Here is a 144,179-nt window from a genome sequence, read left to right on the forward strand (position 1 = left end):
GTGCATGACTTCATTTATAAAGAAACGTGGAGGGATGAGGTGGTGGAGGCGATACAGGATAGCCTCATGCATCAACAAGTTAGGGACACTACCAGAGAGAGGGAAGAGGATGAACCAGCAAGATGTACGTAATATTCATCGTGAGTAGTGCAGATATTGAGGATATCACATATGAAAGGCCCCTCGAGGCCAGCGATCATGTGGTTCTATGCTTCGAATACATAAAAGTTCTGAATGGAGAGGGAGACAGGAAAGGCAGGACGAATGAAGCCAAATTCAAAAAGAGGTGACTACACAAGCATGAGGAATATCCTGCATGAGGTTCGGTGGGACAGAGAACTATCAGGGAAATCAGTAAATGAGATGATGGAATATGTAACAACAATATACAAGGAAGATTCATGAAATCGTAATGACACGATTGCAAACAAACCATACCACGGGCGGGTTCTATCCCCGCCCGTGGTATGGTTTATATATAAGGAAGCGGAGAAGACTTTTGTAGGTAAGACACATATGCAACAGTTAGGTATCTTTATTATGAAACGTTTCGCCTACACAGTAGGCTTCTTCAGTCGAGTACAGAAAAGTTGATAGAAGCAGAAGATACTTGAAGACGATGTAATCAGTCCATCACCCTTAAAACTTTAAGGGTGATGGACTGATTACATCGTCTTCAAGTATCTTCTGCTTCTATCAACTTTTCTGTACTCGACTGAAGAAGCCTACTGTGTAGGCGAAACGTTTCATAATAAAGATACCTAACTGTTGCATATGTGTCTTACCTAACAACCTGTCGGTATTTTATACCATTTTAATGTTCAAGACTTTTGTACCCAAGGGCAACAGACATAATGAGCAGGCCAGAACGAGCCCTTGGTTCACCCGAAGGTCTAGAGAGGCAAAACCCAAGTCTGCTAGAGAATGGAAGAAGTATAGAAGGCAAAGGTCCAAAGAGAATAAGGAGAGTTGTAGAAGAACAAGAAATTAATATGCACAGGTAAGGAGGCGGCCCAACGACATTATTAAAATGACATAGCAGCGAAAGCCAAGTCAGACCCGAAGCTGTTGTACAGTCACATCAGGAAGAAAACAACAGTCAAAAACTAGGTAATCAGGCTGAGGGAGGAGGGAGGGGGGGTTTACAAGAAACGACCCTTAAGTTTGTAAAGAGACAAAAAAGACTCCAGAAAGACGAGAGGAAGGAATGCACCAAGTGCTGGAGATGATATATACAACCAAGAAGGATGTGAAGAGATATCTCAAAGGCGATGGGGCCGGATAACACCTCTCCGTGGGTTCTGAGAGAGAGAGCTCAGGTTATCTGTGTACCACTAACAACAATCTTCAAGACATCTATTGAAACAGGGCGACTACCTGAGGTATGGAAGACAGTAAATGTAGTTAAATTTAAAAAAAAAAAGGACAGAAACTCAGGATTAAGCTAAAGACCAATGTCACTGACATGTATGTGAAGTCACGGAGAAGATTATCAGAAGTTTGGTGGACAATCCGCATGGATTCAGAGACGGGAAGGTTTTAGACACCATTCCACAGAAGAAACTAGTGCACAAGCTGGAGAACTAGGCAGGTATAACAGGTAAGGCATTGCAATGGATCAGAGAATAACTGACGGGAAGGCAGCAGCTAGCATTGGTACGTGATGAGGTGTCAGAGTGGACGCCTGTGACGAGCAGGATTCCACAGGGGTCTGTCCTATGACCGGTGCTGTTTCTGGTTTATGCGAACGACACGACGGAAGGAATAGAATCAGAAGTGTCCCTGTTTGCACACGATGTAAAGTTAATGTGAAGAATTTAGCCAGAGGAGAACAAGGCAGGACTTCAGAGGGGCCTGGACAGGCTGCGGGCCTGGTCAAGTGGCTAGTCATGAAGATTGGGGAGGGAAAAGAAGATAGCAGACAGAGTACAGTCTAAGGGGCCATAAACTACAAACGTCACTCAAGCTAAAAGGATCTTGGCGTGTGTATAATACCGAGCACATCTCCTGAGGCGGACATCAAGCAAATATCTGCTGCAGCATATGGGTGACAAGCGAGCCTAAGAATAGCATTCCGACATCTCAGCACAGAGTCGTTCCCGACCCTGTACACAGTGTACGTCAGGCTCATATTGGAGTATGCAGCTCCAATTTGGAACCCTCACCTGGCCTGGTACGTCAGGAAACTAGAGAAAGTACGAAGCTTTGCAACGAGACTAGTCCCGGGGCTAAGGGGCATGTCCTACGAGGAGAGGTTTAGAGAACTCGACCTAACGACACTGGAATACAGTTGATCGACACCATGCCCAGCCCTTCTAGGGTAGGGTAGGTGCCTGAGCCCGAGCTTTCGCTCACAAGACTGTCATTCCCATTAGCCCCTTTAGGGCGGGGATGGCAGACCAGAGAGGCCTAGCTTCTCCCTACGATCCACTTGAGGGCGGGGAATGTGGCTAGGCCTGGGGACAGTTGGTCCCGAAGATGAGGGGGTACTTTTGCCTCCTCCAATGGGAGACTTAAGTCTCAGGCACTCCCTAGACAGGAAGCCAAGGCCGGGCCACCACTTGGTAAAGGCCCGGGCCGGAAGAATACCGGAGAATCTTTAATAATAATAATAACTGAAATACAGGAGGGACGGGGTGGGACATAACGACATATGCTGAGAGGAATCTACAAAATGGACAGAATCAGGATGTTTCATATTAAAAACCAAGCCTGTTATAAAAAATTAGGCACAATAAATGCTCGAATTCTATCAGAGAATGCATTCTCCAGTAATTGTTCTGAAGAAATCGATTTCACATATAATTTAACGATTTCTTTTAAAAGCCAAATTTATACCATTGGGAGCTGATGAGCGACAGGGATGTTAGGTATTTCTTCAGCCAGTGCTTTCAGGAAGTGGAATAGTCTGGAAAGCGAGATAGTGGTGACAGCACTATACATAGCTTTAAGAAGACATAGAATAAAGCTTATGGAGCAGGGAGTGTGTGGACCTAGTGGGGACCAGTGAAGTGGCGAGTCCAGGAGCTATGACTTGACTCCTGCCACCACAATTGAGTGAGTGCAAGTACGTGAGTATACGCATTTACACATGCACATACACGCACACGCACAAGCACACGCACACGAGGGAGGACAAGGCAGGACTACAAAAGGATCTGAACAGGCTACAGGCCTTTGTCCAGCAAATGATCCTGGAGTTCAATCCCGCCAAGGGCAAAGTCATGGAGATCGGGGAAGAGCAAAGAAGACCGCAGACGGAGTACAATCTAGGGGGCCGAAGACTACAAACCTCACACAACAGAAAAGATCTTGGTGAGTATAACACTGAGCACATCTACTGAGGCACACATGAAACAAATAACTGCTGCGGCATACGGGTACTTAGCAACCGTAAGAATAACATTCCGACATCTCGATAAGGCAGGGTTCGGCAAACTTTTCTGGGTATTATCCCAAAACAAATCTGTGTACAACGAAATTATCAGCTAGACTTGAAAGTCCACAAAATCCGGAAAAAAACATAAGGAGCATTCAAATTCAAAGTAGTTTAATGAATCCATTTGTATGAACAATAGTCATACAAACTGAAAAGTATGTATTATACATGATAAAGCAACTCTTAAAAATAAAACACAAAACTGACATAATATTTCAGCACTTTCAAGTATTTATAAATGGAATCATAAATTTTAATTAAAAAAATATGTAAATATTGCATTGTACACAACTAATTGTTGTAACAAGTCACAAAATACTACCTAACCTTGGTCATCGAAAGTCTTAAACCTACTAACATAAACACTGAACTTCTACTGACTGCAAGCAGAGACTATTGTTGACAGCGAGATGGAACAGTAGGCCAAAAGTTAGGCGAGGTGTGTCAACAGTGAGACGCGCAGTTGTTGTGCCGCCTTCCGAGTCACTTCTGACACGGTGTTGCCAGCTGCTGCAGTCCTTACACGTTTTACATTATTGCCAACTCAAGAAGTGGTACCTACATATTGGCTTTTCAATTTTATTAAAAGAAATAAAAATTATTTGTTCCAAAAAATGTAACTTTCGTATTTTGAATCTTCATTACTTCGAAGATTTTCATTTTTACCCCATTTGTCGTAATTTACCCCAGTTCCCCGACCTCTGCAGTAAGGAGTCGTTCAGGACCCCATACATCGTGTACATCAGGCCTATACTGGAGTATGCAACACCAGTTTGGAGCCCACAACTGGCCAAGCACGTCAGGAAATTAGAGAAAGTGCAAAGGTTTGCAATGAGACTAGCCCGGAGTTAAGGGACATGTCCTACGAGGAGAGGTTAAGGGGAATAGACCTGATGACACTGGAGGACAGGGAGGAACAGTGGGACTTTATAACAACATATAAAATACTGAGATGAATCGATATGGGGTGACAGGGGTTGAGAGGTTTCTGTAAACCTTTGTGTTTGATGTTTACCAGAGGCTGAGCTTTCCTGTCTGTAATTCCCTATCCTATCTGTCTTTCCTTCCACTGGTTTCGTTTTACTCTCACTCTCAGCTATACCCTTTCTTTCTGTGTTCTGTCTTGACTGAGGCACACGTGTTGATATTCTTGAGAGTCCTTTAACAGTGGCTTCTGCTGTAGTATCCTGTTCCATATCACTTCTGTCTTCAATGTCATTCTGATTGGTTAATTTTTTTCCCTCGAATACCCCGCAAGTGTGTGAATTTTTTTTTACCTGAGACGTGTCCTTCTCTCCTGTTATTGCAATGATGCTCTTAATCTCTTTTTTCTCCTGAAGTCCATGAATAATTATTGATCTCTCCCTGTCTTCCCATTTCTTTTCTCCATATCTCTGGGTCTGATTTAAGCATCGCCTTTGTAGTTTCCCTTATCTTTTGGACACCCTGATGGCCTGATATTACTTCTGCAAAGGATTTTCTAGCTCCATTCCCTCCTGCAGTCCCCTCACTACCTGCTGAAGTTCCCATTTCTGTCACCTTACTCCTTTCGGACTTCATCTTTATATCATGCTTCAGCACATTCATGTCTTCCCTAAATCTCTCTATCTTTGCCTCAGCAACTACAGGTCGTGATTCCCACTTCTTGCTCTCTGTAGATAGCTTCTCTAACATGCTATTGCAAAGCTCATTTAACCTTTTATCCCATTCTTGATCAATTTTGTTCCTGAGCATTTCTACCCATTCTTCCTCCTCAGACCAGCCATCCTCGGTTCCCTTGCCTTTGTGTCCTCTTGAGATCCCATTTATTTTTATCCTGTTAGGATGCTCTAGACCTTTCAGCTTTGTGTAAAATTGTGTCTGTGTTTGTGTTGCTGTGTGTACTCACCCATCTGTACTCGCCTCTTAGTGGTTGCAGGGGTCGATTCATAGCTCCTGGGGTTATTCCATATTATGTCTTGACAGCAACCCGAATTAGTCTTCCCCATTTTATTTTCGTAAAATTGTTCTAGAATCAGAAAAAAATTGGTTTCGCAATTAAGTTATTTTATGTCAATTTATTATCCATAATCTTATGGGATATTTAACATGTTACTTTCTGTGCTGCTTCAGGTATTAAGAACAATTCCTTGGGACAAGATCACATTCCGTCTCATGTGTGTGGAGATCAACCATGTTCCAGAAGGTCCAAATGTTCTTATAGAATATGTGAAGCTTCAGGGTTACAAGTTCCTTGGTATCAAAGGTATTGACGCCTGGTTCGGCTGGCCAAAACTCTTAAAACAAACCATGAAAAGCATTTAAAGTTTTGTGTGCGTTTTATAGTTGTAACATTTACACTTTTTTTTTTCTAAGTGCCAAGGTGCTTCGTTTTAATTAGGTAACGTGTGAAATTTTCTTTGGATTGTTGACTGTGAGGGAGAGGTAATTAGTAGCTCAATTTTATAGTTTACAATAGTATCACGTAAACTAATTTCTGCACTAAATTTTGGCATATATTGTAAAACAAATGTAATTGACTTAATGTGGAAAATAGACACATTCTCTATTTGGCTTATCATCACAAAGAGAACTGAATAAATAATGTTCTGTTCTTTTCTGCAAATTAAATGTTTTATATTTATGAATTAGTTTTTTTTTCTGATGTGTGATTTTCATTACCCAATTTTTAAAATTATTTCTTTGTTCACATTCACTTAACTGAATGTAAATTATAGTACAAATGTACATGAATATTATAATGGAGAAGCCCATTACCCTGTCTTCCCTCCGACTTGTTCGACTTTTCAATACAGAATAGTTAGAAATAATTAAACATAGGAACATAAGAAAGAAGGAACACTGCAACAGGCCTACTGACCCATGCGGAGCAGGTCCATATCCCCCCCGGATTAGCCCAATGACCTACTCAGTCTGGCCACCTCCACTCAAGGATGAAGCACTGCACCAGACCCAGCAGCACAAGCTAGTCAGGTCCAACTCACATCCACCCACACCCACTCATGTATTTATCTAACCTATTTTTAAAACTACACAACGTTTTAGCCTGAATAACTGTACTCGGGAGTTTGTTCCACTCATCCACAACTCTATTACCAAACCAGTACTTTCCTATATCCTTCCTGAATCTGAATTTTTCCAACTTGAAACCATTGCTACGAGTCCTGTCTTGGCAGGAAATTTTCAGCACGCTATTTACATCCCTTTTATTTATTCCTGTTTTCCATTTATACACCTCGATCATATCCCCCCTAATTCTACGCCTTTCAAGAGAGTGCAGATTCAGTTCCCTCAGTCTATCCTCATAGGGAAGATTTCTGATACATGGGATCATCTTTGTCTTCCTCCTCTGTACATTTTCCAGATCATTTACTTCCATTCTGTAATACGGTGACCAGAACTGAGCAGCATAGTCTAAATGAGGCCTAACCAAGGATATATAGAGTTGAAGAACAACCTGAGGACTTCTATTATTTATACTTCTAGATAAGAAGTCCAGAATTGTTAGCTTTATCGGGAACACTAATGCACTGTTGTCTTGATTTTAGATTACTGCTAACCATTACTCCTAAATCGTTTTCGCAATCAGTAGTATTAAGATCTACATTATTTAGTTTATATGTGGCATGGTTATTTAACTGTCCAACATTTAGAACTTTGCATTTGTCAATACTAAACTGCATCTGCCACTTCTCCGACCATTGCATCATTCTATTCAAATCATCCTGGAGCCTCCTAGTGTCCTCATTAGAATGAATTGGACGGCCTATTTTGGTGCCATCAGGAAATTTGCTTATGTCGCTATTTATTCCCTCATCTATGTCGTTTATGTAAATTGTGAACAACGGACCCAACACTGACCCCTGAGGAACACCGCTTGTGACGTGCCCCCATTCTGATTTCGTCTCATTTATGCAAACTTTCTGCTGCCTATTTGTCAACCATGCCTCTACCCAGGAAAAAATTTCTCCTCCTATTCCATGTGTTTTAAGTTTCCTCAATAGCCTCTGATGTGGAACTCTGTCGAAAGCCTTACTGAAGTCCATATACACAATATCATATTACCATGATCTACCCCCTCAAACACCTTAGTGAAAAAAGTTAGTAAATTCGTAAGACATAAACGCCCCTTTGTAAAACCGTGATGAGATTCATTAAACAATCTGTGCCTATCAAGATGGCTACGAATTGCTTCGGCAATTATTGATTCCATAAATTTTCCCACTACTGAGGTAAGGCTTATTGGCCTATAGTTCGAAGCCAAGGACCTGTCACCTGCCTTGTAAATAGGTATAACATTTGCCATTTTCCATTTATCAGGAACAATGCCAGTTTGTAGTGATATGTTAAAAAAAATTAGCCAAAGGTATGCTAAGTTCCTCTTTTCATTCCTTTAATACCCTTGCAAACAGTTCATCACTGCCTGGGGATTTGTTAGGTTTTAGCTTCTCTATTAGTCTGAGGACCATGTCAATAGTTACCGCAATCGTACATAGTTTATTATCCTGTTCTACATAATCTATTATTTGAGGAATATCGCTAGTATCTTCCTGGGTGAAAAAATGAGAGGAAGTAGGTATTGAGAATTTCACACATATCCTTATCACACTCAGTGATCTGACCAGAGTTACTCTTAAGTGGGCCAATCTTATCCTTAATCTTTCTTCTGTATACCTGAAAGAACCCTTTTGGGTTAGTCTTTGAATCCCTTGCGACCTTAGCCTCATAATCCCTTTTTGTTTTTCTTATTCCTTTCTTTATTTCTCTCTTTAACTGAATATATTGATTTCTTAACTGCCCATCCCCTCTTTTGATACGCCTATATATGCCTCTCTTTTGACCAATGAGATGTTTTAATCTATTGTTCATCCATTTGGGATCATAATTGTTAGATCTAATTTCCCTTCTCTGAACAAAAGTTGTCTGGGCAGCTAGAACTATGCTCTGAAAAACGTCATATTGGTAACCAATATCACCTACCTGACCCATAGTCAGGACTTCCCAGTTTAGCCCACCCAGGTAATTTTTTAGTCCCATGAAGTCGGCCAAGCGAAAATCTGGGACAGAGATTTGATTGCAGTTATCTGGGTAATTCCATGATATATTGAAACTAAGTGATTTGTGATCACTTTCCCTAAGCTCATCATTAACCTCAAGATTATTAATTAGTGAATCTTTGTTGGCAAGAACCAAGTCAAGCAGATTGTTTCCTCTAGTTGGTTCCGTCACAACCTGTTCCAAAAAGCAATCCTGAACCGTATCAAAAAAGTCACTAGACTCAAGATTTCCTGCCATATTGTTCCAATCAATCTGTTTAAATTTAAAATTTCCCATTATCACAACATTTTCATATCTAGATGCCTTATGAATTTCGTCCCATAACAGCTTACTGCACTCCCTGTCATGGTTTGGGGGCCTATAAATCACACCCAAAATTAATTTGTCACGACCCTCGAGAAACTGTAGCCAAACAGATTCTGTGTTCGATGTTTCTAATCTTATATCATGTCTAAGACAATTTAATTTTTCTCTGACTTACATCGGAACTCCACCACCCTTCATGCTCCAAATTACTCGACTTCTTTATTTATGAACCGATTACATTCATTTTTGGTGTACTATTAGAAGCTTATATTAAAGAGCCTTTGCTGAAGTTTCAATCATATCGGCCAAAAAGGAAATGAAATATGCAATATTTACGAAAAATTACATTTGGCAGTACTCAAGTACTCAGTGGTACTTGGAAAAATGGTTTTGACACTTTCTGCTGATAGAACACTTCTGATTCCATCATTGTTCAGGTACCAATTATATAATAAATCTTATCTTCATGCTAAAAAAGATAAAGTTTCATAACTTTTTTGACATTTTGGAAGATGTCGGTCGTGTTGCCCACACAAATCTGAAAATATTTGGGATAGTTCAGAAAGGAACATATCACATTGTAAAGCAATCATTCTTCTATGTTTGTTGTGAAAATCAAGTCAATTCATTCATAAATAAGGTTGGAGTGCCCCTAAATAGGTAAATAACTTACTTTCGAGATATAGGCCGAAGCGCGCAGCACCCCAGGTGCCCGGGAAATATTTTTTTTCCCCGAAAACTTCGCCTTACTTTACACTTTTTCCGCGACCTACGAGTGTTTATTACAGTTAACCATTGTAAATCCGTTTTTTCTGATTACTGATGAGAGAGGTCGGACCCTTTCTTCACCTTCAGGGGAAATATCGATAGAAATTTTTTCCTCGGGGCATCATATTATGCTATATATTATTTTTTAAGGTGTACTTTTTATGTTTATATGCTATTATTATATTGCATTATGTCATAATAGATCAATTGTGGTAGATAAATAAGCCTTATAATTGATATTAGCGTAAGTATGGAATATTTTGTTGGCTGGAGGTGCCGGCCATTTTGTGCACTATTCCCAGGTGTTCCTGATTGGTTCCTTGATCATATTAGCTCCGCTCACTCTGGCATGATCTCAGATGGTGAATTTGTATTATATTAGACATAAAGATACAAGAAAACGATCAAAATAACACAGGGGAAAAACATAAACAATGCCGCGTCAGCGTTGTTACGCAATATGACGCGTCAGCGCTGTCACCATGCCTGTTATAAATGGCTGTAATTTCTTTTAGAAACATCATACAAGGATAATAATTATACCAGAGTGTTGCCAGAAAGTTCAGCTATTTTTTGGTAACTGTTACGTTGGTAGGTCTTATTATTTTGATAGTAAGGTTCTCACTACATGTTCTAGTGTGGGGTAGCTTTTTACTTAATGGCCTTATCTGTCTAGGGGTAATACTTACATTATGGCTGATCATCCTGAGTGTCTCATATCCACTCACCAGCCCTCTTCACAGGATATGTAAACTACTACTATAAAAATATAACTGTATTCTCAATAGATATGTACAGAATATACAATCACAGCCTCCCATTTTCAAAACAAAATCTACACACTCCATACCTGTTCTCCACATGGTGTGTTCCAACAACTTTTGTCCTTCACTCTTCTTGACATAACTCTGGGCTAACCAGTGTTTTGACACACTTTAGTCACCCTGGGTATGGTGGCCACAACTTAAATTATAAAAACTCACCCCTGGAGCACACATAATGCCCCAAAAGATAGAAGAAGGACCCAGAGATCCTGCCAGGTTGAAGGTCAGCCACAGAGAGAGAGCCTCAGTGAGAGGGAGAGAGAAAGACTAGCTAAGCTCCTCCCACCCAAACAAAAGACTGTTGCCAAGCACAATTCTCCAGTTACCACAATTTTACCACCCTTAATTTTACTTTTACAAAAAGAAATACAACTTCGTAAACTACTTGTTTAAATTGTGTGTTTGTGTCTATAGTATAACCTATTATATTGAGAAAAAGGCTTGACCCAGCTGCCTTTCAGTCCTAAGAGTGATCAGCCCTTATGACATTTAGAACTGAGTCCCCATCAATTCAATATAATTAGGTATTCCAGAGTAACTGTTACTTATAAATACATGTTGGGTCCTATAGCCCCATAACACCCCCACCTCCAGACGAAGTCTCACAAAAGCTAGCCGTGTCCCTCAGGATACGGCTAGTAAAAAGTATATTGCTTAAGTCTGAAGGCGGTAAACAAGACTACTAGAAATGCTACATATTTCCCAGCGCCATTACTACTCTTCACTTTACTGTTATTTACAACAGATTGCAGAATTTTTTATAGAAAAGCATTTTAACCATACCCACATACTCAAGGGTGTAACTATTTACAATTTTAGTGACTTTTAAACAATACACATTACAATGCAAAAATTGCACACAATGCCCACTGTGAAAGCCTGCACCAACAGGCCTGTGCCTCTGCTACGGTAATCCAGCAAGCAACTGGTACTCCAGGGTGGCATCTTCCTGATCAGGAGACGAGAGTAGAGTCAAACCCAGAGCAGTCAGGTGTACACCAGGCAGGAAACTTCACAAAACATGTCAAGGTGTCGATCACTTGGTGGCCGAACCAAACAGTGAGACTTCCAGTCAACACTCACGATCCTTAACATGGTCAGGCACTCAAGCCCATCTTCCGAGGTCCCACTCCGCACAGATCCTCCAAACTTATGAAGAGGAGGCTGACATAGAACATGGAGGGGTCCAGGGGACCACAAAGGCAAACCGTCGGGCCGTTTTGTATATAGAGCACACCAAGACACAACATCACATACCTTCCTGAACGTCTCATGTTACCGAAGGTTGTCAACCACTGCCTCAACTCACATTTACGTACACCCTGACCCTCGTCACACTTTTGGCTCTGACTCGACCCCTTCACAGTCAGATGGCTGGTAGAGAGTACTCAGGCTCGCTGAGAGTTCACCACTGCAAAAACAACAAGGTCAGCACAAGACAAACACTATGTACAAAGTACGCACCATGCATCTACATGAAACATCTAGAGAGAGCATCAGCAACCACATTCTCTGAGCCTTTTATATATTTAACTTTCAAATTAAAAGGCTGTAGGAACAAAGCCCATTCTAAGAGTCTGATTTTAGTCACTATACACAGGAACAGGATGAAGAGATCCTGAGACATGTACAAATGTTGACATTTAAATTTAGAAGGTTGCTCATTGATAGTAACAGTTCTGCAACCTCTTGCAGTACAACAAACACCAAAGACATCTCTTTGCACCCAGGTTGGATACATCAAGTTTACACAAATACCATCACGTTCCATCTCACACACAAATTTTAAGCACACAATGAACACAATTTGCATTACACACATTAAAATGGTACTGGAACACAGGCCATGGAAATCACATCTTCCTGCCCTATGTTTTAGTTTATTTAAAATGTTTGCATCTCTTAGTGCATAAGTATCAATCTTTCTAATCCTGTAAACCTTAGTTGTTAAATGTACTTTGTGGTAGTCAGTGTTTATGCCAAGGGTGCCATCTAATTTGGGAACCATGAAGCATGGGAATGCCCACTGACTCTCACTAAGCACTACAAACTGGTGTTGGAAGAATTTCACTTCTTCCTCCATCTTCAATTTTTCGTACAGATTTTTCCCACACAAAAATTGTTGAATTGGCTCAGTTTCCTTAACAATTTCTTCATTGAGTTTCAACTTTTCCCCATTACTGACATCCCAAACTTTTATAAAGTTCCAAGGTGGCTGAGCCAACTCTCCAACATTTTTCTCATTAAAACCAAGCATGCATTTCCCAAAATCTTTTACACACATGTTATTTCTTAAATACACTTTTGGTATTTCATACAGATTATTGTTTTGCAGCCCTTTACATTCCATTAAAACATTGGTCTCTCTGAATTTTTGACATAACTTCAAACCCTTTAACCGGTTACTGTGTACACTATACTCATTCTTTTCTTGCTTGGGGGTGTGGGTTTTATATCTAACCCCTGGGAACTTCCTCCACAACATGTTCAGCTCACAGCAACATGCCATACAGATTTTCACATGAATTGGCTCCAGTATCAGCACTTCCTCTCCAGCCTCCAGAGTATCATGGTCCACATTATGGTCCCACATCATCATCCTGGTCTGGTTGATGGGCACGTTCACTGGTACCATCCACCTCATACGAGCCAAACAGTGTCTGAAACTGAGAAAAAGCTCCGAGGGGGGAGCATCACCATCCTCCCCAAGCCAATAGCTCAGAGATTCCAGAGTGCTTCCCCACTCAGCAAATACAAAGAAAGGGATCCTCTCATCCCAGTTGTTAGTATTCTCTATACCATAGGCTTGCATCATTGTCTTGAGGGTTTGATGTAATTTCTCTATTTCCCCTTGAGATGGAGAGTGATACACAGTTGAAGACTGAGGCTCTACTTTTAGTCCCTTCAAAACATTTCTAAAAGACTTTGAGGTAAAGTTAGGCCCTTGATCTATTTGTGCTGCTTGAGGAAAACCAACATGAAAAAAGAACCTCGTCAAAACCCTTAAGACTACATGAGCAGTTATCTTATGTAGAGGGACTGTTTCCAGGTACCTGGTAGTGGAGCAAATATTTGTGAGTAATCATTTCCCAGTTTGGTCCTTGGGAATGGACCAAGTACATCTACTACCAGCTTGCTGAAGGGTTCACCTGGTGCTGAAATAGCCTGAAGGGGAACAGGGTTAATACTTCGACTAGGTTTCCCTATAAATTGAAAGACATGACAGGTCTCAATATACTCTCTGACAGTCTCCCACAGCTGAAACCAGAAGAAATGCCTGGAAACCTTGGACATCGCCATCTGGGGATAAAACCCTTGTTCTCCTTCCATCGATACTGCAAACAGAGGTGAATTCTTTGTAAGAGTTTCCTCCCTGAAATGAAAACACTTATTTAACTGTAAAATCTCTTCCTCAGCAACAGCGACATTTTCCTGCACAGAAATTAATTGCACCCTAGTAGTTGCAGCCTCTCTCACGCTATTTAACTGATCCATTCTCCAATCATGCTCAGCTCTGGCTGGATCATCCTTTTCTTCAGTTGACTGCAGTTCAACATCAGAAAGCAGAGTTACCAAACTTAAGCCCTCACCATCCTCATGAGAAATATCATGACTGTTGGTAGCATGATCATGAGCCATACTTCTCATGGTGGAACCATCAGGGAGAAGGTCTGGCAGGGTTTTCCTAGCCATTTCCTCCCAACATTTGGGATTTGGTTTCCCCCAAACTAGTTGTTCCTCACTGTCTAACAGGCCCATAACATTATTCCCTAATAAGAGGTCGACCCCTTCGAAGGGAATTTCATCTGAGATACCTACAGGGAGATAGCCAACTTGGTATGTAGATTCTACCCATAATTTGTGTACAGGTGTCCTTATGGTTGAACCCGTAATACCCTTCAACAATATATCTACCCCAGTATAGGTATCCTTAGACACTGGCAGCACTCCAGCACGTAGCAAAGAGTAGGTGCTACATCCATCTCTCAAGGACAGTATGTTCTCAACTCTGCCTACATCCTTTTGCAAACCAACTGCGGACCTACTAGAAAATATACACATCCTGGGGTCTAGATCCAAAGGTTCCTCCTCACCTTGCCTTGAAGACCTAATGCAGGCAACTGGATGTATCTCTGCAGTTAGAGTCCTCTGGGATGGTTCCTCCTTTTCCTGATCTCGCCGTCTTGACCAGCAAAACTTTTGAGTGTGTCCAGTTTTGTTACAGTAGTAACAGGCATAACTCTTAAAGGTATTTTTACCATTTGGTGTAGGACTGGTACTGTTTACTCGAGAACCTGAAACATTATCTGATTGTCTAGGTAAACTTTGAACTCCAGCTGACTTACCTTTTCCTTCTATTTTATAGGGCACCTCAGCCTTCATTTGTTCCTGAAAATTCTTGTCCCACTTACCTTTATGACCAAGGGACTTGGGATAAGATTTAGAACGAGTGGGGAAATTTTCAGGAGCATGACTGTTTTTACTTACCAATTCCCTGCGAGCCAAGAATCGGTCACCTAGATCCAGTGCTTCTGAAAGATTATCTGGGTTTTTGTCCTCCAAATATTCTCTGAGGTCAACAGGGATTGTATTGTACAATTCCTCATGAACCATCAGATCTACTAATTTGTTATAGTCTTTATTAACTCCTTTGGAACAAACCCATTTCTTAAAAAGGAACAGTTTCTCATTCCCAAACTCAGTTAAGGTCTGCCCATCCTGAAATTTTTGATTCCTGAACTTTTGTCTATATTTCTCAGGTATCATTTGGTATGCAAGCAATACTTCCTCTTTAATCTTATCATAATCAGAAAAATTTTGCCCCTCCAGAGTCTCTACTCTCTGGAATCCTTTACCCACAAGTTGCGTGCGAACTAGGGTAGCCTACTTCTGTTTGGGCCATCCTTGCTCCAAAGCAGTCTTCTCAAAAAAAGAAAAATATCTATCTGGATCACTCTCTGTAAACTTAGGGACAAAATTTGCAGCTTTAGTTATGTTAAAGTACTGCTCAGGCTCTTGTTCTGAACCTCCTAACCTTTGACGTTCTTCTTCCTTAGCTTTCATTAATTTCATTTCTGCCTCTAGTACAGCTAATTTCAGTCTCATTCTCTCCATTTCCATATCACCTGGAGTAGGTGATCCCTCATGTTCACTGTTAACAGGCATGTTTACTGATGATTTATTACCTTCTTCCCTGAAGCCTAAAAAATCTGAAGACTCATCTTCTGACATAGTTTTTATCTTTAAACACTTGCTTCCCTCTTACAGTATCAGTGGACAAAGTTTTCCCACAGGCACATAAAATAACACAAATTGAATGTAAACTATGCACATAGCACTTACCATAACCACAACAAAAATGTGTTACTCAACCTTTCTCCCACCTTAGGAGAAAAACAACCTGTAAACTAATATATGAAAACAACACTTCCACTGACCCACCTTGGTAAATCTTCTACCAGAAACATGCAACTGTTATTACCCCATACCAGCACATATAGTTCAATGAATGTTTTGAGTTATTTTAGCAGTCAAATAACTCTCCCGGTCAAGCTCCCATGTTACGTTGGTAGGTCTTATTATTTTGATAGTAAGGTTCTCACTACATGTTCTAGTGTGGGGGTAGCTTTTTACTTAATGGCCTTATCTGTCTAGGGGTAATACTTACATTATGGCTGATCATCCTGAGTGTCTCATATCCTCTCACCAGCCCTCTTCACAGGATATGTAAACTACTACTATAAAAATATAACTGTATTCTCAATAGATATGTACAGAATATACAATCACAGCCTCCCATTTTCAAAACAAAATCTACACACTCCATACCTGTTCTCCACATGGTGTGTTCCAACAACTTTTGTCCTTCACTCTTCTTGACATAACTCTGGGCTAACCAGTGTTTTGACACACTTTAGTCACCCTGGGTATGGTGGCCACAACTTAAATTATAAAAACTCACCCCTGGAGCACACATAATGCCCCAAAAGATAGAAGAAGGACCCAGAGATCCTGCCAGGTTGAAGGTCAGCCCATAACAGTAACAATAAATCAATTTTCATATTTTTTTCGAGTTTTTTTTTTCTCTCCGCGCTCCGACCTATGACCCCCCCCCCTTATTAAGGGAGCTAGTCACTCGTTCCCCTCTACTATCTTTCTTTGTTTGTTGATCAGTTGATTTGCCATTACTAGCAACTTTATTTTGAATATTGTCTTTTAAACATATTCCTGAGGTATCCCGGTAATAACTGCTTATTTTAACCCTAATGCAGCAGCCTGATTGTTTCCCACAAACACCCATGCCTCTATAATCTATCAGTTTAAATTCCTAGACAAGTCATCAATTACCCTCTGAACTGAATTGGCTAATGCAACCACTCTATCCCCAGAGAGATGAACCCCAGCCCTTGCATACATACCACGTTTGCCAAAGAATAGGTCCCAGTTATTAATGAATGGGATTGCAAGTTCCCTGCAGTACCTGTCTAGCCAGCAATTTATACCAATTGCCCTAGACATCCATTCATTGCTCACTCCTTTTCTAGGCAAGATGCTACATGTGACTGGGATCCCTCTCTTAGACTTCTCTACTTCTATGGCTGACCTGTACTTATCCAGCAGCTCCTCTCTCCTGCCCTTCAAAATGTCATTACCCCCAGAACTAAGATAATGGGCTTGTTCCCATTACCTGACATAATATTATCCAACCTACTGACTGTCACCAACACCAGCTCATGGAAGGCACACACTCGACCTGTCTGTCTCTGTTACAAAATGCACGGTCCATATATCTTACCTGAGAATCACCTATTAAAATATTCTTACCTTGATTAGCAGGGGAATCAGTGGTACCTTCAACCTCACTAACCACTGAAGTACACTCGTCTTGGAGAACAGAGAATCGATTTCCTACCTTCACATCTTCTCTGTTAACTCTCCTCATCTTCCTTCTTCCTGAACTGTGAACCACTTGCCACTTAAAGCGGCTGCCACTATCACTGCTGGTGACCATTTCCTCCTTACCAGCTATATCCTTCTCACACTCGCTCCCAAATTCATCTATGCGAAGTTTCAGCCTATTTCCCTCCTGGAGAAGTAGAATCTCCTTCAACACTTGAACCTGAGATTCTAAAACACTACAACAAGCCATGGTGCTTGGTAACAGCCCACGCTAACTCCCAAGAGCTTAGGCAGGTATGACCGCAGGTGACCACTGACCTCAGCGCACTGACCAAAGGGTATACTCTACAATAAACGTAGCTAATGTATTCATAACATATCTTCACGGAATTAGTTTCAATGCAGAACAGAATTTTTAGTAAATAATGTCACATTAAATTCGATTATTTTCATTTGTGACAAAATATATACAGTATATACATGAGAATACTTCTCCGAGGATATAGGTCGACACAACTTGCACTAGAGGTGGATCCCATCTTCTGTATATTCGTAGTGCAGCGACATAACCAAATAGCTCTGTATTTTAAGACGAAACTTTAAACTTTCAGCAAAGGTAAAACATTATATAATGATAATTTGTACATACCGGAGCATTTGTTCTTATGCATGTTTTTGTCAATGGCTTTTGGCGTGTATTTCCAGTGTTCTTAAACACAAGCTATTTTGGTGTACTTTCCTTCAAGAGAATTATCTGAAAAAGAGTCAGAATTGTTGATTGGATAAACCGAATAATTAAATGTATGTGTACAAAAAATTAAATTTACAATTTAGCTGCTTCTTAGCACTAAATGGACTATCGTTTTGTAATATAGACTCATTGATATTAGAATATGTTCTCGTTGGCAAGCTGAGACGTGCATCTTACTCTCTGTGGAACTATGTCTCCAGAGATTTTTTAGAATTAGCGATTTTGTTTTGTGGTTTCATTTCGAGAGACAGTACTATCCAGGTCGAGAGTCTAGATGTATTTTATTCTGTTATCAGCTCACTGACATAGTCAGGATTTGGAAATTGCTGAAGTAAGATTCGTTAAATTAGGAGTTTTTGTTACTATTGGAGGAAAAAGAGTTGTCCTCGGTTAGGTATGTTTATGGTCCTTCTCGTCCTTGCTGATTGCTGATCAGGTCACTTAATTGTCAAAGAAAAGCTATTCTTAAGTCTCTGATTTAGTAAGATACCTTATTTTCATTTGTCGGTCATATTTTATTTTGAGTCAGTTACACTCACTCACATATTACTCACACATTTATTATATTTATGATAGTACTTTTCAATACAGTGTTTAGCACCATAACTAATAGTCCAGAGCACCAACTGATGGTCAGAGCAATTAGACCCTTTGGTCTCCTTGCTCAGACAGAACCCAATTACCTCCCAATTCTCCCTTCCCTATCCCATCCTCCCCATTCCCACTTTTTCCCTTTCCTTTCCCCTCCCAACCCTGTCCTGTTCGTAGCCTCTGGGGTCCTGCCTTCTGGCATCAAGGTTTCTAGGTGGGGGGAAGTGTGCGGGGGTTCATCTCGCTCAGTGGGTTCCCTCGGGTGTGGTGTAGTTTGGCGTGGAATCTGGTTTATCTGGAGGTGCCCTGCTCCCTTGCCGGATTTCCGAGAGGTGGGGCGGGGTGGCTTGCAGGTGACAGGTTTATTTAGAGGCTGCCTGTCGGTTCTGTGAGGTGGGTGCCGAAGGAGGTATGTTTTGTGGTGCGTTTCCGATCGCCCTATCTTTTGTCCGCCGAGGTGGCTCGGTAAACATGAGGTTTCTATCCCGGAGTGCTAGTTTACTCTCGTGATGGGTTGGGTATGGCACGGGTTCCATGCTACATCTGCACTGCTGACGGTCTCAAGGTCCTCTCGGATGAAAGGAGGGACTTAGGGCCCTTTCATACCCTCTAGTGACTGTCCCTCTGCTGTCCCACTTTTTATTTTTTCTTTCCTTTTTTCTTAGTTTTCATTAAAATAATAAGAAAGAAGTACCACTATCATGGAGTCTTTGTTCCATGATAACCCTCCTCCTCCCAGACCCCTTTATGTTACTGCATCCTGTTCTCACCCAGCTTTGTTATTGGACCATTCTCCAGACTTTTCCCATATCCCTGTACCCTTTGCTGGTAACACTTAATCACCTGCTCTAGGTACTGAGGCTCTGCCCTTTTCTGCTAGTGCTTCTGCCTCTTGCATGCCTTTAGCTATGCGTCGGGCTTCCCACCTACCTCAGGTATGGCCGCCCACAGTACTATGCCTAAGCGTTCCAGACCATTTGCTGACGATAGTTTTTCAATGTCTTGATTAAATTCTTTTTCCTACAACTGACATCAACTGATTATCTTTCCAACCACAGTATTGGTAAAACTCTTTTACAACACGTTGGCCAAAATATATCCTTTCACACTCTTCAAAGCACTGCATGTATCGTTACTGTTCAGAATTCCGAACAAGCTCATGAACTTAACCACCTTATTTCTATTGATAACAGTCATATAACAGTTCACAAGCACATTACTCTCAATTCTTGCAGTGGTACGGTGGTGTTACCGAGTACCATTGTACAGTGTGATTGTCTTGCAGTAATGATATTTTGGAGCAATTTGTCCTTCAGGACCTTCCAATTCTCATAGACGATACATATGTCCTGCCCGCTCGTGGGCGGAGATGCTTTCCCAGTAACATCACCCCCTTAACCTCTGTTGGCATGAAGGGTAAGGTGTGTCACGGGTTCCACACTGCATCTGCACTGTTCGAGGTCTTGAGGTCCTCTCGGGTGAGACTGAGAACCTTTCATGCCTTCTAGTGACTGTCCCTCTGCTTTCCCTTTTTTTTCTTTCCTTCTTTTTTTTCCTAAAATAATAAAGAAGTAACATCATCATGGAATCTTCGATCCGTAATAACCCTCCTCCTCCTCCTGCCAGGCCCCTTTTTGTTACCACATCCTGTTCTAACCCGGCTTCATTACTGGACAATTCTCCAGACTTTTCCCATACCACTGTACCTTCTGCTGGTGACGCTTCATCACCTGTTCCAGGCGCTGAGGCTCGGCCCATTGCTTCTAGTGCCTCTGCATCTTGCATGCCTTTAACTATGCGTCCGGCTTCCCTGAATATGGTGCGACAGTTTTCGGATCGCCCACCTACCCCAGATCAGGCCCCCGTGGAACAACTAAATGTACCAGACCATTTGCCAATGACGGTTCTTTGGTATCTGCTCATTCTACATAAAAACGACCTATGTGGCACCCACTTCCTTTATGCACCATGTTTATATGTATGCAGTGGACTAAACTGTATTCACTACAACTTACATCTCCAACTGACTATCTTTCAGACCATAGTATTGGTGAAGCTCTTTTGTGACATGTTGACCAAGTTGTCCTTTCATGCTCTTTGAAGTGGTGTGTGCATCGTTACAGTTCAGAATGTAGAACAAGCTCACCATCTTTCCCATCTTCCATTGATTACATTCTAATCACAGTCACAAGCACGCTTCTCTCAATTCTTGTAGTGGTACGGTGATTTTACTGCAAGCCATTGTACAGAGTTATTTTCTGTCTTCCGATATTTTGGAGCATTTAGCCCTTCAAGACCTTCCAATTCTCAAAGAGGATACATATGTCCTGCCCGCTCGTGGGCAGAGGTACTTTTCCAGTAACATCATCCGCTTAACCTTTAACTCCCATGAACTCCCATCCTCCATTTATATTGCGAATCATCGCCTAAAGGTCCGTAAAGTGGTTCTTACTCCAAGAGAGTGTTGAAATTGCTGGCGCTTCGGACAACCCGCTAAATACTGCATATCTTTAGTGGAGTGCTCAGTTTGCAGTGCTATGGATCATAAGTAAAGCAAAGGCCTTACTTATGATATGGCTGTCTCTTGGCTCAGCCTTAAGAAAAATCTTCGTGTTCCTTATTCTCGAGTAGCTAGGAGATCTCCAACCTTGGTGGTCCCCCCGCCTACCAGCTCCTCCGGTGTCGTGTCTTCTGCGGTCACCCCCATCTCTAATTCTTTTTTGGTTCTACACTATGAAACCCCCACCCCATTGCTTATTCCTACCTCTACTTCTTCTCGCCCGTTAGTTTTTCAGTCTGCAAGGCCTTGCACACCAGCATCATCTTCGCGCCTATCCCCTGCGAAGTTGAACCTGTCACATAAGCCCAAGTCTCATCGCATACCTCCGGTGCTTACAATTCCCCAACTGTTTTCTTTTTCAGCCTCTGTGCCTAGTTCTCCCTCTCTTCCTAACTCTCACACAAAGGTGTAGGTTCACCCCCCTCTCGTGTGGTCCCCTCGTCTCCTGGTTCCCACCCCAGACTTCTTCCCCAGTCACCTTCCAGCCTCCTTCCTTTCTTGTTCCACCCAGGACTCTTCTGTCCCTGCCAGCACATCTCTCCAGGTTCATACTCCCCTTTCCTCCCAGACCTCCTTGGTTCCCTCCACAGTCTCTCCTTTCTCTATTTGCTCTACCTCACCTGTCTCTGAAGTAATGGTATCGGCATCTTCCTTGATCTCGAGAAGGCTTGTGACACAACTTGGAGGTATAAAATCTTAGCCCAGACCCACTCCTTAGGCCTCTGCGGTAATCTACCAACTTTCCATACCACGGGCGGGATTTGAACTCGCGGTCAGAGAGTCTCAAAACTCCAGACCGTCGCGTTAGCCACTGGACCACTGGACCAGTGGTCCAGTGGCTAACGCGATGGTCTGGAGTTTTGAGACTCTCTGACCGCGGGTTCAAATCCCGCCCATGGTATGGTTTGCTTGCAATCGTGTCATTACGATTTCGTGAGTTATCTACCAACTTTCCTTGCTACTTTCTTATCTGCAGGGCCGGATTAAGAAGTCTCCGGGCCCTAGGCTATTCAGATTGGCGGGGCCCCTTTGAGTTACGGGTAAGCGAAGCGACCCCTTCCAGCTTGGGGGTGGGGGGGGGTCGGTGTGAGCCTGTTTAAGGTCTAATTAAATACATTCTGGCTATTTAGATTAAATTTAATAGGGAAAGTACATCAAGACAACCAAAACCATTTACCAACAGCCATTATAACTATCTTGTTAAATCATGCATTTTAAAGAGAATAAACTCAAGACAGCATAGTATTACTAGATAACGTGTAATTACTACAGAAAATTGGAGAGGAATCTCCCATACTCACCCATTAGCGGGAAAACACAGCTGTTCTGATGTAAACAAAGGCGTGTTGAGTGTTGCCATCTATGGTTAGGTTTATTTATTTTTATTTTATTTTATTTCATTATTTATTTTTGTTTTGATTATTTTTTAAAAATCAATTTTACTCTCCAAACACTTGAACTTTTTAGGTAGGGACCCCTTTGCACTTGCACCATGTGCACAGTCTTGGATGAGCCCCTGAACCCCTTGGACCGTGGGGCCCCCAAATGCACGGGGCCCTAGGCAAATGCCTAGTTTTCCTATGCGGTAATCCGGCCCTGCTTATCTGACAGACATTTTCGTGTCCGTGTTGGCGCCTCACTTTCCTCAGACATTGTTCAGGCCGAGGGAGTCCCACAACGTTGTGTCCTTAGCACTACCCTTTTTCTCTTGGCTATAAATGACCTATCTTCTGCTCTTCCATCGCATATTTGGTCGTCACTTTATGTGGATGATTTTGCTATAGATTACGCAGGCGCTGACTGTTGCCTGGTAGCGGCCTCCCTTCAGGATGGCCAAGTTTTCCATTGGGCCACTTCTCAAGAATTTAAATTTTCTAATACGAAAATTAATTTCATTACCTACACTAGACGTCTTCTTGTCCCAGATATTCCGTTGTATTCCAGAATGTGATACAGTCAAGTTTCTTGGCCTTCTCTTCGATCGCCGGTTGACATGGAAACCTCATCTTTCTTCTTTGAAGGCAGCTTGCCATGGTCGGCTGAATCTCCTTAAAATTTTTGCGTATCGTTCACGGGGAGCAGATCGCCGGACTCTCCATTTACATTCCACCCTGGTCTTGTCCAAGCTGGATTATGGCGACCAAGTCTGTTCTTCAGCTTCTACTTCTCTTCCTAAGTTAGATCCCCTTCACCATCAGAGTCTCCATTGATGCCTTGGTGCCTTTTGCTCATCCCCTGTTGAAAGCCTCTATGCTGAGGCGAGTGTTTCTTCTTTAACTGATAGTCGTGATGCTCATTGCCTACGTTACTTTGTCCGCCCTCATGACCTTCGTGCTCCTTCTACATATAGGTTGATCTCAGACATTAGTAGAAGCCCATTATTTCGTCGGCGCCCCTGCTTACTCCGACCGTTTTCTCTTCGTCTTCACTCCGATCTTCTCTCCTTTTCCCTTACCCCTTGGGAGGTTCTGACGGTTCGTGTCTGCCATACTGCCGTGCGCCAAAGCTCTCCTGTTTACGACTGCTTCTCGCTCGCCTTTTTCTTGATCACTTCCGGTCGCATGCTCATACCGTCGCTGTTTATACAGATGATGTCCGGGGTCATTTGTTAGACTCGGCTAGTATTTTTACCGCCGAGTTGTATGCCATCCTCACAGCGCTTCTCCGTATTACATGTCTCATACAACAAAGTTAGACATGTTCTTTAATAATGTATAATGTGTTGTGTCTGAGTATAAAACCATTGTCAATACTTTGTGTGTAAGGTGTATTACCATTATATTGTACGGTATCGTTGGTCGTGTGAGATTATGATGTGGACGGATCTTGTTAATGTAATTTGACTACAGGAAATTCTTTATAACCAATGTCAGAAATTAAACTGTTCCATATTTACATAATGTACTTATTGCACTTGCAGTTTGTTTTGTAAGCCGTGAAGCAGTTATAACCTTTACCGTTTTAAGTTTAGGGAACAGATGTATAATTGTCGTTTATGCTTCATATTCTTCCGTGTCGTAAGATTCATGCTTTTGGATAACATTATAGATGTGTTAGGGTTAACTTAATTTATTGTGCACTCTTGCGGTTCTGATTTATGTTGTATTTTTCAGATAGGGGGAGGTTCTGTCTGGGGAAGGGGGGTTAGGTTGTAGGGTTACGGTATGTAACATACTGTCCTCTTTTGAGTTAGTACCTTATAACGTTCAGTCATAGTACAGAATATCTGGTTTTACTTTTGCTGTAGTTAGTACGGCAGTATGTATCAATTCACTCCTTACTTTGGTTACTGTTTGTGTTTTCCTTAGATAATATTTGTTACATGATGTATAATTATTAGATTTGTATGTGATATTATATGGCCATGGAAAGCTTATTACATTTGTTGACAGATAAGGCCTGTTTTGCTATTTTTATGTGCTGTGATGTACTTTTTAATAAAATATAAAAAAAAAATCAACGTTTGTGATCATTTCAGATTCCCTAGTGCCTTACAAGCCATTAAACAATTTGATTCCCCTCATCCATTAGTCCTTCGTATTCAACTATGGTTACGTCATGTGGCTAGCAAAAACAAAAACGTCGTTTTCTGTTGGGTCCCTGAACACGTTGATGTACAGGGCAATGAACGAGGGGATGCTGCTGCGGTCAGCAGTGCATGATCTTCTGGCTTCCTATAGAGGTATTCTGTTCAGGGATTAATTTACAGTCGTCGCTGCCCGCCTTCGCGGCCGGTCAGACATGTACCATAACAAATTTCACCGCTTTTAGGTTTGTGGCCATCTTCTTACCACCTTTGCCATACTCGGGAGATTGCACTCTCCCGTCTCTGCACTAAGCATACTCGCCTTACCTATGGGTATCTGATGGAACGATACCCTATTCCTCTCTGTGAAGTTTGTCGGGTCCCTATTTCGGTTCTTCACTTTCTTGTCAATTGCCAGTTTACCAGCGAGCTCCCAGGATTTACCTCCAACGCCGCCGTCGCCCTACCACTCTTACCTCTTGCAGACGGTCCTGCCTTTGACTTACAATCACTTTTTGACTCCCTTCCAGCCCTTTTCTCCCCTCATCTCTGATCCCCTCTCCACCTAGCTGTTTATAGCCCAGCCCTATTTTCTGCTCCGCACTGTTGCATGACCCTTGTCGGTTTACCGCTTTCTTTGATTATAATAATAATGGGGCATTTGTTCCTGTGCATGTTTTTGTCAGTGTCTTTAGGTATATATTCCCAGTGTCTTATAATGCAAGTTATTTGAGGATACTTTCATACTTGAGATTAATCTGAAAAAGTAATCCAGACTTTTGTTAATATTAATTATTCGTTTTTTCGTATCATGTATAATACACGTGGAAAAAATTGAATTCATAATTTAGCTACTTAACAAAGACTAGCGGTGCCATGGAGTAAGAAAATATATACAACTCTTAAGATATTTTGATAAGTAAATGTGTTTATTTCTTAGTCTTTAGGAGAAAATATCTGTATTAGTCTTTAAAATATCTTTGGCATTATGTAAGCTATTTTTTATAATGTAGACTACTTTATGGTAGAGTGTTTTCACTCGAAAATTTAGACATAATCTTAGGCTCTGTGGAACCGTTTCCAGAGATTTATTTAGAATCAGGAAATTTTTTTTAATGTACAGTAGTTATATTTCATGAGACACTCTGCACTATCCAAGTTCAGAGTCAAACTCTCTACCTGCATACTGTCGTATTCAGTATTTGGAAGTTGCTGAACCCAGATTCAGTAATTCGGAAGTTGCTGAACCCAGATTCAGTAATTCGGAAGTTGCTGAACCCAGATTCAGTAATTCGGAAGTTGCTGAACTCAGATTCAGTAATTCGGAGGTTTAGCTACTTTTGTAGCAAAAGCATTTGTCCTCTTTTAGGTCCGTTTATGGTCCTTCTTATTTTTCTTTGATGATCAACTCAACTGTCAAAGCAAAGCTTTGCTTAGAGTCTCTCTGTTGTTAAAAGATAAGTTATTTTGAATTGTGAATCACATTCGGAGTCACCTACGCACACGTATTACTAACACATTATACTTATGATAATACTTGTTGGTACAGTGATACCATAAGTGATAAGAACATAAGAACATGAGAGTAAGACACATGTGCAACATCTGGGTATCTTTATTGTAGACGTTTCGCCATCCAGTGGCTTTATCAATACAAATTCTAGGACATAACTTGAAGACAGTAGAATTATGTACAGAAGATGAGGTAATCAGTCCCTCAACCTAGGAGTAGGTGCGAACAGCACCATAGTCGTGGAGATTCTGAAGCCGAAGAAAGAATCCTGGCGCTTATATAGTAACGTCAGGTGTAGCAGACGAGGGCATATTCACTGGTAGGCGGGATTCCCCAGTGGAAGTAGGTCCTTCCCAAAGAGATGGGTTAGTTGTAGTAGTAGTTGTCGTAGTCGTGAAGGTTATGTACGACTACGACAACTACTACTACTACAACTAACCCATCTCTTTGGGAAATTTTTTCCTGGATAGAGGCATGGTTGACAAATAGGCAGCAGAGAGTTTGCATAAATGGGGAGAAATCAGAGTGGGGAAGCGTCACGAGCGGTGTTCCACAGGGGTCAGTGTTGGGCCCCCTGCTGTTCACAATCTACATAAACGACATAGATGAGGGCATAAAGAGCGACATCGGCAAGTTTGCCGATGACACCAAAATAGGCCGTCGAATTCATTCTGACGAGGACATTCGAGCACTCCAGGAAGATTTGAATAGACTGATGCAGTGGTCGGAGAAGTGGCAGATGCAGTTTAATATAGACAAATGCAAAGTTCTAAATGTTGGACAGGACAATAACCATGCCACATATAAACTAAATAATGTAGATCTTAATATTACGGATTGCGAAAAAGATTTAGGAGTTCTGGTTAGCAGTAATCTGAAACCAAGACAACAGTGCATAAGTGTTCGCAATAAAGCTAATAGAATCCTTGGCTTCATATCAAGAAGCATAAATAATAGGAGTCCTCAGGTTGTTCTTCAACTCTATACATCCTTGGTTAGGCCTCATTTAGATTATGCTGCACAGTTTTGGTCACCGTATTACAGAATGGATATAAATTCTCTGGAAAATGTACAAAGGAGGATGACAAAGATGATCCCATGTATCAGAAACCTTCCCTATGAGGATAGACTAAGGGCCCTGAAACTGCACTCTCTAGAAAGACGTAGAATTAGGGGGGATATGATTGAGGTGTATAAGTGGAAGACAGGAATAAATAAATTGGATGTAAATAGTGTGCTGAAAATATCTAGCCTAGACAGGACTCGCAGCAATGGTTTTAAGTTGGAAAAATTCAGATTCAGGAAGGATATAGGAAAGTACTGGTTTGGTAATAGAGTTGTGGATGAGTGGAACAAACTCCCAAGTACCGTTATAGAGGCCAGAACGTTGTGTAGCTTTAAAAATAGGTTGGATAAATACATGAGTAGATGTGGGTGGGTGTGAGTTAGACCTGATAGCTTGTGCTAACAGGTCGGTTGCCGTGTTCCTCCCTTAAGTCAATGTGACCTGACCTGACTAGGTTGGGTGCATTGGCTTAAGCCGGTAGGAGACTTGGACCTGCCTCGCATGGGCCAGTAGGCCTTCTGCAGTGTTCCTTCGTTCTTATGTTCTTATGTTCCACTGGGGAATCCCGCCTACCAGTGAATATGCCCTCGTCTGCTACACCTGACGTTACTATATAAGCGCCAGGATTCTTTCTTCGGCTTCAGAATCTCCACGACTATGGTGCTGTTCGCACCTACTCCTAGGTTGAGGGACTGATTACCTCATCTTCTGTACATAGTTCTACTGTCTTCAAGTTATGTCCTAGAATTTGTATTGATAAAGCCACTGGATGGCGAAACGTCTACAATAAAGATACCCAGATGTTGCACATGTGTCTTACTCTCATCTTGTCGGTATTATATACCATTTCGTACACAACTTGTCAGACACTGCAACATCATGGAATCTTAATTCTGAGGACATGTACATAACCTTCACGACTACGACAACTACTTCTACAACTAACCCATCTCTTTGGGAAGGACCTACTTCCACTGGGGAATCCCGCCTACCAGTGAATATGCCCTCGTCTGCTACACCTGACGTTACTATATAAGCGCCAGGATTCTTTCTTCGGCTTCAGAATCTCCACGACTATGGTGCTGTTCGCACCTACTCCTAGGTTGAGGGACTGATTACCTCATCTTCTGTACATAGTTCTACTGTCTTCAAGTTATGTCCTAGAATTTGTATTGATAAAGCCACTGGATGGCGAAACGTCTACAATAAAGATACCCAGATGTTGCACATGTGTCTTACTCTCATCTTGTCGGTATTATATACCATTTCGTACACAACATAAGAACATAACGAAGGAACACTGCAGAAGGCCTACTGGCCCATGCGAGGCAGGTCCAAGTCTCCTACCGGCTTAAGCCAATGCACCCAACCTAGTAAGGTCAGGTCACATTGACTTAAGGGAGGAACACGGCAACCGACCTGGTAGCACAAGCTATCAGGTCCAACTCACACCCACCCACATCCACTCATGTATTTATCCAACCTATTTTTAAAGCTACACAACGTTCTGGCCTCTATAACTGTACTCGGGAGTTTGTTCCACTCATCCACAACTCTATTACCAAACCAGTACTTTCCTATATCCTTCCTGAATCTGAATTTTTCCAACTTAAAACCATTGCTGCGAGTCCTGTCTTGGCTGATGGTGCAGTAAATAACCCGCACATAAAAGAGAGAAGCTTACGACGACGTTTCGGTCCGACTTGGACCATTGACTTTGCCAATGGTCCAAGTCGGACCGAAACGTCGTCGTAAGCTTCTCTCTTTTATGTGCGGGTTATTTGTGTATCGTTCCAGTCACGGTATTGTGCCTTTTTGTTATTTACTGATGGTGCAGTTTAAACACAAATTCTTTACACATATAAGACATGTCTTTGAATTATGTAAGTTCGGTACATGCACTGATGTGTTTACAATTTAAATTAATTTGATTCTTTATAATAAATAGTAGACACTTGTAAAATTATTAAAACTATCCAAGATTTTATAGCAAGTGTCTGTTGTGCTTGCCACAGCATTAATGTGAAATCCTGCTTAAACTGACTGTCAGAAATAAGGTAGGTCGTTCTGCTATGTTCAGTTGAATAATTTTTACAGACGAATCTCCAGCTAGCTGGAGATTCGTCTGTAAAAACTTGCATTTGTGGTCACAGTGGTGCCTGTGCTAACCTTCCTATGGTGTAGAAATATACCTAGTTGGACGAATCTTATTGTGGCTAGCTGGTCCAGTGGTTAACGCGACGGTCTGAAGTTTTGAGACTCTCTGACCGCGGGTTCAATCCCGGCCGGGGTATGGTTTGTTTGCAATCTTGTCATTACGATTTCGAGAGTCATCTTAGAATCTGGATGGGTATAGATTGACTTTTTATTCTCTGATAAATAACTTGCAACATATACTAAAATATATTTGACGCAGTTTAACTCTAAGATTCCTCAGTAATTTTCACATAATTTGTTTTTAAATATGCACTTATACACTTGGATTTCAAGATCCACAGTCGACACAACAAGAGGCAACTGTTGAGAGAATGAAGGCAAGCAGCAAGGACTTTCAGAAGTTATTGGGACCATTCCAATGATCTTGGAATTAGTTACACAACTTCAGTCAATTTTTCAGTACCTGAGCACTTAAAAATTAAAACCGATTAGACGTGATCTCCTCCTTCTAAAAACTAATTAAACTTATATGAAAGAAAAACAATATGCTTCTCCATTTTCCATTTGATTGGTTTATATTTGAGTAGTATACATTTGACATAAATATCAGAGTGAGACATAGGTTTTAATGCAGATAAACATTCGCACTGAAGATGTATGTCAAATTAGGAGAATTAATCACAATCAGAGAGATACTAATGTCTCAGTATCTGCACTGAAATGGGAAATCATGACAAATTCAGCCCAAAATTAACTGAAATTAATGTCGTAAAATGAACTCACACCTTAACATTGAAGCCTCTCAGAAGATAAATTACCAGGTTAGCAGCGTTGAAGCCTCTCAGAAGACAAATTACCAGGTTAGAAGCGTTGAAGCCTCTCGGAAGACAAATTAACAGGTTAGCAGCGTTGAAGCCTCTCAGAAGACAAATTACCAGGTTAGAAGCGTTGAAGCCTCTCGGAAGACAAATTAACAGGTTAGCAGCGTTGAAGCCTCTCAGAAGACAAATTACCAGGTTAGCAGCGTTGAAGCCTCTCAGAAGACAAATTGCCAGGTTAGCGTTGAAGTCTCTCAGAAGACAAATTAACAGGTTAGCAGCGTTGAAGCCTCTCAGAAGATAAATTACCAGGTTAGCAGCGTTGAAGCCTCTCAGAAGACAAATTACCAGGTTAGAAGCGTTGAAGCCTCTCGGAAGACAAATTAACAGGTTAGCAGCGTTGAAGCCTCTCAGAAGACAAATTACCAGGTTAGCAGCGTTGAAGCCTCTCAGAAGATAAATTACCAGGTTAGCAGCGTTGAAGCCTCTCAGAAGACAAATTACCAGGTTAGCAGCGTTGAAGCCTCTCAGAAGACAAATTAACAGGTTAGCAGCGTTGAAGCCTCTCAGAAGACAAATTACCAGGTTAGCAGCGTTCAAGCCTCTTGGAAGATAAATTACCAGGTTAGCAGCGTTGAAGCCTCTCAGAAGACAAATTAACAGGTTAGCAGCGTTGAAGCCTCTCAGAAGACAAATTACCAGGTTAGCAGCGTTGAAGCCTCTCAGAAGACAAATTACCAGGTTAGCAGCGTTGAAGCCTCTCAGAAGATAAATTACCAGGTTAGCAGCGTTGAAGCCTCTCAGAAGACAAATTACCAGGTTAGCAGCGTTGAAGCCTCTCAGAAGCCAAATTACCAGGTTAGCAGCGTTGAAGCCTCTCAGAAGCCAAATTACCAGGTTAGCAGCGTTGAAGCCTCTCAGAAGCCAAATTACCAGGTTAGCAGCGTTGAAGCCTCTCAGAAGCCAAATTACCAGGTTAGCAGCGTTGAAGCCTCTCAGAAGCCAAATTACCAGGTTAGCAGCGTTGAAGGATAGAAACCAACCGGAGGATGCCTTCAGAAATTATCACATGACAACCAGTATTTCCGTTTTCTGTGTTCTTCTGGAAAAATGGCAAATTACGGCCAATATAGACTAAAACAAATACAAACTTTTCTCTAAGACTGACCAGTATTTAGGTCTCGAATAAGCAGCAAACTTTGTTTATTCATTAGATACATAATTTTCAACTATTTTACAAAGTCTTGAGGATATACAGAATTTATGGGTACATAAGTACTTCATTTAGATTTAACACAGGATAACCTGATAAAGTAGAAAAGAAAATTGTGTCTTCTAATCTGAAAAGACATTATTTCATGGTATTCAGTTTCTTAATAAAAGTGGCACATTAAAACTAGCAGGCTGAAGCCGACCTGAAGATACATTCGCCAGATCCTACACAGAGTTCAACAACCCCTCCCCCCCTACCACTACCCCTCCCCCCTACCACCACCCCTCCCCCCTACCACCACCCCTCCCCCGTACCACCACCCCTCCCCCCTACCACCACCCCTCCCCCCTACCACCACCCCTCCCCCCTACCACCACCCCTCCCCTCCCCTCAAAAAAATCAGTTTCATTTAATGCTTCGCCCATTAAAGACTGACATTGTTCAGAATTGCTTTACTCATATCGAGAGGAGGAGGAGGAGGTCAAGGATACGTCGAGGACCTTCGAACCAACAGCTCTTCAGGTGGTATATTCAACTTATTAACGGCAAAATATATAAGCGCCAGATTTCCTGTCCTTCAGACTCTTCACAAGTACTTCATTAACAATTGGAACTTCCTTTTAAGTAGGATAAATGAAGAGTTGAGATACTGAATTTGATCAGCAGAGGAGTTCTAAAACTATTGTATGGTACACACTTTTGGGTATTGTTTACTGTGTATAAAATTCAACAGAGACAACTTGCAATTGGCAATTGTTGCATGAATCTTCTACATAGAGTTGACCAGCTCTGGGAATTTGAAGAGGATTGAAAATAGTATTGTGAAGTTATAAGCGACAATCTTAGAAGAAATTAGTATCTTAAAAATAATGCAAGTTTTCGATATTTATCAGTTTTTTAAATTCTGGTCTATTTAAAATTATTGGCAAATTTAAATGGTAAAAATTTAATTTGTGTCTTTAAAAAAAATCTATAAAACTGACACTTACACAGCCGAAATTCATTAATAAAATAATTAAAAAAAAATTTAAGATACGCCAACGTATCGAAAAAAATATTTTCCATAAAATGATCTGCCTTCAGCACTTCCACGTTTTTATCATAAAAAAAATCAGGTTTTTACCATATACGGTTTCATGTATTTTATAGACTACATCAGCAATAATGTTTTAAAATCTATCAAAAATGTGACCCTTAGTTACTGAATGGAGATAAGTATCATCATTTCCTTAATAAAATTGAGAAAATGGTACTTATGCTGCCCAAGTTATTCTTGTTGGCTGGAAAATACACTAGAGCTAAAAAAAAGAAAATTAATAGTCGAAAAAGCTATATCTGGAGAGGGTTTCGGAGATCAACGCCCCCGCGGCCCGGTCTGTGACTAGGGTCTGATCAACCAGGCTGCATGGTGGCCGCACGCGAACCGACGTACGAACCGCAGCCCGGCTGATCGGGTATTGACTTTAGGTGCCTATCTTTGACTAACTTGTCGATTCCTCTCAGTATTTTATATGTAGTTATCATGTCCTCCCTGTCTCTCCTGTCCTCCGGTGTTATCAGGTCGAGTTCCCTTTTTCTCTCCTCGTAAGGCATGCCCCTTAGCTCCGGGGCCACTTAATGTGTTGTCCCTTAGCTTACTCGTGGCGCCCTTACTTTTCACTGGGGGAATGTTGCATCTCCTGCTCAGACTTTTGCTTTCGTAGGGAGTAATTTTCTTGTGTAAATTTGGGACCAGTCCCTCTAGTATTTTCCAAGGGTACATTATCATGTATCTTTCTTCCATGTGTTCCAGGGAATACAAATCAAGGGACTTCAGCCGTTCCCAATAGTTTAGGTGCTTTGTCGCATGTGAAGGCTTACTCAGCCCTGTCAGCTCCTAAGGAACTGAGAACGCTGGCTTCTCCTTATGTAAATAAATGATGGAAAATATAACATGTGAAGATAAACATTTTTATTACATGATGTAAAGCATCAATGCAAAGCAATTAAATGTAATTAATCCTACTTAAAAGAAAAGTGAAATATAAATATGATACTTTAAGTCAAAGCTAATTTGTTCAGATGTAGTGGTAGAAGGGCAGATGTAGTGGTAGAAGGGCAGATGTAGTGGTAGAAGGGCAGATGTAGTGGTAGAAGGGCAGATGTAGTGGTAGAAGGGCGTGTCGATGTTGTTAACACCTCACGTTGTAGGAACTCTGAAGACATTGTTGAAGAGAAGGGGAAGGTGGTGTCTTCACTGCTGTTCGTGACACCAGACTGTTCCCACAATACAATTCTGCCAAGGTGAACTTATCCTCTAATCACTACAGTGCTGAAAATGTTGGATAACCTCTCTTATCACCACAGTGTTGAGTAGCCCGACAAGACACGTAGATACACTGGATGTGTAACTGGCTTGGGTGATCGGTTAGGTGTGAAAGGGGGCGGTTGGATCGTAGGTATGTGCGGCTACCTCACTAGATCTTTGCCAGATCCCTGCTGTCCTTATCTTCACCTCGCTCGTGTCAGATGACCTACGCCGACATTTCAAGGCTATAAATAAGAAATAAATAGTTACAACCTGCTTGCTAAATAACTCACGATAGGCGTAGAGCCTTTATAAGAAATGGCGAGGATTAATAAAAATTATGTTAAATTTAAAGCAAGGCAGGAATAAACACAAGTGGACAGCCCTAAATAAGAGTGAAGCTCTTAAGACAAAGAAAAAGATACATTGTACAGGAGTGGAATGCATACTAAGAGGTTTGATGGCAGCAGCCAGTCAAGTGATTTCTCCACTGTTTGAGAGTCATACATCACCTCCCACCGGGTGAAAAGATGGGGATGATAGCGGGAGCTAGACACACCAGGTGCCTTAACTAACAGACTGCCAACAACCATCACTATACATTCATAATTTCCATATTCCTACATTGAACTTTTCCCTCACATTGCATTTATACGTGATGTGAAAGTTCTCTGTACATTCTCTAGATCTGCAGGTTGGCCTGCCTTAAAATGTGATGTAGTCCAGCTGGGCTTGTGAGGTCTCTGGGGAGACCTAATTTAACCAATTATATGGTCACACCTTGTCTTGGCAAACGTCTGTCAGCCACGCCCACGTCTGAGGTCTTTTGTTCTTGACGGCGTCAGACCTAGGCGTCAGGTCGTACACGTGGTTGTCGGGGGTGCTCTCAGGACAATATAAGCCCAAGGAACAGCTGAGCAGAGGAGATTCGAGCGGAGCTCTGGCCTGTGAGCAGAGCTGAGCTGGAGAGTCTCAGGAGGAGAGACTGTTGGAGACATTGGGCAGAGTACTGGCCCTGTACCAACAATACCACCAGGCCGATGACATTCTTCTTTGCAAATATACAGGGTCTAAAGCCAGCAACAAACAACAAAATACCTTTCATCCGTGGACTGCTTGCAGAGGCAAAGGCAATGTTCGCGGCTTTCACTGAGACCCACATAAAGGATCACTTGGACAACGAAATATGGATCCCAGGTTACAACCTATACAGATGTGACAGAGTGAACAGGCAAAAGGGGGGGGGGGTTGGCCTGTACATTGCAGAGTCACTTGTTTGCACAGAACTGCTTAATGCCTCAAATGTAGTGGAAGTTTTAGCAGTAAAGGTCGAGAACCAAAACCTAGTCATTGTGGTAGTCTACAAGCCTCCGGATGCAACATCCCAGCAATTCCAGGAACAGCTGTTAAAAATTGACCACTGTCTGGAAAATCTTCCAGCTCCTGCACCCAACATCTTGCTCCTGGGGGATTTCAACTTAAGGCACCTAAAATGGAGGAATATAGCAAATAATATTGTTGCAGTAATAACACCAGGAGGCAGCTCTGATGAAAACTCACACTCACACGAGCTTTTAAATCTCTGCACAAAATTCAATTTAAACCAGCAAATAATAGAGCCTACTAGACTGGAGAATACACTAGACCTCATCTTCACTAACAATGATGATCTGATAAGAAATGTCACCATATCAAAAACAATATACTCAGATCACAACATAATTGAGGTTCAGACATGTATGCGTGGAGCCCCAGACCGACATAATGAGACTAGTCACGAGGGAGTATTCACCAAATTCAACTTCAATAACAAAAACATAAGGTGGGACCAAGTAAACCAAGTCCTAACCGATATAAGCTGGGAAGATATACTAAGCAACACAGACCCCAACTTATGCCTAGAACAGATTAACTCGGTGGCACTCGATGTATGCACAAGGCTTATTCCTCTAAGAAAAAGGAGGAGTAGATGTAAAACAGAAAGAGACAGGCGCTCCATTTACAGGCGACGGAAAAGAATAACAGAGCGGCTAAAAGAGGTCAATATATCTGAAATGCGTAGGGAGACACTGGTCAGAGAAATAGCAAGCATCGAACTTAAGCTAAAAGAATCCTTTAGGAGTCAGGAATCGCGGGAAGAACTAAAAGCCATAAATGAAATCGAAAGAAACCCAAAGTATTTCTTCTCCTATGCCAAATCAAAATCGAGAACAACGTCCAGTATTTGGCCCCTACTTAAACAAGATGGGTCCTACACAGATGACAGCAAGGAAATGAGTGAGCTACTCAAGTCCCAATATGACTCAGTTTTTAGCAAGCCGCTAACCAGACTGAGAGTCGAAGATCAAAATGAATTTTTTATGAGAGAGCCACAAAATTTGATTAACACAAGCCTATCCGATGTTATCCTGACGCCAAATGACTTCGAACAGGCGATAAATGACATGCCCATGCACTCTGCCCCAGGGCCAGACTCATGGAACTCTGTGTTCATCAAGAACTGCAAGAAGCCCCTATCACGAGCCTTTTCCATCCTATGGAGAGGGAGCGTGGACACGGGGGTCGTCCCACAGTTACTAAAAACAACAGACATAGCCCCACTCCACAAAGGGGGCAGTAAAGCAACAGCAAAGAACGACAGACCAATAGCACTAACATCCCATATCATAAAAATCTTTGACAGGGTCCTAAGAAGCAAGATCACCACCCATCTAGAAACCCATCAGTTACACAACCCAGGGCAACATGGGTTTAGAACAGGTCGCTCCTGTCTGTCTCAACTATTGGATCACTACGACAAGGTCCTAAATGCACTAGAAGACAAAAAGAATGCAGATGTAATATATACAGACTTTGCAAAAGCCTTCGACAAGTGTGACCATGGCGTAATAGCGCACAAAATGCGTGCTAAAGGAATAACAGGAAAAGTCGGTCGATGGATCTATAATTTCCTCACTAACAGAACACAGAGAGTAGTCGTCAACAGAGTAAAGTCCGAGGCAGCTACGGTGAAAAGCTCTGTTCCACAAGGCACAGTACTCGCTCCCATCTTGTTCCTCATCCTCATATCCGACATAGACAAGGATGTCAGCCACAGCACCGTGTCTTCCTTTGCAGATGACACCCGAATCTGCATGACAGTGTCTTCCATTGCAGACACTGCAAGGCTCCAGGCGGACATCAACCAAATCTTTCAGTGGGCTGCAGAAAACAATATGAAGTTCAACGATGAGAAATTTCAATTACTCAGATATGGTAAACATGAGGAAATTAAATCTTCATCAGAGTACAAAACAAATTCTAGCCATAAAATAGAGCGAAACACCAACGTCAAAGACCTGGGAGTGATTATGTCGGAGGATCTTACCTCAATCGCATCTGCTAGAAAAATGACAGGATGGATAATGAGAACCTTCAAAACTAGGGAGGCCAAGCCCATGATGACACTCTTCAGGTCACTTGTTCTATCTAGGCTGGAATATTGCTGCACACTAACAGCACCTTTCAAGGCAGGTGAAATTGCCGACCTAGAAAATGTACAGAGAACTTTCACGGCGCGCATAACGGAGATAAAACACCTCAATTACTTGGAGCGCTTGAGGTTCCTAAACCTGTATTCCCTGGAACGCAGGAGGGAGAGATACATGATTATATACACCTGGAAAATCCTAGAGGGACTAGTACCGAACTTGCACACGAAAATCACTCACTACGAAAGCAAAAGACTTGGCAGACGATGCAACATCCCCCCAATGAAAAGCAGGGGTGTCACTAGCACGTTAAGAGACCATACAATAAGTGTCAGGGGCCCGAGACTGTTCAACTGCCTCCCAGCACACATAAGGGGGATTACCAACAGACCCCTGGCAGTCTACAAGCTGGCACTGGACAAGCACCTAAAGTCAGTTCCTGATCAGCCGGGCTGTGGCTCGTACGTTGGTTTGCGTGCAGCCAGCAGCAACAGCCTGGTTGATCAGGCTCTGATCCACCAGGAGGCCTGGTCACAGACCGGGCCGCGGGGGCGTTGACCCCCGGAACTCTCTCCAGGTAAACTCCAGGAGCAGTACTCGTGTTGTGTAGGTCTTGGGACCTGTGGCTTAGTTCCTGTAATGAACTGTCCTCTGAACTATATTGTAAGTTATATTCATTTTCATCAAGTTGATTGTGTTCCCTGCCTCACTGCTTATATGTACCACCCCATTTATCTAGATCACAATAATGTTCTCCTGTTCCCAAATATATTATTGTACAAAGACTTAATAATAAACTGTGTTTGAGTAGAATAGTAATATTTACTGTCCCCGTTATTTACTCATTTCACCATTAGTTTATTTCAGTTAAAGTAGTGAGAGGGTGAGTAGTGTGGAGTGGTGGGTAGAGTAATGAGAGGTGAAGTTGTAGTCACCAGTGACCTCACATTACCTACTGACCTCCGCACTCATCTCTCCTACTGCCTCGCCTGTCCCCTACCTACTGACTCCCTCCTCTTACCCTCATATTTCCCTAATAATTACCCCCCTACATGACATGGTGTCTAAGCGGTGGTGGTTCTTATTATTTTTATAGTAGGAACCAGTCCCATGTGCCTTATTTTTGACTTCTCCGTTATACTTGTTATGCTACCATTTGCTACCACTTTTTTTTTCTTGTGTGTGTAAAGTTAAAGTAAATATTAGTGTGATATTATAATTCTAGTGACCTTAACTGACCTTTTTTTTTGAAGGTGGGTCTGAGTAATTGTGTGGTTGTATTTGGTGGAGTTGGTTGTTGGTTTGAGATAAATGGTGGAGAATATCAGTATTTGGGTGAGACTTTTGAGGGAAGCAATTACTGGCCGAAATTGAATATTTACAGAGGAATGAGAAGTCACCCAGCCCGCCTTGGAAGACTAGCCCACAACTGTCACCCACTGAAGAGATGCCTATGATTATTACCCACCTGATGTGCCCAGTCACTCAGCTGATGTGCCCCAGTAGATGTATTGCTGCCTTGGTCTGTCATCCATTGTAGTGGGTGTCTGCGTCACCCAGCCTCTGTGACCATCACCCACGGACCGCCAGTTACCCGCAGTTGCCAGGGATGGGTGACCGCACCTGCTGTTGATGACGTGACGTGACCTCACTTCACCTCACCTCACCTCACCTCACCTCACCTCGAGCAACTGTCCATAGCTTGCTGCTGCTGATGTCGGCTGCTTATGATGCTGTGGTTTACCGAGATGTTGTAGCCGTGCTGCGATGCTGTAGCCGTGCTGCGATGCTGTGACCGTGCTGTGTGCTGCTGTGATACGGCCGTGCTGTGATGTTGAGACGCTGCGGCCGTGCTGTGATGCTGGGACCGTGCTGCGATGCTGTAGCCGTGCTGCGATGCTGTGGCCGCGCTGTGTGCTGCTGTGATACGGCCGTGCTGTGATGATGGATATGCTGTGGCCGTGCTGTGATGCTGCGATGCTGCCTTGCTCAAGAGGAGGAGATGGCGGTGATGCTAATTACATAGGACTGTGAAATTACCTGGGTGGGCTGAGCTGGAATGATCTGAATATGGGTCAGGTAGGTGGTGATGGTTGGCTATATGACGTTTTCCAGAGCTGCTCAGACAACTTATGTTCCAAATAAGGAAATCAGATCAAACAAAAATGAACCTAAATGGACAAATAACACTGGTCTTCATTTGGAATGTTTTTAATTTTTTATTTTTATTCATGGTTGCGATCTTACATATTCTTGGGCTGCTGAGAGTAAATATGTAAACCATTTTGCTCTATCAAGTAAGGATTTTGAATAAAATACAAATTAATGATAAAAATGTGAATTTTTAATAGTGTTAATATCCTGGTGCCAAATGACTTCAGAAAAGCAATAAATGACATGCCCATGCACTCTGCCCCAGGCCCAGACTCATGGAACTCCGTGTTCATCAAAAACTGCTTTTAGCATTCTATGGAGAGGGAGCATGGACATAGGGGTCGTCCCACAGCTACTAAAAACAACATAGCCCCACTCCACAAATGGGGCAGAAAAGTAATAGCAAAAAACTAACATGCCATATCTGAGAGAGTTCTAAGAAACAAGATCGCCAGTCATCTAGATACTCATCAGTTACGCTACCCAGGGCAACTTAGGTTTAGATCAGGTCGTTCCTGCCTGTCCCAACTACTGGACCACTATGACAAGGTCCTGGATGATCTAAAAGACAAACAAAACACAGATGTATACACAGACATGGCAAAAGCCTTTCACAGGTGAGACCATGATATAATGGCACACAAAATGCGAGGTAGAAGAGTAACAGGAAAAGTTAGAAGATGAATCTATAATTTCCTAACAAATAGAACACAGAGTAGTAAATACAGTAAAGTCTGAGGCGGTTACTGTGAAAGGTTCTGTTCCACAAGGTACTGTACTCAATCCCAACTTGTTCCTCATCCTATATGACATAGACAGAGATGTAAGCCACAGCACCGTGATTTCCTTTGCAAATGACACCCGAATTTGCATGACAGAGTCCTTCATTGAAAACACTGCAAGACTCCAGGCTGACATCAACCAGATCTTTAAAATGGCAGCAGAAAACAAAATGAAGTTCAATGATGAGAAATTTCTATTACTCCGATTTGGAAAACGTGAAGAAATTAAAACTATATCGGAGTATAAAAAAAAATCCAGTCACACAATAGAGAGGAAAAAAAATTAATGTAAAAGGTCTAGGAGTGATAATGTCAGAGGATCTGACTCTCACAGACCACAACATTGTATCCATCGGATTTGCTAGAAAAATCATAGAATGGATAATGAGAAACTTCAAAACTAGGGATGACAAGCCAATGATGACACTCTTCAGGTCACTTGTTCTCTCTAAGCTGGAATATTGCTGCACACTAACATATAAAGTTGAAGAACAACCTGAGGACTTCTACTATTTATGCTTCTTGATATTAAGCGAACACTTGTGCACTATTGTCTTGGTTTCAGATTCTAACCAAACTCCAAAATCCTTTTCAGAACTGGTAAGATTATTTAGTTTAAATAGCATGATTATTTTCCTGTTCATCATTTAGAATTTTGCACCTGCCTCTTCTCCGACCACTGCATAATTCTATTCAAATCATCCTGGAGTGCTCTGTCCTCATTAGAATGAATTGGACGGCCTATTTTGGTGTCATCAGCAAATTTGCTAATGTCGCTATTTATTCCCTCATCTATGTCGTTTACGTAAATTGTGAACAACAACGGGCCCAACACTGACCCCTGAGGAACACCGCTTGTGACGTGCCCCCATTCTGATTACTCCCCATTTATGCAAACACTCTGCTGCCTATTTGTCAGCCATGCCTCTACTCAGGAAAAAAATTATCCTCCTATTCCTTGTGCCTTAAGTTTCATCAGTAGCCTCTTATGTGGAGCTCTGTCGAAAGCTTTACTGAAGTCCATATACAAAATATATTCTGTACTATGATATACCTCTTCAAATACCTTAGTGAAGAAAATAAATTCGTAAGACAGGAATGCCCTTTGTAAACCCGTGTTGAGATTCATTAATCAATTTATGCCTCTCAAGATGTCCACGAATTGTTTCGGCAATTATTGAGTCTAGAAGCTTATTGGTCTATAGTTAGAAGCTTATTGGTCTATAGTTAGAAGCTATGGACCTGTCACCTGCTTTGTAAATAGGTATTACGTTTGCCATTCTCCACTTGTCTGCCACTATGCCAGTTTGTAGTGATATATTGGAAAGATTAGCCAAAGGTATGCTAAGTTCCTCTTTACATTGCTTTAAAACTCTCGCAAACAGTTCATCAGGGCCTGGGAATTTGTTAGATTTTTATTTTTCTATTTGTCTGAGGACCATGTCACTAGTTACACCAATAGTGCACAGTTTATTATCGTCCTGTTCTACATAATTTATTATTTCTGGAATTTCGCTAGTAACTTCCTGAGTAAAATGTGAGAGGAAGTAAGTGTTGAAAAGTTCAAACGTTTCCTTATCACTGTCAGTGATTTGACCTGAGTTACTCTTAAGTAGGCCTATCTTATCCCTAATCTTACCTCTGTATACTTGAAAACCCTTTTGGGTTAGTCTTCTTGAGCCTCATAATTCCATTTTGCTTTTCGTATTCCTTTGTATCTCTCTTCAGTTGAATATATTGATTTCTTAACTGCCCATCCCTTCTTTTGATATGCCTGTACGTGCCTCTCTTTTGACCAATGAGATGTTTTAATCTATTGTATATCCATTTGGGATCATTTTTGTTAAATCTTATTTCCCTGCTCTGAAACATGTTATATTGGCAACCAACACCACCTACCTGACCCAAAGTCAGGTCATCCCAATTTAGACCACCCAGGTAATTTCTCAGTCCCTTGAAGTCGGCCAAGCGACAGAGACTTGGTTGCATATATCTGGGTAATTCCATGATATATTGAAACTAAGTGATTTGTGATTGATTTCCCCAAGCTCATCATTAACCTCAAGATTGTTAACTAGTGAGTCTTTGTTGGCAAGAACGAAGTCATACATACATCGCCACTCCACCACCCTTCCTGTTGACCCTATCAGCGTGGAATAATTTATAACCCTGTATGTTGCATTCAGAAGGTTAGACTCCTACTATTTGTATAGTAAACCTTAAAGTAGCTAGTCAATAGCTGCACTCTACTGCCTCTGTTTGTTGAGCAATTGTTTTGCCTTTACTAGCAACTTTAAACCGTTAGCGTTTTTAAACCGTCGCATTAGCCACTGGGCCAAGTGGCCCAGTGGCTAACGCGACGGTCTGGAGGTTTGATACTCTCTGATCGCGGGTTCTATCCCCGTCCGTGGTATGGTTTGTTTGCAATCGTGTCATTACGATTTCGTGAGTCATATCAACTTTATTTTGAATATTGTCCTTTAAACATACCCCCGGAACATCCTGGTAATATCCCACAAACGCCCATACCTCTATAATCTATCAGTTTAAATTCCTAGACAAGTCATCAATTACCCCGTCAATCAAATTGGCTAATGCTACCACTCCTGCCCCATAGAGATGAACACCATCCCTTGCATTCATATCATGTTTGCCATAGAATTTGCCCCAGATATCAATGAATGAGATTGCAAGTTCCTTGCAGTACCTGTCTAGCCAGTAGTTTATACCAGTTGCCTTAGACATCCATTCATTGCCCACTCCCTTTCTAGGCAAGATGCTACATATGATAGGGATCCCTCCCTTAGACTTGACTACTACTATAGCTGACCTGTACTTATCCAGTAGCTCCTGTCTCCTGCCCTTCCAGATGTCATTTCCACCAGCACTAAGATAATGGGCTTGTTCCCATTACCTGACGTAATATCCACCCTGCTGATTATGTCATCAACTCCAGCTCTTGGGGAGAACACTGTCTGACCTTTCTGTCTGTTACAAAAAGCGTGGTCCATATATCTTACCTGAGAGTCTACCATAATTAGAATATGGGAATGGACTTCAGATTCAGGAAGGATATAGGAAAGTACTGGTTTGGTAATAGAGTTGTGGATGAGTGGAACAAACTCCCGAGTACAGTTATAGAGGCCAGAACGTTGTGTAGCTTTAAAAATAGGTTGGATAAATACATGAGTGGATGTGGGTGGGTGTGAGTTAGACCTGATAGCTTGTGCTACCAGGTCGGTTGCCGTGTTCCTCCCTTAAGTCAGTGTGACCTGACCTGACTAGGTTGGGTGCATTGGCTTAAGCCGGTAGGAGACTTGGACCTGCCTCGCATGGGCCAGTAGGCCTTCTGCAGTGTTCCTTCGTTCTTATGTTCTTATTATAATGTTCATTGTACATTTACATTGTAATTTTACATTCAGATAAGTGAAAGGTGAATTATTGAGAATCATCATTGAAAGTATGTAGGTATTATTTAATATTTTCGATATTACAACTTGGATAATGGGAAACACATCAAAAAAAATCGAATTCATAAATATAAAATATACATTTTTCAGAAATCACCAAAATGTTATTTATAGAGTATAGTTCAAGAAGGTAAACCAGACAGAGAATGTATGTATTTCCTCCCATTAAGTCAATGACATTTCTTTAGTAAAATGTGGAAATATTTAGTGGACAAATTAGTTTAAATGATAATATTGTAAACTATAAAATTCAGAATTAAATACCTTTCCCTCACAGTCAGGAATCCAAAGAAAATTTCACGTCACCTAAATAAAATGAAGCACCTTAGCACTTGAAAACAAAATGGTGAATGTAACAGAATTAAAACACAAAGACGGTTTAGATTTTCTTCATGGTTTGTTTTAAGAGTTTTGGCCAGCCGAACCAGGCGTCAATACCTTTGATACCAAGGAACTTGTAACCCTGACTCTTCATATATTCTATAAGAACCTTTGGACCTTCTGGAACATGGTTGATCTCCACACACATGAGACGGAATGTGATCTTCTCCCAAGGAACTGTTTTTAATACCTGAAGGAACACACAAAGTAACATTTTAAATACACTATAGATAAAAGATATAACTTTATTTTATTGCAAAACCAGTTTATTTTCTGATGCTACAACAATTTTAAGAAAATAAAACATTAAAGACTAAACCGGGTTATTGTAAAGAAATGATATAGAGTAATATGTACTGTATAACAACCCCTGTAAATATTCAGGCACGCACAAACACACGAGCATGTACGTGCGTGATAGTAATATACAGGAACAGCGCTCCCTGCATTTTAGTGTTTTAGGGCCTACCCTAGGATCTTGCATAGGACGTTGAACGTGACCGGGTTAGTAAACAAACCCACAACGTGTAACAAGGCACCCAAAGTCAGAAGAGGCAGGTGAGGACCACAGTTTAATATGACAACTTGAAAGTGCCGGTATTTGCTGGAAGCAGTGAGGTGGCAAGTCAGGACGAGTGTCAGGCACCTGGTATTATTAGAAGTGGATCATTACAGCAATATCAGCAGGATAAGGTGACCCCCAAAACAGAGAAATAAGTGAGGGCAAAATCGTTAGATTAGTCAGTGAGCATAATCAAAAATTATACAGAGAGTGAGATAGAAAAAATAAATAAAAAACAAACAGGTTGTAAATAACAGCCATCAGTCTTGGACATTTTTGTCCAGGTATGTGTCTACTATATATGAAAAAGTGTGAACATCTGGACAGCAAAATGATAATATCTTGATAGTGATGTGAGTGACGAGCGGAGTACAAAGTAAGTTTAGTGTTAGATTGCCGTGAGGAAAATGCTGTGGGACATCAAGACCACAGAGTTGTAGATGAATGGTTCAGAGAACCGACACGTTGATAAATTAGACACATGTGCAACTCTTGGGTATCAATAAAGATACCCAAGAGTTGCACATGTGTCTAATTTATCAAGACCAAAGAGGCTAGCAACGTCTCTTCACTGCCAAATGCAAGTATCACGTATATGTGGAAGCAATTCAGATCTGTCAGGACTGTAATTAACCTTCCATAGCTGAATGTGAGAACAAGGCATAGAGTAATTGGTACTTAAGCAGAGACACAATACTGGATGTGATTTTTGCCATAGATTTGGTGTAAGATATTTTTTTTTAATTTCACTTACGGTTTTAAGTACTTCCTACTTTTCTTGGCTCCTGTATAATTCCTTAAGGTTAAGTTCGATACTTTTTATTTCTCTGGCCAGTGTCTCCTTCTGTATTTCAGATGTACTGACTCCTTACAGCAGCTCTGTGATTCTTCACCTTCGCCTGTAGAGGAAGCATTTCTCTTTCTACTTTACATCTTCTCTTTTTTTTTTTCTTAGGGAAATGTGCATTGAGCATACCTCAAGTACCAAAGAGTTAATTCTTTCTAGGCAAAGATTTGGATCCGTGTTGTTTACGATACCTTCTCGGCTTGTTCTATTTATGACCTGGTTAATTTGATCCCACTGTATATTTCTGTTACTGAAGTTGAATTTGGTGAAGGCACTGATTTCGTCTGCTGGTCATTAGCCCTACACATACATGTCTGTATTTCAATTATGTTTTATTTCTTACCTGATCATCATCATTAGTGAAGATTCGTTCACGTGTATTTTCCCGTTTTGTTGGCTCCATTGTTGGCTGGCTTCAGGTGAATCTGTTGCTGAGATTTAATAGGTCATGTGTGTGTGTGAATTTTCACGTAAGCAGTCTCCTGGGGTTATCCAGACAGAAGTCAATTTCCAAAAGCTGTTCCTTGAATTATTGGAAGTTGTTTCTGGTGTCTTGTATACAACCACAATGACAAGGTTTTGTTTTAAATCTTTACTGCCAGAACTTCAACTACATTTCTGGTGTTTAGTAATTCCGAGCAAATGAACGGCTCTAACATACAGGTCAACCTTCCCTGGTTTCCTGTTATTTCTGTTGCATCCGAATAAGTTGTATCCTGGGGTCTATGTTTTTGTTGTCGAAGTGAATCTTGTGTAGGTTTCTCTAAAATCTGGAAACATTGTATTTGACTCTTTGAACAGTCCACTGACTAAAGATATATTGTTTGTTGATGACTTTAGATCCTTTATATAGAGGAACCCTGGTTTTCGTCCGGTCCGGTTATCATACAATTCAGTTTTTGATCACATTTCTCGGCGAAATTTTCCCCTTTTTTGTGCATCTGCTTCGAAATTGTTCATACCAGACTCTTCCGCCTGGCCATGGGACACGGCCGCTTATATAGTTATTACTCGCTCAGTGAGCATTTCTTGGCGCATTCTTCCAAAACATTTCATAATAATCCATTTTTTGGCCCCATGGTGGGTAAATAAGCCACCATGGGGCCAAAGAAAATTCAGAGTGTCGGTCCTTTGAAAAAGAAGAGAGAAACACGATAGAATTCAAGAAAGAACTTGTAGAAAGATACGCAAGTGGTGTAAGTGTGGCTGCGCTCGCTAGGATGTATGGGAAGTCCAGTGACTCTCAAGCTGGTCCTAGTGCCAGTAAAAGACGAAGAAGGGAAGTATCCCTGGATAGGACTTTGATACCTGAAGTCCTTATGGAGGGGGATTCCCCTTCCAAACAATAAAATCTCCTCCCTCTCTCCTCCTCACTGTTGTAGCATTGTCTTTTAAGGACTGACGAATAACACATATCTTGGGGAAATAGCTTAAAAGCAGAATTGCATTCTCCTTTGGTAATGAGGTCAGGGCATCCTTTTTGGATGGTCAAAATTGCACGTTCCACCTGTTTTTTTAGATATTCTGTGCCTTCAAATATGCAAGGCAGAGAATTTACACAGATCTGATTTCAGTTCACTACGATTTTTTTTTTTTTGGTGACTGGGTTCCATACTGGTGTAGTTTTTCCTGACTCCCTATTAACTACAGCACCTGTGCTAGCATCAGTGCCACCACCAGTACTTACTGGTAATGTATCAACACTATACTCCGAAGCATCATCCCTTTTATATTCATTTCCAGCTATCTTGTATTTTTGAATTGTGTAAGTCTTGGTCTTTCCCAGTTTCTTCAATATCAGGATCACTATATCTCTATCTGGTGCACTGTCCTACATTTCTATACTTTTACAAGTACTGTCTTCCAGGGTAAAATCAAGAGTGGTAGCATCACCTCACCCATTCTCTTCTCTTTCACAATTGTCATACAAGACTGCTAAATTATACAAAAAAGGGTTAATTCTTTTAAAATGGGCAGTGGTATATTGGTGGATATTTGCACATGTACCATGATTCCATTTTTTTTTTTAGAAATTACATTTTAGTTAGTGATACCTCCCTTTCATGTTTTAGTGTCACGGTCATCAACTTCTGATACAATTGACAGATTTCCTCAGTAGACTGCTTGTGTAAAAGTCTACTAAAAGAAAGATATTTTGAGGTAAAACGTTTATTGGATAAAAGTATTTGACTTGGCTCTAATGATTCATAGTGTATTCATAATTTTAATTTCAAGAATACCAACTTTACTTTTCACTACACACACACACACACACACACACACACACACACACACACACACACACACACACACACACACACACACACACACACACACACATATCTGAACTCAAATTAGGTTGTAACAAACCTCTCAGAATGGATAAACAGAGGAGTGAGATGGGGGTTGCAAACTGTTACCCATAAATTGATAGTCTGATCCTCTATCGTCTCGACTACCCGGACCTCTACTGGGAAAGATTTGGAACTAATATTATATTCCAACAGGAGCAACAACTGTAACTCAACAGAACTCTTCTCAGCCGTGGTTCGCGCCCCTCCCGTCGTCTACTCTTCTGTTTATATATTGACAGTTTATTACAACTTAATTTTAGTTCATAAGCGATGTGGCATTGATAAGGTAATAACAGATATACTGTTGCAGTTTACGGATCGAAGGAAGGAGTTCATCTGGGTTAAAGTTGGTGCCTCTGATTGGCAGGCGGTGCAACATATCCACAGTGAAAAGTAGGTGCGCCATTAGTACACTAAGAGAAAACACAGTAAATGTCCGGGGCCCGAGGCTGTTCAACAGCCTCCCACCAGGCATAAGGAGAATTACCAATAGACCCCTGGCCGTCTTCAAGAGGAAGCCGCATGGATACGTAAAGTTAGTGCCGGATCAACAGGGCTATGGTTCGTACGTTGGACTAGTAACAGCCTGGTTCATCAGACCCTGATCCACTATGAGGCCTGCTTATGGACGGGGCCGCAGGGACGCTTACCCCTGGTAAACCCTGCAGGTAGACTTCAGGTAGTAAGTATTAGGTCCTATTCCTTTCCATGTATGTGTGTGTGTGTACTCATCTAACTGCGGTTGCAGGGGTCGAGTCAAAGCTCATCGCTGGTCGCTACTAAGTACACTCTCTCCATTTTCCATAAGCTTTATCGAATCTGTCCTTAATTCTGTGTATGGATCCTGCCTCCACTACATGACTCTAGATTGTTCCACTTCCTGGCTAATTTGTGAATAAAGAAATATTTCCTAACATTCCCGTGACTCATTTGAGCCTTCAACTTCCAGTTGTGACCAGTTGCACTTGTGTCATATCTCTAAAACAGCCTGTACTTGTCCACCTTGCCAATTCCTTTCAGTATTTTATATGTCGTTATCATGTCCCTCTTGTCCTCCAGTGTCCTCAGGTTTATTTTCCCTAACCTCTCCTCATTGGACATACCCCTTTGCTTCGGTATCATTCTTGTTGCAAAAATGCAATGCTCAGCCTTGTAGGTTCATCGTCTTCTCTCTCTCTCTGGCATTGTTCCAAACATGTTGATGCATGAGATTTTTCAGTATCATCTCTGTCATTTTAGCTATCCCCATTTCTGGTTCCTTATGAGGCTCAAGACCAGGGTTTCTCAATCTCCTTGGGTTTGAAATCACCAACAACTATTAATTTTGCCCTACCCATGTGTGTCATAATGGCCACCTCATTTAGTTTGCCCTCCATTGCTATGTAACTTTCATCATATTTTTGTCTTGCCCTCCTGTTATTCTGTGGTGGGTTGTATATCACTGCAATCACCACTTTGGAACCTCCCAGTCTGAAGTGTTCCTACTATGTAGTTCCTTTCTTCCCTTCAGTCCATTCCTTCAGTCTCCTCGAATCTCCACTGGCTTTTTATGAGCAATGCAACTCCTTTTTTCCCTTCTCCCTCTACCTTCCTTCAGTATCTGATATATGGATGGAAAGATTGCATCTGTTATCCCCGTGAGCTTCGTTTCCGTGAGCGCTACGCTGTCTGCGGATACCTCCAAGATTGTGCCGCTAACATATATTTGGTATTTTTGTCAACATATATTTGTTATTTTGTCAATAGAAATTACTTTTCTGTCCAGTAAGTGGCTATTCGATGTTTATCTAAATTTTAAAATGTAGACAAGACAGTATCTCACCTTCATCTCGACACCTTCAATGTCGAGGGAGAAAAAGTCGACTACTGTCACATTAAGTGCCAGAAGAATGGAGTACAGTGGGAAAGCTTTCACTTTTATAGCTGAAGTGGAGTTACCAATTTGCCCTAAAACTCCTTTAGGCCCACTCGGTCTGTGGAAAAAAAATCGAGTTAACTATGCTAGTTATATGTAAAAATATTTTTATTTTCATATATACAGAGGAAACCAAGTTTTCAAACGTTCCAGATCTCGAACAAACCAAAGTCCGAAAAAATTCTATTTAGAAAAAATTGGCCTCGTCTTTGAACGTTTTCCTGGAGTTCGAACACGCTGATTTGTTTAAAATTCAGTTGTAAAAACTTTACACTTTATAAAGCCCTGTTTCAAAAGTACTTTAAAGTCACTTCTGACATTGACCTAACTCTTAGAAATCTTTTAGAAATCACTTCAAAATCATCCAATGAGTGAGGCTGATAATTAAAGCCTGGAAAATACTTTTTAGGACATGGAACATTTCGCATTTTGAACACCACCTAGGTACCAACAAGCTGAAACACCGGGCTCCACTTTATAAACATACAGACACACACACACACACACACACACACACACACACACACACACCACAGTGATAGAAAAGAAGCTGAAGGTTTGGTACACAAACGCGGACGGAATAACGAATAAATATGAGGAGTGGCACGAAAGAATCAGCGAGAAATCCCCAGACATCATAGCAGTCACAGAAACGAAACTCGCTGAGACAATAACAGATGCAATCTTCCTACCGGGATATCAGATCCTGAGGAAAGATAGAAGGAGTAGAGGGGGAGGAGGGGTTGCACTGCTCATAAAAAAACTGATGGGGATTTGAGGAAATGAAAGGCATGGACACGATTGGAGAAAGGGACTACATAGTGGGTACACTTCAATCTAGAGAACATAAAGTAGTCATTGGAGAACTGCAGGAGGCCAAGAGAGGAGTACGAAGAAAACGACAGAGCGATGGTGGACACACTGGCTGAGGTGACAAGAAGAGCTCACTCGAGCAGAGCAAAGATACTGGTAATGGGCGATTTCAACCACAGGGAGATCGACTGGGAAAACCTGGAGCCACATGGGGGCCCTGAAACATGGAGAGCCAAGATGATGGATGTGGTACTTGAAAACCTCATGCATCAACATGTCAGGGACACTACCAGAGAGAGAGAGAGAGGGGAGGATGAGCCAGCAAGGCTGGATCTTGTGTTCACCCTGACCAGTTCACACATTGAGGACATCAATTACGAGAGGCCCTTTGGAGCTAGCGATCACGTGGTTCTGAGTTTTGATTATAGTAAAGCTACAAGTGGAGAAGGTAATAGGAACTGAATGGGAAAAGCCAAACTATAAAAGGGGGGACTACACAGGTATGAGGAACTTCCTGCAGAAGGTTCAGTGGGACAGACAACTGGTAGGAAAATCAATAAACGAGATGATGGAATATGTAACAACAAAGTGCAAAGAGGCAGAGGAAAGGTTTGTTCCCAAGGGAAATAGAAATAATAGGAAGACCAAAGCGAGTCCTTGGTTTTCCCGAAGGTGTAGGGAGGCAAAAACTAAGTACACCAGAGAATGGAAAAGGTACAGGAGGCAAAGGACCCAGGAAAATAAGGAGATTAGTAGCAGAGCCAGAAACGAGTATGCACAGATAAGAAGGGAGGCCCAGCGACAGTACGAGAACGACATAGCATCGAAAGTCAAGTCTGACCCGAAACTGCTGTATAGCCACATTAAGAGGAAGACAACAGTCAAAGAAGAGGTGATAAGGCTGATGAAAGAAGATGGGAAACTCACAAGAAAAGATCAGGAAGCATGTGAGGAGCTCAATATGAGATTTAAGGAAGTATTTACAGTTGAGACAGGAAGGCCTCTGGGGGGACAGAACAGTGGGGGACATCAGCAAGGAATATGCCAACAAGTGTTGGATGACATACATACAAATGAGGTGGAGGTGAAGAAGCTGCTAAGGAACATCGATACCTCAAAGGCAATGGGACCAGACAACATCTCCCTATGGGTCCTTAGAGAAGGAGCAGATATGCTGTGTGTGCCACTTACCACAATCTTCAACACATCCCTGGAAATTGGGCAACTACCCCAGGTATGGAAGACGGCAAATGTAGTTCCCATTTTTAAAAAAAGGAGACAGAAAAGAGGCACTAAACTATAGACCTGTGTCACTGACGTGTTATTGAGAAGATTATCAGGAGGAGAGTGGTGGAGCACCTGGAATGGAACAAGAGTATAAACGCTAACCAGCATGGATTCATGGAAGGCAAATCCTGTGTCACAAACCTTCTGGAGTTTTATGATAAAGTAACAGAAATAAGACACGAGAGAGAGGGGTGGGTTGAATGCATCTTCTTGGAGTGCAAGAAGGCCTTTGACACAGTTCCTCGCAAGAGATTAGTGCAGAAGCTAGAGGATCAGGCGCACACAACAGGAAGGGCACTGCAATGGATCAGAGAATACCTGAGAGCGAGGCAACAACGAGTCATGGTACATATTGAGGTATCACAGTGGGCACCTGTGACGAGCGGGGTCCCACAGGGGTCGGTCCTAGGACCAGTGTTATTTTTGGTATATGTGAACGACATGATGGAAGGGTTAGACTCAGAAGTGTCCCTGTTCACAGATAATGTGAAGTTAATGAGGAGAATTAAGTCAGATGAGGCTCAGGCAGGACTTCAAAGAGACCTGGACAGGCTGGACACCTGGTCCAGCAACTGGCTTCTCGAATTTAACCCCGCCAAATGCATAGTCATAAAGATCGGGGAAGGGCACAGAAAACCGCAGATGAAGTATAGGCTAGGTGGCCAAAGACTGCAAACCTCGCTCAAGGAGAAAGATCTTAGGGTGAGTATAACACCAAGCATGTTTCCGGAAGCACACATCAACCAGATAACTGCTGCAGCATATGGGCACTTGACAAACCTGAGAACAGCATTCCGATACCTTAGTAAGGAATTGTTCAGACACTGTACACCGTGTACGTCAGGCTCATACTGGAGTATGCAGCACCTGTTTGGAACCCGCACTTGATCAAGCACGTCAAGAACTTAGAGAAAGTGCAAAGGTTTGTGACAAGGTTAGTTCCAGAGCTAAAGGGAATGTCCTATGAAGAAAGGTTAAGGGAAATCGGCCTGACGACACTGGAGGACAGGAGGGCCAGGGGAGACATGATAACGACATATAAAATGCTGCACAGAATAAACAAGGTGGACAAAGACAGGATGTTCCAGGGAAGGGACAGAAACAAGAGGTCACAATTGGAAGTTGAAGACTCAGATGAGTCAAAGGAATGTTAGGAAGTATTTCTTCAGTCATAGAGTTGTCAGGCAGTGGAATAGCCTAGAAAGTGACGTAGTGGAGGCGGGAACCATACATAGTTTTAAGACGAGGTTTGATAAAGCTCATGGAGCAGGGAGAGAGAGAGAGGACCCAGTAGCAACCAGTGAAGAGGCGGGGCCAGGAATTGAGTCTCGACCCCAGCAACCACAATTAGGTAAGTTAGGTGAGTGCACACACACACACACACACACACACACACACACACACACACACACATACTAGATAACTGAAAAAGTATGGAGACCAAGGACCCAGGAAAATTAGGCAATACAAGCATAACATAGCATTGACAGATAAATCTGACTCAAAGTTGTTGTACAGCTTTGAGTGCTGGACACACAACACATAGCTGAGGAAGTGGTGAAGAAGCTGCTGGGTGAGCTGGGTCAGTGGTTTTCAACCGCCGGTCAGCAGAAATTCTCTGCCGGTCAGTGTGAAATTATCGCTGGTGCTTCAATCACGAGCGGGGCAGCACAGCCTGTGATGACGATTGTTGATACACACTTCGTTTAGTGTTTAGTCTGCCTGGTGTCGAAAACACGTATTATTCGCTTCCTGCTTGTATTGTGTTGTGGTACAGTGTAGCTTCTCTGTAGCGGACACTGGTGGAGACGCAATAAGTGTCCGTTATGGAGGGGTTAGTATAAACAAAACTGTTCATATGAAACATTTATATACATTGAACATCTGAAGATTATTTGAACAGGCCCGGTGGCCTGGTGGCTAAAGCTCCCGCTTCACACACGGAGGGCCCGGGTTCGATTCCCGGCGGGTGGAAACATTTCGACACGTTTCCTTACACCTGTTGTCCTGTTCACCTAGCAGCAAATAGGTACCTGGGTGTTAGTCGACTGGTGTGGGTCGCATCCTGGGGGACAAGATTAAGGACCACAATGGAAATAAGTTAGTCCTCGATGACGCACTGACTTTCTTGGGTTATCCTGGGTGGCTAACCCTCCGGGGTTAAAAATCCGAACGAAATCTCTCTCTCTCTCTCACCAACACTTACTGCGTCTCCACCAGTGTCCGCTTATATAGAAGTTTCACTGTATTTCGGAAAGCAAATTATTTCGTGTGTCATTGTGTTATAGAATTTAAAACACTACAAGAACAATAGTCAGGACAAAAGTAATGACAACACCTTAAGTAAGACAAGGAAAAAGAAATATGTTGATACTTCGGAATGTGCGACAGCAACTTAAAAAAATTTCCTTTTTTTTTTTTTTAAGCATTACGATAAGGAGTACTAAATTAAAGCTTTGGTTCCACTGTAGCTGCTAGCAGTCAACTATCACCACGGGCATTGTATGCAGTATGTTTCAAAATTCTATCAAATGACACTATGAAATTTTCATGACTTGCTTGTCATTTGCGTTCAAAGCTTAACGATCTTACTGATAAGCCACTGGATGTGTTTTGGAAGATTACACAACCAGATGAAAAGGCAAAAAAGTTAAATCAAGATGAGGACTAGTGACAAGTGGCTGCTTCAAGAGTCTTATTGAGTTGCACTTCGAGTATCTAAAGCCAAAAAAAAAAAAATTCAATGTTGGTTAAGTGTTAGTAAAGTCTTGCATCATGGATGTCGTTAGGTAAGACACATATGCAACAGTTAGGTATCTTTATTTCGAAACGTTTCGCTTACACAGTAGGCTTCTTCAGTCGAGTACAGAAAAGTTGATAGAAGCAGAAGAGACTTGAAGACGATGTAATCAGTCCATCACCCTTAAAGTTTTGAGGTGGTCAGTCCCTCAGTCTGGAGAAGAGTATTGTTCCATAATCTGAAACAATATGGAGTAGAAGTGACAGGATGGAGCCTATATTCCGCCAGGAAGTGAGATGTATTTGAAGACCTGTTTGTGTGCTCTCTGTGAATCTGAACCAGGATGCCCTCTCTTGAGCAGCTTTACCAGCAGCTGAGAGAAGAACTCAGAGTTGCTAAACTGGAGATACGGCGATTAACGGAGGAGAACAAGAGGATTCGTAGTAATCCACCTGTTGTGAGTCCCCAGGTTAAGAGGGGAGCTTGGTCCGTGGCCGGGCAACATGGAACCAAGCTGAAGATTAAGAAAACGGTTGGAGAGGCAGAAACAACGAGAAACCAGAAGACTGCCGTGGAAACTTCCAACTCATTCTCGGTGCTACCTGACGAATGTGAGTGTTCTACTGGGAATGCCACAACGAGCACTAAGGAAGCATTGGCAGACGTGAGTGAGACATCCCTAGAAACCCCAACGAAGACCATCGAGAACGTCATGACGAATTCTACAAGTGGTGTAATGCTACTTGGCGAATGTGAGTCGACTACTCGGAGCATCACTACGGACGACGCCAAGGAAGGTAATAACATTGTTGTTGTTGGGGATAGCCAGATTAGGTACATGGATAGGGCATTAGGAGAGTATGTTTTCCTGGGGCTGGGATGAAGGATATTGTTAGCCGTCTGGATGACATCATGAGAGGTAATGGGAGCAATCCTATTATCTGTCTCAGTGCTGGAGGCAACGATGTTGGCAGACGTAGGAGTGAGGACCTGATTAGCAGGTATAGGTCAGCAATAGAGATAATTAGGAAGAAGGGTGGCAAACCTGTCATATGTGGCATTTTGCCAAGGAGAGGAGTTGGAAATGAATGGTTGTCCAGAGCAATTGGTGTCAATTGCTGGCTGGACAAATACTGTAAGGAAAATGCGGTAACATTCATTGACAACTGGGACCTCTTCTATGGCAGAAATGACATGTATGCCAGGGATGGGGTTCACTTGTCTAGGTGTGGGGTGGGAGCACTGGCCAACGCAGTGGAGGGAACTGTTAGGTCTTTAAACTAGGAATAGTTAGTGGTATGGGTTTTGGCGGGAAAACTGTGAAGTCGCAGGGTAGTAACATGAGTACTAGGAGAACTAGTAATAGGCAAAATGAGGAGGATATTGGAAAGCCAGTGGCACTAATTGACAATGACAGTAATAGGTTTAGTGGAATAACAGAAAGGAGCAGGAAGGGTAAAGAGATAGGAGGGTCATTAAATATTTATTACACAAATAGTCGCAGTGCTAGGAATAAGTTGGACGAGTTGAGACTAGTTGCTAGTGCAGGTAACATAGATGTATTTGCCATTACTGAGACGTGGTTTAATTCAAAAAGTCGGGACATGCCTGCAGAATGTCACATTCAGGGTTTTAAATTGTTCCAAGTAGATAGAAGTATCGGGAAGGGGGGTGGGGTGGCTTTGTATGTCCGAGATCGCTTGAACTGTTGCATAAAAACGGGTATTAAGTCTGAAGTAACACATACAGAGTCTGTTTGGATAGAATTTTCAGAGGGACATGAAAAATTAATTTTAGGTGTGATATACCGTCCCCCAAATTTAGATAGGGACCAGGGGAGACTACTATGGGAGGAAATTGTTAGGGCCACAAGGCACGATAATGTAGTAATTCTAGGAGACTTTAACTTTAGTCATATTGATTGGAATTTCTTGACTGGGAATTTAGAATCATACGATTTCTTAGAAGTAGTTCAGGATTGTTTTTTGAAGCAGTTTGTGACAGAACCTACAAGGGGTAATAACCTGCTTGACTTAGTTCTGGCAAACAATGAATCCCTTGTTAATAATTTAGAAGTTTCAGAGGAACTGGGTGCTAGCGACCACAAATCAATTACATGTAGAATTGAATGGAAGTATGATAGTAGGGATAACTCAGTAACAGTCCCAGATTTTCGCTTAGCAGATTACGATGGGCTTAGAGAACACTTATCATCTGTTGACTGGGGTAACGAAGAGAGCTATCAATATGACAGTTTTCTGAACACAATACATGCTGCTCAAAGAACGTTTATCCCTTATAAGGAAATCAGATCAAATAGAAATGACCCAAAATGGATGAATAATAGGCTGAAATATCTACTAGGGCATAAGAAAGGAATTTATAGGCGTATCAAAAGAGGCGAGGGTCATCTTATGAATCAGTATATTGACATTAAGAGGGACATTAAAAAGGGGATAAGAAAAGCTAAAAGGGACTATGAAATTAAAGTTGCTAGGGATTCTAAAACTAACCCAAAAAGTTTTTTCCAGGTCTATAGAACAAAAGTCAGAGATAAGATAGGTCCCCTTAAAAATAACTATGGGCATCTTACTGACAAAGAGAATGAAATGTGCTCGATTTTAAATAATTATTTTCTCTCGGTTTTTACACAGGAAGACACTAATAATATTCCGGTAATTAATTTTTATAGTGGATCAGAAGAAGATAAATTATGTAACATCACAGTCACTAGTGAAATGGTTGTGAAGCAGATAGACAGACTGAAGCAAAATAAGTCACCGGGTCCTGATGAGGTTTTTTCAAGGGTTCTAAAGGAATGCAAAATGGAAGTCTGTGAACCATTAACTAATATTTTTAATTTATCTCTTCAAACAGGTGCAGTGTCTGATATGTGGAAGATGGCTAATGTAATTCCTATTTTTAAAACGGGACAAGTCGTTACCGTCAAATTACCGCCCAATAAGCCTGACCTCAATTGTAGGCAAATTACTAGAGTCAATTATAGCTGAGATTATAAGAAGCCATCTCGATAAGCATATCTTGATTAATGATACTCAGCATGGATTCACAAGAGGCCGGTCTTGTCTAACTAATTTATTGACTTTCTTCAGTAAAGCTTTTGAGGCTGTTGACCACGATAAAGAATTTGATATTATTTACTTAGATTTTAGTAAGGCATTTGATAGAGTTCCGCACCAAAGACTGTTGAAGAAAGTAGCAGCTCATGGCATTGGGGGAAGGGTGCTCTCGTGGATCGAATCATGGCTCACAGACAGGAAGCAAAGAGTGTCCATAAATGGGGTTAAATCCGAGTGGGGATCAGTAACAAGTGGCGTTCCACAGGGATCAGTCTTGGGCCCGTTGTTGTTCATAATATATATCAATGATCTTGATGAGGGAATTACTAGTGATATGAGCAAATTCGCCGATGACACGAAGATAGGTAGGATAATTGATTCAAACGTAGATGTTAGGGATCTTCAGGAGGATTTAGACAAACTCTACTCTTGGTCAGAAAAGTGGCAGATGCAGTTCAATGTAGATAAATGCAAGGTTCTGAAGCTCGGGAGTGTCCATAACCCTAGCACTTATAAGTTAAATAATGTAGAACTTAACCATACAGATTGCGAAAAGGACTTGGGGGTTATGGTAAGCAGCAACCTTAAACCAAGACAGCAGTGCCTAAGCGTACGTAATAAGGCAAATAGATTACTGGGATTTATATCAAGAAGTGTAAGCAACAGAAGTCCAGAGGTCATACTGCAGCTTTATACATCATTAGTAAGGCCTCACCTAGATTATGCAGCTCAATTCTGGTCTCCATATTACAGAATGGACATAAATTCGTTGGAAAACATTCAGCGTAGGATGACTAAATTAATACATAGCATTAGAAATCTTCCTTATGAAGAAAGATTGAAGACTCTTAATTTACATTCACTTGTTAGACGAAGAATGAGGGGAGACCTGATCGAAGTGTATAAGTGGAAGATAGGTATTAATAAAGGGGATATTAACAAGGTCTTGAGGATATCTCTCCAAGAGAGAACCCGCAGTAATGGATTTAAATTAGATAAGTTTAGATTTAGAAAGGACATAGGAAAGTATTGGTTTGGAAATAGGGTAGTAGATGAGTGGAACAGTCTACCTAGTTGGGTTATTGAGGCTAGGACTTTGGGTAGTTTCAAATTTAGGTTGGATAAATACATGAGTGGGATGGGTTGGATTTGAGTGGGACTTGCACATCAGAGCTTATTTCTTGGGTAGCATTGAAAATTGGGTAGGTCAAATGTTTGTTAGTAGGATGAATTGTGTTTCGGAATAAAGTTGCCTAACTGTTGCCTATGTGTCTTACCTACCAACCTGTCGGTATTGTATACCATTTTGATGTTCATCTTGTCAGACACTGCAACACATGGCCTCTTGGTACAGAAAAAGCTTTAGACAACCCTTTCAAGTGAGAACTGTTGGATCTGAGAGGGACCTGACCTCTCAGTGGCTACACTCTCACTACTACTACTACTACTACTACTCTGCACCTCTCCTTCCGACAGTATTTAAGTCTCCGCACTGTCGCTTGATCTTCAGATAGTTCCTGACTATGGATCTGAACTTCTCCAGGCCGAGGGACTGACAACCTCAAATTCTACGACTTCAAGGGTGATGGACTGATTACATCGTCTTCACATCTCTACTCTTCCTGCCTACTTTCTGTATTCGACTGAAGAAGCCTACTGTGTAGGCGAAACGTTTCGGAATAAAGTTGTCTAACTGTTGCATATGTGTCTTACCTAACAACCTGTCGGTATTGTATACCATTTTGATGTTCATAGGTAGAGGTTGTTTTGATAAGGACCTGCCTCGCATGGGCCAGTAGGCCTTCCACAGTGTTCCACCATTCTTATGTTCTCATGACATTCCTCAAGTCAGGTGCGTCACATCTCACTCTCCGCCTATATATATAATGTCTTTCTACCTCTGTATGTTAGAAGTGATCAACGTCCCAGGAACGAAACGTTTTCTAATAAATATGTTATAGTGTTTGCTTACGTGTCTTTCTAAACCAACTTGTCGGTATTTATTACCAAGGTTTATACCAAAAAAGTTAATAAATTCGTAAGACAGGAACGCCCCTTTGTAAAACCGTGTTGAGATTCATTAATCAAGTTATGCCTATCAAGATGGCTACGAATTGCCTCGGCAATTATTGATTCCATAAATTTTCCCACTTATTGGTCTACAGTTCGAAGCTAAGGACCTGTCACCTGCCTTGTAAATAGGTATTACGTTTGCCATTTTCCACTTATCAGGCACTATGCCAGTTTGTAGTGAGATGTTGAAAAGATTAGCCAAAGGTTTGCAAAGTTCCTCTTTACATTCCTTTGAAAACTTAGCAAACAATTCATCAGGACCTGAGAATTTGTTAGGTTTTAATTTCTCTATTTGTCTGAGGACCATGTCAGTTACTGCAGTCGTGCATAGTTTATTATCGTCCTGTTCTTCATAATTTATTATTTCTGGAAATTCGCTAGTGTCTTCCTGAGTAAACACTGAGAGGAAGTAAGAATTGAAAATTTCTCACGTATCCCTATCACTCTCAGTGATCTGACCTGAGCTACTCTTAAGTGTTTCTAATATACTTCTGTATACCTGAAAGAACCCTTTTGGGTTAGTCTTCGAATCCCTTGCGATCTTAGCTTCAAAATCCCTTTTTGCTTTTCTTACTCTTTTTTTTAATTCACTCTTTAATTGAATATATTGATTCCTTGACTGCCCATCTCCTCTTTTGATACGCCTATATATGCCTCTCTTTTGGCCTGTGAGATGTTTTAATCTATTGTTCATCGTTTTGGGATCATTTTTGTTAGATCTAATTTCCCTATTCGGAACAAAAGTTGTCTGGGCAGCTACAACTATGCTCTGAAAAACGTCGTATTGGCAACCAACACCAGCTACCTGGAAATAAATTGTATAAAATACCGACACAATGGAAATATAAACACACATGCAGTATAAAGTGATCCTTTATTGACAACGTTTCGCCCACACAGTGGGCTTTTTTCAAGTCACATATAGATCTACCTGGGTGGAAGGTACGAGAGTATTTGTAGTCAGGTTGAGAATGCTGCATGTGATGATCTACCGAGTGGGGTTATAGAGTCTAAAATCTTGGGTAGCTTGGAAGAGAGATTGGATAAGTATATGAGCAGGCCTTCTACAGTGTTTCTTCATTCCTATGTTCTTATGTGGGATAGCGTTGACCAGGATTCTTCGGTATTGAGTGTTGTCTTCTGTGGCGATAAGTCTTGAGTTTCTGTAGTTTATCAAGTGGTTGTGTGAATTACGGTGTTGTACACAGGCATTCCTTGTATCGTCAGACCTGCTTGCGTATTGGTGTTCTGAAATACGTGTTTGGGGGTGTCTTGATGTTTCGCCCACGTATGATTTGCTGCAGTAATTACAAGGGATTATGTATACCCCTGTAGAGGATGGAAGGTTGTCTTGAATATTACTGGTAATGTCCTTGATGGTCGTGGTTGTGGAGGTAGATACCTGGAATGAGGTATTGGAAAAAAATGTTGGAAACGTGTTTGGCAATGGAGTTGGTGGGGAGGACTATGTATCTCTTCTCGGCAGTGTCTTCTCTGGGTGTGTTGAAGATGTTTAATGCCCGTCGTCTGCAGTCTCTGGTGAAGTGACGAGGATAGTGAAGTTTGGAAAATACTTGTTCAATTATAGTGCATTCTTCCTCAAGGAACTCATTGCTGCAGATTCTGAACGCGCGTAGGAAAAAGCCTATAATTATACCGCGTTTAGTTTTGGTGCCGTGGTGAGAATTAGAAGTGGAGAAGATTGTTTTGGTTGGTGAGTTTTCGATACTTTAAAACGAAGTTCATGGTTAGCTTTGCAGAGAAGAACATCAAGGAAAGGAAGAGTGTTGTCGACTTCTTCAAGTGTGAACTGGATTGAGGGCTCGACCTGGTTGAGCTTGTCTTGGAGAGCTTGAACGTTGAAGCGTCTGGGAGTTATGATGAGAATGTCCTCAACATAACGGAGCCAGGTGACAGACGAAGGAATAAAGGGAAAACGCTCAGCTTCCAGACTTTTGGGCTACCCATGAGTTCGCCAATCAGTGCCGTCCAGGCGAACCTATACATGGAACATCTGGAAGCCGAGCGTTTTTCTACCATTATTCCTTCGTCTGTCACCTGGCTTCGTTATGTTGACGACATTCTCATCGTAACTCACAGACGCTTCTACGTTCAAGCTCTCCAAGACAAGCTCATCCAGGTCGAGCCCTCAATCCAGTTCACACTTGAAGAAGTCGACAACACTCTTTCTTCCTTGATGATGTTCTCTGCAAAGCTGACCATGAACTTCGTTTTAAAGTCTATCGAAAACCCACCAACCAAAACGATCTTCTTCACTTCTACTCTCACCACGACACCAAAACTAAACGTGGTATAATTGTAAGCTTTTTCCTGCGCGTACTCAGAATCTGCAGCAATGAGTTTCTTGAGGAAGAATGCACTATAATTGAACAAGTATTTTCCAAACCTCACTATCCTCGTCACTTCACCAGAGACTGCAGACGACGGGCATTAAACATCTTCAACACACCCAGAGAAGACACTGCCGAGAAGAGATACTTAGTCCTCCCCACCAACTCCATTGCCAAACACGTTTCCAACATCTTTTCCAATACCTCATTCCAGATATCTACCTCCACAACCACGACCATCAAGGACATTACCAGTAATAGACAGGACAACCTTTCATCCTCTACAGGGGCATACATAATCCCTTGTAATGACTAGCAAATTATTCGTGGGCGAAACATCAAGAGACCTCCGAATACGTATTTCAAAACACCAATACACAACCATTTAATGAACTACCGAAACTCAAGACTTATTGCCAGTGAAGACAACACTCAATACCGAAGAATCCTGGAATCATCTCTTATCTCTATAACCAACAACTTCAAGCAGAACAACGGCTTCTGTAACAGCTGAACCACTTGCCAAGAAATTCCTTCATCGCTATCCCACATAAGAACATAGGAATAGAGGAACACTGCAGAAGGTCTGCTCATATGCTTATCAAATCTCTCTTCCAAGCTACCCAAGATTTTAGACTCTATAACCCCACTCGATAGATCATCACATGCAGCATTCTCCACCTGACTATAAATACTTCCGTACCTTCCACCCAGGTAGATCTGTTTGTGCCTTGAAAAGCCCCCTGTGTAGGCGAAACGTTGTCAATAAAGGATCACATTATACTACATATGTATTTATATTTCCACCAGCTACCTGACCCATAGACAGATCATCCCAATTTAGCTCACCCAAGTAATTTTTCGGTCCCAGGAAATCAGCCAATCGAAAGTCTGGGACAGAGACTTGATTGCAGTTTACTGTGCAATTCCATAATATATTGAAATTAAGTGATTTGTGATCACTTTCCCCAAGCTCATCATTAACCTCAAGATTATTAATTAGTGAATCTTTGTTGGCAAGAACCAAGTCATGCAGATTGTTTCTTCTAGTTGGTTCTGTCACAAACTGTTTTAAAAAGCAATCCTGATCTGTATCACGAAAGTCACTAGACTCAAGATTTCCTGTCAAATTGTTCCAATCAATTTGTCTAAATTTAAAATTCCCCGTTACCACAGCATTTTCATATCACGACGACTTATGAATTTCGTCCCATAACAGCTTACTGCACTACCTATCAAGGTTTGGGGGCCTATATATCACACCCAAAATTAATTTTTCATACCCCTCGAGAAACTGTAGCCAGAGTCTGGGTCCGATGATTCTATTCTTATATAAAGTCTAACACAACAATTTAAATTATCTCTGACATACATCGCCACTCCATCACCCTTCCTGTTGACCCTATCGGTGTGGAATAGTTTATAGCCCTTTATGCTGCATTCAGAAGGCATTTCTCTATCCTTCAAGTTGAACCCGGTCTCAGTTATAGCAATAATTTTCTATATTACCTACACTCTTGCGAGTAATCTTAGCTCATCTGTCTTATTTCTTAGACTCCTACTATTTGTATAGTAAACCTTAAGGGAACTAGTTACTCGTTTCCCTCTATTATCTCTCTTTGTTTGTTGATCAGTTGCTTTGTCTTTATTAGGAACTTTATTTTGAATATTGTCATTTAAACATATCCCTGAGGTATCCTGGTAATATCTGCTGTTTCAAACAATAATACTGCAGCCTGATTGTTTCCCACAAACATCCATACCTCTATAATGTATCAGTTTAAAGTCCTAGACAAATCATCAATTACCCTCTCAATCGAATTGGCTAATGCAACCACTCCATCCCCAAAGAGATGAACCCAACCCTTGCATACATATCATGTTTGCCATTGAATTTGCCCCGGTTATCAATGAATGGGATTGCAAGTTTCTTGCAGTACCTGTCTAGCCAGCAATTTATACCAATTGCCCTAGACATCTATTCATTGCCCACTCCCTTTCTAGGCAAGATGCTACATATGACTGGGATCCCTCCCTTAGACCTGACTACTTCTATGGCTGACCTGTACTTATCCAGTAGCTCCTGTCTCCTGCCCTTCCCATTGTCATTTCCACCAGCACTAAGACAGATAATGGGCTTGTTCCCATTACCTGACATAATATTATCCAACCTGCTGACTATGCCACCAACATCAGCCCCTGGGAGGCACACTGACTTTTCTATCTCTGTTACATAAAGGACGTTTCGTATATCTTACCCGAGAGTCTCCCACAATCAGAATATTCTTACCTTGATTAGCAGGGGAATCAGAGGTACGTTTAACCTCGCTAACCACTGAAGTACACTCGTATTAGAGAACAGAGGGCCGATTTCCTACCTTCACATCTTCTTTGTTAATCCTCCTTATCTTCCTTCTTTCTGAACTGTGAACCACTTTCCACTTAAAGTGGCTGCCACTCTCACTGGTGGTAAGCATTTCCTCCTTACTAGCACCAACTTTCTCACACTCCCAAACACATCTAGGCGAAGTTTCAGCCTCCTATTTTCCTCCTGAAGAAGTAGAACTTCCTTCTTCAACACTTTAAGATGAGATTTTAAAACACTACAAGAAGCCATGGTGCTTGGTAACACCCCACGCTAATACCCAGACAGCTTAGGACAGGTATGGCCACACATGACCACTCACCTCAGCGCCTGGCAAAGCTGAGAATAGCATTCTGATAGTTCAGTAAGGAATCGTTCAAGGCTCTGTAAACAGTGTACGTCAGGCCCATACTGGAGTAAGCAGCACCAGTTTGGAACCCACACCGGGTAAAGCACGCCATGAAATTAAAGAAAGTGCAAAGGTTTGCAAGAAGGCTAGTTCCAGAGCTAAGGGGAATGTCCTACGAAGAAAGGTTAAGGAAAATCGGCCTGACGACACTGGAGGGCAGGAGGTTTAGGGGAGACATGATAACGACATACAAAATACTGGGAGGAATTGACAGGGTGGACAGAGACAGGATGTTCCAGAGCTGGGACACATGAACAAGGGGTGACAATTGGAAGTTGAAGACTTAGATGAGTCAAAGAGATGTTAGGAAATATTTCTTTAGTCATAGAGTTGTCAGGAAGTGGAATAGTCTGGCAAGTGATGTAGTGGAGGCAGGAACTATACATAGTTTTAAGACGAGGCATGATAAAGCTCACTGAGCAGGGAGAGAATCTAGTAGTGATCAGAGAAGAAGCGGGGCCAGGAGCTATGTATCGACCCCTGCAACCACAAATAGGTGAATACACACACACGCACACATGCATAGGATATCAGATCCTGAGGAAAGACAGAAGGAACAGAGGGGGTGGAAGAGTAGCACTGCTCATCAAAACTGATGGGATTTTGATGAACTGCAGAGAGGAGACAGAGGAGAAGCAAGAGACTACATAATAGAAACACTTCAGTCTGGAGGTCCCAAGTTGGTAATTGCAGTGATGTATAACCCACCACAGAACAGCAGGAGGCCAAGGCAAGAATATGATGAGAGTAATAGAGTGATGGTTGACACACTGGCCGAAGCGGCCAGAAGGGCTCATGCGAGCAGGGCAAAGCTACTCATTATGAGTGACTTCAATCACTATAAAATCGGCTGGGAGAAACTGGAGCCGCATGGGGGCCAAGAAACGTGGAGGGCTAAAATGATGGAGGTGGTACTGGAAAGCCTCATGTACCAACACATAAGACACTACCAGAGAGATAGAGGAGAGGATGAACCAGCAAGACTGGACCTAGTATTTACTATGAGTAGTGCAGACATTGAGGACATCACACATGATAGACCCCTCGGGGCCAGTGATCACGTGGTTCTGAGCTTCGAATAAAAAGTAGAGTTACAAGTGGAGAGAGATACAAGAAGGGCAGGACGAATGAAGCCAAACTACAAGAAAGGAGACTATGCAGGCATGAATTTCCTGCACGAGGTTCAGTGGGACAGAACACTGGCTGGGAAGTCAGTAAACGAGATGATGGAATATGTGACAACATTATGCAAGGAAACTGAGAAAGTCAGGATGAGCTCTTCGTTCATCCTAAGGTGTAGGGAGGCCAAAACCAAGTGTGCTAGAGAATGGAAGATGTATAGAAGGCAAAGGACCCAGGAGAATAAGGAGAGCAGTCGTAGAGCCAGAAATGAATATGCACAGATAAGGAAGGCTCAACGACAATACGAAAATGACATAGCAGCAAAAGCCAAATCTGACCCGAAGCTGTTGTACAGCCACATCAGGAGGAAAACAACAGTCTGTAATAAAGTTGGTAGAATTACCGACAATATGTAAAGTAAAAGGACACAAGTGCAACTAATGTGACATTTATTGTGGCAACGTTTCGCTCTCCAGGAGCTTTATCAAGCCATTACAAACAATACATGGACACAGAGGGTATATAAAGGCTCAGAGTGAGGTGAATACTAGTGAGGTACCAATTTGAGGTTCACTAGTGGTAGTAGTAGTAGTAGTAGTAGTGGTAGTGACAAAAGTAATACAATATGGTAGAGCAATTAATTCGTACATGAGTAAAAGGATATAAAAGCTATTACTTGGGTAACATAAAAATAGGTTGGACAAATATAAACTGGAAAGAGGCAGCTTGTTTCAGTGTTCACTCTGTGCTTTGTGTAGTATAACAGGAGAGACTATGTGATGGCAGGGTTTACTGTTTTCAGGAGGATTCTTGCTAAGACTTCGGAGATGGTGAAGCTGCCGTTGTTTTGTTTAATTGTATTCGAAACAGCGATCAGTGCTGATTCGAGGCACTTGCGTCTGCGGAAATTAGTTTCTTTGATCACTAATTGGGCGTCTCTGAATTTCATGAGATGACTGGTGTAATTTCGGTGTTGTACACAGGCGTTGTTCAGGTTATCGTTCCTACATGCGTAAATGTGTTCATTGAGGCGGGTGTCGAGGTTTCTGGCTGTTTCACCTACGTAAATCTTGTCACAGCCTCCACAGGGTATAGTGTAAACTCCGGCATTGACTGGTACGTGGTGCACCACGTACCAGTCACGTACCTATCCATTTGCGCCCTTCTGGCCACCTCAATAGTGTGTTCACCATTTTTTTGTTGATCTCGTCATACTCTTGTCTTGCTTTCCTGCTATTCTATGGTTGGCTGTACATCACTATCAATCAATCACTACCTTGAGACCCCAGTCTTAAGTGTTCGTACTATGTAGTCCCTTGCTCCTCCCCATTTCTTTCAACTCATCAAAACTGCACTAGTTTTTGATGGGCAGTGCATCTCCTTTTCCTTTGTTCTCTCTGTCTTTCTGCAGGATCTGATATTCAGTTTGAAATATCATGTTTCATATCATTCCCATGAGCTTGGCTTTTATGATGTCTGGGGATGACTCCATGATTCTGTTGTGCCACTCCATCTTCGTTGTGTACCATACCTTTAGCTTTTTTCACATACTGTATTCTGGGAAATTTGTGGGGTTTGGGGAACAGGAAACCTGGCAGGATACTATAAGAGGATATTGTGCAGGTGAAGTTTGTGCTGGGGTGGGTGGAGGCTGTAAATGAAATATGCGGTTTGTTTTGGGTTAATTTATATGGTTGTGGTGAGGTGATACGGTTATGTAGGAGGTTCTACGGGTTGTTGTGTTTGCTGGTCCTCCCGTCTCGGGGCGCCCTTACCTGCCTCTAACTTTGTCTCTCTTTTTCGCCCCTTGCATCTTTGTATCTTATCAGTTTGTCTTTTTGTTGGCATTCTGATGCGTTCAAGGTACACTCGCTGGTATTTTTATTCTTTTAGCTGTGTGTGTGTGTGTGTGTGTGTGTGTGTGTGTGTGTGTGTACTCACCTAGTTGTACTCACCTAGTTGAGGTTGCGGGGGTCGAGTCCGAGCTCCTGGCCCCGCCTCTTCACTGATCGCTACTAGGTCACTCTCCCTGTGTGTGTGTTTGTGTGTGTGTGTGTGTGTGTGTGTGTGTGTGTGTGTGTGTGTGTGTGTGTACTCACCTAGTTATGATTGCAGGGGTTGAGCCACAGTTCCTTGCCCCGCCTCTTCACTGGTCGCTTCTACGTCACTCTCCCTGCTCCATGAGCTTTATCATTCCTCTTCTTAAAGCTATGTATGGATCCTGCCTCCACTACTTCACTTTCCAGACTATTCCACTTCCTGACAACTCTGTGATCGAAGAAATACCTCCTAATGTCCCTGTGACTCATCTGAGTCCAAATTCCAATTGTGGCCCATTGTTTGTCCCATCTCTGGAACATCTTGTCGATTCCTCTCACCATTTTATATGTCATTATCATATCTCCCCTACCTCTCCTGTCCTCCAGTGTGCGTGTGTGTGTGTGTGTGTGTGTGTGTGTGTGTGTGTGTGTGTGTGTGTGTGTGTGTGTTTGTGTGTGTGTGTGTGTGTGTGTGTGTGTGTGTGTGTGTGTGTGTGTGTGTGTGTGTGTGTGTGTGTGTGTGTGTGTGTGTGTGTGAGAGTGTGTGTATGTGTGTGTGTGTGTGTGTGTGTGTGTGTGTGTGTGTGAGTGTGTGTATGTGTGTGTGTGTGTATGTGTATGTGTGTGTGTGTGTATGTGTATGTGTATGTGTGTGTGTGTGTGTGTGTGTGTATGTGTGTGTGTGTGTGTGTGTGTGTGTGTGTGTGTGTGTGTGTGTGTGTGTGTGTGAGTGTGTGTGTGTGTGTGTGTGTGTGTGTATGTGTGTGTGTGTGTGTGTGTGTGTGTGTGTGTGTATAGAAAGCCCTATGTTTAAATTTCTGTTTTCATCCACTAGAAATTATTTCTCTGAAAGCTATAAAATCCAGACATATTAATAAACATTTTAATATATATTTTTAGGTAGTCTTGAGGACTAGGGCAATATACTTATAATGGTAGTGTTATCCACTTGTAGATGTATTACCGAAGAATTGCAAATGTTTTATCATTGACCCAACAAGCGAATTATCCTTATAAAATAATTTTATTTTTAAACTACTGAGCGGTGTATTAAATTCACACAGGAAGTATATATAGCTTATTTGCAGTAAGTAAATGGAGTGACGATTATTTTATTCCTAAATCTTACTAAATATGCATGTCCCATCTGTTATGTTTGATTATGATTAATTAATCATGATCATTTATAGCTTAGTAATAAATTACTGGTAATTACAATAATTATATAATTTGTTTACTGTAGGTAAACAAGATAAAAATATTGAGAAAATTATTAAATAAAAATATTTTGTTAAGTCTTGCACTAACTCTAATTATTCCTTAGCTGAAGTTAGAGGTGGACTAAATCTATCTTTTCAGTTCTGTAAGTACAATCATGTAATTCTGTGTGTGGCCTGGACGAGGGCTCTGGTGGCCTGGTGGCTGAAGCTCTCGCTTCGCACGGCGAGTGTCTGGGTTCGATTACCAGCCAGGGTAGAAACCTTGGGCGTGTTTCTTTACACGGGTTGTCTATGTTGACCCATCAGTATAATGGGTACCTGGGTGTTAGTGGACTGGTGTGGGTCACATCCTGGGACAAAGCTGACCTAATTTGCTGGAAATGCTGAGTGTAACAAGCGGCTTTCTATATAGTACCATGTCGTTGATGTCAGCTATGGTCTGTATACCTTGTACATGTATTCGTAGGAAATAGATATATTATTGTGAGTGTCAGTTGCCCAGTATAACTGGTTGTTTGTCATGCATATAGACCACTCCAGCAGGAACTCCTGGACTTAATCTTTGAGCTCATGTTAATTTATTGGAGAGTAGTAAGATGTTTTAAAAAATAATGTATTTTTTGTTACTGCCTTGTGAGTTAAATAGTCAATAGTTTGAGGGTTCTGTTGGAGCACAAGAACTTGCCACATGTTAGGAGATGGAAATACACCGGTTTAGAAATAAATTACATATTTTCGGGGAATATGTTTTTAAATTTGGCGTTGTACAAAACAGAATGAAAAATACTGTAATACTGAAAAGGGTTTGTGCAAATTATAAAAACTCTAGCCATGTGTTCTGCTTTCAACAAGTCAAAAGTTCTTACGTAAAGATAACATCAGAGGAAACGTTGTTCAAGGCAAGTGCTGCGTTTATTGAGTAGGCCTTTCTTTGTTTACTTAAAAGTTGTTTGTAGGTTTCTGGAAAAGGTTCTATCAGAAGGCCCGTCCAGCCCCGATTTCTCTCGAAGTACAACGAGTTACTTAAGTATTCCCCGTCAACGGCGCCAACCTCCACGAAGAATCCATCCTTCTGCAACACAATATTAGTTACAGCTACTGTCTGTGGTACACACCTAAAAATATTAGTAGAATAATACTTATCATAGGTACTGAGAGGAAAGAATAGTAATCACGTTAGAAGCATAGTAGAATAACAATTGAGTGTGAGAAATGGTTTTGAAAATCGATAAGTTGAAGATTGAGACACTTATGCAACATATGGGAATCTTTATTGAAGATATGTTGCATAAGTGTCTCAATCTTCAGAATAACAATTGCAACCACACGAGGAATTACAAACTAGAGAACATAATATTTCATGTAAAAGATGTCAAACTGACAGGGATAATTTTTACAACACTCGCACTCCATATATTGGAATATTACAGTATATAAACTCTTCAGTGCTTAATAATAACTCATATGAAGACAGAAACTCAGGAGATAATTCATCGATATATTACGACCCTCCTCTTCCACCCGCTTCAGGGGTCCTCTTCAACACATACACGCACTTCATATTTTTAGCTCATTTACTATTCACTTTTACTCAGTTATTCAGATAACACCTACGGAATGCTTTCATATGTTATGTAGAGAACATTCACTGCTAACATTCACCGATATCATTCAATGAGTTATCAGAAAGCATTCAGTGGTAACATTAACTCAATTATGCAGAAAATTTTACTGCTAAAATTTACTAAGTTATGTAGAGAACATTTACTGGCAACATTTAACTAGATTTTTAACATATTCTCTGCTAGAGATAGAGATTAGAGAACCTACCGTAGCAGTCATTCCATCAGCCAGAACGTCAAACGTCTTTGAAATACTGTTTGAGAAAGTCTCTGGAGGCTGAATAACCTAGATTACATGAGAACATGAGAAAGAAGGAACACTGCAGCTGGCGTGCTGGCCCATGTGAGGTAGGTCCAAGTCTCCTACCGGTGTAACCCAATGCCCTAACCTAGTCAGGTTAGGTCACATCCACTTAAGAGAGGAGCACGGCATCTGACCTCGTAGCACAAGCTAGTCAGGTCCAACTCACGCCCACCCACACCCATTCATGTATTTATCTAACCTATTTTTTGTGGTAGGGGACTTGAATGCTAAAGTAGGAGAAACTTTTAGAGAGGGTGTGGTAGGTAAGTTTGGGGTGCCAGGTGTAAATGATAATGGGAGCCCTTTGATTGAACTTTGTATAGAAAGGGGTTTAGTTATAGGTAATACATATTTTAAGAAAAAGAGGATAAATAAGTATACACGATATGATGTAGGGCGAAATGACAGTAGTTTGTTGGATTATGTATTGGTAGATAAAAGACTGTTGAGTAGACTTCAGGATGTACATGTTTATAGAGGGGCCACAGATATATCAGATCACTTTCTAGTTGTAGCTACACTGAGAGTAAAAGGTAGATGGGATACAAGGAGAATAGAAGCATCAGGGAAGAGAGAGGTAAAGGTTTATAAACTAAAAGAGGAGGCAGTTAGGGTAAGATATAAACAGCTATTGGAGGATAGATGGGCTAATGAGAGCATAGGCAATGGGGTCGAAGAGGTATGGGGTAGGTTTAAAAATGTAGTGTTAGAGTGTTCAGCAGAAGTTTGTGGTTACAGGAAAGTGGGTGCAGGAGGGAAGAGGAGCGATTGGTGGAATGATGATGTAAAGAGAGTAGTAAGGGAGAAAAAGTTAGCATATGAGAAGTTTTTACAAAGTAGAAGTGATGCAAGGAGGGAAGAGTATATGGAGAAAAAGAGAGAAGTTAAGAGAGTGGTGAAGCAATGTAAAAAGAGAGCAAATGAGAGAGTGGGTGAGATGTTATCAACAAATTTTGTTGAAAATAAGAAAAAGTTTTGGAGTGAGATTAACAAGTTAAGAAAGCCTAGAGAACAAATGGATTTGTCAGTTAAAAATAGGAGAGGAGAGTTATTAAATGGAGAGTTAGAGGTATTGGGAAGATGGAAGGAATATTTTGAGGAATTGTTAAATGTTGATGAAGATAGGGAAGCTGTGATTTCGTGTATAGGGCAAGGAGGAATAACATCTTGTAGGAGTGAGGAAGAGCCAGTTGTGAGTGTGGGGGAAGTTCGTGAGGCAGTAGGTAAAATGAAAGGGGGTAAGGCAGCCGGGATTGATGGGATAAAGATAGAAATGTTAAAAGCAGGTGGGGATATAGTTTTGGAGTGGTTGGTGCAATTATTTAATAAATGTATGGAAGAGGGTAAGGTACCTAGGGATTGGCAGAGAGCATGCATAGTTCCTTTGTATAAAGGCAAAGGGGATAAAAGAGAGTGCAAAAATTATAGGGGGATAAGTCTGTTGAGTGTACCTGGTAAAGTGTATGGTAGAGTTATAATTTAAAGAATTAAGAGTAAGACGGAGAATAGGATAGCAGATGAACAAGGAGGCTTTAGGAAAGGTAGGGGGTGTGTGGACCAGGTGTTTACAGTGAAACATATAAGTGAACAGTATTTAGATAAGGCTAAAGAGGTCTTTGTGGCATTTATGGATTTGGAAAAGGCGTATGACAGGGTGGATAGGGGGGCAATGTGGCAGATGTTGCAAGTGTATGGTGTAGGAGGTAGGTTACTGAAAGCAGTGAAGAGTTTTTACGAGGATAGTGAGGCTCAAGTTAGAGTATGTAGGAAAGAGGGAAATTTTTTCCCAGTAAAAGTAGGCCTTAGACAAGGATGTGTGATGTCACCGTGGTTGTTTAATATATTTATAGATGGGGTTGTAAGAGAAGTAAATGCGAGGGTCTTGGCAAGAGGCGTGGAGTTAAAAGATGAAGAATCACACACAAAGTGGGAGTTGTCACAGCTGCTCTTTGCTGATGACACTGTGCTCTTGGGAGATTCTGAAGAGAAGTTGCAGAGATTGGTGGATGAATTTGGTAGGGTGTGCAAAAGAAGAAAATTAAAGGTGAATACAGGAAAGAGTAAGGTTATGAGGATAACAAAAAGATTAGGTGATGAAAGATTGAATATCAGATTGGAGGGAGAGAGTATGGAGGAGGTGAACGTATTCAGATATTTGGGAGTGGACGTGTCAGCGGATGGGTCTATGAAAGATGAGGTGAATCATAGAATTGATGAGGGAAAAAGAGTGAGTGGTGCACTTAGGAGTCTGTGGAGACAAAGAACTTTGTCCTTGGAGGCAAAGAGGGGAATGTATGAGAGTATAGTTTTACCAACGCTCTTATATGGGTGTGAAGCGTGGGTGATGAATGTTGCAGCGAGGAGAAGGCTGGAGGCAGTGGAGATGTCATGTCTGAGGGCAATGTGTGGTGTGAATATAATGCAGAGAATTCGTAGTTTGGAAGTTAGGAGGAGGTGCGGGATTACCAAAACTGTTGTCCAGAGGGCTGAGGAAGGGTTGTTGAGGTGGTTCGGACATGTAGAGAGAATGGAGCGAAACAGAATGACTTCAAGAGTGTATCAGTCTGTAGTGGAAGGAAGGCGGGGTAGGGGTCGGCCTAGGAAGGGTTGGAGGGAGGGGGTAAAGGAGGTTTTGTGTGCGAGGGGCTTGGACTTCCAGCAGGCATGCGTGAGCGTGTTTGATAGGAGTGAATGGAGACAAATGGTTTTTAATACTTGACGTGCTGTTGGAGTGTGAGCAAAGTAACATTTATGAAGGGATTCAGGGAAACCGGCAGGCCGGACTTGAGTCCTGGAGATGGGAAGTACAGTGCCTGCACTCTGAATGAGGGGTGTTAATGTTGCAGTTTAAAAACTGTAGTGTAAAGCACCCTTCTGGCAAGACAGTGATGGAGTGAATGATGGTGAAAGTTTTTCTTTTTCGGGCCACCCTGCCTTGGTGGGAATCGGCCGGTGTGATAATAAAAAAAAAAAAATAAATTTTTAAAACTACACAACGTTTTAGCTTCTACACATTTATTGTACATAACTATAGCGAAAGTTGTCGTAGTAATTATAAGGTGCGTCTGAACACATTGACGTAATGCCCTGACTACGTGGGCCGTCAACCAGTAACAGTAACAACGTTCAACTCCCTGTTGCCATTGTCCTTTTAAGCTGTGTTCATCGAACAAGCAACTGCTGTGGTAATTCTTGTCTGCCGGGTCTGGAGTTTTGAGACTCTCTGACCGTGGGTTCAATCCCGGCCGGGGTATGGTTAGTCAGCTTACCCAGCACAACCCTGACTAGGCGAGGTTGTATATAAATGGTAGCTATGTTGCTATAACCCTCAGCTGACACACTGAAGCTTGTGCTTCGATCCCCGGTACGAGTGGAAACATGCGTTTCCTTAAGACAACTATTGTTTCTGTTCACCTAGCTGTAACTAGGTACATAGATGCTAGCTGACTAGTGTGGGTCGCATCCTGGGAAGAAGATTAACCTAATTTGTCCTAAATACTCTGCATGTTCCTCCATTCTTATGTTCTTATGTTCTTATAATCAGGGGTTGCTATATAGTACATCACTGACGTCAGCTACGTCTATATACATTGTACATGTACTTGTAGAAATTATTATTATTATTATTATTATTATTATTATTATTATTATTATTATAGACGAAGAATTAGACACGTTGGGAATCCCTCCTACCAGTGACAATACCTAAGTCTGCTGCACTTTTCTTATCTGATGCCAGTATAAAAGTGGTAATCTTCCTGACTGTACTTCAGATTCTTCAAAAATACGGTGCTCATCTCCTAATCCTATGCTGAGGAACTGATTTCTTTGTCTTTTATATATACTTCTACAGTCTTCCCATTATATCCATGTATTGTATTGATAAAGCCAGTGAATGACGAAACTTCTATAAATTAAAGATATCCAGATGTTGCACAAGTGTCTAACTCAGCGAGGTAACAGACCTCACATCGTCATTTACTATGATTCACTTAAGAACATCGGCATTTTGTGTCCCTTAGTTTTAAAATAGATCTCAAAGTGTATAGAAAGTGTTACCATTGCGTTACGGTGCAAAATCAGCTAACTGCAATATTTCTTATAAAATACGCTGAGCATTTGTTTACTAATGTGAAGTTCCAAGAATGTATCGTCACACAGTCAGCCATCTTGATTGCAATCATTAACGTTGCTTCTACACATCCGTGTCACCAGGAAAAATCAGTTATTGACTTTGTGCAATGCATTGCACAGTGTTGTACTCTCCTCTTGGTACTCTCATATTTGCCGTTGGAGGGGTAGAGTCTCAGCTTCTGGTCCCACCTATCTGCTGGCCACTCCTTGATTTCTTTCTCTCTCTTTCTCTCTCTCTCTCTCTCTCTATCTATCTATCTATCTATCTATCTATCTATCTATCTCTCTCTCTCTCTCTCTCTCTCTCTCTCTCTCTCTCTCTCTCTCTCTCTCTCTCTCTCTCTCCTGGCTGTGTGATTACTCACACACTTCTTCTTAAAACTAAGTACGTATCTAGCCTTTTCAGCTTCGCTCTCAAGACCGTTCTTCCTCTTGACCTTTCTAAGGCTTAAAAAATATTTCCTATTTTTTGATCCCTGTGACTTATCACTGTTTTTTATTTCCAACTGAGCTCTCATGTACCTTAGATCCGTCTCTCAAACAGACTTGTCCTGTCCACCCTTTCATATCCTCTTACCTCTTCTGTCCTCTGACGCATCAGGTTTAACTCCTGATGACGTAAAAGAACAGAAGTGCATAAATTTTCCTTTTCCAGCTATATCTGATGTGGATTCTACATTTGAGCTGCATACTCTGAAACTTGGCTTGAAAAATGTTGTTTTAGTGAAGAGTGGCTACTTGTTGAGGTTGTTAGGTAAGACACATATGCAACAGTTAGACAACTTTATTCCGAAACGTTTCGCCTACACAGTAGGCGTCTTCAGTCGAATACAGAAAGTAGGCAGGAACAGTAGAGATGTGAAGACGATGTAATCAGTCCATCACCCTTAAAGTCGTAGAATTTGAGGTTGTCAGTCCCTCGGCCTGGAGAAGTTCAGTTCCATAGTCAGGAACTATCATATAGTTCCTGACTATGGAACTGAACTTCTCCAGGCCGAGGGACTGACAACCTCAAATTCTACGACTTCAAGGGTGATGGACTGATTACATCGTCTTCACATCTCTACTGTTCCTGCCTACTTTCTGTATTCGACTGAAGAAGCCTACTGTGTAGGCGAAACGTTTCGGAATAAAGTTGTCTAACTGTTGCATATGTGTCTTACCTAACAACCTGTCGGTATTGTATACCATTTTGATGTTCTACTTGTTGAGGTGTTTGAAAGTTACTTTTAATTAAATTTGCTAGTCTCGCTTTTGCTGAATAAATAACAAAAAGGCACAATACCGTGACTGGAACGATACACAAATAACTCGCACATAAAAGAGAGAAGCTTACGACGACCTTTGTCAATGGTCCAAGTCGGACCGAAACGTCGTCGTAAGCTTCTCTCTTTTATGTGCGGGTTATTTGTGTATCGCTTTTACTGCTGTAACTATTTGGCTGGTGTACGATTCTGGAGATATGTAAATGTATATGTTCTGTTTCAGATAATTTATCGATGATTGCAATTAGTGGTTCACAAAACCCTTTTTTTTTGTTAGGTAAAAGGACACAGGTGCAACTAATGTGACATTTTATTATGACAACGTCTCGCTCTCCAAGCCGTTACAAAGCTTTTTGAGAGCGAAACGTTTCCACATAAAATGTCACAGTAGTTGCACTTGTGTTCTTTGAACTATCATACTGTCGGTTATAAAATTTTCCTCTGCTCTCCGGCACTTACCAACTGCATACTTCTTTCAGAAATAACCTCAGCCTGCATAATTTCCTCTTCGAAAGTCAAACTTGTCCATCGCTTCTGTTTTTTCTTTCCACGTTCACTCTCACAGGGAATTAAAACTGAGGTACTCCAGGGTTCCAGTCATTAGAGTTGCTTGTGGTTAACACAAGGTTCTTCCTCGTTATGCTGATTCCAGTCGTCCATGTTGCTCCATATTCTCTTCGTATTTTCTTGTGACGGTTTTTTATGATCAGTTGTTTTATTAACGTGGGCTTTTCTAGATATTTCTTCTTTCGTGTCCACCATCACTGTAGTTGAAATTCTTCAGTGAGTTATACATCACTACTATCACACATTTAGGAGCATCCCTATTATGTAGCCATTTGACCTCCCTACCTCTCATCGTTTATTCTTCTCATCGTCTCAAAAGTCCACTGGTTTCTGATTACCAACGCTGCTATTCTGCATCTTCTGTTTCCTATGTCGTTGCTCATTAATTGATATCCTGCTATAGAAATTGCAGCACTGGACATTGCTGGTGCTTTCGACCGAGTATGGCGCCAGGGACTCTTGGTAAAACTGCAAGCACTGGGAAATGCAGGCTTTATACTATGTCTCCTCAGTGATTACCTTCAAGCTCAATGGGTCAGAGTCAGCAAGAAATCCTATTGGGACAATTGTTCCACAGAGAAGCATGCTTGTAGCAATGTTATGGAATGTCTACTTATCCACCAGAGGAAATGCCAACTGCTCTAAGCTATATCAATCACCAGCTAAGAGGTATATCAGTCTGGGGAAACAGATGGCAGGTAACATTTGCTTCTGAGAAAACACAATTGATGGTCTCTAGGCACCATGATGGTAATACAAGAGCAACAGTAAGTATGAACGGGAGAGTGTTGGAACCTTGGGACGAAGTTGATATCACTGAGGTGAAATTTGACTCCAAACTGACCATGAAGAACCACATTGTAAATCTTGCAAACAAGGCAGCCAGGAAGCTTGCAGCACTTCAACGAATCTCGCATCTGCTCGATAGTAGAGGTGGCAAGATCCTGTACGAGGCACAAGTACGCTCACACCTTGAGTATACTCCGCTTTTTTTGGATTGCCTGCCCCCATCTCAACTGTAACTTCTTGACAGAGTAGAGATCAGAGCAAGATGTCTCATCTCTCACCGGGACCCATCCTGGATAGATCCATCATTTCAGCAGAGCCTTCAACACTGGAGGGATGAGAGCTACCTTACTGTTATGTACAAAGCCAATATTGTTAAAGTACCACACTTGGCTCCACTCCGAGGACAGAGAGCAGTAAGCTTCTACACAACAAGACGGACAACAAGCAGTAACTTCACTCTGGCTGTAGCCTTCTCCAGGACATCACTTCATTTGAGATCATTTATTTCCAGGATTAAAGCCTAGAACATGTTCGTACAACATAATGATATCAACGAGAAAAAGTCTTTTGGTCAAATGAAAAATGTTTGCCCACAGATGGCTTCAATTTCATCTTGTTCCCTATCTGCATGTCTCATTAAAATAAAATGCTTTCAAATGAGCTGATGCAGGTAACAGCTCATAGCTAGTAATTAAAGTTAGGAATCATTAACCTAACCTTGTAAAACCATGTGTAAAAAAACAATAGACAGACAGAGAGAAAGGCGGAGAAAGAGAGAGAGGAATAAAAACTAAGCAAGGAGGAGCTACAGGTATTATAATATGTATCAAAACTGATTATTTATCTAAAAAGTTCATCAGTATCGTGCACAATGATCATTTTTCAGCCTAAGATCACTCAATAATCGTCTTCCTCCCACTCCATAGAGACAATGCACGAGCAGCATTTGTTTTCTAAGGAGACACACTATTCAGAAATATGTTTTGAACACTTGTATTTCAAAAATTGCTAAATGAAGAGTCTTAAATATTTCTATTAGATAATACAGTAGACCGTCGTTTAACACGGTTTTGTTTGGCACATTTTGGTTATAGCATCACTGAAGAATTGTGGCATATTTTTGTATAACACTTCGTAAAATTAGCTCAGTCTGCGTGACACGAAAAAATTCGGAGCATCACCTGTGGACTATACTCTGCCTGGCTGTGGGTAGACCATTGTGTCAAAGGGGGAGACCTACCGCCATCCCCCACCACCTTGGTCTAAAAAAAGTTTTTTTTTGGCTTTTTGGGGGCTCCCAGAAACATAACCCAATTTTTCCCATAAGTTCTTAAGTTTGTCTAAAATGGTTTTAACTACCAAGACATTTTCAGGAACGTAACTACCGTGTTAACGACGGTCTACTGTAAATGGAATTAATCTAAGGAGAATTGGACCTGTCTCGCATGGACCAGTAGGCCTGTTGCAGTGTTCCTTCTTTACATTCTTAATAGTTGTAGTAAATAAAATGAACAGCTGTAAAAAGAGACTGACAGAGTAGGAAGGTTTATATTTTTCAGATCACTAATTGAAAACCAAACCTAATATTATACTAAAGATTCGTACCATGCCATTTAAAATGTCTGCATCGGCGTAAGAAGATTGACCGAACTGGGAGAAATGTATTTTTTGAGGCTCGGAGAGATTATAAGGTTTGTTTGTGGGTGAATTAATAAGATGTTTGATGTAAGTGACCAGTGCTGGATCATCCTGGTCGAGACCTTGGAACGTTTTCTCAGTCAGTGTTCGCTGCTGGGCCACACTTGCTCTGTCTTCTGTAAACAATTGTAATACTAATATTAAAACTTTGATAACATCTACATTAATTTAATTATGACACACACACACACACACACATTGGACAAATAAATTTTAAAATTCTTAATTCTTGGGTAGAATAGTTTGTTGGTGAGTTGTGTGAAGGACGTGTCTAGTTGGGCCAGCGGGCATGCTGCAGTGTTCCCTTTTTTATGAGTCGTGCATCAGGTGTTGCTTTGTTGTGGGATGTGATAGTAAGGTGTGGGCTAGACCCTTCATATGCCTTCCTTTGATGCATTACTTTCATTGTTCCTTGATAATGTGAGCAGTCATGAAAGCGCTTGGAATTTCTCTATTCTTTCACAGTGGTTGTTTTGCATATTCTGAAAGCGCCTGTTTACTGTGATCTTATTGCATATATATATATATATATATATATATATATATATATATATATATATATATATATATATATATATATATATATATATATATATATATATACATGTATATATATACATGTATATATATATACATGTATATATATATACATGTATATATATATATACTTTATATATATATATATATATATATATATATATATATATATATATATATATATATATATATATATATATATATATATATATATATATATATGCAATAAGATCACAGTAAACAGATGATTTCAGAATATGCAAAACAACCACTGTGAAAGAATAGAGAAATTCCAAGCGCTTTCGTGACTGCTCACATTATTAAGGAACAATGAAAGTAATGCATCAAAGGAAGGAATACAAAGGGTCTAGCCCACACCTCACTATCACATCCCACAACAAAGCAACACCTGATGTGCGACTCATAAGAAAGGGAACACTGCAGCAGGCCCACTGGCCCAACTAGACAGGTCCTTCACACAACCCACTAACAAACTATTCTACCCAAGAATTAAGAATTTTAAAATTTATTATTTGTCCAATGTATTATTAAATTCTTCCCAAATTCTATTAATTATAAATGGATCTAATTTATATAAACCAAAGGAAATATTCATATTATTGTCAGAACTGCTTTTTATGAAACAAGATTCAATTATATTCCTGTCAACCATGGACTTGCTTGATACTACTTTCTCAACTTTTTGAAAATCAATTGGATGGTTATAATCTCTCACTTGAATAAATAGAGCATTGGAACCTTGTCCAGTTCTAATGCTATATTTATGTTGTTTTAATCTTAGTTCGAGATTTTTACCAGTTTGACCGTAATAAACTTTATCGCAAATTTTACAAGGAATCTTATAGACACATCCGTCATCATTTTGGGGGGAATTCTTTATCAAAAGTTTTTTTACTGTGAATTGGGGCAGCAAGGTGCAGAGCCACTGCAATACTGAGGGCCTTAGGGTCGAGTCGCATGCAAATTGCTGATATGGGAACTCTTTGGAGGAAATCCCCGGAGTGATTTGCACTCACAGCCTGGAGACTGGCAATCTCCCAATCTGATGTTGCAGCCCTGAGCATGTTGGCAAGCACCTTTTCAGCGATCAGGCCATCCCAGCTTGACTGTGAGCCAGTGCTGCACTAGGGTTTGGTGCTGGAGCAGCAGGAGTCTCCCATTTATTGATGGCACTGACATAGCTAGGGTCTTCTATTCTGCTGAGTCACTGAGGGTATCAGGAAGAATTTGTCTTATCAACTCGTTTGATGCTATGGAAGAGGATAGGAAAGCTGGTAGAGCAATCTGGGAGGATCTGCGTACTCCTAGCCCTCCAAGCCTGACCGGAAGCGAGGCTTGCAACCACTGTCCATCTTCAAGGGAAAGATTCAATACACTCTCTAGCATGGTCTTTACGAGAGAGTCATATTCCTTGAGTTTTGGACTGCTGAAGGCTGGAGAGCTTCTCAGAAAGTAGGTAAGTTTTGGGATTGACAGGCACCTGGTGAGTAGGTAGAAGGCATCGTGTGTCAATGTCTTTCATCCTGCTCTCCATCGTCCAGAGGTCTGAGACTTTTTTCTAGGATCAGATCGATGGCATTGGACCCAAGAGGAGCACCAAGGAGAGTGCTGTTGACTGGATCAATGGCTCGTGCTCCTGGTAAAATGGCACTAATATTCTGGATCATCTGCTGATTGATAGAAACTATTTCACATTTGGTGGGGTTAAAAGAAAGGCCCAGGCTTTTTCCCATGTCTATAATTTTACTGATGTCCTCTAGGAGAGATTCTGTTGTGCCAGCTAGGGTACCATAGTCCAGGAACCAGATATTGAGCTCGCTGGAGAGTGCTTCTGTGACTTCCTTGATGACCAAACAGAATAGAAAGGGGGCGAGAGGGTCCCCCTGTTGCATGCCCTCACATGAGTCAATTTCATGGTCCCCGAACAATAGTTTGGAAGTCACACTATAACACGATTCTATGAAGGGATAAAGGGAAGGGAAGTTTCTATAAACTGCTTGGAGAGCAGTATCCCTTCTGGCTGAGTTGAAAGCGTTGGCAAAGTCCAATTTGGCCAAGGCTTTTTCATCTGACATGTTTTTGATATATAATCGTGCTGCGTGGGTAGCTGCTTCACAGCCCTGTTGAATGCCGAAACCGAGCTGAGTTGGTTTCAGCATTGCAGCAGCCTCTTGGCTCACCCTTCTTACTGCAGCCTTGGCGACTAGGCGCCGAAGGGTGTTGTTCACTGCAATGGGAATGATTCTGTGGAGAAATTTTCTCCAGGACGGGGGTATCAGCCCCCTTCAGCCCCTTCAGCCCCTTCAGCCCCTTTCAGCCCTGAGGGGCCCAGCCATCTCGGAAGGGGCAAATATCTTGTTTACTGCTACAGTGAGTAATTGATCCCCGATGCAGTACCAGTATGCGACGTGTGGTCAAGCGACCACCACTCCAAGCAGTCCAGTGTTGCAAAGTGTAGTTTAATAAGAGACAGTCCATCTCTTACCTTAGCAGGACAATTAAGGAAAATCCTGCTCCCACTTTATTATCATGGAAAAGATAGTGTATATTGTTGTGTATGCTTAAGACAGCAAGAATCAAACATTCTGCTTTGCTTCATGGAGGAAGTGGCAAGGAAGTAAAAGTACTAGGTCAGCTTTTCCTTTGTGATAGGGGAGTAACGGCACAGGGTGCTGTGGCATCTTCAGATTACTTTTGATTCTATTAAGAGTAACACTGACGCTAGGATAACCAACAAAGAACACTGATCTGTTCATTGGTGTGAACAAAGTATCTCATAAATCACAATAAACACTTAAGAGAAGTGTGATCAGCTTCTTTAGTGATAAGATTGTGAACAATAAAGACAAATCTTGTGGAACATAGTGAACCAGTGTGCTTATTCCTAGGCTATGGAAGACGTGGACATCCAAGGACACTTCAGCTTCTATCAAGTCACCGATATCTGTTGAAGGTGTGAAGAACACCATAGCTCATGCTACAAGAGCAAGGTAGGTTACGAATTTCTTGTACGGGGGACTGCGCAGTTCTTGAGTCGCAAGGAGTTTGTAATCAACCTATAGTCGGCAGTAAGGTGCGGACTTTTGAATCCAAACAAGTACGTAATTTGTCAGCAATCAGTGAATGAAATATGCTGACATAACACCCCCTAGGGGTAATTTATAATCTTACAAATTATAACTCATTTCAGCCCGTTGAGGAATGACTTCAACAGCTTCTCAAGACCTCGTCTGCATGGGCGGCTGTGCAGGCGATGAGCTGTCTTTCTAAGTTAAGTTGTCCCTATACAAAATGTATAAGCTTAGCTGGTAAAGCCATTTCTCAACATTTTGGTCGTGCTCGAACTGGATAAAGGCCACGCTGTGGTCCAAATATGTTGTACTACAGTGTACAAATGACCTACGAGCCAAGGTCCTTCGAAAAAAGCTGTAAAACTAGTGTTTTACAATATAAATCAGCATAAATGAGTCCCTCCAGACTCAATCACAGAGAATGGGCAGCAAAAAGGAAATGGGCGCTCATCCAGCGTTCACCCAAAGAAAACAGGAGCTGGGTGACTCACCCAACAAGAAAACGGGGAATGGCACCCTGCATCCACTGCTCCAATCTTGAAAATCGCTGACTACTACAACAACAACCCAACTGATGTTCAGTTTGTCTGAGTGTATATACACATAGTGTTTATAATGTTTATAAACAGAAATTAAGAGACAAGATTGTGTTAAAGTTTGTTTCTTATAGATATACCTGTTATATTAAAGGAACTTATATATAAAATGCAAAGCTTTCATATACATATTAACAGTGATATTTATATATGTGTAAGTAATATTCACGTGTGATTTACAGTTATACAGTGACATTTATAGTGTACAGTGAATGAAGTGTATGACATCGTTATTTACGATTAATCATCGTGGTCAGGTTGACACAGCAAACTCAAGCCATAAACACCAGCCATATATACTGTGTACCCTTCATGGTCATTGACCCTGAGGTTAAGCTTAGTAGGTCAGTAGTGTCTGACTCGATTATTGCTGACTTAAGCATAAAAAAAACTCAGCTGTTTATAGCAGTACAGTGTTTTTTAAACACTCTAAGTGTGGTGCTAGAATTTTCAGTATACCATTAAAATGGCTTGTTTGAAAACTCAGTTTCAGTCTTTACAGACTAAGATTACACAATTAGAAAATCTAATTTCAGTCTGTATAGGATTAACTCAAGATACAAACATAGATTTTGATGATCTTGAGGTCAAATTTGAATTACTTACACAAAGTTTGAAAATAATTAATTCAGACTATACACATGAAAATAAATTTCTTGAATCAGATCCATCTGAGGATGAAATTAAAAATGTTTTGGATACTTTTAGTAATCAACAATTAAAGTGGACAGGAGTACAGGCTATCTGCCGTAAAACTCTGTCACAGAGACCTACTGTAACTAGTGGTCAAACACCTGTTACACATGTAACAACAACAAGTGTCCCATTACCAAGTTGACCTACCTTTTCATTACCTATTTTCCAAGGTCATAATTATGAAGAATTCATTAGAGGTTTTCAGTCTATAGTAAATTCACGAACTGACATAGATGAGATTGCTAAGTTCAATTATCTTAAATTTCTTGTGAAGGGAGAACCCTATGAACTGATTAAGTCATTTCCGGTGGTTAAAGGCAATTATCAAATAGCCTTACGTGTCTTAGCAGACAATTACTTTGATGCTGACAAGGCCAGGGTTAGACAAGCAGTCTTAATATCAAGCTTGAAGCCACCCAAACATTGTTTTTCAGACTTAAAGGCATTTAGAATCACATTAGACAATAGTCTCAGATCTCTAGGTGCTAAATATGACCTAAGACAATGTGAGTGATTTATCAGTGGTATTGTACAAGATAAGTTGTCACCACAAACTATTGAATGATTAAACATTGTTCAATAAACGGTTTTTCACTTGTGAAGAAATTAGCAATGGTTTACAAACAATAGTTTCATGCATGCTGTTGAAAAATATCATTACCAGCTAAGTTTAAAGAGTTTGTACATAACATAGAAAGACAGCTCATCGCCCGCACAGCCGTCCCTGCAGACGAGGTCTTGAGAAACTGTGGAAGTCGTCTCTCAACGGGCTGTAAAGTGTTATTATTTGTAAGATTATAAATTACCCCTAGGGGGTGTTATGTCAGCATATTTCATTCACTGATGGCTGACAAATTACATACTTGTTTGAACTCAAAAGTCCGCACCTTACTGCCGACTATAGGTTGATTACAAACTCCTTGCGACTCAAGAACTGCACAGTCCCCCATACTACAAGAAATTCTTAACCTACCTTGCTCTTGTAGCGTGAGCTATGGTGTTCTTCACACCTTCGACAGATATCGGTGACTTGATAGAAGCTGAAGTGTCCTTGGATGTCCACGTCTTCCATAGTCTAAGAACACGCATACATGTACACTATGTTCCACAAGATTTGTCTTTATTGTTCACAATCTTATCACTAAAGAAGCTGATCATACTTCTCTTAAGTGTTTATTGTGGTTTATGAGATACTTTGTTCACACTAAAGCACAGACAGTTCTTTGTTGGTTATCCTGGCGTTAGTGTCACTCTCAGTAGAGTCAAAAGTAATCTGAAGATGCCACAGCACCCCACGCCATTACTGCCCCTTGCACAAAGGAAAAGCTGACATAGTACTTTTTGCTTCCTTGCCACTTCCTCGATGAAGCAAAGCAGAATATTTGATTCTTGCTGTCTTAAGCATAGACAACAATGTCCACTATCTTTACTATGGTAATAAAGTGGGAGCAGGATTTTCCTTAATTGTCCTGCTAAAGTAAGAGATGTACTGTCTCTTATTAAAATACACTCTGCAACACAGGACCACATGGAGCATCGAGCCACGTCACATACTGGTACTGCATCTGGGGTCAATTACTCACTGTAGCAGTAAACAAGATGCTTGCCCCTTCTGAGAGGGCTGGGCCCCTCAGGGCTGAAAGGGCTGAAAGGGACTGAAGGGGGCTGATACCCCCCTCCTGGAGAAAATTTCTCCACACTGGGGGGCGGCGGAGGTTCGCTGCAGGTGAACTATTCATCACTTAACATTAATTTGATTTTCTAACTCGCCACCACTGCTGCTTGTCTTTTCTGAACAGCTTTAGTCTGTGTGGTTTCTGGAGAATCACTAATTTTGTTTTCAACACTGTGTAATTCTAACGGCACTAGTTTATTTGTCCACTTATTCACTACACCTTTGCTTAAAACATCAACTGTCCTGATGATTCCATTTACATTAGGATATATGGTCACAATTTTTCCAAGTGGCCATTGGGACCTCGGACCATCATTGTCAATAATCACTATGTCCCCAGGTCTTAAGGACTTATGATTTTCAGGAACACCAGCTCCATAGAAGTGTTCTCTCAATGAGGTGAGATAGTCTTCTCGCCAAATTTTTTCCCAACGTTCAATCACTTTATTAAGGTGTTTGAATTTACGTCTGAGTTGCTCAGGTTCGAAATAAGTAGGATCCTCTATGATTTCTTTATCATTCATGGGAGGAACAGGTTCGAGCCTTCTCCCATGGAGTAAATGAGATGGACTTAACACTTCTAAATTGTCCAGATCATCGGTAACATAAGTTAGAGGTCTGTTGATTTTGTTTTCTATTTCAGTCACAACTGTACGGAATTCTTCTAAGTCTATTCTCTGACGATGAAGAGTCTTCCTTAAACAACGTTTTACAATGCCGATCATTCTTTCATAAAATCCTGCGTGCCATGGAGATTTAGGAGGAATGTATCTCCAACGACAACTGCGTTGATTCAGCATCTGTTGTACTTCTGGTTGATCAAAGATCTTGCTTATATAAGCAGCACCAGCAACAAAGTTCGTTGCATTATCTGAAATCTTCAGTCTGGGACATCACCTTCTGGCTGCAAACCTTCTGAATAATTTGATAAAGGTTTCAGCAGACATGTCAGTGGCTACTTCTAGATGTACTGCTCTAGTTGTAGCACAAGTGAACAAACAGATGTACACCTTGATGGGAACTTTGTCAACTGTTTTGGTTAAAATTATTGGTCCAGCGTAATCTACACCTGTCACCTAAAATGGAGTGATATGACAAACTCTTTCAGAGGGATATGGAGGTGGACCTGGATACTGACATACTCGCATATCATAGTGACGACAAGTAATACAGTCCCTTATTTGTTTTTTCACACTTTGTCGACCTTGAGGTATCCAGTAGGATTGTCGTATATGACAAAGTGTGTCAGCTACTCCACCAAGTAACACGTTACTGTGGGCGTTTTGCACAATCAGTTTTGTTAGCCAATGATTCTTGGGGATCAATATTGGATGTATGGCTTCTTTAGGTAGTGAAGAATTATGAATTCTTCCTCGACATCTTATAATCTTTTCTGAGTCGAGATAAAGTCCTAAAGAATTAATCATAACAGGTTTCTCTGGGATTTATCTTGTGTTTCTAGAAATTTATATTCTGTAGAGAAAACATCTTTCTGTATTAGTTTCACCCAGTATTTAATGGGTTCAAGACATTCATAATCAGGTTTTATTCCTTTAATGAATTTAAAGACAAGAGCTGTAACTCTTAAGAGTTTACCCAAAGATGAGTATTTAGATCCATCAATGGCTATTTCTGTCGTGTCTGCAGTAATTACGCAACTTATTTCTGTTGTGTTCAAGCAGGCTGTTTCTTCTGGCATAATGTGTGCTTTTTGCTGAGGCCAGTTATTTTCATTAGAGAGCCAGTTCGGTCCGTGGAGCCATAATTTATTATCCACAAATTTCTTGAGTGGGACACCACGTGACAACATGTCAGCTGGATTCTCTTGGGTAGAGACGTGGAGAAAGGGATAATCTCTCTGCATCTCTTTTATTTCTGCTACTCTGTTCTGTACATAGACCAACTTACTCTTATTTTTTCTTAACCACTGGAGAACTGCTTCATTATCACTCCAGATCACGGTTTTTTCAATAGTGAGATGATCAAGTACTTTGTTGAGATAGCTAATTTTGTACCTACATAGAGTGCTGTCAGTTCCAATTGTGGTACTGTTCTGACCTTCAAGGGTGCTACCCTGGCCTTTGAAGTAATTAGTGTACTTCCTTCAGCATTACTCATGTAAGCTACAGCGCCATAACCTCTGGTTGACGCATCACAGAACACATGTAATGTGTACTTGTTTCCCTCGTGACCTATTTGTCTGGGAAATTTAATTTGATGAAGTTGTTTAAACTTCTTGGATATTTCATCCCATGCTTGACTCATTTCTAGAGACAAGTTCTCATCCCATCCAATTTTGAGCTTCCATGCATCTTGCATAAGCATTTTACCTTTTATGGTAATTGATGAGACGAGTCCTAGAGAATCAAAACATTGTGATACCTCTGACAGTAAACTACGTTTAGTGAGTGTACTGCACGATTTATTGTTTATCTTTTTGAGACTCAAAGCATCTTCCTGTGTGTTCCAATTAAGTCCCAGCATATTGTTGCAATCAGGAATATCAGCTTCAGGGAAATCTTCTTTGATAAGTTCCCTTAATTGCTTTGAATTTGTATTCCACATCCTTAGAGGCATATTTGCTTCTTTCATCTCCTTGTTAGCTTCTCTGTATAAGGATTTCAAATCCTCCTCTTTATTCACAGTACCTTGAAGATTGTCCACATAGAAACTTTTCTTTAAGATTTCTTTGAAGGGACTTTCAGATTTCTTCAAATGTGTATTTAGAGTAGCTTCTAGTAAGAATGGAGAGGATGTTGCACCAAATAATACTGATTTGAAACGATAAGTTTTCACAAGACTTTCAGGATCATGTGGATTTTCAGGCCACAAGAATCGAGTATAATCTCTATTTCTTGTAGTCCTCCTCTTAAGAAAGCTTTGGAAATATCAGCCGTGTAGGCATATGGGTTTGTGCGAAATTTCATAAGCACGTCTCCAAGCTTCTCAGTTAGTGAGGGTCCGGTCATCAGACAATCATTAAGACTTGCTACATCTTTATTTGCACGTGCGCTGCAATTATATACAACACGTAGTGGAGTGGTTTCAGAATCTTTTCTGACTCCATGGTGCGGGAGATAATGAGCGTCTGTCTTCAACTTATCTTCGACTACTTCCTCAATGAATTTATTGTCCAACTGTTCTTGTATGATATTATCATAGACAGTCAGTAGCTCTGGATTTTTCCCGAGCTCATGTATTTGTGCTTTCATTTGTCCGAAAGCCATGCGATAATTGCTAGGCAGATGTGGTGGATTTAATTTCCATAGTAGCCTAACCCAATACTGTCCGTCTTTATATTTGACAGTGTCCAAATATTGGCTATAAGTGACTCTTGTGGGCTTGGTTTATTTACATCAATACCTATCGCATCTAAATCCCACAACTTATCAACTGGTTCATTCATTTCTTCCAGTAATGATAATTTTTGCTGTGGTACATGATCAGCGGTTATTCTCGTAACTAGTACATTTTCCACTGAATCAATATCAGCTTCTTTCCCACTTTGAGAGTTAATGGGACCACATATCATGTGGCCTCCTGCTGTTTTCAACAAGTGAACATCATGTTTACTTACTATATTTTGCACAAAACAGTGATAATAATCACTTCCAATGATTAAATCAATTGGACTAATTGTGTCCGTCTGTATGTCAGGACAGGCTAACTTGACCTTAGCTGCTTTCAGTGCTGCAACTGTTTCTTTTAATCCCTGGATCTGCACAGACTTAGGCAAATCATCTACTACCACAGCTTCTACTGTCTTTTTCCTGTTTCCTAAACCAACAGTGATTCTGGCTAGGTCATATGTCTGTTTACCAGAATTGTGGAAAAAACCAGCTATATCTAACTGTATTTTGGCATAGGGTTGTTTATTCAGTTTCTGCAACACTGTTCTTCTTATGAAGGACCTTTGTGAGCCTTGATCAAATAGTGTTAGCACATTGGTTTTGTGTAATTTATTAGATAACTCAACTCGAGCTATCGGGAGAGCAGTTGCTTTAAACTTATCTCTCACATTTAATGCTGTTGCTTGTTGACTTCCTGATTCTGTGGAAGTCTGCTGCTGTTCAGCAAAAGTATTTGGGCATAATGCTGTATGATGCATACCCTTGCATTTAAAACACTTCTTCAGTGAGCATTTACCTCCCTTGTGTTCACCTAAACACTTGATGCACCTTTTCAGCTGATGAACACGTTGTTTACGTGCCTCCATTGATGTCTATTGACTACAATACTGTGCCCAATGTGTTCCGTCACAAAGTACACATTTTTGGAGTGCGTTTATGTGTGACAGTCTGTTTATTGTCTGTTGTATTCACAGCTTGATAAGTGCCTATATGGGATTTCCCATTCTGTGGTTTAGTGAGAGTAGGTATACTTTTTTTATACTGACTTGAAGGTTTATTATCCACTGGATTTGTGGATTTTTCATCTTGTCTCGTTGCTTGCATGCATGAAACTATTGTTTGTAAACCATTGCTAATTTCTTCACAAGTGAAATAGCGTTTATTGAACATAATATTTAATCGTTCAATAGTTTGTGGTGACAATTTATCTTGTACAATACCACTGATAAACCAATCACATTGTCTTAGGTCATATTTAGCATCTAGAGATCTGAGACTATTGTCTAATATGATTCTAAATGCCTTTAAGTCTGAAAAACAATGTTTGCGTGGCTTCAGACTTGATATTAAGAATGCATGTCTAACTCTAGCCTTGTCAGCATCAAAGTAATTGTCTGCTAAGACACGTAAGGCTATTTGATAATTACCTTTAACCACCGGAAATGACTTAATCAGTTCATAGGGTTCTCCCTTCACAAGACATTTAAGGTAATTGAACTTAGCAATCTCATCTATGTCAGTTCGTGAATTTACTATAGACTGAAAACCACTAATGAATTCTTCGTAATTATGACCTTGGAAAATAGGTAATGACAAGGTAGGTAAACTTGGTAATGGTACACTTGTTGTTACAGGTATAACAGGTGTTTGACCACTAGTTACAGTAGGTCTCTGTGACAGAGTTTTGCGGCAGATAGCCTGTACTTATGTCCACCTTAATTGTTGATTACTAAAAGTATCCAAAACATTTTTAATTTCATCCTCAGGCAGATCTGATTCAAGAAATTTATTTTCATAATGTGTATAGTCTGAATTAATTATTTCCAGACGTTGTGTAAGTAATTCAAATTTGACCTCAAGATCATCAAAATCTATGTTTGTATCTTGAGTTAATCCTAGACAGACTGAAATTAGATATTCTAATTGTGTAACCTTAACGAGACTCACGAAATCGTAATGACACGATTGCAAACAAACCATACCCTGGCCGGGATTGAACCCGCGGTCAGAGAGTCTCAAAACTCCAGTCCATCGCGTTAGCCACTAGACCAGCCAGCTAGCAGTGAAGGGACTTGAGCTAGAGTTCGTCACGGCCACGCTAGCTAGAGATTCGTCTGTAAAAACTTGCATTTGTGGTCACAGTGGTGCCTGTGCTAACCTTCCTATGGTGTAGAAATATACCTAGTTGGACGAATCTTATTGTGGCTAGCTGGTCTAGTGGCTAACGCGACTGGCTGGAGTTTTGAGACTCTCTGACCACGGGTTCAATCCCGGCCGGGGTATGGTTTGTGTAATCTTAGTCTGTAAAGACTGAAACTGAGTTTTCAAACAAGCCATTTTAATGGTATACTGAAAATTCTAGCACCACTTAGTGTTTAAAAAACACTGTACTGCTATAAGCAGCTGAGTTTTTATGCTTAAGTCAGCAATAATCGAGTCAGACACTACTGACCTACTAAGCTTAACCTCAGGGTCAATGACCATGAAGGGCACACAGTACATGTGGCTGGTGTTTATAGCTTGAGTTTGCTGTGTCGGCCTGACCACGATGATTAACCGTAAATAATGATGTTATACACTTCATTCACTATACACTATAAATGTCACTGTATAACTGTAAATCACACATGAATATTACTTACGTATATATAAATATCACTGTTAATATATATATAAAAGCTTTGCATTTTATATATAAGTTCCTTTAATATAACAGGTATATCTATAAGAAACAAACTTTAACACAATCTTGTCTCTTAATTTCTGTTTATAAACATTATAAACACTATGTGTATATACACTCAGAAAAACCGAACATCAGTTGGATTGTTGTTGTTGTAGTCAGCAATTTTCGAGCTTGGAGCAGTGGATGCAGGGTGCCATCCCCCGTTTTCTTGTTGGGTGAGTCACCCAGCTCCCGTTTTCTTTGGGTGAAAGCTGGGTGAGCGCCCGTTTTCTTTTTGCCGCCAATTCTCTGTGATTCAGTCTCTAGGGACTCATTTATACTGATTTATATTGTAAAACACTAGTTTTACAGCTTTTTCCGAAGGACCTTGGCTCATAGATTGTTTATACACTGTAGTACAACATATTTGGACCACAGTGTGGCCTTTATCCGGTTCGAGCACGACTATAATGTTGAGAAATGGTATTACCAGCTAAGCTTATACATTTTGTATAGGGAAAACTTATCGTAGAAAGACAGCTCATCGCCTGGACAGCCGCCCCTGCAGACAAGGTCTTGAGAAGCTGTCGAGGTCATTCCTCAACGGGCTGAAATTGATATAATTATGTAAACAGTAAATTACCCCTAGGGGGTGTTATGTCAGCATATTTCGTTCTCTGATTGCTGACAAACTTACGTGTGTGGACTCAAAGATCAGCATATCACCGGGGTTTATGATAAGTGACTAACTCACGACTTTATACTCAACTGTGCAGTCAATAGTAGTACATCACGAGTTAGAACACTTACCTGGGTATGTGTATCTGATCCGTAATTACGCCCGGATATCCATTGAGTTGATTGAAGAATAGTGTTTTTTGAAGAATGTCGCACTACACTGTTGGATCGCAACACTCGTTGTTACACTGTTCATCAATAATTGTTCACACAATATCACTAAAAAGTTGATCACACTTCTCTGTAAGTGTTTATTGTGTTTTGTGAGACACTTTGTTCACACTAACGTACAGATCATTTTTTGTTGGTTATCCTGGCGTCAGTGTCACTCTCAGAAGAGTCACAGCACCCCACGCCGTTACTCCCCTAGCACATAGGAAAAGCTGACCTAGTACTTTTACTTCCTTGCCACTTCCTCCAAGAAGAAAAGAAGAATGTTTGATTCTTGCTGTCTTAAGCATAGACAACAATATACACTACCTTTACAATGATAATAAAGTGGGAGCAGAATTTTCCTTAATTGTCCTGCTAAGGTAAGAGATGGACTGTCTCTTATTAAACTACACTTGCAACACTGGACCGCATGGAGCGGAGGTCGCTTGACCACAGGTCGAATACTGGTACTGCATCTGGGATCAATTACTCGCTGTAGCAGTAAACAAGATATTTGCCCCTTCTGAGAGGGCTGGGCCCCTCAGGGCTGAAATGGGCTGAAGGGGCTGAAGGGGGCTGATACCCCCTCCTGGAGAAAATTTCTCCACACACTGCTCTCCCGATAGCTCGAGTTGAGTTATCTAATAAATTACACAAAACCAATGTGCTAATACTATTTGATCAAGGCTCACAAAGGTCCTTCATAAGAAGAACAGTGTTGCAGAAACTGAATAAACAACCCTATGCCAAAGTACAGTTAGATATAGCTGGTTTTTTCCACAATTCTGGTAAACAGACATATAACCTAGCCAGAATCACTGTTGGTTTAGGAAACAGGAAAAAGACAGTAGAAGCTGTGGTAGTAGATGATTTGCCTAAGTCTGTGCAGATCCAGGGATTAAAAGAAACAGTTGCAGCACTGAAAGCAGCTAAGGTCAAGTTAGCCTGTCCTGACATACAGACGGACACAATTAGTCCAATTGATTTAATCATTGGAAGTGATTATCACTGTTTTGTGCAAAATATAGTAAGTAAACATGATGTTCACTTGCTGAAAACAGCAGGAGGCCACATGATATGTGGTCCCATTCCCTCTCAAAGTGGGAAAGAAGCTGATATTGATTCAGTGGAAAATGTACTGGTTACAAGAATAACCGCTGATCATGTACCACAGCAAAAATTATCATTACTGGAAGAAATGAATGAACCAGTTGATAAGTTGTGGGATTTAGATGCGATAGGTATTGATGTAAATAAACCAAGCCCACAAGAATCTCAGACTTATAACCAATATTTAGACACTGTCAAATATAAAGACGGACAGTACTGGGTTAGGTTACCATGGAAATTAAATCCACCACATCTGCCTAGCAATTATCGCATGGCTTTCGGACAGATGAAAGCACAAATACATGAGCTCAGGAAGAAACCAGAGCTACTGACTGTTTATGATAATATCATACAAGAACAGTTTAACAATAAATTCATTGAGGAAGTAGTCGAAGATAAGTTGAAGACAGTCTCTCATTATCTCCCGCACCATGGAGTCAGAAAAGATTCTGAAACCACTCCACTACGTGTTGTATATAATTGCAGCGCACGTGCAAATAAAGATGTAGCAAGTCTTAATGACTGTCTGATGACCGGACCCTCACTAACTGAGAAGCTTGGAGACGTGCTTATGAAATTTCGCACAAACCCATATGCCTACACGGCTGATATTTCCAAAGTTTTCTTAAGAGTAGGACTACAAGAAATAGATAGAGATTATACTCGATTCTTGTGGCCTGAAAATCCACATGATCCTCAAAGTCTTGTGAAAACTTATCGTTTCAAATCAGTATTATTTGGTGCAACATCCTCTCCATTCTTACTAGAAGCTACTCTAAATACACATTTGAAGAAATCTGAAAGTCCCTTCAAAGAAATCTTAAAGAAAAGTTTCTATGTGGACAATCTTCAAGGTACTGTGAATAAAGAGGAGGATTTGAAATCCTTATACAGAGAAGCTAACAAGGAGATGAAAGAAGCAAATATGCCTCTAAGGATGTGGAATACAAATTCAAAGCAATTAAGGGAACTTATCAAAGAAGATTTCTCTGAAGCTGATATTCCTGATTGCAACAATATGCTGGGACTTAACTGGAGCACACAGAAAGATACTTTGAGTCTGAAAATAATAAACAATAAATCATGCAGTACACTCACTAAACGTAGTTTACTGTCAGAGGTATCACAATGTTTTGATTCTCTAGGACTCGTCTCACCAATTACCATAAAAGGTAAAATGCTTATGCAAGATGCATGGAAACTCAAAATTGGATGGGATGAGAACTTTCCTCTAGAAATGAGTCAAGCATGGGATGAAATATCCAAGAAGTTTAAACAACTTCATCAAATTAAATTTCCCAGACAAATAGGTCAAGAGGGAAACAATTACACATTACATGTGTTCTGTGATGCGTCAACCAGAGGTTATGGCGCTGTAGCTTACATGAGTAATGCTGAAGGAAGTACACTAATTACTTCAAAGGCCAGGGTAGCACCCTTGAAGGTCAGAACAGTACCACAATTGGAACTGACAGCACTCTATGTAGGTACAAAATTAGCTGTCTATCTCAACAAAGTACTTGATCATCTCACTATTGAGAAAACCGTGACATGGAGTGATAATGAAGCAGTTCTCAAGAGGTTAAGAAATAATAAGAGTAAGTTGGTCTATGTACAGAACAGAGTAGCAGAAATAAAAGAGATGCAGAGAGATTATCTCTGTCTCCACGTCTCTACCCAAGAGAATCCAGCTGACATTGTCACGTGGTATCCCACTCAAGAAATTTGTGGATAATAAATTATGGCTCCACGGACCGAACTGGCTCTCTAATGAAAATAACTGGCCTCAGCAAAAGGCTCACATTATGCCAGAAGAAAGAGTCTGCTTGAACACAGCAGAAATAAGTTGTGTAAATACTGCAGACACAACAGAAATAGTCATTGATGGATCTAAATACTCATCTTTGGGTAAACTCTTAAGAGTTACAGCTCTTGTCTTTAAATTCATTAAAAGAATAAAACCTGATTATGAATATCTTGAACCCATTAAATCCTGGGTGAAACTAATACAGAAAGATGTTTTCTCTACAGAATATAAATTTCTAGAAACACAGGATAAATCCCAAAGAAACCTGTCATGATTAATTCTTTAGGACTTTATCTCGACTCAGAAAAGATTATAGGATGTCGAGGAAGAATTCATAATTCTTCACTACCTAAAGAAGCCATACATCCAATATTGATCCCCAAGAATCATTGGCTAACAAAACTGATCGTGCAAAATGCCCACAGTAACGTGTTACTTGGTGGAGTAGCTGACACACTTTGTCATATACGACAATCCTACTGGATACCTCAAGGTCAACAAAGTGTGAAAAAACAAATAAAAGACTGTATTACTTGTCGTCACTACGATATGCGAGTATGTCAGTATCCAGGTCCACCTTCATATCTCTCTGAAAGAGTTTGTCATATCACTCCATTTGAGGTTACAGTTGTAGATTACACTGGACCAATAATTTTAACCAAAACAGTTGACAAAGTTCCCATCAAGGTGTACTTCTGTTTGTTCACTTGTGCTACAACTAGAGCAGTACATCTAGAAGTAGCCACTGACATGTCTGCTTAAACCTTTATCAAATTATTCAGAAGGTTTGCAGCCAGAAGGTGATGTCCCAGACTGAAGATTTCAGATAATGCAACGAACTTTGTTGCTGGTGCTGCTTATATAAGCAAGATCTTTGATCAACCAGAAGTACAACAGATGCTGAATCAACGCAGTTGTCGTTGGAGATACATTCCTCCTAAATCTCCATGGCGTGCAGGATTTTATGAAAAAATGATCTGGACAATTTAGAAGTGTTAAGTCCATCTCATTTACTCCATGGGAGAAGGCTCGAACCTGTTCCTCCCATGAATGACAAAGAAATCATAGAGGATCCTACTTATTTCGAACCTGAGCAACTCAGACGTAAATTCAAACTCCTTAATAAAGTGATTGAATGTTGGGAGAAAATTTAGCGAGAAGACTATCTCACCTAATTGAGAGAACACTTCTATGGAGCTGGTGTTCCTGAAAATCATAAGTCCTTAAGTCCTGGTGATAGAGTGATTATTGACAATGATGATCCGAGGTCCCAATGGCCACCTGGAAAAATTGTGACCATATATCCTGATGCAAATTGAATCATCAGGACAGTTGATATTTTAAGCAAAGGTGTAGTGAACAAGTGGACAATAAATAAACTAGTACCGTTAGAAATACAGTGTTGAAAACAAAATTTGTGATTCTCCAGAAACCACACAGACTAAAGCTGTTCAGAAAAGACAAGCAGCAGTGGTGGCGAGTGAGAAAATCAAATTAATGTTTAGTGATGAATAGTTCACCTGCAGCGAACCTCCGCCGGCCCCCAGTGTGGAGAAATTTTCTCCAGGACGGGGGTATCAGCCCCCTTCAGCCCCCTTCAGCCCCTTCAGCCCCTTTCAGCCCTGAGGGACCCAGCCATCTCAGAAGGGGCAAATATCTTGTTTACTGTTACAGCGAGTAATTGATCCCACATGCAGTACCAGTATGCTGCATGTGGTCAAGTGACTGCCGCTCCATGCGGTCCAGTGTTGCAAAGTGTAGTTTAATAAGAGACAGTCCATCTCTTACCTTAGCAGGACAGTTAAGGAAAATCCTGCTCCCACTTTATTGTCATGGTAAAGATTGTGTATGTTGTTGTCTATGCTTAAGACAGCAAGAATCAAACATTCTGCTTTGCTTCTTGGAGGAAGTGGCAAGGAAGTAAAAGTACTAGGTCAGCTTTTCCTTTGTGATAGGGGAGTAATGGCGTGGGGTGCTATGGCGTCTTCAGATTACTTTTGACTCTTCTGAGAATGACACTGACGCCAGAATAACCAACAAAGAACACTGATCTGTGCGTTAGTGTGAACAAAATATCTCATAAAACACAATAAACACTTAAGAGAAGTGTGATCAGCTTCTTTAGTAATAAGACTGAGAATAATAAAGACAAATCTTGTGGAGCATAGTGTACCAGTGTGAGTATTCCTAGACTATGGAAGACGTGGACATCCAAGGACACTTCAGCTTCTATCAAGTCACCGATATCTGTCGAAGGTGTGAAGAACACCATAGCTCACGCTACAAGAGCAAGGTAGGTTACGAATTTCTTGTAGTACTGGGGACTGTGCAGTTCTTGAGTCACAAGGAGTTTGTAATCAACCTATAGTCAGCAGTAAGGTGCGGACTTTTGAGTCCAAACAAGTACATAATTTGTCAGCAATCAGTGAATGAAATATGCTGACATAACACCCCCTAGGGGTAATTTATAATTTTACAAATTATAACTCATTTCAGCCCTTTGAGGAATGACTTCTACAGATTCTCAAGACCTCGTCTGCAGGGGCGGCTGTGCAGGTGATGAGCTGTCTTTCTAAGTTAAGTTTTCCCTATACAAAATGTATAAGCTTAGCTGGTAAAGCCATTTCTCAACAGATTCCGCCATCCTTTTTCCGGAGGGCACACAATGAGGCACCAAAGAAAAGGGGTCTGATGGCTTCTGGGACACGGCCAGCCAGGTACAGGTTGGAAAATTTGGTGTATATATATATATATATAAATGTAAATATATATATTTTTTTCAACAAACCGGCCGTATCCCACCGAGGCAGGGTGGCCAAAAATAAAAACAAAAGTTTCTCTTTTTCAATTTAGTAATTTATAAAGGAGAAGGGGTTACTAGGCCCTTGCTCCTGGCATTTTAGTCGCTTCTTACAACACGCATGGCTTACAGAGGAAGAATTCTGTTCCACTTCCCCATGGAGATAAGAGAAAATAAACAAGAACAAGAACTAGAAAGAAAATAGAAGAAAACCCAGAGGGGTGTGTATATATATGTTTGTACATGTATGTGTAGTGTGACCTATGTGTAAGTAGAAGTAGCAAGACGTACCTGAAATCTTGCATGTTTATGAGACAGAAAAGAGACACCAGAAATCCCACCATCATGTAAAACAATTAAGGATTTCCGTTTTATACTCACTTGGCAGGACGGTAGTACCTCCCTGGGCGGTTGTCTACCAACCTACTACCTCTATATATATATATATATATATATATATATATATATATATATATATATATATATATATATATATATATATATGCAATAAGATCACAGTAAACAGGTGGTTTTAAAATATGCAAAACAACCACTGTGAAAGAGTAGTGAAATTCCGAGCGCTTTCGTGACTACTCGCATTATCAAGAAACTATCGCAGTGGTTGTTTTGCAGATATATATATATATTTTTATCACACTGGCCGATTCCCACCAAGGCAGGGTGGCCCGAAAAACAAAAACTTTCACCATCATGCACTCCATCACTGTCTTGCCAGAAGGGTGCTTTACACTACAGTTTTTAAACTGCAACATTAACACCCCTCCTTCAGAGTGCAGGCACTGTACTTCCCATCTCCAGGACTCAAGTCCGGCCTGCCAGTTTCCCTGAACCCCTTCATAAATGTTACTTTGCTCACACTCCAACAGCACGTCAAGTATTAAAAACCATTCATCTCCATTCACTCCTATCAAACACGCTCACGCACGCCTGCTGGAAGTCCAAGCCCCTCGCACACAAAACCTTCTTTACCCCCTCCCTCCAACCTTTCCTAGGCCGACTCCTACCCCGGCTTCCTTCCACTACAGACTGATACACTCTTGAAGTCATTCTGTTTCGCTCCATTCTCTCTACATGCCCGAACCACCTCAACAACCCTTCCTCAGCCCTCTGGACAACAGTTTTGGTAATCCCACACCTCCTCCTACCTTCCAAACTACGAATTCTCTGCATTATATTCACACCACACATTGCCCTCTGACATGACATCTCCACTGCCTCCAGCCTTCTCCTCGCTGCAACATTCATCACCCATGCTTCACACCCATATAAGAGTGTTGGTAAAACTATACTCTCATACATTCCCCTCTTTGCCTCCAAGGACAAAGTTCTTTGTCTCCACAGACTCCTAAGTGCACCACTCACCCTTTTCCCCTCATCAATTCTATGATTCACCTCATCTTTCATAGACCCATCCGCTGACACGTCCACTCCCAAATATCTGAATACATTCACCTCCTCCATACTCTCTCCCTCCAATCTGATATCCAATCTTTCATCACCTAATATTTTTGTTACCCTCATAACCTTACTCTTTCCTGTATTCACTTTTAATTTTCTTCTTTTGCACACCCTACCAAATTCATCCACCAATCTCTGCAACTTCTCTTCAGAATCTCCCAAGAGCACATTGTCATCAGCAAAGAGCAACTGTGACAACTCCCACTTTATGTGTGATTCCTTAACTTTTAACTCCACGCCTCTTGTCAAGACCCTCGCATTTACTTCTTTTACAACCCCATCTATAAATATATTAAACAACCACGGTGACATCACACATCCCTGTCTAAGGCCTACTTTTACTGGGAAATAATTTCCCTCTTTCCTATACTCTAACTTGAGCCTATATATCTTCACTGCTTTCAGTAACCTACCTCCTATATGCATACATACATACATACATATATATATATATATATATATATATATATATATATATATATAGTGTTTGGTTCGGTAGGAGATACGAGGGTTGAAGGTAAACACCTTGTTGGATGGTAACACTATATATTGTCGGACTCTGATAAGGAAGGGATGAGGCCAGCCTGCCGTGTCACTGCCTGGCTGGATGTCTATACGCCAACTAAGAGCGGGGCAGCTCGTCTCACTCGCTCGCTGCATCCCGTGACGTCATACAGTCACAGGCCTAAGGGATCTTCTATATAAACACATGGATGGTACTATGATACTCAGCTAATCTATATAACACATATAAGGGAGGATCAGCAACTGTGCTGACAGTTCGGTCATGTTACGTATGTCGTCTCGACATACACTACTATGCTATAGGCTGAACAGGCAGGTGCTTCTGGGCTGATTCTATACAATAACAAATTCATTTATAACTTACAACTAATGGATGGTATACTGGATGTTAACAAAATGAGTTTTACATAATGGGTGTTAACGTAATCACTTTCAAGGTAATGCATTATAAACTATAAGAACAAATCATTTTACAATATGGGATGGATTCTGAGGAAATAAATAAATATATATATATACAAGGTGAAATTAACAGCAAAGGCATCTGGTGCGCACTCAGGTCATTACTGTCAAATTCTCAGAATACGGAGGGAACGTGAACACGAAAAAAAAAAAATCCTGAAAAACTGATCAGTTAATAACAAAATTCACAGTTGACAATTTCCTTCATCTCTGACATCTAATTATACAGGCTATGTACATTTAAACCCAATTCTGCGAGGGTGAGGTTTACAAATGCAGAATGGTTATCATTTCTGGGAGGATCGAATTCCTCTGCAATTGCTAACACATGCCTTGACTGAGGGAGATCTGAACGAGTATCTACTAAAGATACTTGTGGGTTTCTCATTACTTGTCGAGTATGCAAGGAGTAACGACATTCAGGTTGAATATCTGAGTATTTGAGGTAGAGGGTACAGAGTCAAAAGGATTTTCAGCATCTGTCACATTAGTCTGGGTAGCAATATCATCAACATCGCATACTAATTTCATATGATCTAAACGCGATTCTTTGTACTTACCAGTACTAATTTCTCTAACCTTATACTTTTTGCCAGAGATATGTTCTACAACTCGATAATGGCCAACAAACTTTTGATCGAGCTTAGGCATTTCGGATGTTTTGTTGAAATTTGTCAGCATTACTCTCGAACCTACTTTAACTTTTGATGGTTTAGCACGGCTATTAATTACTTTAGTAAATTCTGCTGTTGATTTATGAAGTGTTTCACGGATTCTTCTAAAAACACTCTGAGCCATGCTTGTACGAGTTGCTACGAAATCATCAGGGTTGTAATTGGGTTTCGGAGTGGAATATAACAACTCAGGGTAAACGCTTGTCTACACCATACAATACATAATGTGGAGTATCACCTATGGAAGTATTGTAAGCAGAATTTATGGCACATTGAACATCTGGTATAACTTCATCCCAAGTTTCACTATTGGGGTTGATAGTGGCTCTCAAATCATCAGGTACTTTCTTATTGGTTCGTTCAGCTAACCCATTGCTGGCAGGATGATGAGGAACAATGGTGGATTTAGAGATCTTGTACAAAGTACACAAATTTTCAAGAATCTCATTACAGAATTCACCTCCATTATCTGTTACTAAGGCCTTAGGGGTGGTATGCCTGCAGATAATGCATTCTTTAACGCTTTAGCTACTGTCTCTGCAGTCTTATCTGCAATAGGAACAAACTCACAATATCTGGTGAAATGGTCTACCATAACACACAGATGTTTGTTGCCTTGGAGGGAACATTTAAAATTGGTTAACAATTCAAGGGCAACTCTTTCCCACGGTTCCCTAGTGGTTGGGTACACTTGGATTGGATTAGGACCATTGACATTTCCTTTATGTTGCATACAAACACTACATTTCTTAACATACTCTGAAATGTCAGTTGCCATACGTGACCAAAAGTACTTCATTCTGGCTTGTTTCACAGAACGATCCATACCAGGGTATGCAACACCTGGTGCACCGTGAACTATCTGTAGAACTACATTCACTAGTGACTGTGGAATTACTAACTGGTACACTCTTCTACTTGGAGTACCTGACTCGGCTGTTCGATACAGTAATTCTTGGCTCATTACAAAGTCACTGACGGGTGCTGGTGGCTTCACAGTAAGAATAAGATCTTCCTGGAGCAGGAATCGAATCACATCAGACCATATGGGATCTGTTCTTTGGGCATTCTTTACATCCTCTGCAGTAAATGGAGGATCTGCAGTAACTACACTAACGTGTCGGGATAAAGCATCTGCGACTACATTTGGCTTGCCAAGTAAATGTTCAAAAGTGGGATTGAACTCTTGGATAGTCAAGGTCCATCTGTCTAACCTTCCAGTAGGTTGTTTATTCTGGAATAAAGGTATCAGTGGTGCATGGTCTGTCAAGACATGAACAGGGTACTGGTAAATAATGTCTCAGAAGTGCTTCAAAGACCATACTATTACTAAAGCTTCTTGCTCCGTTACTGTATAATTATGTTCAGCCTTCGTAAGGACTCGGCTAGCAAATGCAACTGCATTGTACTTGCCATCAGTCTTCTGAGCTAGTACGGCACCTATGCCAATTGAACTAGCATCAGTTGTGAAATAGAAGGGCTTAGAAAAATGTGGGAATTTCAAAATGGGAGTGGACATTAGCTTTCCTTTTAGTGTCTGGAATGCTCTTTCTTGACAGAAGGTCCAAACGAAAGGAGCATCTTTCTTAAGCAATTTAGTTAGAGGAGCTGCTATTGAAGAAAAATTAGCAATGAAAGATCTGTAGAAACCTGCTAGACCCACAGAGGATCTTACAGCATCAGCAGTTTTGGGGGCTGGAAAATTTAGTACTGCCGTTACTTTACTTTGATCAGTCGTAACCCCTCTACGAGTGACTACGTGACCAAGAAACTTAATTTCTGATCTGAAAAATTGACATTTGGACAGTTTGATCTTTAAATTAGCTTCTTCAAGCTTACCAAGTACTATATCAAGTCTTTTAAGGTGTGTATCCACATCTTCGGACATGACGATTACGTCATCTAAGTACACCATAAGTGCTTTACCTATAAGACCTCTAAAGATATTGGTCATGAGCCTAGAGAACGTGATAGGAGAGGATCGTAATCCGAAAGCCATTCTAAGGAAGTGATAATGACCTGTGGGAGTAGAGAATGCGGTTAACTCTTGGCTGTCCTCGTGAAGAGGGACTTGCCAAAACCCTTGTAACAAGTCCAGGGTCGAGAAGACTTTGTTATCTCCGATATTGTGTAAAAGATCACCCAGTACAGGAAGTGGGAAGCGATCTGGAATAGTTTTCACATTTAACTTCCTACAGTCATTCACCGGGCGCCAAGTACCGTCCTTTTTAGGCACTAGGATCAAGGGCGCATTCCAGGGTGAATTACTAGGTGCAATAACTCCATCATCGAGCATTTGATTGATCAGTTCTTCTGCGACAGCAACTTGGGAATAAGGCATTCTGCATGCAGGTATATAGATAGGCCTGGTACCAGGTTCAAGTGGAATACGATGGGACAATAAGTTCGCTATACCCATCTTCTCACCTGGTAAGGCAATGGCTCTACGACGTTTGTTCAACAGCGTCAACAAGCGCTTGACTTCGTCTGGGAAGTCAGTGGGAGCTAAGTCTTTCTCCTCAACTGGTGGAATGGATTGATCCAGTGGAGTGGATGAGGTCTCCCCTGTTGAAATAGCACCAACCCACTGGTCAGGTGGCACGTCATCCTGTACTTGAACAGGGTAAGGATAGTGAACTAGGTCAGCAAGATTGGTATTTGCTCTGAGACGAACACTGTGACCCGAAGTGTTAGCAAGGAATAAATGGATCTTATTGTCTCTTACAATGTGTAAGGAAGGTTCAACAAATAAACCCTTGACCTTGCAGGAATCACTGTCAACTAGGACGTTATCACCATCTGGAACACTAGGAACAACAGACACTCTAGTGAGAGCACTAGCCGCAACAGAGACGTCTTTCTGCAGACGGCATGTGACATCAACAAGAGATGGCATTACTAGTTTCAAGTAATCGTTTTCCGACAAGGCGTCCCCTGTGGAGAAACTACTACTTGGACTACCAGACATTGCAGGGATAGGCTGAGCACTCAAGGCAGTCTGAGCGTCCTCGGACACTTGAGGCAATACACTATCTTGCATATCTGAAGGTGTAGGTGGAACACAGATGGGAGTGACAGAGTTACTAGTGCCTGACCACTTGGGTATGCTACTGGAAAATGCATTGGCTTGTAAGGACTTAATCCGTACATCGTACGGCAGTATGGCAGATTCCTGACTACTCACATTATCAAGGAACTGCGATAGTTCCTTGATAATGTGAGTAGTCACGAGAGCGCTTGGAATTTCACTACTCTTTCATAGTGGTTGTTTTGCATATTTTAAAATCACCTGTTTATTGTGATCTTATTGCATATATATATATATATATATATATATATATATATATATATATATATATATATATATATATATATGATGAATGGTTTTGAAAACCGACAAGTTGAAGAATTGAGACACTTATGCAACACATGGGAATCTTTAATGAAGAAACGTTTCGCCACACACTGGCTTCATCAGTCCAATACAAAGTAGAAATGGGTAAAGAGAGGAGAAGTTCGAGGTAATCAGTCCCTCAACCTGGAAACGATGTGTTCAGTCCATCACTCTTGTAGGAAGTGCAGCATAGGGCCAGAGAGGTGGCTTATATACTGCGGTGAGATGAGTTGAAGTAGTGGGACCTGCCACTAGTGTAAGTAGGTCGTCGTCCAAAGGTTGGGCAAGCGTTGAAGTCTTTGTACCAAGATCCCATGATGTTGCAGTGGGATCTTGGTACAAAGGGAGGAGGAAGTTAAGGTGAAATATAAGCAACTATTGGCAGAAAGGCGGGCTGGTGCAAATATGAGTGATGGGGGAGGGGTTGAAGAGGGTTGCAATAGTTTTAAATATGCAGTATTAGAATGTGGGGCAGAAGCTTGTGGTTATAGGAGGGGCGATACAGGAGGAAAGAGGAGTGATTGGTGGAATGATGAAGTAAATAGTTTGATAAAAAAAGAAAAAGGTGGCTTATGAAAGCTTTTTACAAAGCAGAAGTGTTGTAAGAAGAGCAAAGTATATGGAGAGTAAAAGGTGAAGAGTGTGGCGAGAGAGTGCAAAAGGAGAGCAGATGATAGGGTGGGAGAGGCACTGTCAAGAAATTTTGATTAAAATACGAAAATATTTTGGAGTGAGATAAACAAGTTAAGAAAGCCTAGGGAACGAATGGATTTGTCAGTTAAAAACAGTCAGGGAGTTAGTTGATGGGGAGCTGGAGGTATTGGGTAGATGGCTGGAATATTTTGAGGAACTTTTAAATGTCATATAAAGAAAGGGAGGCGGTAATGTCATGCACTGGCTAGGGAGTGAAGAAGAACAGGATGTGAGTGTGGTGGAGGTGCGTGAGGCATTACGTAGAATGAAAGGGGGTAAAGTAGCTGGAACTGACAGAAATGTTAAAAGCAGGGGGATATATAGTGTTGGAGTGGTTGGTATTTTTATTTAGTAAATGTATGAAGGAAGGAAAGGTACCTAGGGACTGGCAGAGAGCATGTATAGTTCCTTTATATAAAGGGAAGGGATACAAAAGAGTCTAAAAATTATAGAGGAATATGTTTACTGAGTATACCAAGAAAAGTATACGGTATGGTTATTATTGAAAGAATTAGAGGGAAGGCAGAGAGTAGGATTGCAGATGAGCAAGGAGCTTTTAGAGTGGGAAGGGGATGTGTAGATCAAGTGTTTACATTGAAGCATATATGTGAACAGTATTTAGATAAAGGTAGGGAAGTTTTCATTGCATTTATGGATTTAGAAAAGGCATATGATAGAGTGGATAAGGGAGCAATGTGGCAGATGTTGCAAGTATATGGAATAGGTAGTAAGTTACTAAATGCTGTAATGAGTTTTCATGAGGATAGTGAGGCTCAGGTTAGGGTGTGTAGAACAGAGGGAGACTACTTCCCGGTAAAAGTAGGTCTTAGACAGGGATGTGTAGTGTCACCATGGTTGTTTAATATATTTATAGATGGGGTTGTGAAGGAGGTAAAGGCTATGGTGCTGGGGAGAGGGGTGGGATTAAATTATGGGGAATCAAACACAAAAAGGGAACTGACAAAGTTACTTTTTGCTGATGATACTGTGCTAATGGGTGATTCTAAAGAAAAGTTGCCAAGGTTATAGGATGAGTTTGGGAGGGTGTATGAAGGTAGAAAGTTGAAAGTGAACATAGATAAGAGTGAGGTGATGAGGGTATCAAATGATTTAAATGAAGAATAATTGGATATCACATTGGAGAGGAGTATGGAAGAAATGAATGATTTTAGATATTTGGGAGTTGTGTCAGTGGATGGGTTAACCATAGAATTGATGAAGGAAAAAAGGTGAGTGGTGCGTTGAGGAATATGTGGAGACAAAAAACGTTATCTATGGAGGCAAAGAAGAGTATGTATGAAAGTATAGTAGTACCAACACTCTTATATGGGTGTGAAGCTTGGGTTATAAATGGTGCAGCGAGGAGGCCGCTGGAGGCAGTGGAGATGTCCTGTCTAAGGGCAATGTGTGGTGTAAATATAATGCAGAGAATTCGGAGTATGGAAATAAGGAGAAGGTGTGGAGTTAATAAAAGTATTAGTCAGAGGGCTGTAGAGGGGTTTTTGAGGTGATTTGGCCATTTAGAAAGAATGGATCAAAGTGACTCAGGAAATCGTAATGATACGATTGCAAACAAACCATACCACGGGCGGGATAGAACCCACGACCAGAGAGTCTCAAAACTCCAGACCAAAGTGGAATGACATGGAGAGCGTATAAATCTGTAGGGTAAGGAAGGCGGGGTAGGGGTCGTCCTCGAAAATACTGGAGGGAGGGGGTAAATCAGGTTTTGTGGGCGAGGAGCTTGGACTTCTAGCAAGCATGCGTGAGCATGTTAGATAGGAGTGAATGGGGACGAATGGTTTTTGGAACCTGACAATCTGTTGAAGTGTGAGCAGGGTAATATTTAGTGAAGGGATTCAAGGAAACCGGTTATTTTTATATAGCCGGACTTGAGTCTTGGAAATGGGAAGTACAATGTCTGCACTTTAAAGGATGGGTTTGGGATATTGGCAGTTTGGAGGGATATGTTGTGTATCTTTATATATGCTTCTAAACTGTTGTATCAGGGCGCCTCTGCAAAAACAGTAATTATGTATGAGCGAGGTAAAAGTGTTGAATGATGAAAGTATTTTCCTTTTGAGGATTTTCTTTCTTTTTGGGTCACCCTGCTTCGGTGGGAGACGACAGGCTTGTTGAAAAAAAAATTATATATACATATATATATATATATATATATATATATATATATATATATATATATATATATATATATGTCGTGCCGAATATGTAAAACTGGTCAATTAGCAAAAACATTTATAATTAAGTCCTTTCTAAAAATTTCTCTCATACATTTAAAGACATATTTTTTTATTAATGTTAATGCAAAAAATTTTAATTTTGCTCCAAAAGAATCTTAGGAAACCTACCTAACCTTATTATAACAAGAACAATTTGTTTTAGCCTAACCCAACTAAATCTATTTTAGATTTGTTTACAGTAATTTAATACTAAACAAACACAGTGAAATATATGTTTTTCGTTAGGTTCAGAATGATTTTGGCGAAATTATTACAAACACAAATTTTCACTTGTCCTATATGGCAAGATGAGCGTTGCTATTTAAGCCAAGATCGCAAGTTCTGCCTATTCGGCACGACATTATATATATTCATTTTAGAATTGCCTTAATTTTATGTTTACAGTAATTTAATACTAAACAAACACAGTGAAATATATGTTTTTCGTTAGGTTCAGAATGATTTTGGAGAAATTATTACAAACACAAATTTTCACTTGTCCTATATGGCAAGATGAGCGTTGCTATTTAAGCCAAGATCGCAAGTTCTGCCTATTCGGCACGACATTATATATATATATATATATATATATATATATATATATATATATATATATATATATATATATGTATCACTAAAAGAATAGTGAAATTCCAAGCGCTTTCACTATTTTTTCACTGGTTGTTCTGCGGGTGTTTTGCGATATTTGCATATATTATGCAAAAATCGCAAACCAATCGGTACAGGATGCATAATAACCACGGGGGAAGTAAAATGATATTTCTAGGCCTTCCGAGTTGCAATCACTTCCAGTGAACACAACCTCTGGGATCGTATTAGCTGGGTCATCCTCTTTTTTTTCTGGAACTTTGCTTGTTGATGATGATGTGTTTATGCAATAAGAAATGCCTAGGGTGTTCTGCAATGTCTTACTTATTAACTTGTCCGTATTTTATACCATTTTCAACGTATCTGTCAGACTAACACAAAGGTAGTTTGCTTTAGACGATATCTTCCATAATTACATCATTTAGCTACTAGTTATGAGTGAGAAGGAATGGATTCCAAAGAGATGTGCCTAGCAGGGGCAAATTGCCTTGCTGTATTGTTCCTCAGTTCTAGCCTTCTTGCTTTTATTAGTGAACTCTGTCCCCTACAATGTCTTCGAGATCTACCACCTCACCTTTGACAGTATTTAAACCTCCATTCACACACTTCAGTTTTATATCGTTCCTAACCATTGACCTTAACTCTTCTCTAGGCTGAGGGACTGACCCTCTCATCCTCTTGTTCCAAGGTTTATGGAGTGATTACATAATCTTTACCTCGCCACTGCTGCTGCTAACACTGCATTATTCTCTGTATTTGACTAATGAAGCCTACCACGTAGGCGAAACGTTTCAGTAATAAATATACCCAACTGTTGCACACGTGTCTTACTCATCAGGGAATGCATTGCTAAGTGACTAACAGATGAACGAGTAAGGAAAGATGAGGCTATATAGGGAAGGTAGTGAGGTGATGAGTCAGGTTAGTTATGTTGAAGCTGATTCTTGAGTAACTTTAAAAACAAACAACATACCTTTAAACCTACACCCCTTACCTGACGCTTCACCATACTATGCTCACAGTATATACAGGCTCATTACACTCTCCAGGTTATCTGATTGTGACTTAATATAGCGAATTGTGGATTAAATGTAGTTAATTTCGGTCCACTGAAGGAGTTTCATGGTCACCACAAGAACTGTAAGATGAATATAATGCTTGAAGGTGTGTTTGTGGTCACTTCAACTAATAAAGGTTGTAATAAAGTTGGTAGAATTACCGACAATATGTAAAGTAAAAGGACACAAGTGCAACTAATGTGACATTTATTGTGGCAACGTTTCGCTCTCCAGGAGCTTTATCAAGCCATGATAAAGCTCCTGGAGAGCGAAACGTTGCCACAATAAATGTCACATTAGTTGCACTTGTGTCCTTTTACTTTACAACTAATAAAGGGTTGTCAAGGGTCATTATAACCTCTGAAATTTGTTGTGGATCTGTACAATCACTGAATGTGTGATGGAAGCTACTTCAGCCACTACGAGTAATCAATATGATACGTCAGTAATCATAACATACCAGTACTGTAGATGTTCATTAGTCTCAGCGGGTTTTTATCTTTACTGATGCCGTAAATATTGAAGACGATAAACAAAGCGAAGGTGACCACCACTACATGAGTGAGCCTGAACCATCTTCTAGGAGAAATTTCCATCCTGTGAACAAAAATTAGTGGTAATAATTACTAATCAGAAGGAATTATTATGACAATATTTTTTTATACTTTTAATTTACTGTGCTACAAATATTTTGATACTATATATAGTAGTGTAAATGTAATAAGATTACAGGAAACGGGTGATTTCATAGTGTACAGAACAACCACTGTGAAAAATATAGTGAACTTCCAAGTGCTTTCGTGATTTCTCACATTATCAAGAAACTGTAAAAATAAAATATCAGTAGAATGAATATATGGGTGAGATTACACATCACAGCCAACATACAACACTTGACCCTCTGTGATCATGTGGGTGAGGTAGTCAAGGACCTGTCAGTCACAGCTAATATTCTATCCAAGCTTTAAGATTTTGTTTTGTTGAAAATATTTTAAATTATTCCCTAATATTATTAATTACAAATAAATCTAATTTATATAATCCTAAAGCAATATTAATAATAATTTCTGAAACTTAATTATTAGATTTCTTTCAACCATCGACCTGCTTGATACAACTCTCTCGGGCTTTTGAAAATCAATTGGACAGTTAAAATCTCTCACGTGAATAAACAGATTATTATTATTATAATCAAGGGGGAAGCGCTAAACCCGGAGGATTATACAGCTCCTGGGGGGGGGATGTGGAAGGCATTCAGGCTTAATTCGGGGAACTGGAGCACAGATCCAATTCCCTAAATCAAGAGCCCCTCACCAACATCAAGGAACCTTCCTTGAGGGGTGTGAATAAACAGAGCATCAGACTTTTGTCTCCTTCCAGTGTTATATTTATGTTGATGTAATCTTAGCTCAAGACTAATACATTTTCATAATATTTACCAGGAATCTTGTAGACACAGCCATCAGCATTTTTTGGGTAATTTTTAATCAAAAGTTTTTTTTTAATGTATCGATATTTTTAAATACGAGTTTGATTTTAAAATTCTTATGTAGAGAAGGTATATTAAGAAAATTTTCATGGAAAGGTAGAACCAATATATTTTTATTTGAATAAGATTATTGTTTCTTGAATTATAAAAAGTATTTCTAGCAAATTTAAAGAATTTATTACTTAAGTGTTCTGGATATTTTAGATCATTAGCTATTACAGAAATCTTCAAGATTCCTGCATCTATGAACTCTGGGCTGCAGATATGTAAAGATCTCAAAAAGATTTATGAGAATACAGAAAGTTTAGCTCTATCATCATCTGAAGGTGTTCCGTGGCTCGGTCACTAGCGCACTCGGCTTACACACTGAAGTCCGGGGTTCGAATCTCCTTCGGTATTTCTTGAAAACATTAGGGACGTATTTCCATAAGACACCTGCTGTCCCTGTTCATCCATAAGTTTAAAACGGGTACCTGGATGTTAGTGAACTGGTGTGGGTCGCATCCTGGGTGTTAGTGGACTGGTGTGGGTCGCATCCTGGGTGTTAGTGGACTGGTGTGGGTCGCATCCTGGGACAAAACTGACCTAATTTGCGGGAAATACTCAGTATAACAAGTGGCTTTCTATATAGTAGTATGTCACTGATGTCACCTATGGTCTGCATACCTCGTACATGTACTTATATACCTTGTATATGTGCTTGTATACCTTGTACATGTACTTATATACCTTGTATATGTACTTGTATACCTTGTACATGTACTTATATACCTTGTACATGTACTTGTATACCTTGTACATGTACTTGTATACCTTGTACATGTACTTGTATACCTTGTACATGTACTTGTATACCTTGTACATGTACTTATATACCTTGTACATGTACTTATATACCTTTTTCATGTACTTGTAGTAAATAATTATATCATACTATTATAAGAATAACAGTCCACATAACACTTTTGTTGATTTTCTGAAAATTTTAAGTATGAAGTCATGGTTCTCTTTAATAATTAATGCATTAAGAAAAGGCAATGATTTTATTCAAACTCAACAATAATATTAGTGGAATTAACTAGATGATTTAATTTAACATGGAAATGAAATGGATTTATATATATATATATATATATATATATATATATATATATATATATCTATATATATATATATATATATATATATATATATATATATATATATACAGTGGTCCCTCGTTTTTCGTAATTAATCCGTTCCTGGAGCCGTTACTATAAAAGAAATTTACGATTTACGAATCAATTTTCCCCATAAGAAATAATGTAAATACAATTAATCCGTTTCTGACTCCCAGAAGTATTAAAACAAAAAAAATTTAACATGAAATATACATGTAGTACATAAACAATACAATGGGAAATGATGAATGAAACATTAACAGCATAACACTTACCTTTATTGGAGATTCTTCTTAGTGTATGGGAGACTGGAGGAGGAGAGAGAGTGGATTGTTTATAGTTTGGAAGGGGAATCCCCTTCCATCAACACCTCAGGTACCATTTGCTTTTCTGGGGTTGCTTCTCTTCTCTGTTTCTTAATGCCACTAGGACCACCTAGAGAGTCACTGGAGTCCTGTCTCACAAAATAACTGTGGAGAGAGCTCTGTTTCTGGCGTCTCTTTAACACTTCCCTAAAATGGCCCAAGACTTTGTCACTGTACATGTTGCCAACCTGGCTTGCAACAACCTTGTTAGGGTGACGTTTCTCCATAAAGCTTTCCATCTTACCCCACATAGTAAAAATCTCTTTAATTTCTGAAGAAGGCACCTTCTTCTATCTCTCTTCCTCCTCTGCAGCAAGATTCTGAGCTGCGATGTGTTGCTCTTCCTGCTGAAGCTCTTGCAGCTCCTCAGTGGTGAGCTCTTCATTGTGGTCTTCCACCAATTCTTCCACATCCTCCAAACTCACATCCAACCCCATGGAACTCCCCAGTGCCACAATTGATTTTACAACAGACATAGGCTCATTAGGGTCAGTCCCAAATCCTTCAAAATCCCTCTTGTCGACACAATCTGGCCACAATTTTCTCCAGGCAGAGTTCAAAGTCCTTGTAGTCACTCCCTCCCAAGCCATACCTATAAGGGTTATGCAGTGGAGGATGCTGAAGTGTTCTCTCCAAAATTCCCTTAGGGTCAAGTGAGTGTCTGTGGTCACAGTCAAGCACCTGTGAAACATTGCTTTTGTGTGATGAACCCAGACTCCTCGAAAATTAGGTCATCCAAGTTTTGAGGATGAGCAGGTGCATTGTCCATTTCTAGCAGGCACTTGAGATCCAATTTCTTTTCCAGGAGATACTCCTTCACACTAGGGCCAAACACTTCATTGAACCACTCGACGAAAATTTCCCTCGTGACCCATGCCTTACTATTAGATTTCCAAAACACACACAATTTACTCTTCATAACATTGTTTTTCCTGAACACTCTGGGATTTTCAGAATGGTACACTAGTAATGGCTTCACTTTGAAATCCCCACTAGCATTAGCACAGAACATTAGCGTCAGCCTGTCTTTCATAGGTTTGTGTCCTGGCATTGCCTTTTCCTCTTGTGTAATGAAGGTCCTCTTTGGCATTTTCTTCCAAAAGAGGCCTGTTTCGTCACAATTGAACACTTGTTCAGGTTTCAGTCCTTCAGCCTCTATGTACTCCTGGACAGCAACCACCCAGGGAAGTACTACCGTCCTGCCAGATGACTGTGAAACAAAAACCTGTAACTGTTTTGCATGATGGTAGGATTGCTGGTTTCTTTTTCTGTCTCATAAACACGCTAAGATAACAGGGATATCTTGCTACTCCTACTTACACTTTGGTCACACTTCATAGACACGCACATGCATATATATATATACATACATCTAGGTTTTTCTCCTTTTTCTAAATAGCTCTTGTTCTTTTTTATTTCTTCTATTGTCCATGGGGAAGTGGAAAAGAATCTTTCCTCCGTAAGCCATGCGTGTCGTATGAGGCGACTAAAATGCCGGGAGCAATGGGCTAGTAACCCCTTCTCCTGTATACAATTACTAAAAAAGAGAAGAAGAAAAACTTTATAAAACTGGGTTGCTTAAATGTGCGTGGATGTAGTGCGGATGACAAGAAACAGATGATTGCTGATGTTATGAATGAAAAGAAGTTGGATGTCCTGGCCCTAAGCGAAACAAAGCTGAAGGGGGTAGGAGAGTTTCAGTGGGGGGAAATAAATGGGATTAAATCTGGAGTATCTGAGAGAGTTAGAGCAAAGGAAGGGGTAGCAGTAATGTTAAATGATCAGTTATGGAAGGAGAAAAGAGAATATGAATGTGTAAATTCAAGAATTATGTGGATTAAAGTAAAGGTTGGATGCGAGAAGTGGGTCATAATAAGCGTGTATGCACCTGGAGAAGAGAGGAATGCAGAGGAGAGAGAGAGATTTTGGGAGATGTTAAGTGAATGTATAGGAGCCTTTGAACCAAGTGAGAGAGTAATTGTGGTAGGGGACTTGAATGCTAAAGTAGGAGAAACTTTTAGAGAGGGTGTGGTAGGTAAGTTTGGGGTGCCAGGTGTAAATGATAATGGGAGCCCTTTGATTGAACTTTGTATAGAAAGGGGTTTAGTTATAGGTAATACATATTTTAAGAAAAAGAGGATAAATAAGTATACACGATATGATGTAGGGCGAAATGACAGTAGTTTGTTGGATTATGTATTGGTAGATAAAAGACTGTTGAGTAGACTTCAGGATGTACATGTTTATAGAGGGGCCACAGATATATCAGATCACTTTCTAGTTGTAGCTACACTGAGAGTAAAAGGTAGATGGGATACAAGGAGAATAGAAGCATCAGGGAAGAGAGAGGTAAAGGTTTATAAACTAAAAGAGGAGGCAGTTAGGGTAAGATATAAACAGCTATTGGAGGATAGATGGGCTAATGAGAGCATAGGCAATGGGGTCGAAGAGGTATGGGGTAGGTTTAAAAATGTAGTGTTAGAGTGTTCAGCAGAAGTTTGTGGTTACAGGAAAGTGGGTGCAGGAGGGAAGAGGAGCGATTGGTGGAATGATGATGTAAAGAGAGTAGTAAGGGAGAAAAAGTTAGCATATGAGAAGTTTTTACAAAGTAGAAGTGATGCAAGGAGGGAAGAGTATATGGAGAAAAAGAGAGAAGTTAAGAGAGTGGTGAAGCAATGTAAAAAGAGAGCAAATGAGAGAGTGGGTGAGATGTTATCAACAAATTTTGTTGAAAATAAGAAAAAGTTTTGGAGTGAGATTAACAAGTTAAGAAAGCCTAGAGAACAAATGGATTTGTCTGTTAAAAATAGGAGAGGAGAGTTATTAAATGGAGAGTTAGAGGTATTGGGAAGATGGAAGGAATATTTTGAGGAATTGTTAAATGTTGATGAAGATAGGGAAGCTGTGATTTCGTGTATAGGGCAAGGAGGAATAACATCTTGTAGGAGTGAGGAAGAGCCAGTTGTGAGTGTGGGGGAAGTTCGTGAGGCAGTAGGTAAAATGAAAGGGGGTAAGGCAGCCGGGATTGATGGGATAAAGATAGAAATGTTAAAAGCAGGTGGGGATGTAGTTTTGGAGTGGTTGGTGCAATTATTTAATAAATGTATGGAAGAGGGTAAGGTACCTAGGGATTGGCAGAGAGCATGCATAGTTCCTTTGTATAAAGGCAAAGGGGATAAAAGAGAGTGCAAAAATTATAGGGGGATAAGTCTGTTGAGTGTACCTGGTAAAGTGTATGGTAGAGTTATAATTGAAAGAATTAAGAGTAAGACGGAGAATAGGATAGCAGATGAACAAGGAGGCTTTAGGAAAGGTAGGGGGTGTGTGGACCAGGTGTTTACAGTGAAACATATAAGTGAACAGTATTTAGATAAGGCTAAAGAGGTCTTTGTGGCATTTATGGATTTGGAAAAGGCGTATGACAGGGTGGATAGGGGGGCAATGTGGCAGATGTTGCAAGTGTATGGTGTAGGAGGTAGGTTACTGAAAGCAGTGAAGAGTTTTTACGAGGATAGTGAGGTTCAAGTTAGAGTATGTAGGAAAGAGGGAATTTTTTTTCCAGTAAAAGTAGGCCTTAGACAAGGATGTGTGATGTCACCGTGGTTGTTTAATATATTTATAGATGGGGTTGTAAGAGAAGTAAATGCGAGGGTCTTGGCAAGAGGCGTGGAGTTAAAAGATAAAGAATCACACACAAAGTGGGAGTTGTCACAGCTGCTCTTTGCTGATGACACTGTGCTCTTGGGAGATTCTGAAGAGAAGTTGCAGAGATTGGTGGATGAATTTGGTAGGGTGTGCAAAAGAAGAAAATTAAAGGTGAATACAGGAAAGAGTAAGGTTATGAGGATAACAAAAAGATTAGGTGATGAAAGATTGAATATCAGATTGGAGGGAGAGAGTATGGAGGAGGTGAACGTATTCAGATATTTGGGAGTGGACGTGTCAGCGGATGGGTCTATGAAAGATGAGGTGAATCATAGAATTGATGAGGGAAAAAGAGTGAGTGGTGCACTTAGGAGTCTGTGGAGACAAAGAACTTTGTCCTTGGAGGCAAAGAGGGGAATGTATGAGAGTATAGTTTTACCAACGCTCTTATATGGGTGTGAAGCGTGGGTGATGAATGTTGCAGCGAGGAGAAGGCTGGAGGCAGTGGAGATGTCATGTCTGAGGGCAATGTGTGGTGTGAATATAATGCAGAGAATTCGTAGTTTGGAAGTTAGGAGGAGGTGCGGGATTACCAAAACTGTTGTCCAGAGGGCTGAGGAAGGGTTGTTGAGGTGGTTCGGACATGTAGAGAGAATGGAGCGAAACAGAATGACTTCAAGAGTGTATCAGTCTGTAGTGGAAGGAAGGCGGGGTAGGGGTCGGCCTAGGAAGGGTTGGAGGGAGGGGGTAAAGGAGGTTTTGTGTGTGAGGGGCTTGGACTTCCAGCAGGCATGCGTGAGCGTGTTTGATAGGAGTGAATGGAGACAAATGGTTTTTAATACTTGACGTGCTGTTGGAGTGTGAGCAAAGTAACATTTATGAAGGGATTCAGGGAAACCGGCAGGCCGGACTTGAGTCCTGGAGATGGGAAGTACAGTGCCTGCACTCTGAAGGAGGGGTGTTAATGTTGCAGTTTAAAAACTGTAGTGTAAAGCACCCTTCTGGCAAGACAGTGATGGAGTGAATGATGGTGAAAGTTTTTCTTTTTCGGGCCACCCTGCCTTGGTGGGAATCGGCCGGTGTGATAATAAAAAAAAAAAAAATAAAATTTTTCAGCCGCCTTGTGGTCCGAACTGGCAGCCTCACAATGCCTTACCACACTGTGTATGCCAGTATGGTTTTTAAAAATCTCTCAAACCAGCCTTTGCTGGCCTTAAATTCACTCACTTCACCACTATTTGCAGGCAATTTCTTTACCAAATCTTCATGCAACTGCCTAGCCTTTTCACAAATAATCGAAGTCATAAGAGTATCTCCTGCTAATTGTTTCTCATTTATCCACACCAATAATAACTTCTCAACCTCCTCCAGTACTGGTGATCTCATTTTTGTCAGCATAGTTACTCCCTTTGCAACAACAGCATCCTTTATTTCCTTTTTCTTGGTCACTACGGAACATAAGGTTGTGTAGGGTTTCTTATACATCCTGGACAGTTCGGCCACACTTGTACCACTTTCATATTGTTCAATGATGGTTTTCTTAAATTCAGTCGTATTTCTCACCTTCTTTACCACAGGCTTGGCACAAGGAGCTTTCTTTGGACCCATGGTAGATTATTTAGTACTTGCAAGCACTAAAATAAATGGAATATTATGAAATATTTCGCTGGAGCACGTGAGGGGACCTTCGCTCACTGGTAAACAATGCCAGACTGGCTGCCGCCCCGGCTCACGCCGTGGGTACGCGTCCAGGACGAACTACGACTCGCGAGTCAACCTTTGAAAAGCGAGTCCATGTTCATACGAAAATACCCCTATGATTGGCGAATTTTACAATTGCCGGGAACTACGAAAAGCGGAGACCACTTATATATATATATATATATATATATATATATATATATATATATATATATATATATATATATATATATTTTATATATATATATATATATGTCGTGCCGAATATGTAAAACTGGTCAATTAGCAAGAACTCATTTAAAATTAAGTCCTTTCTGAAATTTTCTTTTATACGTTTAAAGATATATTTTTTTCATTAATTTTGATGTAAAATTTAACAATTTTGCATCAAAAGGAACTTAGAAAACTTACCTAACCTTATTAAAACAAGAACAATTTATTTTAGCCTAACCCAACTAAATGTATTTTAGATTTGTTTACAATAATTTAATAATAAACAAACTCAGTGAAATACACTTTTTCTCGTTAGGTTCAGAATGACTTTGGCGAAATTATTGTAAGCACAAATTTTCACTTGTCCTATATGGCAAGATGAGCGTTGCTTTCTAAGCCAAGATGGCAAGTTCTGCCTATTCGGCACGACATATATATATATATACATATATATATATATATATATATATATATATATATATATATATATATATATATATATATATATATATATGTCGTGCCGAATATGTAAAACTGGTCAATTAACAAGAACTCATTTAAAATTAAGTCCTTTCTAAAATTTTCTCTTATACGTTTAAAGATATATTTTTTTTATTAATGTTAATGTAAAAAAATTTTATTTTGCTACAAAAGAATCTTAGAAAACTTACCTAACCTTAATATAACAAGAACAATTTATTTTAGCCTAACCCAACTAAATATATTTTAGATTTGTTTACAATAATTTAATACTAAACAAACACAGTGAAATATATTTCTTTCGTTAGGTTCAGGATAATTTTGTCGAAATTATAGCATACACAAATTTTCGCTTGTACTATATGGCAAGATGAGCGTTGCTATTTAAGCCAAGATAGCAAGTTCTGCCTATTCGGCACGACATATATCTATATATATATATATATATATATATATATATATATATATATATATATATATATATATATATATGTATATTTATATATATATATATATATATATATATATATATATATATATATATATATATATATATATATATATATATATATATATATACATGTGTATATATATTATATATATATATTATATATATATATATATATATATATATATATATATATATATATATATATACATGTATATATATATATATATATATATATATATATATATATATATATATATATATATATATATATATATATATATATATATATAAGGGTTTCAGGGAAACCGGTTATGTTCATATAGTCGGACTTGAGTCCTGGAAACGGGAAGTACAATGCCTGCACTTTAAAGGAGGGGTTTGGGATATTAGCAGTTTGGAGGGATATGTTGTGTATCTTTATACGTATATGCTTCTAAGCTGTTGTATTCTGAGCACCTCTGCGAAAGCAGTGATAATGTGCGAGTGTGGTGAAAGTGTTGAATGATGAAAGTATTTTCTTTTTGGGGATTTTCTTTCTTTTTTGGGTCACCCTGCCTCGGTGGGAGACGGCCGACTTGTTGAAAATATAGATATATATATATATATATATATATATATATATATATATATATATATATATATATATATATATATATATATATATATATATATATATATATATGTCGTGCCGAATATGTAAAACTGGTCAATTAGCAAGAACTCATTTAAAATTAAGCCCTTTCTAAAATTTTCTCCTATATGTTTAAAGATATATTTTTTTCATTAATGTTAATGTAAAAATTTTTAATTTTGCACCAGAAGAATCTTAGAAAACTTACCTAACCTTATTATAACAAGAACAATTCATTTTAGCCCAACCCAACTAAATATATTTTAGATTTGTTTACAATAATTTAATACTAAACAAACACAGTGAAATATATTTTTTTTCGTTAGGTTCAGAATGATTTTGGCGAAATTATTGCATACACAAATTTTCGCTTGTCCTATATGGCAAGATGAGCGTTGCTATTTAAGCCAAGATCGCAAGTTCTGTCTATTCGGCACGACATATATATATATATATATATATATATATATATATATGTGTGTGTGTGTGTGTGTGTGTGTCGTGCCGAATATGTAAAACTGGTCAATTAGCAAGTACTCAATTAAAATTAATTCCTTTCTGAAATTTTCTCTTATACTTTTAAAGATATATTTTTTTTATTAATGTTAATGTAAAAATTTATAATTTTGCACCATAAGAATCTTAGAAAACTTACCTAACCTTATTATAACAAGAGTAATTTATTTTATCCTAACCCGAGTAAATATATTTTAGATTTGCTTACAATAATTTAATACTAAACAAACACAGTGAAATATATTTTTTTCATTAGGTTCTGAATGATTATGGCGAAATTATTGCATACACAAATTTTCACTTGTCCTATATGGCAAGATGAACGTTGCTATTTAAGCCAAGATCGCAAGTTCTGCCTAGTGGTGAAGCAATGAAAAAAGAGAGCAAATGAGAGAGTGTGTGAGATGTTATCAACAAATTTTGTTGAAAATAAGAAAAAGTTTTGGAGTGAGATTAATAAGTTAAGAAAGCCTAGAGAACAAATGGATTTGTCAGTTAAAAATAGGAGAGGAGAGTTATTAAATGGAGAGTTAGAGGTATTGGGAAGATGGAGGGAATATTTTGAGGAATTGTTAAATGTTGATGAAGATAGGGAAGCTGTGATTTCGTGTATAGGACAAGGAGGAATAACATCTTGTAGGAGTGAGGAAGAGCCAGTTGTGAGTGTGGGGGAAGTTCGTGAGGCAGTAGGTAAAATGAAAGGGGGTAAGGCAGCCGGGATTGATGGGATAAAGATATATATATATATATATATATATATATATATATATATATATATATATATATATATATATATATATATATATATATATATATATCTGTACCAGTTAGCTCTATTGGGAAGGATTTTGTTAAGCAATCTTGTTTCAAAATATTCCCTTTTTTAAGGCGGGCTCCTTGTCGTGGTAAAGAGGCTATTGGTTTGAGGAATTGGACCATTTGATCTTCTTCCCACAGACCGAAGCCAATTACCCCCAATCCCCCTTAAACGTTCTCATCCTCCCCATCCTCCCTTTTCCCTTTCCTCTTCTTCCCATCCCTCCCTTATCCCCTTCCTGTTTTCAGCTTTTGGGGTTCTCCCCTCACGCATTCTAGTTCCTAGGTAGAGGGACGGGTACCTTAGTCTATCCCGTTCCATTCAGGTCCTTGGTGGTGGTGTAGTTTGTAGTGGAATCTGGATCAACTGGGATGTCCCTGATCCCTCTCCCGTCTCCCGGGGTGTGGCTTTCAGTGTCTTGGGTGACGGGTGTATCTCTAGAGGTTGCCTTTCTGATTCCGGGAGCTAGTGGCCGAAGAAGGTATGCTTTGTGATGGCCATCCGGCCACCCTCTCTTTTGTCCACCGAGGAGGTTCGGCTTTCATGGACCAATAACCACTAAAGATTCACGAGCACTATATGATGTTGTTACTCCCGCTGGTGTGTACTCGCCTATTTGTGGTTGCAGAGGTCGATTCACAACGGGTGGCCCTGCCCCTTTACTGGTGTGTGTGTGTACTCACCTATTTGTGGTTGCAGGGGTCGAGTCCTAGCTCCTGGCCCCGCCTCTTCACCGGTTGCTACTAGGCCCTCTCTCTCCCCGCTCCATGAGCTTTATCAAACCTCGTCTTAAAACTGTGTATGGTTCCTGCCTCCACTACGTCATTTTCTAGGCTATTCCACTGCCTTACAACTCTATGACTGAAGAAATACTTCCTACTATCTCTCTGACTCATTTGTGTCTTCAACTTCCAATTGTGGCCTCTTGTTTCTGTGTCCCCTCCCTGGAACATCCTGTCCTTGTCCACCTTGTCTATTCCACGCAGTATTTTATATGTCGTTATCATGTCTCCCCTGACCCTCCTGTCCTCCAGTGTCGTCAGGCCGATTTCCCTTAATCTTTCTTCATAGGACATTCCCCTTAGCTCTGGAACTAACCTTGTTGCAAACCTTTGTACTTTCTCTAGTTTCTTGACGTGCTTTATCAAGTGCGGGTTCCAAACAGGTGCTGCATACTCCAGTATGGGCCTGACATACACGGTGTACAGTGTCTTGAATGATTCCTTACTAAGGTATCGGAATGCTGTTCTCAGGTTTGCCAGGCGCCCATATGCTGCAGCAGTTATCTGATTGATGTGTGCTTCCGGAGACATGCTCGGTGTTATACTCACCCCAAGATCTTTTTCCTTGAGTGAGGTTTGCAGTCTTTGGCCACCTAGCCTATACTCTGTCTGTGGTCTTCTGTGCCCTTCCCCTATCTTCATGACTTTGCATTTGGCAGGATTAAATTCGAGAAGCCATTTGCTGGACCAGGTGTCCAGTCTGTCCAGGTCTCTTTGAAGTCCTGCCCGGTCCTCATCAGATTTAATTCTCCTCATTAACTTCACATCATCTGCAAACAGGGACACTTCTGAGTCTAACCCTTCCGTCATGTCGTTCACATATACCAAAAATAGCACTGGTCCTAGGACCGACCCCTGTGGGACCCTGCTCGTCACAGGTGCCCACTGTGATACATCATTACGTACCATGACTCGTTGTTGCCTCCCTGTGTGTGTGTGTGTGTGTGTGTGTGTGTGTGTGTGTGTGTGTGTGTGTGTGTGTGTGTGTGTGTGTGTGTGTGTTTGCATTTGTATGTGTGCATGTTGGACTTTAATTATATTCTTGCAGGTGTGGAAATAACTCATCTTCTGAATGATTGCAGGTGGTCTTGTCTGCCTCTGGGTAATTGATGGTAGATGAAAGACACGCGTGCATTCAGAGTTACAGACATGTATTAAAAACTTATTTGCTAAATGATAACAGAGTTTCTTTTCAGACTGTGTATGTAGTGCTGGAGAGAGGTGGGCGGAGTATTGCTTAAGGTATAGAATGGGAGTTGGTGGAGTGCGGAGGGTGGTGATATTGGTGGATGTGAAATGAGACACGCGACATATGGGAATCTTTATTAAGGAAACGTTTCGCCACACAGTGGCTCCTTCAGTCCAATACAAAGCAGAGACTGATAAGTAGAGGAGGAGTTTGAGGTAATCAGCCCTTCAGCCTGGAATCGATATGTTCAGTCCATCACTCTTGTAGAAAGCACAGCATTTGGCCGAAGAATGGGCGTATGTACTGTAGTCAGGTGAGTGGCAGCAGGAGGATGAGAGCGGCTGGATTTGAGAGGGACCTGACCTTTCAACATCTGAGTTCTTACCTCTCCTAGTGGCCTACGTCTCACCTCTTGGCGCTATAAAAAGCTCCATCCTGTCACTTCTTCTCCATATTGTTTCATACTATGGAACAATGCTCTTCTCCAGACTGAGGGACTGACCACCTCAAAACTTTAAGGGTGATGGACTGATTACATCGTCTTCAAGTATCTTCTGCTTCTATCAACTTTTCTGTACTTGACTGAAGAAGCCTACTGTGTAGGCGAAACGTTTCATAATAAAGATACCTAACTGTTGCATATGTGTCTTACCTAACAACCTGTCGGTATTTTATACCATTTTAATGTTACTCTGCTTCTCTTTGTCTCTTCCTCTCAGTTTTCCTTTTGTTTTAGCACTCTTTCTTTCAGTATCCTCCTTTCCTCTTGCATTCTGTCTCGGTCGAGGTACACATTCTGGAATTCCAGTTTGTCTTTCAGCAGTGCTTTCTCCTGCAGGATCATGGTTCAAGTTGATTCTGCCTTGAAAATTACTTTGAGATGCCGCTTCCTCCTTGCGAACCACCCAATTCTCAGAAAATTTGACACCTGGATCATGTCGCCCTCGCCTATTGCCTTCATGATACCTTCAATCGCTTTTATCTCCTCCTGTTTTCTTTCCTCGTAGGTTTCCCTATCGGCTTCCTAGAGCCCGTAGACAAAAACTGATCTCTCTCTTTCTTCCTCCCACTGTGTCTCCCATTGCGTCCTCTGAGGTGTTTTAGTTCCTTCCCTTGGAGTATTCCTTCCTTCAATCCCTTCCCTAGCTGAGGCCTTATTGCTCATTGGTCTGTCTTTCCTGCTCAGCTGTTCCTGGCCCCTGCAGGAATCTGGTAGTCCCTGCATATATCCTAGCTCCTTCAATGTCTCCTGACCTCTCATTTGTTCCTAGTGTGCTCCTTTTCATTGCCTTGGCCCCGTGTGGGTCTGACCGCCCCTTTGCATACAGTATAGCTTCCTTGCTCCTCCATTCTTATGTTCTTAAGTCAAGCAGGTTATTTCCCCTTGTAGGTTCTGTCACAAACTGCCTCAAAAAACAATCCTGGAAATAATTGGTATAAAATACCGACACAATGGAAATATAAACACATATGCAGTATAATGTGATCCTTTATTGACAACGTTTCGCCCACACAGTGGGCTTTTTCAAGTCACAAACAGATCTACCTGGGGTGGAAGGTACGAGAGTATTTATAGTCAGGTTCAGAATGCTGGGTCAGGTGGAGAATGCTGCATCTGATGATCTACCGAGTGGGATTTAGAGTCTAAAATCTTGGGTAGCTTGGAAAGGAGACTGGATAAGTTTGTGTGGGCGAAACGTTGTCAATAAAGGATGACATTATACTGCATATGTGTTTATATTTCCAAACAATCCTGAACTACTTCTAAGAATCCGTTTGATTCTAAATTCCCTGTCAAGAAATTCCAATCAATATATCTAAAGTTAAAGTCTCCTAGAATTACTACGTTATCATGCCTTGTGGCCTTAACAATTTCCTCCCATAGTAGTCTCATTTGGTCCATATCGAAGTTTGGGGGACGGTATATTACTCCTAAAATCAATTGTTCATGTCCCTCTGAAAATTGTATTCAAACAGACTCTGTATGTGTTACTTCAGACTTAATACCCGTTTTGATACAACAGTTCAAGCGATCTCGGACATACAGTGCCACCCCACCCCCCTTCCCGATACTTCTATCTATTTGGAACAATTTAAAACCCAGAATGTGACATTCTGCAGGCATGTCCCGACATTTTGAATTAAACCACGTCTCAGTTATGACAAATACATCAATGTTACCTGTACTAGCAACTAGTCTCAACTAGTCCATCATATTCCTAGCACTACGGCTATTAGCATAATATATATTTAAAGACCCTCCTTTTTCTTTACACTTCCTGCTCATTTCTGTTTTTCCACTAAACCTATTACTGTCCTTGTCACCTAGTGCCACTAGCTTTCCAATATCCACCTCATTCTGCCTATTACTAATTCCCCTAGAACTCATAAAATTACTACACTGGGACTTCACTGTTTTCCCGCCAAAATCCATACCACTAACTATTCCTAGTTTAAAGTCCTAACAGCTCCCTCCACTGCAGTTGCCAGTGCCCCCACCCCAGATCTAGATAAGTGAACCCCATCCATGGCATACATGTCATTTCTACCATAGAAGAGGTCCCAGTTGTCAATGAATGTTACTGCATTTTCCTTACAGTATTTGTCCAGCCAGCAATTGACACCATTTGCTCTGGACAACCATTAATTTCCAACTCCTCTCCTTGACAAAATACCACATATGACAGGGTTCCCACCCTTCCTCCTAATTATCCCTATTGCTGACTTATATCTACTAATCAGGTCCTCACGCCTACGTCTGCCAACATTGTTTCCCCCAGCACTGAGACAGATAATAGGATTGCTCCCATTACTTCTCATAATGTCATCCAGACGGCTAACAGTATCCTTCATCCCAGCCCCAGGAAAACACACCCTCTGGCTCCTACTCCTATCCTTCAAGCAGAGGCCCCCTATCCATGTACCTAACCTGGCTATCCCAACAACAACAATGTTTTTACCTTCCTTGGCGTCGTTCGTCGTGATGTTCCCAGTAATTGACTCGCACTCGTCAGGTAGCACGGAGAATGGGTTCGATGTTTCCACAACACTTTCCTGGATCTTCGTTGATTCTACCTCTCCATCCGTCCTCTTGCTCCTCAACTTTGTCCCATGCTTTCCAGCCACTGCCCAGGTTCCTTTCTTGGCGGCTTGAGGATTCTCAACAGGAGGATTACTACGAATCTTCTTGTTTTCCCTAGTCAGTCGCTGTATCTCAAGCTTAGCCATCCTCAGTTCTTTCTTTAGCTGCTGGTTGAGTTGCTCAAGAGAGGACATTTTGTTCAGTTTAACAGAGAGCACACAAGACACGTCTTCACAGAGTTAAGTACAGGTCACCACTCGAATTAAGTACAGGTCACCACTCTAGGTGGATACAAATAGGAAGCGTGTCTCGCGTTACCCAGACGGAGGATCAAGCCTACACCACGTCTTGCACTGAGTGACCCACATGATTTTAGCGCTTAACTTGAATTACTTATTCTAACAAATCAGTAAACTAGAATACATACGGCCTTAATCTAATTCAAACCCATGAAAGATACCAAAGAAACCAATATCCAAAAATACACAAACATAGTAAGATTAAAACTACTCTGAAGTTACATTATCACGTTATCTGTAGAGATGGCTTGAAGGTAATCAGATGCGACCTCGGAAATTTATCTCGTGAAAAGCAATATTTCACTTTTGAGAATTTCTTTCAGAAATATTACATTGGGAAATACACAGGCTAAAAATCAGTCCGACCTTTTCTGTAAGACTATCGCTTGAGAAAGAGAGTTTTATATTTAAGAATGGACTCGAGGACTCACAAAAAAATATGACTTCCTTCTGTTCAGTTATTGCGCAGACTCCAACAAAATTTGCACCAAAACAACCTAAAACCCTAAAAACACGGTGTTCATTTCTTACGATGCATTAGCCATTAAAATTTGATGCCGTTCACAGTTCCTATATTTGAAGCAGAGAACAGCGCTAAGCCCTTACGGGTCATACAGCTCCTGTGGAATGGGAGGCATTCAAATTCGAATCAAAGGAAAGATAAGTGAAATTGGTTAGATGAAGAGTCCCCAGTATGATGGGGAAAATAATGAAATAACCTACATTAATGCTGTACAATACCGTGACTGGAACGAAACAAAAATAACTCGCACATAGGTAAATAAAACTTATGATTTTTAGGTCAGATATGCACCATTAATTAGTTATCTACGACCAGTTAATGTTCCAAAACGTAAACAACGTGATCAGTTTCATTCACCTATGGAGAGTTATTTGTGTATTAAGAGTACCAAAATGGCTTCTACATACTCATGTGCAACATCTGGGTATCTTTATTGTAGACGTTCTCCACCCAGTGGCTTTATCAATACAAATTCCAGGACACAACTTGAAGACAGTAGAACTGTATACTGAAGATGAGGTAATCAGTCCCTCAACCTTGGAGTTCGTGCGAAAGGCACCGTAGTTGTGGAGATTCTGAAGCAGAAGCGAACGAACGAACGAGCAAGTTCAGGTAAGATCCCAATTGGGATGAGCGGAGAAGACGGGACAGACGAAGAATAGCTCTGGAGAGGAGTGTTCTTAGTCGTAGAAATAGAGCCAGGGCTTAACCCAGCAGCTAGGGCGATCGTGGGACAGATATTGAGAACATTCAGGCTCTTCTGTTGGGAATCCGGAGGGGGGAGCGGGGAGGACGGGACAGGCAAAGATTAGCGCTAGAGAGGAGTGTAGAAATTGAGCCATGTCTTAACCCAAAAGCTAAGGCTAACGTGGGTCAGAGAATGAACAGCGCAAGGTACCTGTCAGAGAATCCAAGGTTATTTGTAAATAGGGTTAGGAGCAGGATCATACAAGGAGTAGAAAAGGTTACCTGGTTACATGGAGGTTATTCCGGGGATCAACGCCCCCGCGGCCCGGTCCATGACCAGGCCTCCCGATGGATCAGGGCCTGATCAACTAGGCTGTTACTGCTGGCCGCACGCAGTCCAACGTACGAGCCACAGCCCGGCTGATCCGGCACTGACTTTAGGTATCTGTCCAGCTCTCTCTTGAAGGCAGCCAGGGGTTTATTGGCAATTCCCCTAATGCTTGATGGGAGGCTGTTGAACAGTTTTGGGCCCCGAACACTTATGGTGTTTTCCCTTAGTGTACCAATGGCGCCCCTACTTTTTATTGGGGGCATTTTGCATCGCCTGCCCAGTCTTTTACTTTCGTAGGGAGTGATTTCTGTGTGCATATTTGGGACCATTCCTTCCAAGATTTTCCAAGTGTAGATTATGATATATCTCTCCCTCCTACGTTCCAACGAGTACAAGTCAAGTGCTTCCAAGCGTTCCCAGTAGTTAAAGAGCTTGACAGAACTTAAACGAGCAGTAAAGGATCTCTGTACACTCTCCAGATCTGCGATTTCACCTGCTTTGAATGGAGATGTTAATGTACAGCAGTATTCCAGCCTAGAGAGAACAAGTGATTTGAAAAGGATCATCATGGGCTTGGCATCTCTCGTTTTGAAAGTTCTCATTATCCATCCTATCATTTTCTTTGCACGTGCGATCGTGGCACTGTTGTGATCCTTGAAAGTGAGATCCTCAGACATTACTACTCCCAGGTCCCTTACATTATTTTTCCGCTCTATTGTATGGCCGGAGTCAGTAGTATACTCTGTTCTAGTTATTATCTCCTCCAGTTTTCCATAACGGAGTAGTTGGAATTTGTCCTCATTGAACATCATATTGTTTACCGTTGCCCACTGGAAAACTTTGTTTATATCTTCTTGGAGGTTAACCGCGTCCTCAGCAGATGACAGCCTCATGCAGATCCTAGTATCATCCGCAAAGGATGATGCTGTGGTGTACATCTCCGTTTATGTCTGATATAAGGATAAGGAATAAGATGGGGGCGAGTACTGTGCCTTGTGGGTCTGCGAATGTCTTCGTCAAGGAGAGAGGTTCAGTAGTCATATCGTGTCTCAAGTTTGTCTATCTGTTGGTCACTGAGCTTCTTCAAGTACAGATTCAGCGCAGGGATGTCTAACTGGGCATGGAGAGACTCGCTTGTGGCGAAGTCCTCCCATTTGACATCAAGCACACAGCGCAGCGCCTTGTTCTGGACACGCTGCAGTTTAAGTAAGTTTATTTTAGCTGCAAGAGAGAAGGCTAGAGGAGAGTAAGTTATCAGAGGACGTATTAGGGATTTGTAGAGGTATAGTTTGGTGCGTTGGGAGGCATGTTGCAGCTTCTAGAGGCCCGCAATTGCATGCCTTGAGTGAATGCCTATTGCATGCCTTGAGTGAATGTGTCCGTGTACGCGAGGAAGGTAGTCAAGATTAACGCCTAGGACAGTGACAGATTGTGTGATGGGGATGTAGGTGCGGGTGTCAGCTGTTCTGAGCTCGACAGGTAATGGAGGATCACGTATCCTATAGTTAAAATATGTAATGCTGGATTTAGCTGCATTGGATTTGATCCTCCATTTTTGTTCCCAGATGGCTATTCTATCGACCTCATTTTGTGTTTTGTGTGTGAGTGTATCTATATTGGCATGAGTGATAAGTTGTGTAATGTCGTCTGCATAGGCTAGTGTGAAGAAGTTGTGGTATACAGAAGTAGGAATGTCGTTAGTGCATAAATTGTAGAGGGTAGGGGAGAGGACAGATCCCTGGGGTACTGCAGCATTTAGTGTGAAGTAGTCAGAGTAACAGCCTTGGAATTTGATTCTCATGGAAATTAAGATGAAATTAAGACACATGTGCAACAGATGTTGCACGTCTTAATTTCATCTTGTCGGTATTATATACTATTCTTGTACAACTTGTCAGACACTGCAACATCGTGGAATCTTGATTCTTAGGACATGTACATAACCTTCACGACTACGACAACTACTATTACAACTAACCCATCTAATGGGTAGGACCTACTTCCACTGGAGAATCCCGCCCTCGTCTGTTACATGTCCCATTTCCACCTGACGTTAGTACATAAGAGCCAGACTCCTTGCTTCTGCTTCAGAATCTCCACGACTACAGTGCTCATCGCACCCACTCCTAAGTTGAGGGACTGATTACCTCATCTTCTGTGTATAGTTTCTGTATATAGTTCTACTCTCTTCAAGTTATGACTTTGAATTTGTACTGATAAAGCCACTGGATGGCGAAACGTCTACAATAAAGATACCCAGATGTTGCACATGTGTCTTAATTTCATCTAGTCGGTTTTGTATACCATTCTGTTGCATCTACATACTCCATTAAATGTACCGCCGATCTTCTACGTTTGATATATGAGTAATGAAATTTTGAAGGCGATCAGAGAATCCTGCCTCCACTTATCACATGGAAACAAAAACCTGGGTGACGTGTACTTAGCCAGTGGTGACGTGTACTTGACTCAGTGGTGACGTGTACTTAGCTCAGTGAGGACGTTAGTGTACTCTCCTTGGACTGAACCAAGATGCCCTCCATCGAGCAACTTTACCAGCAGCATAAGGAAGAATTGAGGGTAGCGAAGATGGAGATACGGCGATTGACTGAGGAAAACAAGAACATTCGTAGTAGTCCTCCTGTTTCGAGTCCTCAGGTCAAGAAGGGAATCTGGACAGTGGCTAGACACCATGGAACGAAGTTGACGATCAAGAAGACGAATGGAAAGTTAGAAACGATGAAGAAGAAAGAGACTGCTGTGGAAACTGTTGTGGAAACATCCAATGCATTCTCTGTGCTACCCCATGAATGTGAGTCGACTACTGGGAATGTCACGACGAACGACACCAAGGAAGGTAAGAACGTTATTATTGTTGGGGAGAGCCAAGTTAGGTACATGGATAGGGCGTTCTGCTTGAAGGACAGGAGTAGGAGACAGAGGGTTTGCTTTCCTGGGGCTGGGATGGAGGATATTGTTAGCCGGCTTGACAACATCATGAACGGTAATGGGATCAATCCTATTATCTGCCTCAGTGCTGGAGGCAATGATGTAGGCAAGCGTAGAAGTGAGGATCTAGTTAGAAGGTTCAGGACAGCAATAGACATAATTAGGAAGAAGGGGGAGGGGGGCGCCTTGCTATATGTGGCATTTTGCCAAGAATGGGTGTTGGAAATGAATGGTTGTCCAGAGCAATTGGTATTAATTGTTGACTGGATAAACACTGTAAAGATAATTCAGTACCATTCATTGACAACTGGGACAACTTCTATGGCAGAAATGACATGTATGCCAGGGATGGGGTTCACTTATCCAGGGCAGGTGTGGGTTTTCTTGCTAGCTCAGTTGAAGGGGTTGTTAGGACTTTAAACTAGGATTAGTTAGAGGTATGGATTTAGAAATGATAAATAATGAGTATGGATATATTGATTTATGCTCTGATATTAAGAATCTTAATAGTAACTGTCATGGAGTAACTCTGGGTAATGATAATTTCAGAAGTTGTGAAAAAACAAAGGTGAATAGGAAAAATGTGCAGAAGAAAAAGCATGTGATGGTATTTTATGCTAACAGTCGAAGTGCAAGAAATAAAATTATTGAACTACGTTTGGTAGCATTGGCTGGGAACTTTGATGTCATTGCATTAACTGAAACGTGATATGAATTAAAGATTCGGGATATGATTGCTGAGTGTAATATTCAAGGGTTTATATTGTTCCATGTGGATAGATGTAATGGGAAGGGGGGAGGAGTTGCATCATATGTTCGAGAAAATATTAATTGTTGCATAAAAACAGGTATAAAAATAGATGGAACAGTAACTGAATCTGTTTGGGTAGAGTTTGTAGGTCAAAAAAAGCTAATTCTAGGTGTAATATACCGACCTCCAGGCTTGGATCAAGATAGAGGGAGACTTCTTTGGGACGAAATTGTTAGGGCTTCTGGACACAATAACATAGTCATAGTAGGGGACTTTAACTTCAGTCAAATTGACTGGAATTCTTTGATCGGTAATCGGGAGTCCAGTGACTTTATGGAAATAGTTCAGGACTGTTTTAAATAACAAGTAAAAAGGCACAATACCGTGACTGGAACGATACACAAATAACCCGCACGTAGAAGAGAGGAGCTTACGACGACGTTTTGGTCCGACTTGGACCATTTAAAAAGTGACTTTGTAAATGGTCCGAGTCGGACCGAAACATCGTCGTAAGCTCCTCTCTTCATGTGCGGGTTATTTGTGTACAGGACTGTTTTCTGAAGCAGTGTGTAACAGAGCCTATCAGGAGTAATAATTTGCTAGACCTAGTCTTGTCAAATAAGGAAACACTCGTAAATAATATGGAGATAACTGGGAATACAAGAATAATGACAATACAGTAAAAATCCCTGATTTTCGTTCTGCCCATTATAATGGACTTAGGGAACACCTGTCTAATCTCGATTGGGGTTATCTAGCTAATGATTTTATTGACGATGATCATACTTATGATTATGAAGGGATCTGCATTTATGATTTTTTTCTTAATAATGTACACCGTGCACAAGCTATCAGGTCTAACTCACACCCACCCACATCCACTCATGTATTTATCCAACCTATTTTTAAAGCTACACAACGTTCTGGCCTCTATAACGGTACTTGGGAGTTTGTTCCACTCATCCACAACTCTATTACCAAACCAGTACTTTCCTATATCCTTCCTGAATCTGAATTTTTCCAACTTAAAACCATTGCTGCGAGTCCTGTCTAGGCTAGATATTTTCAGCACACTAACTTCATGCTGAATGCCTTTTATACATTTACTGTTTCCAACCCAAGTGTTGCAACCTGCTTGTTTCTGCATTTATGATTTTTTTCTTAATAATGTACACCGTGCTCAGAGTATATACATTCCCCAAAGAGAAATTAGGTCTAATAATAACGATCCCAAATGGATTAACAGGAGGCTAAAGCATCTGTTAGGGGAGAAAAGGGGAATTTATAGGCGTATCACAAGAGGAGAGGTTAACCTTACTGACCAATATGTTCAGCTTAAAAGAGAAATATAAAAGGGGATTAGAAAGGCTAAACGTGACTATGAAATTAGAGTTGCTAATGAATCAAAGACCAATCCAAAGGGGTCCTTTCAAGTGTATAGGACGAAGGTAAAGGAAAAAGTAGAACCTCTGAAAATTGGAATTGACAGCTGACGGATAATGAACTGGAAATGTGTTCCTTATTTAATGACTATTTTTTGTCAGTTTTCACACAGGAGGACATGAATGAGATTCCAGAAATTAACAATTATTCAGTTACTGACGAATTCAAATCGACTAATATTACTGTCACGAGGGACATGGTTATCAAACAGACAAACTGAAGCAAAATAAGTCTCTGGGGCCCGATGAGTTGTTTTCCAGGGTACTTAAAGAATGCAATGGAACTTAGCCATTAACGAGTGTGTTTAATGCGTCCATCCTTGCTGGTGTTGTGCCAGAGTTGTGGAAACTAGCTAATGTGGTTCATATATTCAAATCAGGAGGATAAGTCCATTCCTTCAAATTACCGTCCAATAAGCCTAACATCTATTGTGGGCAAGTTACTAGAATCAATTATTGCTGACATTATTAGAAGTCACCTTGAAGAGCATAACTTGATAAATGAATCTCAGCATGGATTCACGAGAGGTCGTTCCTGCCTGACAAATTTACTGACGTTCTTCAATAGAACATTTGACGTAGTAGACAGTGATAAAGAATATAATATTGTTTATTTGGATTTTAGTAAAGCCTTCGATAGAGTACCTCACAAGAGAGACTTAAGAAAAGTGGCAGCTCATGGTATAGGAGGTAAAGTTCTAGCATGGATAGAGGCAAGGCTTACCAATAGAAAGCCGAGAGTTTCGATTAATGGGGTCATCTGAATGAGGATTAGTCACTAGTGGCATTCCACAAGGATCAGTTTTATGCCCTCTCTTGTTCATAATTTACATTAATGACCTTGATGAAGGGATTATGAGTGACATGAGTAAATTTGCTGATAGGGGATCTGAATTTTAAAGTAGGAGAAACTTTTAGAGAGGGTGTGGTAGGTAAGTTTGGGGTGCCAGGTGTAAATGATTAAACTTTGTATAGAAAGGGGTTTAGTTATAGGTAATACATATTTTAAGAAAAAGAGGATAAATAAGTATACAAGATATGATGTAGGGCGAAATGACAGTAGTTTGTTGGATTATGTATTGGTAGATAAAAAACTGTTGAGTAGACTTCAAGATGTGCATGTTTATAGAGGGGCCACAGATATATCAGATAACTTTCTAGTTGTAGCTACACTGAGAGTAAAAGGTAGATGGGATACAAGGAGAATAGAAGCATCAGGGAAGAGAGAGGTGAAGGTTTATAAACTAAAAGAGGAGGCAGTTAGGGTAAGATATAAAGAGCTATTGGAGGATAGATGGGCTAATGAGAGCATAGGAAATGGGGTCCAAGAGGTATGGGGTAGGTTTAAAAATGTAGTGTTAGAGTGTTCAGCAGAAGTTTGTGGTTATAGGAAAGTGGGTGCGGGAGGGAAGAGGAGCGATTGGTGGAATGATATAAAGAGAGTAGTAAGGGAGAAAAAGTTAGCATATGAGAAGTTTTACAAAACAGAAGTGATACAAGAAGGGAAGAGTATATGGAGAAAAAGAGAGAGGTTAAGAGAGTGGTGAAGCAATGTAAAAAGAGAGCAAGTGGGTGAGATGTTATCAACAAATTTTGTTGAAAATAAGAAAAAGTTTTGGAGTGAGATTAACAAGTTAAGGAAGCCTAGAGATCAAATGGATTTGTCAGTTAAAAATAGGAGAGGAGAGTTATTAAATGTAGAGTTAGAGGTATTAGGAAGATGGAGGGAATATTTTGAGGAATTGTTAAATGCTGATGAAGATAGGGAAGCTGTGATTTCGTGTATAGGGCAAGGTGGAATAACATCTTGTAGGAGTGAGGAAGAGCCAGTTGTGAGTGTGGGGGAAGTTCGTGAGACAGTAGGTAAAATGAAAGGGGGTAAGGCAGCCGGGATTGATGGGATAAAGATAGAAATGCTAAAAGCAAGTGGGGATATAGTTTTGGAGTGGTTGGTGCAATTATTTAATAAATGTATGGAAGATGGTAAGGTACCTAGGGATTGGCAGAGAGCATGCATAGTTCCTTTGTATAAAGGCAAAGGGGACAAAAGAGAGTGCAAAAAATTATAGGGGGATAAGTCTGTTGAGTATACCTGGTAAAGTGTATGGTAGAGTTATTATTGAAAGAATTAAGAGTAAGACGGAGAATAGGATAGCAGATGAACAAGGAGGCTTTAGGAAAGGTAGGGGGTGTGTGGACCAGGTGTTTACAGTGAAACATATAAGTGAACAGTATTTAGATAAGGCTAAAGAGGTCTTTGTGGCATTTATGGAAATGAATGGTTGTCCAGAGCAATTGGTGTCAATTGCTGGCTGGACAAATACTGTAAGGAAAATGCGGTAACATTCATTGACAACTGGGACCTCTTCTATGGCAGAAATGACATATATGCCAGGGATGGGGTTCACTTATCTAGGTGTGGGGTGGGAGCACTGGCCAACGCAGTTGAGGGAGCTGTTAGGTCTTTAAACTAGGAATAGTTAGTGGTATGGGTTTTTGCGGGAAAACTGTGAAGTCTCAGGGCAGTAATATGAGTACTAGGAGAACTAGTAATAGGCAAAATGAGGTGGATATTGGAAAGCCAGTAGCACTAATTGACAAGGACAGTAATAGGTTTAGTGGAATAACAGAAAGGAGCAGGAAGGGTAAAGAGAGATGAGGGTCTTTAGGTATTTATAACACAAATAGTCGCAGTGCTAGGAATAAGATGGACGAGTTGAGACTAGTTCCTAGTGCAGGTAACAGATGTATTTGCCATTAATGAGACGTGGTTTAATTCAAAAAGTCGGGACATGCCTGCAGAATGTCACATTCAGGGTTTTAAATTGTTCCAAGCAGATAGAAGTATCGGGAAGGGGGGTGGGGTGGCATTGTATGTCCGAGATCGCTTGAACTGTTGCATAAAAACGGGTATTAAGTCTGAAGTAACACATACAGAGTCTGTTTGGATAGAATTTTCAGAGGGGCATGAAAAATTAACTTTAGGTGTGATATACCGTCCCCCAAATTTAGATAGGGACCAGGGGAGACTACTATGGGAGGAAATTGTTAGGGCCACAAGGCACGATAATGTAGTAATACTAGGAGACTTTAACTTTAGTCATATTGATTGGAATTTCTTGACTGGGAATTTAAAATCATACGACTTCTTAGAAGTAGTTCAGGATTGTTTTTTGAAGCAGTTTGTGACAGAACCTACAAGGGGTAATAACCTGCTTGACTTAGTTCTGGCAAACAATGAATCCCTTGTTAATAATTTAGAAGTTTCAGAGGAACTGGGTTCTAGCGACCACAAATCAATTACATTTAGAATTGAATGGAAGTATGATAGTAGGGATAACTCAGTAACAGTCCCACATTTTCGCTTAGCAGATTACGATGGGCTTAGAGAACACTTATCATCTGTTGACTGGGGTAACGAAGAGAGCTATCAATATGACAGTTTTCTGAACACAATACATGCTGCTCAAAGAACGTTTATCCCTTACAAAGAAATTAGATCAAATAGAAATGACCCAAAATGGATGAATAATAGACTGAAATATCTACTAGGGCATAAGAAAGGAATTTATAGGTGTATCAAAAGAGGCGAGGGTCATCTTATGAATCAGTATATTGACATTAAGAGGGACATTAAAAAGGGGATAAGAAAAGCTAAAAGGGACTATGAAATTAAAGTTGCTAGGGGTTCTAAAACTAACCCAAAAAGTTTTTTCCAGGTATATAGAACAAAAGTCAGAGATAAGATAGGTCCCCTTAAAAATAACTATGGGCATCTTACTGACAAAGAGAATGAAATGTGCTCGATTTTAAATAATTATTTTCTCTCGGTTTTTACACAGGAAGACACAAATAATATTCCGGTAATTATTTTTTACAGTGGGCCAGAAGAAGATAGATTATGTAACATCACAGTCACTAGTGAAATGGTTGTGAAGCAGATAGACTAACTGAAGCAAAATAAGTCACAGGGTCCTGATGAGGTTTTTTCAAGGGTTCTGAAGGAATGCAAAATGGAAGTCTGTGAACCATTAACTAATATTTTTAATTTATCTCTTCAAACAGGTGTAGTGTCTGATATGTGGAAGATGGCTAATGTAATTCCTATTTTTAAAACAGGGGACAAGTCGTTACCGTCAGATTACCGTCCAATAAGCCTGACCTCAATTTTAGGCAAATTACTAGAGTCAATTATAGCTCAAATTATAAGAAGCCATCTTGGTAATCATAGATTGATTAATGATACTCAGCATGGATTCACAAGAGGCCGGTCTTGTCTAACTAATTTATTAACTTTCTTCAGTAAAGCTTTTGAGGCTGTTGACCACGATAAAGAATTTGATATTATTTACTTAGATTTTAGTAAGGCATTTGATAGAGTTCCGCACCAAAGACTGTTGAAGAAAGTAGCAGCTCATGGCATTGGGGGAAGAGTGCTCTCGTGGATCGAATCATGGCTCACAGACAGGAAGCAGAGAGTGTCCATAAATGGGGTTAAATCCGAGTGGGGATCAGTAACAAGTGGCGTTCCACAGGGATCAGTCTTGGGCCCGTTGTTGTTTATAATATATATCAATGATATATCAGTGATGAAGGAATTACTAGTGATATGAGCAAATTCGCCGATGACACGAAGATAGGTAGGATAATTGATTCAAACGTAGATGTTAGGGAACTTCAGGAGGATTTAGACAAACTCTACTCTTGGTCAGAAAAGTGGCAGATGCAGTTCAATGTAGATAAATGCAAGGTTCTGAAGCTCGGGAGTGTCCATAACCCTAGCACTTATAAGTTAAATAATGTAGAACTTAGCCATACAGATTGCGAAAAGGACTTGGGGGTTATGGTAAGCAGCAACCTTAAGCCAAGACAGCAATGCCTAAGCGTACGTAATAAGGCAAATAGATTACTGGGATTTATATCAAAAAGAGTAAGCAACAGAAGTCCAGAGGTCATACTGCAGCTTTATACATCATTAGTAATGCCTCACCTAGATTATGCAGCTCAGTTCTGGTCTCCATGTTACAGAATGGACACAAATTCGTTAGAAAACATTCAGCAAAGGATGACTAAATTAATACATAGCATTAGAAATCTTCCTTATGAAGAAAGATTGAAGACTCTCAAGTTACATTCACTTGTTAGACGAAGAATGAGGGGAGACCTGATCGAAGTGTATAAGTGGAAGATAGGTATTAATAAAGGGGATATTAACAAGGTCTTGAGGATATCTCTCCAGGAGAGAACCCGCAGTAATGGATTTAAATTAGATAAGTTTAGATTTAGAAAGGACATAGGAAAGTATTGGTTTGGAAATAGGGTAGTTGATGAGTGGAACAGTCTACCTAGTTGGGTTATTGAGGCTAGGACTTTGAGTAGTTTCAAATTTAGGTTGGATAAGTATATGAGTGGGAGGGGTTGGATTTGAGTGGGACTTTCACATTAGAGCTTATTTCTTGGGTGGCATTGAAAATTGGGTTGGGCAAATGATTTGTTAGTGGGATGAATTGTAAAGGACCTGGCTAGTATGGGCCAACAGGCCTGCTGCAGTGTTCCTCCTTTCTTATGTTTTTATGTTCTTATGTAGTGGAGGTTGTCGAAGTTGATTGCAGGTCTGCACCAAGATACCCTTGTGTTGCAGTGTCAGACAGATTGAACATTAAAATGGTATAAAATACCGACAGGTTGTTAGGTAAGACACATATGCAACAGTTAGGTATCTTTATTTCGAAACGTTTCGAAATAAAGATACCTAACTGTTGCATATGTGTCTTACCTAACAACTTTAATTTCATAGTCCCTTTTAGCTTTTCTTATCCCCTTTTTAATCTCCCTCTTAATGTCAATATACTGATTAATAAGATGACCCTCGCCTCTTTTGATACGCCTATAAATTCCTTACTTATGCCCTAGTAGATATTTCAGCCTATTATTCATCCAGTTTGGGTCATTTCTATTTGATCTAATTTCTTTATAAGGGATAAACGTTCTTTGAGCAGCATGTATTGTGTTCAGAAAACTGTCATATTGATAGCTCTCTTCGTTACCCCAGTCAACAGATGATAAGTGTTCTCTAAGCCCATCGTAATCTGCTAAGCGAAAATCTGGGACTGTTACTGAGTTATCCCTACTATCATTATTCCATTCAATTCTAAATGTAATTGATTTGTGGTCGCTAGCACCCAGTTCCTCTGAAACTTCTAAATTATTAACAAGGGATTCATTGTTTGCCAGAACTAAGTCAAGCAGGTTATTACCCCTCGTAGGTTCTGTCACAAACTGCTTCAAAAAAACAATCCTGAACTACTTCTAAGAAGTCGTATGATTCTAAATTCCCAGTCAAGAAATTCCAATCAATATGACTAAAGTTGAAGTCTCCTAGAATTACTACATTATCGTGCCTTGTTGTCCTAACAATTTCCTCCCATAGTAGTCTCCCCTGGTCCCTATCTAAATTTGGGGGACGGTATATCACACCTAAAATTAATTTTTCATGCCCCTCAGAAAATTCTAACCAAACAGACTCTGTATGTGTTACTTCAGACTTAATACCCGTTTTTATGCAACAGTTCAAGCGATCTCGGACATAAAATGCCACCCCACCCCCCTTCCCGATACTTCTATCTACTTGGAACAATTTAAAACCCTGAATGTGACATTCTGCAGGCATGTCCCGACTTTTTGAATTATACCACGTCTCAGTAATGGCAAATACATCTATGTTACCTGCACCAGCAACTAGTCTCAACTAGTCCATCTTATTCCTAGCACTGCGACTATTTGTGTAATAAATATTTAAAGACCCTCCTCTCTCTTTACCCTTCCTGCTCCTTTCTGTTATTCCACTAAACCTATTACTGTCCTTGTCAATTAGTGCCACTGGCTTTCCAATATCCACCTCATTTTGCCTATTACTAGTTCTCCTAGTACTCATATTACTACCCTGCGACTTCACAGTTTTCCCGAAAAAACCCATACCTCTAACTATTCCTAGTTTAAAGACCTAACAGCTCCCTCCACTGCATTGGCCAGTGCTCCCACCCCACACCTAGATAAGTGAACCCCATCCCTGGCATACATGTCATTTCTGCCATAGAAGAGGTCCCAGTTGTCAATGAATGTTACCGCATTTTCCTTACAGTATTTGTCCAGCCAGCAATTGACACCAATTGCTCTGGACAACCATTCATTTCCAACTCCTCTCCTTGGCAAAATGCCACATGTGACAGGTTTCCCACCCTTCCTCCTAATTATCTCTATTGCTGACCTATACCTGCTAATCAGGTCCTCACTCCTACGTCTGCAAACATCGTTGCCTCCAGCACCGAGACAGATAATAGGATTGCTCCCATTACCTCTCATGATGTCATCCAGACGGCTAACAATATCCTTCATCCCAGCCCCAGGAAAACACACACTCTGCAGAATGCACTATCCATGTACCTAATCTGGCTATCCCCAAAAACAACAATGTTTTTACCTTCCTTGGCGTCGTCTGTCGTGATGCTCTGAGTAGTCGACTCACATTCGCCAGGTAGCATTACACCACTTGTAGAATTCGTCAAGACGTTCTCGATGGTCTTCGTTGGGGTTTCTAGGGATGTCTTACTCACGTCTGCCAATGCTTCTTTGGTGCTCGTTGTGGCATTCCCAGTAGAACACTCACATTCGTCAGCTAGCACCGAGAATGGGTTGGAAGTTTCCACGGTAGTCTTCTGGTTTCTCGTTGTTTCTGCCTCTCCAACCGTTTTCTTAATCTTCAGCTTGGTTCCATGTTGCCCGGCTACTGACCAAGCTCCCCTCTTAACCTGGGGACTCACAACAGGAGGATTACTACGAATCCTCTTGTTCTTCTCCGTTAATCGCCGTATCTCCATCTTAGCAACTCTGAGCTCTTCTCTCAGCTGCTGGTAAAGTTGCTCAAGAGAGGGCATCCTGGTTCAGATTCACAGAGAGCACACAAACAGGTCTTCACAGAGCTAAGTACACGTCACCACTGGATCCCCAGGTCTTGTGGTGGTCATGTCATGGATCCCCAGGTCTTGTGGTGGACATATCATGGATCTCCAGGTCTTGTGGTGGTCATGTCATGGATCCTCAGGTCTTGTGGTGGTCATGTCATGGATCCCCAGGTCTTGTGGTGGTCGTATCATGGATCCCCAGGTCTTGTGGTGGTCATGTCATGGATCCCCAGGTCTTGTGGTGGTCATGTCATGGATCCCCAGGTCTTGTGGTGGTCATGTCATGGATCCCCAGGTCTTGTGGTGGTCATGTCATGGATCCCCAGGTCTTGTGGTGGTCATGTCATGGATCCCCAGGCCTTGTGGTGGTCATGTCATGGATCCCCAGGTCTTGTGGTGGTCACGTCATGGATCCCCAGTTCTTGTGTGCATGTAAACAAAACTTTAATACTCAAGGTGCTATCCTGACTCTAAAATACATCAATCATAAAATTTTGAGCCCTTTCGGAGAGGTTAACTTTAAATATTTGACTGTGATCAAAATTTTCACACCATTTTTCACAAAACGTCGTCAAATCTGCACCTATATGTTTGATCTTCATTCTTCACAGTAGACGTATTTTTTTATGCTTTTCTGAAAGTTTGAATCTACACCCATGAGAATTTTGAAAAAATTCAGAGCCATTTCATTATGCTGATAATGAGTTTAACAACTATGGTCACATTGGAAATGAACATTCCCCTCACTTGTTCCTAAAATTGGGCCCTCATAACTGTGCACTTGTGTCCAAAATTTGAAGCCGATTGGATGAAGCGTTCTCGAGTAATGATCAAAATATAATTCGGAAAGTTGGAGGAGGAAAACTAAAATGTGGTAACCTCTTAATTTACAGGTATTCCTTCTATTTAAATATAACTATTTCTGCCTCCCTTATCACTTCATGGATCTCCATGTGGCATAATCGTTAAGTAAAAGGACACAAGTGCAGCTAATGTGACATTTTATTTTGATAACGTTTCACTCTCCAGGAGCTTTATAAAGCCGTTACCTGGAGAGCGAAACATTGCCACAAGAAAATGTCACATTAGTTGCACTTGTGTCCTTTTCACTTAACAAATTGTTGGTAATTCTACTGGCATAACTGTGCCTCTGCAGGGGGCCTATTACCTTCTGCTGTCCATGTGCCCAGCAGGGTGCCACTTTCGTAAGTCAACATTTCCTGGTAGCCTGATAGGGCTATAATGAAATGTTGTTCCTGCTCCTGATGCCATGGCTCTTCCATTCTTTGGCTCTATATCTGGCTTAGGCATTTTCATTTCATCGTCTACTCTCTGTATCCTGGCTTCTGCAGCTTTGACTCACAACTCCGACTTCTTGCTCTCTGTATCCATCCTCTCCTCCATTTTAGCAATAAACTCACCTAGCTTCCTTATGCATCCTTGTTTCATCCTTCCCCTAAGCCCTTCTGTCCATTCTTCTCTTCCAGGCTCAAAATCCTCTGGTCAAACCATACCTCTCGCAGGGATTGAACTCGTGGTGAGCGAGTCGTAAAACTCTGGTCCACTTGGTCTTCGACCTCCCCTCAGAGGTCCCATTTTTTTACGCTAGTTATCACAATGTGTAAGCTGAATATATGAGTGCTGTATGTAATTGTTAGTGTGTGGGTAGGTGTGTGTGTGTTTTACTCTTAGTGTGTGTTAGTGTGTACTCACCTATTTGTTGTTGCAAGGAGTCATACCTCCTGTGTGTGTGTGTGTGTACTCACCTAGTTATGGTTGCAGGGGTCGAGTCATAGCTCCTTGCCCCGCCTCTTCACTATCCGCCACTGGGTCACTCTTCCTGTACCATGAGCTTTGTCATTCCTCTGCTTACAGCTATGAATGGATCCTGCCTCCACTATATCGCTTCCCAAACTATTCCACTTCCTGATTACTCTCTGACTGAAGAAATACTTCCCAACATCTCTGTGATTCATCTGTGTCTTCAGCTTTCCCCCTATCTCTCCTGCCCTCCAGTGTCGTCAGGTGTGTGTACTCACCTATTTGTACTCACCTATTTGTGGTTGCAGGGGTCGAGTCCTAGCTCCTGGCCCCACCTCTTCACCGGTTGCTACTGGGCCCTCTCTCTCCCCGCTCCATGAGCTTTATCAAACCTCGTCTTAAAACTGTGTATGGTTCCTGCCTCCACTACGTCATTTTCTAGGCTATTCCACTGCCTTACAACTCTATGACTGAAGAAATACTTCCTACTATCTCTCTGACTCATTTGTGTCTTCAACTTCCAATTGTGGCCTCTTGTGTCTGTGTCCCCTCCCTGGAACATCCTGTCTTTGTCCACCTTGTCTATTCCACGCAGTATTTTATATGTCGTTATCATGTCTCCCCTGACCCTCCTGTCCTCCAGTGTCGTCAGGCCGAGTGTGTGTGTGTGTGTGTGTGTGTATTTTGGGCAATAATTGCATTCTAGCAGGTGTGGTTGACACATGTGGCTGGAGGGGTGATATTTTATGAAAGAAGATATATGATGACAGGTGCACTTTTCAGTCTCAGTATGTGGCCCTGGAAGGAAGGGGATGGAGTATTGTTGAAGGTGTAGAAAGGGAGTGGGTGGAGTGTGGAGTTTGGTGATATTGGTGGATATGTTGGAGAGGAGTTGAACAAAAGGGTGGGGGATGCTTGGTGTTATTTTCAACGTGGTGAATATTATAGGTAATTGAGGGGGAGGACATGGGCGCCAGCCTTCGTTGGGTGCAGACGTCTGTCTCTCGCCTG

The 144,179-nt window shown here is 40.8% G+C and overlaps 1 protein-coding gene across 1 annotated transcript; it reads right to left on the reverse strand.

The window, feature by feature from the left end:
• Positions 1-43,657: 43,657 nt before the first annotated feature.
• LOC128701224 (protein Star-like) lies at positions 43,658-110,538 on the reverse strand. Its single transcript, XM_070100472.1, has 5 exons — positions 110,404-110,538; positions 79,498-79,706; positions 70,078-70,283; positions 49,620-49,770; positions 43,658-44,224 (listed from the first exon to the last, which is right to left on the reverse strand). The coding sequence occupies exons 1-5, from the start codon at positions 110,420-110,422 to the stop codon at positions 44,033-44,035; spliced, it is 777 nt and encodes a 258-aa protein (XP_069956573.1). The 5' UTR covers positions 110,423-110,538; the 3' UTR covers positions 43,658-44,032.
• Positions 110,539-144,179: the final 33,641 nt, after the last annotated feature.

This window comes from Cherax quadricarinatus, chromosome 72 (genome assembly GCF_038502225.1).
Source record: "Cherax quadricarinatus isolate ZL_2023a chromosome 72, ASM3850222v1, whole genome shotgun sequence".
Classification (NCBI taxonomy): domain Eukaryota; kingdom Metazoa; phylum Arthropoda; class Malacostraca; order Decapoda; family Parastacidae; genus Cherax; species Cherax quadricarinatus.

Bases quoted from the DNA above. Each gene is read 5' to 3' on its own strand.
- LOC128701224 (XM_070100472.1), bottom strand. The intron at 70,284-79,497 runs GTACGAATCTTT...ATTGTGTTGCAG, and splicing joins CAGACATTTTAAATGGCATG to AAGGATGGATTCTTCGTGGA. The intron at 44,225-49,619 runs GTGAGATACTGT...GTGTTCCTTCAG, and splicing joins TTGAAGGTGTCGAGATGAAG to GTATTAAAAACAGTTCCTTG.